General features: G+C 42.9%; 2 protein-coding genes, 1 long non-coding RNA gene and 2 pseudogenes across 3 annotated transcripts; 1 reads left to right on the top strand and 4 right to left on the bottom strand.

The window, feature by feature from the left end:
* Positions 1 to 5,433: 5,433 nt before the first annotated feature.
* LOC110148803 (cytochrome P450 2G1) lies at positions 5,434 to 16,763 on the bottom strand. Its single transcript, XM_070451582.1, has 9 exons — positions 16,584 to 16,763; positions 15,625 to 15,787; positions 13,811 to 14,023; positions 11,717 to 11,877; positions 11,290 to 11,466; positions 10,009 to 10,150; positions 7,792 to 7,979; positions 7,521 to 7,662; positions 5,434 to 5,955 (listed from the first exon to the last, which is right to left on the bottom strand). Exons 1-9 carry the CDS (start codon positions 16,761 to 16,763, stop codon positions 5,774 to 5,776), a joined length of 1,548 nt encoding a protein of 515 aa, XP_070307683.1. The 3' UTR covers positions 5,434 to 5,773.
* Positions 16,764 to 33,695: 16,932 nt separating this feature from the next.
* Positions 33,696 to 40,291, top strand: LOC139029862 (uncharacterized). Its single transcript, XR_011482110.1, has 3 exons — positions 33,696 to 34,361; positions 34,545 to 34,650; positions 35,731 to 40,291. It is a non-coding gene; the product is annotated as an uncharacterized lncRNA (long non-coding RNA).
* A 250-nt stretch (positions 40,292 to 40,541) lies between these two features.
* On the bottom strand, positions 40,542 to 55,920 carry LOC110148806 (cytochrome P450 2B4-like; annotated as a pseudogene).
* Positions 55,921 to 62,671: 6,751 nt separating this feature from the next.
* LOC139029863 (cytochrome P450 2B4-like) lies at positions 62,672 to 87,482 on the bottom strand. The gene is made up of 9 exons (XM_070450826.1): positions 87,318 to 87,482; positions 78,169 to 78,331; positions 77,930 to 78,079; positions 77,081 to 77,241; positions 76,476 to 76,652; positions 75,119 to 75,260; positions 73,760 to 73,947; positions 69,419 to 69,560; positions 62,672 to 64,344 (listed from the first exon to the last, which is right to left on the bottom strand). Exons 1-9 carry the CDS (start codon positions 87,480 to 87,482, stop codon positions 64,088 to 64,090), a joined length of 1,545 nt encoding a protein of 514 aa, XP_070306927.1. The 3' UTR covers positions 62,672 to 64,087.
* A 4,706-nt stretch (positions 87,483 to 92,188) lies between these two features.
* On the bottom strand, positions 92,189 to 122,554 carry LOC110148805 (cytochrome P450 2B4-like; annotated as a pseudogene).
* Positions 122,555 to 136,998: the final 14,444 nt, after the last annotated feature.

Raw genomic sequence — 136,998 nt, 5'->3', positions numbered from 1 at the left:
CAAGGAACAGAGTTTAGGGTAATTATAACATCTGATGGTAGTGATGGCAAAATATCGAAAAAGGAGAGCGACAGAGAGGGGCAGCCCCCAAATTTTGTATAAACACTGTCCAAATTTCAGACTGCTTTTTGAACTATTTATGTGCTGGAAAATTCCAAGTGGTGTCAGTAAGACTAAAAGAACTGAAATAAGATTTCAGAGCTGAACATTTGAACTCAGCCAAGTTAACTGTTCCCTGAAAATGAAACAAATCAGTGTTCTTCAACAGAACATTACAGAACCCAGAGTCTCTACAATGTATCACTTGCAACATACAGGATAAAATCCAAAATTACTAGGTATATGAAAATACAGGAAAATATAACCATACTCAAGAAAAAAGACAACTGATGGAGAACAACCCTAGCATGACCCTAATTTTGGAGTTTAGCAGGCAAAACTTAAAAAAGCACCTGTTATGTCTGTGCTCAAGGATGTCAAAATGGTGTTGAGATACAAGAGGTATTGACTCTAATTCTGATCCTGAGACTCTTTGGAAGTGGTTGAATGAGTAACTTGCATTGGAGAGAGTCTTAAAAAAAGAGCTGTGCTCTTGAGGGACTATTCGGTGTAGGACTGGGAAATGGAGAGAAAATTTGGACAAATGGTTCATTTATTAAGCACCTGTTCATAGAACACCTGCTGAAGTGGCCAGGATGGCAGAGCAGGAAGACCCTGAGCATACCTTCTTCTACAGACACACCAAAATTACAACTATTTAGAGAGCAACAATTGATAAGAAAGGTTGAAGACTAGCAGAAAAGATCTTCAGCTACATGTATAAAGAAGGAACCACAATGAGGTGGGTAGCAGAGGCAGAAATGTAGTGTAGTCAAGACCTATACCCCCAGGTGGGCAACCCACAAACAGGAGGATAATTACAATTGTAGAGATGCTTGCCAAGGACCAAGAGGTTCCAAACCTCACTCCCCAACCAGGAAGTCCAGCAGCAGGAAGATAAGCCCCCAGAATGTTTGACTTTGAAGGCCAGTGGAGGGTACTTCAAGTCATGAGCCATGGCCAAAGTTTCTGGGTTTCTTTTTTAAGCCACCCAGTTTGTGGTACTTTGACATGGTACCTAGGACGCTTTTCCATTGGTTCCTTGGGCTTTGCTGGTGGCTCAGACAGTAAAGAATCTGCCTGCAATGTGGGAGACCTGGGTTCGAGGCCTGAGTCGGGAAGATCCCCTGAAGAAGGAAATGGCCACCTGCTCCACTATTCTTGCCTGGAGAATTCCATGAACAGAGGAGCCAGCTGGGCTACAGTCCACGGGGTCACAAAGAGTTGGACACGGCTGAGTGACCAACTCTGCTTACACTAGGAAGCTACCAGGCTTAGCAAGTTAATACATCCATTAACAGAAAAATGGATAAGAAAAATATGGTGTATCTATACAATTGAATTTTATTCAGCCATGGAAAAGAATAAAGTACTGTTCCATACTATCACTAGCAGGAAACTTGAAAACATTATGCTAGGCAAAAGAAGCCAGTCACACAAACGATCACATGATTGTGTGATTCCATTTACATGAAAGTCAAGAATAGAGAACCTATAGAGATAGAAAGTAGATTAATTGTTGCTTAGGATGGGGAGTGGGGTGACAGAGTAGGGGAGTGACATCTAGAAGGTATAAAGTTTATTATTATTTTGCCACATCGTGAGGCAGGCATGTGGGATCTTATTTTCCGGACTAGGGATCGAACCTGTGCCCCCTGCAGTGGAAGCACAGAGTATTAACCACTGGACCAGTAGGGAGTTCCTTATTTTTGAGGTGATGAAAATGTTCTCAAATTGACTGTGGTGATGATTGCATCTATCTATGAATGTATCAAAGAACATTTAATTGTACACTTTAAGTGGGTGGATTTTTATGACCCGTGAATATCTCAGTAAAACTTTTCAGGACTTCCCTGAAAGGGAAGTGGTACAGTGGATAAGGATCTGCCTCCCAAAGCAGGGGATGAAGTTTCCACCCCTGGTCTGGAAAGATTTCACAGGGCACAGGGCAACTAAGTCTGTGAGCCACAACTCCTGGGCCCAAGCTCTAGCAACCTCAAACTGCAGCTACTGAAGCCTGTGTGCCTAGAGACTGTGCTCTGAAATGAAACAGGCCTCTGCAGTGAGAAGCCCACGCACCTCAATGAAGAATGGTTCCTGCTCACCGCAACTAGAGAAAGCCCCACAGAGCAGTGAAGACCCAGCACAACCAAAAATAAACTTTAAAAAAGAGAAGAAAAAAACTTCTCAAAAAGACCAAAAAAAAAAAAAAAAACAAAGAAAATGTTTGCTCTGACTCATATATCCTGATTGGTTCTTCCTACCAGTGACATATAAAGACAGTTGATTCACCTAGTTTCTGAGAGGAATTTACTCCAAGGAAATAGAAAGATACATCAACTCTCCAGTCTTTTGTTTTGTTTTTTTTTAAATTTTAGCCATACCACTTGGCCTTTTCATACTGTTCATGGGGTTCTCAAGGCAAGACAGGAATACTGAAGTGGTTTGCCATTCGTGACTGAACTGAACTGATACCGTTTGGCATATGGGATCTTAGTTCCCTGACCAGGGATGGAACCCTCGCCCCCTGCATTGGAAGCGTGATCTAACTACTGGATTGCCAGGGACATCCCCTCTCAAACCTTATTCATACTGCCTGGTGTCACCCCAAACCCTTGGGCTTCTCTTCTTACATCATAACCTTTGACAATATCCTGTCCTTTCATCAGAGTCTTGGCCACTCTGGCTGTTACTGTTCTGAAATAAGTCAGTCTGTCTCACTGGACTGTGAGTCCTGTGTGGTCACTGAATGAATGTAACCTCATCATCATTATGTAATCAGGTCCTTCTACAGGGCCCTATTTAGAATAGGAATGTGTGTTGAATGTTGAATGAATAGCCCTTGAAATTTCTGGAAAGTTTCTAATTTGACTCTCCTCATCAATAAATGAAGGCTCTCTTGAGGGTCTTGAGTTCTTCCCAGAGAAAGTCCAGCAATTCTCTGCCCTGTTTCATGTATTAAAGTTGTACATAAGATAAGTTGAGCAAGATTTTTCATAACTAAAACTGTTAGATGACCATTGGCCTGTACATGTATAAGGGTATTTGTAGCTCTGAAGTTCTATGTTCATCAAAGGTGTACCAAAGCTTTAATGATGTGTGTTTGTATGTCTGTGTCTGTGGCGGGCATGGAGATGAGCCATTAAGATCTCCCTTCAAGAAGGAACTTGCCATTTAGCTGCAAGGAGTGCAGTGAGATGACTGCCTCTAGCCACAGCACCTTCAGGATCCACCTTGTCTTGGGGCAGTTTCCACACCCTTCCGGTAACTGGTGGTTTTAGTCTCTTATTGCCCGACTCTTCTTCCTCCTGGCTTTCCTTTCATGGATGTCAAATCTATACCCTGGTCTGAAGACTCTTCCTGACCCATTCTACTTTCTTCCTCTTTTGTCTTTCATACACATTGCCCTCCAATAAAATGATGCACTCCCAGCTGTGTCTAAACCTCTGTTTTCCCAGAGGACTCAGTTTACCTATTGTCCATCATGGCATTTGTTCTCTATCATGTGTGTGGGCATGCGTGCTAAGTCGCTTCAGTCATGTCTGACTCTGTGCAACCCCATGGACTGTAGCCCTCCAGGCTCCTCTGTCCATGGGATTTCCCAGGCAAGAATACTGGCGTGGGTTGCCGTGCCCTCCTCCAGGGGATCTTCCCGGCCCCGGAATCGAACCCGTGTTTCTTATGTCTTCTGCACTGGCAGACAGGTTCTTTACCACTAGTACCACCTGGGAAGCCCATACCCTGTCTCAAAACTCTCTTCCAGTTTTGAGAAAATCCCCTATTGTATGCCTCTTTATCAGAAGAAAGTCTTTGCCTCCAGCCACAGCAGCTGAATGGGTACCATGAATTCTTCCTCACCACATCCTGACTGTGGCTTGACTAACTGGATCATCCTGCTGGGACCTTTGACTCTTGCTGGAGGAAGTGACACAAAAACACAGACAAACTAGGAAGTTGTCCACAGTGGTTTCAATGGGTCGAGAGTTCCAAGGCAGTCGTGTTCAGTGCCTGGGGGTTGGCTGGGTGGCGATGGCAGCAGCAGCCCCTCGACAGATGATCCTGGTCATTCCTTTGGGTAATGTTCTCCTGACCCAGCTGTTTTTTTGCTACTCATATTCTTAGCCTGGCTGTCCAGAATTCACATAGATTTTGTGAGCAAACCAATCATCTTCCAATAGCCAGCAGACTTTTCTACTTAAAATAGCCAATGACATTTGATGTTGATTAAAAACAGGAACCTTGGCTGTTAGGGGACTTGGGAGTCTCTGGTGGGGGGTGTCACGGTGAGAAGGAAGCTGTAAAGGATGAGCTGTTATCCCTAGAGTGATACTCGAACCCCCTCTTTCTCTCATGCCCTACCTTCAATACAGTAGCAAATGCACTCTCGTGTTTTTGTTTAGTCAGATGTGTCTGACTCTTTGCAACCCCATGGACTGTAGCCCACCAGGCTCCTCTGTCCATGGGATTCTCCAAGAAGGAACACTGGAGTGGGTTGCCATTTCCTTCTCCAGGGGATCTTCCTGACCCAGGGATTGAATCTGTGTCTCTTGTGTCTCCTGTGTTGGTAGGCGGATTCTTTATCACTGAGCCACCTGGGAAGGCCCTGCAGTCTGGTGCATCATCATAAATTGCAAACCTGTCATCTTCTCCCCACCTCCACTGGTTCTACTGTGTCTGGGTCAACACTGCTGCTTGTCGTAGCTTCCTGGTTGGTCCTTGCTCTGGTCCTTACGCCCTCCCTCAGTTCATTCATTGATAACAGCCGGCACAAGCCATTTAAAACATGTCAATACATGTCATCTTATGTTCTCCAACCCTCCCAAAGACCTCCACTGCACTCAAGTCCTCACGAAGGCCCCACATAATCTGGCCCTTTAACCCTTCGCCTTCATTTCATTCACTCCTATGCTCTCCCTTCCTCCTCTACTCCAGCCATACCTGTCTGCTTGTGGGTTCATGAGCACACAGCCAGTCTTTTGCCTTACAGCTCTCCCCTTTTTAATTGTTCTTCCAGGAACATTCCCTTCCCAGATGCCTGAACAGCTTGCTCCTTATAGCCTTGTGAAACCGCTCATGCCACCGATTTAAAATTCCAGTTCTGGAATTCTTTTTTCTTTTCTCTTTTTTTTTTTTTGAGAAATTATTTATTTGGCTGCAGCAGGTCTTAGTTGCGGCCTGCAAGCTCTTAGTTGTAGCTTGTGGGACTTAGTTTCCTGATCAGCTTCCCTGCACTGGGAGCTCAGAGTCTTAGCCATTGGACTATCAGGGAAATCCCTACTTTGCTTTTCTAATGCATCACACCATTTAAAAATTTTATTATGTTTATTTTTCATTATCTACCTTTGGTCATTACCGGGGAAAGGTCAACGGAACAGCATAACGACATGGAGGTCTACAATGAGAATTTGGTACAGATAGAAACCTAGGTGGAGGTGAACAAATGAACTTAAAATCTGCAAGCTTTTGCCAAAGTCTTGGCCAGGGCATTGCTTTTCTGATGGATGTAGAAGATATACAGCTCCATATTTTGGGATGACCCCTGCTGACCAGTGTAATAGTGCCTTCTCTTAGGATCGTTGTGAGAATTGAAGGGGGATGAAGAGGTTGGGTGCGCCTGGACACTGGGGCAGAGCTCTGTTCTCCGACGGTTCCTTCCATGTCCAATAGGGGGCGCTCAGCGGACCATGAAGCAGAGCTCGTAGGTCGGAGGGATGTTGCCAAAGCCTGAGACCTTGGGCGTGATGTCGATGTCAGCAGGTGGTACTAGAGAGCGTAGGGAGAAGTTTTGAAGGATGGAGGTGAAGTAGAGGAAGAGTTCCATGCGGGCCATGGCCTCGCCCAGGCAGATGCGCTTTCCTGTGGGCACAGAGAGGGGAGAAAGGGGGCGGGGGGAATAGTGGGGAGAGGCAGACCCGGAATCATGGAGAGGGTTCCAGTCTCACCACTGCTCAGCCCCAGCTGCCTCCTCTGTGTCTCTGGGGTCATGATAATACCCACTTTTTAGGGTTATCATAAAGATGCAGTGGGTTTCTACAGTTAATGCTCCGCTAGGATCTTCCACGTATATAGGGGGCTCAACACGTGGAAGCTACTTCACTGATGGCGCACATTCCAACAGACTGTAAGACAGAATGGTTGTAAAGGATCCATGCATTTAAAGTCTTTTCATTTCTGGTTCTTTTAAAGGTTTAGAAGTGCCTACAAGGTGCCAGACACTGGTGAGGGAAAACAAAAGCTCACACTTAGATAGTGCTTGATCTACCAAAAAAAAAAAAAAAAAGAAGTGAATGTATATACATGTGTAACTGATTCACTTTGTTCTACAGCAAATTCTAACACTACCTTGTAAATCAACTATACTCCAATAAAAATTTTAATAACAATAGTGCTTGCTGTTTGTCAACCACTCTTCCAATGCTTTGGAGAGATTAGTCTCCATTTTACAGACAGGAAGCTGAAGTAACTCATTCATGGCCCCACTGATGGTGTTTGTAAGTGGTGGAGTGTGCTGCACTGACATCAGGTTCAATATAGCTTACACTCAAATACGATTTTTCAAAGATATTGTGAGTTACCAAGCTGCTATTCATTGGGTATATCTTTCCTCTGCCTGTTTTATACTGTCGGCAAAATAAGAATACTTTAACATTTTTAAGTGGTTAAAAAATCAGGAGAAAAATAATATTTTGTGACATGTGAAAATTAAAATTCAAGTGTTACTGTGCATAGTTTTTTTATTCTGCATCCATCACAGACATGCTTTTTTCTTTTTATTGTTTTTTGGCCATGCCATGCAGCTTTCAGGATCTTATTTCCCCCAGGGATTGAACCTGGCCCCATGCTGTGGAAGCTTGGAGTCCTAACAACTGGATCACCAGAGAATTCCCCAGGATGGTTCAGCAGGTAAAGAACCTGCCTGTGACACAGGTGACATGGGTTCAATCCCTGGGATGGAAAGATCCCCTGGAGGAGGAAACAGCAACCCACTCCAGTATTTTGGCCTGGAAAATTTCACAGACAGATGAGCCTGGTGGGCAACAGCTCATGGGGTTGCAAAGAGTCAGACACGACTCAGTATCAGCATCATTATTTATGAATGTCTATGGGTGCTTTCACAGTACAATGGTGTAGACTGCATAGTTCAAAGACCAGCGAAACCTAAAATATTTTATATTTTGGCCCTTAGAAAAAATATGCTGGCCTCTATTTAGTGCAATTACTTTTCTAATTATCAGAGTCCATGGTCCTGATATTCCATCATTCTGGAATTCTGGGATTCTAGTATTGTATGAGTCTATGAAATAGCACCCAGCTTCCCATTCAAACCTGAATGTCAAATACAGACTAATGATTGGGGGACATATCTAGCGTGTTTCTGCAGAGCTGTTGGGGGTGGGGGGACTCAGACCATAGACACCTACCAGATGAAAAAGGCACAAAGGCTTCATTCTTCTTGAAGTGGCCCTGCTCGTCCAGGAAGTGTTGTGGATAGAAGGCATCTGGGTAGCGGAAGTATTTGGGGTCTTTGAGGACAGAGCCAAGAAGGGGAAAGACGTCGGTACCCTGGGGTGAAGATGGGCTCAGTTAGGAGAAATCAGTGTTGGAGTATGGAGAACGGTAGGGAACCAGGAGGAGTGGGGGTACAGTGGGGTACAAGAGGAGGCAGGGATGACAGCGGAGGTGCAGCTCCACCTTGGGCAGAAGGTAGCCTCGGAAATGAGTGTCCCGGATGACATTATGGGGGACGCCCATGGGCACGATATCTGTAAGTCTCTGGATCTCATGGATCACGGCATCTGTGTAGGGCATCTTAGCTCGGTCATCGACACTTGGGATCCGGTGTGGTCCAATCACCTGGTCAATCTCTTCGTGGATCTTGGCTGGAAAAAACCAGAACACACAGCAGACAAAGATGCAGGAGGTGTTTCTGGAGGCCAGGATTGGGTCATAGGTTTGTGTCTTCAGCTCTGTATGTATTCGGACTGTCTCTTTATTCTTAACTGTGGACACATTGGTGGGGCTAATAAACACTCTTTCCATTAGTCACGTACAGATGTGAGAGTTGGACCATAAAGAAGGCTTAGTGCCAAAGAATCAATGCTTCTGAATTGTGGTGCTGAAGACTCTTGAGAGTCCCTTGGACAGCAAGAAGATCAAACCAGTCATTCCTAAAGGAGACCAACCCTGCATATTCACTGGAAGAACTGATGCTGAAGCTGGAGTTCTGATACTTTGGCCATCTTATGCAAAGAGCCAATTCATTGGAAAAGACTCTGATGCTGGGAAAGATTGAAGGCAGGAGGAGAAGAGGGCAACAGAGGATGAGATGGTTGGATTGCACCACTGACTCAATGGTGAGTTTGAGCAAACTCTGGAAAGACGTATCTGGAGATACTGAAGGACAGAGAAATCTGGTGTGCTGCAGTCCATGGGGTGGCAAAGAGTCAGACACGACTCAGTGACTGAACAACAACAACAATGCATAAAGCCCATGGAGTTGTAAATTGCACATGTAATCCAGTATGCAAGTGATTGAGGTGTCCATTAGATATTAGATGATTTATATTAGTAAAAGACAACTCAGACAATGAAGGAGAAACTAGATGAGTCTGAATGGAAATGTTAGTCTCTCCCATTGTCTGTAACAAGAGAAATTTGTTAGTTTGTTTTGAATTACATTAGAAGGTATGCTCAGGTACTCAGTTGTGTCCAACTCTTTGTGACCCTATGGACTATATATAGTCTGCCAGGCTCCTCTGTCCATGGGATTCTCCAGGCATGAATACTAGGGTGGGTTGCCATTCTCTCCTCCAGGAGATCTTCCTGACTCAGGGATCGAACTCACATCTCCTGCATTGCAGGCAGATTCTTTACTGCTGATTCACCGGAGAAGCCACATTAGAAGGGAGAGGGGCCAAAACTGGGAATTTTCCTTTGGTGTGTAAATGAGTTTCTCATTACTGGAGTTACCCAACCACACCAGATTACAGTTTACTGGCAATGGATTCTATTTGATTTTGCCACTATAGTTGGCCAAATAATGGCCATCAAGGATAGTACCTTCTAATCCCTGGAACCTGGGGATGTTACCTTCCATGACCAAGGACAATTTGCAGATATAATTAACTTAAGGGTTTTGAGATGGGGAGATTAGCCTGAATAATCCATATTGGCTCTAAAAGTAACCACAAGTGTTTGTATAAGAAGGAGGCAGGAAAAAAAAAAGAAGGAGGCAGAAAGGTCAGTCAGAGAAGGAGATGTGACAATGGATACAAAGAGAGATTTGAAGATGCAATGCTGCTGGCTTTGGAAATGGAGCCCAGGAATGCAAGAAATACAGTTCTAGAGGTTGGAAAAGGCAAGGAGTCAGATCAACCCTGGTTTGACCCAGTAAAAGCCTATTTGAACTCCTGAAGTTCAGAACTGTTAAGATAATAGATTATTGTGGCTTTAAGCTACTAAGTTGCTCATAACTCACCACATAAGAAACTATCTTCTTGTAATTCAGTCACTAAGTTGTGACTCTTTGTGACCTCATGGACTATAACACGCCAGGCTTCCCTGTCCTTCACCGTCTCCCAGCGTCTGCTCAGATTCGTGTTCATTGTGTCAGTGATGCTATCTATAACCATCTCATCCTCTGCCACCCCCTTCTCATTTTGCCTTCAATCTTTCCCAGCATCACGGTCTTTGCATCAGGTGGCCAAAGTATTGGATAAGAAACCATGACAGGCACCAAGCAGAAGATGAAATTAAATGACTTTCCAAGCTAGAGATTCTGAGATTCCACATCCTGAGGTTCTAAAGTGTGAAGAGTTGAAAGCTGTGTGATTCTAAAGTTTCAGGATGATGTCTTCTTTCCAGTGGGGAATGAGGTCTGCCAGGTAAGCGGCTCAGGTGGACACTCACCTTCCACCTCAGGATGCTTCATCATGAGCAGCAATCCATAGCGGAGTGTAGAGCTCACTGTCTCAGTACCAGCGAAAAAGAGGTTGAGGGTGGTCAGGACCAAATTCTTGAGGTTGAATTCTGTGTGGGGGTTGTTTTTATCCTGAAAATGAGAGAGATGATAAATAGACTCACCATCTTCTGCCTTCGTCTTGTTTTCTCCCTGTGTATAAGGTAGGGCTTTGTGAAAACACAACAATGGGTGAACCAGGTGAGTATCTGGGAGAGGAAACAGTCAGAGCAAAGGTCCTGAGGCAGAGGTGTGTCTGGTGAGGAACAATGAAGAGGAGGCCAGTGTAGCTGCCACGATAGGTGGAGTGTAGTGAACAATGGGGAGAATGAGGGAGAGGGAAGTGGAGATTGTCTTGCCAGATTTGAAAGTTCTAAGACATTAGGGTACATGATTTCAAACTGTTGAAGGACTTCCCTGGTGGTCCAGTGCTAAAGAATCTGCCTTGCAATTCAGGGGTTGCAGGTTCGATCCCTGGTTGGGGAAGTAAGATCCCATGTGCCTTGGAGATACTGAGCTCTGGTGCACATGCTGCAACTAAGACCCAACGCAGCCAAACCAATAAATAAAAAATAAATAAAGCAAATTTCAATCAAATATCTGTTTGTCAAGAAACAAAACAAAACAAAATACCTGCCGAGTACAGAGGTTCTACAGTAGAAAAATAGAAATTTCTAAATTTATAAAATCCTAAGAATCCATGATGCATAGTTACTAAGTTTCTAAATTGCTATATCTCTAAGACTAAGCTTTTAAAAATTTTTGAAAAAAAAATTGATTTCTTAGCCACACCACGTGGCATATGGAATCGTAGTTCCCTAACCAGAGATAGAAACCACACCCCTTGCATTGGAAGCTGGGAAGACATTAAACTTTTAATTTTAAAGTTTAAACTCCAAAGCTTAGGCTTTAAATGTTTCAGCTTGGCAAATTCTAAGACTCTAAAAATGCATTCTACGCTTCTGTATTTGCAAGCCTCTGGTGTATCAGATTAGAAAGGTGTACGATTTTAAGTGTCCATGTTCTTAGAAGTTTTAGCTTCAAAGTTTAAGAGTGTAAGAGTTTATACCTTAACAGTTTCTATATCTCATCTATAAATAAAAGTCAACCTGGTGAAACAATGCTTGGCGCTTGACATACTGTCATCAATATGTTTACAGATGAGTCTAAAGTTGTAGGCGCTAGGGATTGGGGAGATAAGAGGAAAGGACTGGGGGCAGAGGAAGAGGGACCTGGTGCATCTTGATGAGGAAGCAATCAATGAAGTCCCGAGGGTTCTGGGGGTCAAGCGAGGCTTCGTTGATCTTGACCCTGGAGGCAATGAAGTCCTTGAGCTCCTCTATCAAGTAGTAGATGCGATTGTGTCTTCCTGGCAAATATTGCATGATTCCAGAATACATGTCATATAACTGTGGGGAATAAGCAAGGGATGTTTGTTAGCAATGGGCACCAGAGACCAGCCTGGGCTGAGTCTGGAGTCCAATAGCTGGGCTTAGCATCCAGCACAGGATCTGAAAATTGCATGAGGCTATTTGCTTCTTGGAGACCCAAGGCATCTTGATACTTGCCTCCCAAGATTGCGGGGAGGAGTTAGTGAGGAAGAGGCAGGGGCTTAGTTAACAGAGGTTGGGGGTGGACAGAGAGATGGCTGATGGGCACCTGGGCCCAGGAGGTGCTCATTTCTATGAAACTCTGGTTGATCATTTGCAGCAACTTCAGGAACTGCTCGTCCTCATAGTCAAAGCGGCTTCCAAAGACGACGGAACTGATGACGTTGGAGACAGTGCGGCTCAGGAAGAAAGTAGGTTCGATGCGAGCCCCTGAATAATGGAAGTTAGAGGCCATGAGTAGGAACATGGAATGTGACACCATTCAGTTGCAGATATGTGTCCTGGCTCAACTGCTTAATAGCATTTGATAGTGATTTCATGTTTGTGTTTTGAGTCTAACTTTCCCAATGTGCAGGTTGGTTTAATAAGCACCGGAGGGACTTCCCTAGTGGTCCAGTGGCTGAGACTCCATGCTCCCAGTGCAGGGGGCCTGAGTTCAATTCCTGGTTTGGGAACTGGATCCCACATGCTGCCACTAAAGATCCTGTGTGCCTCAACTAAGATCTGGTGCTGCCAAATAAATAGATAAAAATATGTGAAGATTAAAAAAATAGCCACCTCATTGGCTCATGAGCATTCAATGTTAATTATCAATGTAAAATACTTAGCACAGTGCCTGACATGTAATAAACATGTGAGAGATGCTGGTGGGGCTGAATCCTTATTTTTTGTTATTAGAAGTTAATTATACTGGGACTTCCTTTGTGGTACAGTGGATAAAAATCTGCCTGCCAATGCAGGGGGCACAGGTTCCATCCCTGGTCTGGGAAGATTCCATGTGCTGTGGAGCTGCTAAGCCAATGCCCCACAACTACTGAGCCTGAGTGCTCTAGAGCCTGAGAGCTACAACTACTGATTCTGTGCGCTGCAACTACTGAAGCCCTCTTGTCAAGAGCCTGTGCTTTGCAATGAGAAGCCCACACCACAACAAAGGGTAGCCCCTGCTCGCTGCAACTAGAGACAGCCTGCACAGAAACGAAGAACTGGCACAGCCAAAAATATTAAAAAAGAAGAAAAACAAGAAGTTCACTGCCCTGGAGAGTCACAGAGTTTTGGAAAGAAGTGGAGGTAAGGGATGCATTAAAAAATAGAAAAGAATGGCTAGATTCAGTCTATCTCTACCAATGATTCCATCTGCACTATTTAAAAAATAATTCTTCCCTTGGCCTCAGCTGCACCATCTATAAAACGAGATGCTGGTCAGGCCAGTGGGTATGGGGACAATTTCCCTAAAGCAATGCATATAATCACAATTAGTTTTGCAAATAATTTCTAGGGGTACCTGAGTATACAGAGTCTTTATGCAGACCATTTGGCACCCATGGAGCCCAAGGGAGGAGTCTAATGTAGAGAAATTTGTCTCTATTTCTGTATCTAATCTATTCATATCTGTATTTCTTGGCCTCTGTGTCTTTTTTCATTAGACCCCAGATATTCCAGATCTTATTTTTGGGTGCATCATGGATCCCTTTAAAAATCTAATGAAATGGTATAATGTTTCAGATTCACAAGTGAAAAGGTTCTAAAAATCTTTCACAACGATGTAAATATATGTAACACAACTGAACTGTACACTTAGAACAGTTTGTTGTTGAGTTGCCAGTAAATGTCCGACTTTTGGGGACCCCATGGACTGCAGCACATCAGACCTTCCTGTCCCTCGTCATCTCCTGGAGTTGGCCCACATTCATGTCCATTGATTTGGTGATGCCATGCAACCATTTCATCCTCTCATGCCCTCAGAAATAGAGGGGCAAATTTTTACATTATATGGTTTTTACCCAAATTTCGTGTTTTTGTATGTGTATGTGTGAATATATACCTAGTTAGATAGATAAACTTAATCCTATCACCACAAAAAGGCATAAACTCACATATTGCCAAAATCCGTACTTGATATGAAGAGCTCAAAAACTCCTGAAGATCCGCTGACTCAAGTCCCTGGACAAGGGATCTCTAAGGGCCTTTAAGTGTTAACTTTTAACATGGAATCTGGCTAGAAATCGCAGTAAATCCTTCATCTTCTTCATCCTTTCCCACTCCCAAACTTTCTCCCACTAAGGCCTATCTTCTCATGACTGAGCTCTCTACAACCCTGCCCCCCTAGTCCCCTTGGAGCCCTCCTGGCTGGTGTCCCACATACCCTTGGTCTTGCGTAACTCCACTAGTAGGAAGCCGGCCTCCTCCTGGATCCGCTCCTCAATGCTCCTCTTTCCCATCCCGAAGTCCCGAAGAATGGTCAGGGAGAAGCGTCGGAGAATCCTCCATCGTTCTCCATTAGCCAGAGCGACACCTGCCGGGATTTCAGGGTCAGACTCCCGTCTCCCCTCTTGTTTGTGCCCAGCTCTGTGCTGGACTGGGAGGGTGCCAGGATACGACAGCTGTAGGGAAACTAAAGTTCCCTCCCTACTCAGGACTGAGACGAAGGAGAAGGAATCAGGCTAGTAATGACTGTGGGAGATTAAGGAGAGTTTCTTACAGGCTAGAGATCTGGAACTGGATAACTACATATAATGGAAGGATGCCTAGGAATATGGGGGGAGATATAGATAGAATGGGCTTCCCTGGTGGCTCAGTGGTAAAGAATCTGCCTGCAATGCAGAAGCCACAGGAGATGCAAGTTCTGTCCCTGGGTCAGAAAGATCTCCTAGAGGAGGGCATGGCAACACATTCCAGTATTCTTGCCTGGAGAATCCCATGGACAGAGAAGCCTGGTGGGCTAGGGTCCATAGGGTCACAAAGAGTTGGACATGACTGAAGCAATTTAGTATACAAGCATAGGTAGAATGTCATATAGAGTACTTTGGAATGGGGAGACTTTATATATTCTATGTTCTACTCAGATTCTCTAGACATATGTGTAAGTGTTCACAGAAGATCATACCTGTACACTAATACACCCACACAAAAGGAGTTACCATGTAGTAAATAGTATTTAGAAGTTTCTGGATGTGCATGCATCAGTGAATTAATGTTTGGAAATTTGATGAAATGATTTTGATATATTAATGAATGGAAGAAAGTGTTTGTGACTGGAATGACTGATGTTAATGGATGGATGAAAGACTTCTGGATGGGTAAAGGGCTAATGGATGGATGGTTGGAGATGTATGGGTAAATGGCTGGAAAGGTGTATGGATGACTGAATGATTAATAGATGGATGAATGATGGAAGGAAAAATGAGTGGATGGATGAAACGATGACTAGATGGGTAAATGAGAAGATGATGTACAGATCAATTTATTGGAAAGATACTGATATTTGTATAGGAAGTCTAATGAATGAATGAATTTTTTGGTGGCTGTATGGATCAATGGAAAAATGGATGGATGGAAGGAAAGGTATAGGGATAAATGGGCGAATGAAAGTATCAAAAAATGGTGTGAGGCTGCTTGGAATTGAATGATGTGGGCAGTTAGAGATGTGCGTGCATGCTAAGTTGCTTCAGTCGTGTCTGACTCTGTGTAATCCTATGGACTGTAGCCCTCCAGGCTCCTCTGTCCATGGGATTCTCCAGGCAAGAATTCTGGAATTCTGCCTCTGGAGCCATTAGAGATTGATGTGTAGGGAACATTAGAAAGGTATCTGTGGAGGATGCAGAGACCTATGGGTTGGGTCTGTGTGTGTATATATAGGAAGATAAAAGGTAAGCTTGGGTATGAGAGCTTGGTGAATTACAGGAGTGCCATTCGTCCATCAAAAATAACACAAGTAACACAGACGACCCTCTAGAGTCAGACAGTTTGGGTTCAAAGTAAAATGATTCTACCACTTACTGTTACTACTGATGTTTCTTATTCTCAAATTCCTCATTTGCAAAATTAGGAAGACATTAATAGCTCTCAGAGAAGTCACAGCAGTAATTCATTTAGAGTACTTATCAAAGAAACGGGCACATAGCAGTACATTACACTTTGTGATTGCATTTTGTTTTTATTTTTGTTGTTGTTACCTACCATGACCTTGGAAGTTTCGCTCTATTGAAGCCAGTTCTCCACGGCCACTGAACTCATCTGCTCGATCTACCAGGGCCTCCTTCACTGCTTCATGTCCACATAAAACAACCACTGGCCGGGGACCCATGTACACGGTGAAGACTGGACCATATTTCTCCTTGAGCTGAGTGAAGGAAGACATGAGAGGAGGTGGCTGATTGCAGTACCAAGTGACAACCAGTCAAGGATTTTAGGAGATGGCGATTTCAAGGAACATGGGAACAACAGATAAAATTGAGTCCTGGGCTTGGAAAGGCTACTGATAAAGAGACACAGAAGTCTTGGCTTCTGTGATCCTGGGCAAGATCCCCCAATGCTGCTACAAGCCTTGGTTTTAGCATTGTAAAACAGTGGACCTAGATGAGATGGAATTCCAAGATCCATGTGTCTTGTCCTGAAGTGCTACCTTTTCTAGAATCCTAAGATTTCATGATACTGAGTCAAAGTTTGAAGACCAACAGAGTGCAAGAGTTCTTGTGTCTAAGGTACTGTTTATTCCAGGGACTTGCCTGGAGGACCCATGGTTAAGACTTTATGCAAGGGGTGTGGGTTTGATCCCTGTTCAGGGAACTAGGATCCCACATTCCTTGTGGCCAGAAAACCAAAACAGAAAAACAGAATCAATATTATAATAAATTCAACAATGACTTTAAAAATGGTCCACATTAAAAAAACTCTTTAACAAGTAGTGCAATGCAACATATTTTTCTTTTTAAAGAAGAAGTTACTGTTATTCCAAAGTCCTGAAGGTCTTAAGTTTCAATGTGCTAGGAGTCTGTGTTTCCAAGAGTTTAAGATTCTGGAATTCCAGAAATCTAAGTTTCTGTTTCCAAGAGCCTTTGTTATAGAATTCAGAAATTTCTACACTATCTGTCTATAGAATGAGTTGCTTCCAGCTGTGTGAAACTAGACAGACTCACCTTCATGAAAGACTGAAAAGTGGCATCAGTACGAACTTGCAACACATTCCCCAGGAAAGGGATTGGTGTGGGACCAGGCGGCAGCTTTCCCCCTTTGCTCATCCGTTTCCAGGCGATGAGGATGAGAAGATAAGACAAGCAGAGTGCTAGAAAGATGGTGAAGGCCCCTCCCAGCTCCATGGTGCCAGGTCGAAGGATTGTGCCCAGGGCACCAGATCCTACCTAAATACATTCTGGGAAATCGACTCTGCAGAAATCTGAACACCCTGGGATTCAAGTTTTCCGGGTATGGTTGTCATGAGGGAAGAGATTGCTTTATCTGGGGGGTAGTTATATAACCTATAATCTCCCACCTGTAAAAAGGTGGATTGAATTCACCCAGGGAAATCTACCGGGGACATGCCCCTTTCTTCGTATTTCCCGTCTCTCAGTTCTCCCTCAGCTCAGCTTCCAGTTAAGCTTGTCTTGGTAGGACCTGAGAAGCAGTTGGTGTCATTTTTAAGGCTATTTCATTTAGGGATCATACAATCTGAGTTCCATCTTTTCTTCATCAGGTGAGTCACATAACTCTCTTGGACTCAGTTTCCCTGTCTGTTGAGTAGGGTGAGCATACAGTTTTAGAAAGCCTTGATAGAAAACAGAGATGGCTCCTCTCTCTTTGTGCTTAGTCGCTCAGTCGTGTCCGACTCTTTGCCACCCCGCGGACTGTAACCCGCCGGGTTCCTCTGTCCATGGGGATTCTCCAGGCAAAAATATTGGAGTGGGTTGCCACTGCCTCCTCCAGGGGATCTTCCCAACCCAAGGATCAAACCCAGGTCTTCCACATCGCAGGCAGATTCTTTACCATCTGAGCCACCAGGGAAGCCCCCTCTCTCTTTGCCAGATCCTAATTAATTAGTTCTTTTTTAAAAAAAGAGAAAAATGCAAATTTAGAACAGTAAAAGAAACAACCCAATTGAAAGGGTTTAATTCAACAAGTCCTACTGTTTTTACTCAAGATAATATTAAATAATAATAACCAAAGTTTACCTGTGTTACTTTATCAGAACTTTACTGGTGGGTGTGTGCGTGCATGCATGCATGTGTGTGTGTGTGTGTGTGTGTGTGTGTGTGTGTGTGTGTTTTCATTTTCCAAGTTTGAGATGTAGGAACCACCTCTGAGACCCAGTCTCATCATCTCTAGAGACATGACCGAGTGATTGCTCTCTGTAATACTCTACATAATGGTTTTCCATCCTTTCGCACCAAATATTTATAAATTTTCTTTACTGATCTGAAACAAAATTCCTGGGAATTATATTCTACCTACACATGCTATTAAATACAACTCAAAACCCTTATCCTGTATGTTGATTCTCAGGCTTGGAAATTGAATCTCCTAGGAAGCCTGTAGATTTGGGTTAAGACTTGGCTGTCTAGGCTGAGGGGTCCTGTGATCACAGTGGTAGGAACTCTGGGAAAACTGAGTTATTCACACAGCACCACCTTATCCATCTTGGATCTGCTGCTAGAACGGCTTTCATGGAGTAAGAGTAAGCTCTAGGCTGCTTCTTTCAACTCCCACATCTTTTGCCTCTTTTTTACATTCTGACCACCTCCCAATGCACACACTTACACCCATTCAGGATTAGATACTTTAAAAAAATTTATTTGGCTGCCCTGGGTCTTATTTGTAGTAAGAGCTGCAGGATCTTTAGTTGCAGCATGTGGGATCTAGTTTCCTGGCCAGAGTCAAACCCAGAACCCCTGCACTGGGAACATGGAGTCTTAACCACTGGACCACCAGGGAAGTCCCTAGACTCTTAATCATCTGTGATGGTGACGGTTGTGAGTTTGGTCCTCCCATTCAGACAGGTTGGAGAGAGAAAGTATTCTTCTGGATTCAGCAGAAGGGAGGATAGTTAGAATTGTGTTGTTTTTTTTTTCCCTAGGGAGGCAAGATAAGTGAGTCTGGGAGATCTTTGTGCACAGTCTAAGAAGACTCATTATAAAAGGTGTTTTATGCAATGAAGGGTGAACTAAAGACTGAGTTCCAAGACTCAGTCTTGGCTAAATGGCTAAATGGCTTCTCCAAGCTGCCATTTTTCTAAGATTCTGTGGTTTTCCAAATCTGTTGTAATGTTTGAGGATTCCAGCATTCTATAATTTTAAATTTTCAATCTGAGCCACCTCAGATGGTAAAGAATCTGCCCACAATGCAGGAGATCCAGGTTCAATCCCTGGGTCGGAAAGATCCCGTGGAGGAAATGGCAACCCACCCGATACAAGACAGTATTCTTGTCTGGAGAATCCCATGGACTGAGGAGCCTGGCGGGCTACAGTCTGTGGGGTTGCAAAGAGTCAGATACAATGAGTGACTAACACACACAAGTTTTCAGTTCTCTATGGATTCTTCCAGTGGAGAGTGGGGATCAGCATTAAAAAAGTTGGAAGCTATGGGGAGAAGGGCAGAATTTCCTTTCAGTTCAGTTCAGTTGCTCAGTCATGTCTGACTCTTTTCGACCCCATGGACTGCAGCACGCCAGGCTTCCCTGTCCATCACCGTGTCCCAGAGCTTGCTCAAACTCAAGTCCATTGAGTCGGTGGTGCCATCCAACCATCTCAGCCTCTGTCATCCCCTTCTCCTCCTGCCTTCAATCTTTTACCTCCTCCTAGATGTTTTTAGTGAGAGTAGGAAGGTACAGCCAGTAGTGCATAGCTGTTTCTCCCAGTTCCAAAACAAAACCAACCAACCAACCACACAAAACCAAAACCCCTCCAAACTTAAGGGAACCAAAATCTAGGGACTGAGTTTGATATAGGGATCATTCTTCTATTGGAGAGTGAAAAGGACAGTGAATGGGGCCTCTGAAATGCTTCCCTTCTGCCAAGAAAAATTATCCAAAACATGGAAATTTTTAAAAAGTAATTATGGGCCTTTTTCATTTTCTTACAGGTCCATTTAAAGATAATCATATTTCTTTTTGTTTGTTTGTTTGTTTTTCCATTTATTTTTATTAGTTGGAGGCTAATTACTTTACATCATTGCAGTGGTTTTTGTCATACATTGAAATGAATTAGCCATGGATTTACATGTATTCCCCATCCCAGTCCCCCCTCCCACCTCCCTCTCCACCCGATCCCTCTGGGTCTTCCCAGTGCACCAGGCCCGAGCGCTTGTCTCATGCACCCAACCTGGGCTGGTGATCTGTTTCACCCTAGATAATATACATGTTTCAATGCTGTTCTCTTGAAACATCCCACCCTCGCCTTCTCCCAGAGTCCACAAGTCTGTTCTATACATCTGAGTCTCTTTTTCTGTTTTGCATATAGGGTTATCGTTACCATCTTTCTAAATTCCATATATATGTGTTAGTATACTGTAATGGTCTTTATCTTTCTGGCTTACTTCGCTCTGTATAATGGACTCCAGTTTCATCCATCTCATTAGAACTGATTCAAATGAATTCTTTTTAATGGCTGAGTAATATTCCATGGTGTATATGTACCACAGCTTCCTCATCCATTCGTCTGCGGATGGGCATCTAGGTTGCTTCCATGTCCTGGCTATTATAAACAGTGCTGTGATGAACATTGGGGTGCACGTGTCTCTTTTGGATCTGGTTTCCTCGGTGTGTATGCCCAGAAGTGGGATTGCTGGGTCATATGGCAGTTCTATTTCCAGCTTTTTAAGAAATCTCCACACTGTTCTCCATAGTGGCTGTACTAATTTGCATTCCTGATAATCACATTTCAAAATAGGATGTCATTTTGTTTACATAGTTGATCAAGGTCTAAGCATTTTACAATTCTATAAAACTGTTAACTCACGATGACTATCTTTTTCTGTTTGTTAGAGAAGGTGACATTCCCCCCAGATTTTAAAAAATGCAATAAAATTAGACATTAGCTGGTTTTGTAGCTAACTCAGTATTTCCTTCCCACATTTTTGGACTATAAAAATCCTAGTGTTTCATTTATCTTGGGGACAAGCTTTCTTTTCTTTTTTTTTACATATAAAATATTTTATTAAAATAATTAATCATAAAATAACTAATAAACAAATTTTATGATATCAGTAAATGCTAAAACAACATTGGGTATTATTCAGCATTATTTTAAAAATAGGTAGACTGTTCAAAACAAAACTCTTAAAAATGCAAAAAAGAAGAAAAACACAGAAAAGCCTCATTCTCACCTGTGTTTCCCCAGACAACTGTTTTTTTTAAATCCTCTGTTTATCCTTCCAGTGTGACATTATGCAAATATAAGCAAATATGGATATTCTCATTCTCCTTCTTACATAAAATTCATTGCATATTTTTACAAAATTTATATTTATATATACATACACATATTGCTCTTCACCTTGCATTTTTCATTTAATAATATATCTTGGGGATATTAATATTGCCATTTCAATAAGGAAATTTTCCTTACTTTTTATTATAGCTGAATACTATTTCTGCATGCTATACTGTGTCGATATATAGTCTATTAAGCCAGTTCTCTGTTGGTAGGCATTTTTGTTTTCTATTTTTTACTGTTGCAAACAATGCCAAACATTTGCAAAGCATATGTGTGTCTGTGGGATATGCATGCATGCTTGGTTGCTCAGTTGTGTCTGACTCTTTGTGACCCCATGAACAGTAGCCCTCCAGGCTCCTTTGTCCATGAAATTTTGCAGGCAAGAATACTGGAGTGGGTGGCCATTTCCTTCTCCAGATGGACCAGCTTTCTTTACACCTAGTTCCCTCATTAATGAATTAAATAATCTTGACACATGTGCAGCACATATTTTGAGAATTAGGTTTTTAATCATTTTGAGAATTATCTTTAAAAAATTTCCCTCCTCTTCTTTCTTCTTTCCTAACTCTCCCTTCACCTTTCCCCTCCTCCCAGTCCCCTTCTCTTTTCTCCTCGTCTGTTTCTCTCTATATTCCCTTTCTCTCTCTTTCCCTCTTTCAAAGACTCTCCCTTTCATGTCTTCCTTTTTTCTTCCTTCCTTCTCTCCCTCTCATCTCCCCTTACCACTACTTTTCCTTTTCCTCTCTCCTCCCTCCTTTTTTATCCTCTCCTTTCTTCCACAGGGATAGAAGAATCTTCTTAGTGGTTACACTAAGATAGAGTTATGCTACTATCAAATGGTGTGATGTGCATGACTGGAATATCAGAAGAAGAACGAGATGATGGGACAGTGGAAATATTAGAAGAAATAATGTCTGAAAAGTATTACTCAAAGTAGTGGGTTGTTTCCCCACCCAATTATTTGCGTCATGTGGGAAGTCCCAGTAATGGTGCCTAAAGTCTGATGGCAGGAGGCAGATCTGGGTCCTGAAGCTAATAAACTAGAGGGAGGGTTTCAAAATGGTACTTGCCAGCACCCTAGATCATACAGTACTGGTGACCACAGGGAGTATCTTGCTGGGATGCATAGGATGTCTCCCACAAAAGACCACTTTTCCAAGGTTGGGAAACATAACCTACCTACCAAGTACATTGAAAAAGAAAACAGCATGTTACGCAAAATGAGGTGACAGAGGAATATATTCCAAATGAAGGAACAAGATAAAATCCTAGAACAACTAAGGGAAGTGGAGATAAGTAATCTACCAATGAAGTGTTTATGTCAATGATGATAAAGGTCGTCAAAGAACTCAAGAGAAGACTGGATGAACAGAGTGAGAAGCTAGAAATTTTTAACAGAGTTAAGAAATATAAAAAAAGCCAAACATAGCTGAATAGTATAATAACTGAAGTTAAAAATTCACTAAAAGGAGTCAACAGTATATTAGATGATACAGAGGAACAGATCAGCAAATTGGAAGACAGAGTAGTGGAAATCACTGGAGCTGAACAGAAAAAAGAATTTTAAAAATTGAGGACAGTTTAAGAGACCTCTAGGACAACATCAAGTGTACTAATATTTGCATTATAAGGGTCCCAGAAGAAAGAAGTGAGAAAGGGGCAGAGAACATATTTGAGGACAGAAAATTTCCCTAACCTGGATAAGGAAACAGATATCCAGATCCAGGAAACACAGAGAGTCCTAAACAGGATTAACCCAAATAGGACCACAAGAAGACACATTCTAATTAAAATGGTAAAAGTTAAAAATAAAGATAGAATATTAAAAGCAGCAAAGGAAAAGCAACAAATTACAAGGAACTCTTGTAAAGCTACCAGCTGACTTTTGGCAGAAACCCTGCAGGACAGAAGGGAAAGGCATGATATATTTAAAGTGATGAAAAAGAAAAACTTACAACTGAGAATACTCTGCCCAGCAAGGCTTTCATTCAGACTTTATGGAGAGAGCAAAAGTTTTACAGATAAGCAAAAGTTCAGGAGTTCAGCTCCACAAAACAAATTTTACAAGAATTTTTTGTTTGTTTTTTTAGGTTCAGACATCTTTATTAAAAAAAAAAAACAACTTGGCTATAAAATGACATAGCTAAAATTTAAACTTAGATCTGTATTCTCTGAATTTCAAATTCTTAAGCATGCTTCTCTTGAAGGGAAAGTACTGAGTCTATGTATTACCTGGATATGCCCTCACACATCAATGATCAGAGACCCTCTTTCTCTAATTACAACTATTCTCCTTTCAGTATGTTCACATAGTTGGTCCCCACGCCCAGACTCTCCTGACACAGATACTCCCATTCACCTACCTCCCCTACTCAGTTCCACAGATCTGTAAGACCCATGTTTCAATATATACACAGGAACTTAATTATCATATTCCCACAACATTTCACCACATCTACTAGTCCCAGAGAACTCCAAATATCTTCCCTTTCCAAAGCTACATTTGTCACAGTACATGATTAAGATCTGAACAGGTCTAGTTACAGTGTCACAAATGTGTTTACAGCTCTCAAATTATCTGGCATTCTATTATGATCATTTCCAAGACAGATAAGCTTGATAATTTGATTATCAGCTCCCTGTCAAAAAAAAGTGTGAATATTCTTGCATTGCTAATCATCAGCGGGGCTTCCCGGGTAGCTCAGCTGGTAAAGAATCTACTTGCAATGCAGGAGACCTTGACTTGACTCCTGGGTCAGGAAGATCTCCTGGAGAAGGGATGGGTTACCCACCCCAGTATTCTTGGACTTCCCTGGTGGCTCAGATGGTAAAGAATCTGCCTGCTGATCAAACCTGGGTTTGATCCCTGCGTTGGGAAGATCCCCTGGAGAAGGGCATGGCAACCCATTCTAGTATTCTTGCCTGGAGAATTCCCAAGGACAGAGGAGCCTGGCAGGTTACAGTCCATGGGGTCACAAAGACTCAAACACGACTGGGCGACTAAGCACAGCGCAGCAATCATTAGTGACTCCTCGCTTTAAAATTTTTTTTAGCCATACCACATGACTTGTGGGATCTTAGTTACCAGACTGAGGGTCAACCCATGCCCCCTGCAGAGGAAACACAGAGTCTTAACCCCTGGATCGCCAGGGAGGTCCCAATTCCTTTCTAAATTGAAAGGTCTCCCCTATCTGTGGCTTAGTTCAATCATATCTCTTTCTAGTTTGCTTTTTCTTTCTCTCTTTTTAAATTAAAGTTTATTTGGTTTAAAATATCATATTAGTTTCAGAAGTACAATAGTGATTCAATATTTGTATAGATTATACTCCATTTACGGTTATTACATAAGAATAACTATATTTCCCTGTGCTGTATAATATATCCTGTTGTTTCCTTATTTTATACATAGCAGTTTGTATTTCTTAATCCCTTACCCCTACTTTGCCCCACCCTCTTCCTTCTCTAGTAACTAGTACTCTCTTTTCTGTATCTGTGAGTCTGTTTCTGTTTTGTTATACTTATTCATTTGTTTTATGTTTAGGCTTCACATAAAAGTGATATCAAAGAGTGTTTGTCCTTCTCTGACTTACTTTACTAAGTATAATACCTCCTAGGTCCATTCATTCTGTTGAAATGGCAGAATTTCATTCTTTTCAAGACTGAGCAATATTCCACTGTGTATATATGCCACACCTTCTTTATCCATTCATCTGTTGATGGCCACTTAGGTTGCTTACATATCTTGGCTGTTATAAAAAAATGCTGCTGTGAACACTGGGATGCATATGTCTTTGCAAATTAGTATTTTCATCTTCTTTCAATACATACCCATGGAGTGGGACTACTGGACCATATAGTTGTTCTATTTTTTATTTTTTTTAGGACCCTCCACACTGTTTTCCCACCAACAGTGTACAAGGGTTCCCTTTTCTTCACATCCCCTCTAACATTTGTTATTTGTAGGCTTTTTGATGATAGTCGTTCTGACAGATGTAACGTGATATCTCATTGTGATTCTGATATGCATCTCTCTGATGATTAGTGGTGCTGAGCATCTTTTCATGTGCCCATCGTCTACTTTGTGCAATAAGGCAAGAAAAAAATCATATAGATTAAAAAGGAAGAAATACTTATTACATAAGAAATCCTTATTTACAGATGATATGGATGTCCCTGTAGAAAACTCTCAATTACACAAAAAACTGGAGCTAATAAGTGTGTTTTGCAAGGTCGCAGACTATAATGTCAACATACAAAAGTCAAATGTATTTTTATATAACAACAATGAAAAAGTGGAACCTCAAAAAATTTTAAATAATATGTAAGTTAGCACCCAGAAAATGTAAGTACTCGGTTCTAAATATAACAAAATCTGGAACTGCATGGAAGTCCATTCCTGAGGCTTCCTGCTATTTTCTCTCCCCATAAGGGCCCAGTTCATTGTTCCTCTCCTCCTTTCCCCTTTTCTTCTTAAGTTGGACAAGGGGACCAGAACTCAACCTCTTGTTTCAAAAAAAAAAACTTAATAGACCAGAAATTATTGAGAACGTTAGACTAGGAAGAAGGGAAAAATGCATCAACCAGTGTGGAATTTCCTGATGAGGATGACATGGATAGAGGGGAAGTGGATGTTTAGAAGAGTCCAAGCTGGTAAATACAGATCAAAGTAAGGACTGAATGGAAGGATGCATGATAGAGTGATGGAAAGAAAAATTAATAGATGGGAGGATAGATAGATGAATAGCTGCATGGGTGGACAAACAGAAAGAGGAATCATTGGATGAGACTGGATCAATGGATAAATAAATGGGAAGAAGGCAAATGGGTGAAAGGTTGAATGTGCTAGTTAATGAAGGATGAATAAATAAATGTATTGATAAGTGGATGAGAGGACACAATGATGGAAGAGTGAATGGATGGTTAAATGGATGCATTGTAGGAAGGAGGGATGGATGAATGTATCAGAGGACAAAGGATTAAAGGATGGATGCTTTCGGAAGGGTACATAACTAGAATTTGAGATAATTGGATGGTTGGATGTGAATAGTTGAAAGGGTGCCTGAATGATAGACTGAAGAAGGAAGGGCTGATTTAACCACCCTGGAGAGAGACGGCTTTTTGAAACTGACACATGGGTAGTTGGTGATGAATGGATGAATTTGAGACTGGAAATCCTCTGTGAGGTTACTTCCTATAGACTTTCAGTTGGGAGGAGTGTTCAATTAGGAAGTCATAAGAGGACAGGATGTTGTATCTGATTGTATCAGAGACCTCAAAACAACAGTGACTTCAGAAGAATAATAGTCTATCTCCAAAGTGTCAATCTGAGTGCAAGCATTCAGAGGTTGATATGGCAGTTCTAGTACCAAGAACACAGATCTCTTCTGCTTTAGCGCCACGGTTTCCCAGTGCATTGCCCTGATCCTCATGGGTGAAGATGGCTTACCAGCTCATGTGCTGGGTCTGTGTTCCAACCAGTGGGGTGATGGGACACTGGACTGGAATGGAAGGCACAGCCTGGAAGTGGTAGCTATGGCTTGTCCTCAGATCTTATTCACTCCCAGTCTCATTGTCTGCCTAGTGGCAAGGGAGTCTGGGAAATATAGTCTTTATTTTGGATGATCTTTTTTCTTTTCATTTCTTTTCTTTGGCCAAGTGGCAAGTGGGGTCTTAGGGCATCGAGCCCAAGCCTTTGCATTAGGAGCTTGGAGTCTTAACCACTGGACCACCAGGGAAGTCCTAAAAGATAAGAATTTTTTTTTTTTTTTTGGTTGCACTGTACAGTGTGTGGGATCTTAGTCCCCAGACCAGGAATCAAACACACACCCTCTACATTGGCAGGGTGGAGTCTTAACCACTGGACACCAGAGAAATACCCATTTTGGATGATCTCGGGCTGAGCTCAGATTTAATGTTCTATCACCAAGGAAAGGAGGGAGGAACATGGAGGAACAACTCACAGTGTCTACCACAGGGATTGACTCGAGGCTGATAATGAAACAAAGGAAAACACTCTGCAAAGAGCAGAGTTGATATCTAGCTAATGCACTCCTCATTATGAAAGCCTGGGATGGGGAGTGGGGTCCCAGTGCCAGACATAGCAGAGACAGATACTTTTGGGTATCTTGACGCTTTTGTTCATGTGCCTCCAGAATGTGAAGATCACCAGGATGGACACGTGGCAAACAGGAAGAGGCTGCAGACCTCTCAGATCTCTGTGTAACCAGGAAGAAGGAATTAACCTTGGCCATGGGCCCTGGCTACAAAGGTCCTGGGACTCAGCTTCTTCGGTAACCTGAATACCTTCAGATTAAATTTCCTGGGGGTTGGATCTCACTTGGGAGCTTACCATGCTGTGGAGTTTATATAACTTCTAGTCCTTCCTCTGAATGACCATTGAGTGCCGAGCTCATGAGGTGGTTCTCTCCACTTTGTCCCTCCAGTCCCCTCCTCATTCATGTCCACACACTCCAATTTTATTCTTTGAGAGCATGGAGGGCTTCCCTGGTGTCTCAGACAGTAAAAAATCTGTCTGCGATGCAGGAGACCCAGGTTCGATCCCTGAGTTGGGAAGATCCACTGGAGGAAGGAATGGTAACCCACTCTAGTATTCTTGCCTGGAGAATCCCATGGACAGAGGAGCCTGGCGGGCTACAGTCCACGGGGTCACAAAAATTCAGACATGACTGAGAGACTGACACTTTCACTCTTCTGGGTTTTACAACAGTTTGAGTTTTGGAAGCTGAGTCCCAGGATCTTTGTAGAGTCAGGAAGAACCAGGTTCAAGTCCAGCCTCTACAGCATTCTTTCTTTCTTTTCTTTGCTGTGCCACAGGGCATATGGGATCTTAGTTCTCTGACCAGGGATTGAACCCATGCCCCCTACACTGGAAGGGTAGAGTCTTAAACACTGCACCACCAAGGAAGTCCCATCTCTGCAACTTTCCTGGTGCATGTGATCTTGAACAAGACACCTCATTTCTTTGTACCTCTGTTTTCATTTCTGAAAAATGAGAATACCAATAAAAGTACCTCCCTGAGACTTCTCTGGTGGTCTTGGAATTGGCTCTTTCACTGCTGGGGTCTGGTGCAGTCGTTAAAAAAAAAAAAGCACCTCCCTCGAAAAGTTGTTGTATGGATTAAATGTATTGAAATCTATGAGCATGGTGTCATCACTATCACTCAACAACCTATCCTCAGCACTTTCAAATCTGTCCTCAGGGACGAATTTGCCGTAAGTGGGGCTGATGGCTAGAGTCAGGCTGAGCATAGACTGGGGCTGATGGCAAGCAGTGAGTGGACAGACAACAGCATGGATTGTCAGTTGGGTGCTGGACCAGCGGGGGAGGCAGAAAAGAAGAGTGGGACATTGCATATTCCTGAGCCTCTCCTCTGCCCCAGCTTTGTGCTAAGTTGTTTGATTTATTGATTGATTTGGTTACATTGCATCTTAGTTGTGGCATGCGGGATCTTTGTTGTGCCATGCGGAAAATTTCCTTGCAGCACATGGACTCTAGTTGCAGTGAGGGCCTCAGTAGTTGCAGCTCATTGGCTTAGTCGCTCTGAGGCATGTGAGATCTTAATTCCCTGACACAGGGATTGAACCTGCATGCCCTGCATTGCAAGGCGGATTCTTAACCCCTGGACCACCAGGGAAGCCCCCCGGTGCCAAGTTTTTTACTTTCACAGTCCCGTAGATCTTCGCCTCTTTGCGGTCATCCCCATTACCTGCCCGAACACAGTGAGACTTGCCCAAGGCCAGGGGGCTCTCAGGGGGCAGTGTTAGGATTAGCACGCCAGTTTGGTCCTCGGGAACTCTCTTCCACCGGTGACTTGCTAGGTCTCCTTTCCCCGGGCTGCCCTGCGCGTGGGGGGAAATGGATGGGACCAGCTGGCGTGTATCAGAAGGGGCAAGAAGTAGTGAGATTGTGAGTGAGGTGCTTGCTTAAGCATAGTTGTTGGGAGGATAAGGTGCTGATATATTCCTCTGGTGGGTGGGGGCGGTGACCTCCAGAATGTTCAGCAGCACCATGCGGGCTAAGAACCTCCAGTGTGTTAGTTGCTCAGTTGTGTCCGACTCTTGCAACCTCATGGGCTGTAGCCCACCACGCTCCTCTGTCCATGGGATTCTCCAGGCAAGACTACTGGAGTGGGTTGCCATTTCCTTCTCCAGGGGATCTTTCCAACCCAGAGATCGAACCCAGGTCTCCTGCATTGCTGGCAGATGCTTTACTGGCTGGACCACCAGGGAAGCCCAGGAAGGAGGCAAATAGCAAAGCATTTTCTCCCTTGTTGAAGCCCCAAACCAATGGGGTGGGGAGGAGCCAGGACTCTCTGCTTCTGTCCTCAAAGGTCTCGGTTTCTGGTCTCAGAAACTGGATGTCCTAGATCTCAGCCAGCTGCACTGGATGGTTCCCCCAAATTTCCATCCGCACCTTGTTTCTCTGACTTTGTACCTTTCCTAGGGGCCAGAGGAGAGCCTGACTGCCTGCCTGTCTTTCATGGGAAGCTCTTTCGCCTGCAGCCTCAGCCTCCTCCTCTGAGCATCACCGCCTCCCCCACCCCCACTCCCTCCAGTCTGTGTCCGGTTAAGTCTCTGGTTGTCTCCAGGTGAGGGGGCCAGTAATCTGATCTCTATGGAGCTGGGAGAGGCGGGTCAGAGGCCTAGTTGATGGGTTGAGGACAAAGGACTGGGCTAAGAAAGGTGAGAAGGAAGAAAATGTTCATTCCAAGCCGCCGCCTCCTCCCTCAGCCCTTTGAATTCATAACGAATGGTTACATAATCAGCTCCATCTTATTTCCTCCTGTGGGCAGTGAGCCAGATGGGGATTTAGCTGGGCAAAAAAAATAAATAAATAAAAAATAAACCCACACATAATTAAGAAGGGAGTGAGAGTGATTTCAGAGCAAGAGAAAGAGGTGCAGTGGGCAGAGGGGCAGAGGGGCAGAGAGGGGGCAGTGAGGAAGCAAGAGGATGAGAGAGAGAGAGTAAAAGAGCCAAGAGGAGGGAAGGAAAGAGACAAAGTGTCAGAGACACGAAAAGAGAGAGGTGGGGGGGAGGACGTGAGGCAGGGAGGTGGGAGCAAATGACTAGCTAGGACACAGAGGAAGAGGATAGCACAGTGGTAAAATATCCACCTGCCGATACAGGAGCCACAGGAGATGTGAGTTCGATCCCTGGGTCAGGAAGATCCCCTGGAGGAGGACATGGCAATTCACTCCAGTATTCTTGCCTGGAGAATCCCATGGACAGAGAGCCTGGCGGGCTATAGTCCATGGGGTCACAAAGAGTCGGACACGACTGAGCACACACGCACACAGGGACACGGGAAGAGAAGATGTGTCAGGAGATGACACAAGACACAAGATGACGCACGAAGACAGAGGGAGAGACGGAGCCAGAGATGGAGAGAGACGTACAGAGAAAAGAAGAGACAGAGCTAGAGAGAGACACACACTCAGAGATGTTTAGAGATGAAGACAGTTGTAGACAGAGGTAAAGACAGAAAGGGCGGGAGGGATCTAGAGAGGCAAGAAACAGGGATTCAGAGAAGAAAGTCAGAGAAATACAGAAGGACTGGGATTCAAAGTCCGAGAGAGGGACAGAGAAACAGAAAGAAAAGGAAAAACAGTCCAGTGAAGGACACAGATCTGCCTGAGGCAGAAAGAGAGGCACAAGAGAATCTAATACAATCTAATTAAAAAGGTAGGCGACCTGACCGAGCCTCGTGAGCAGCCAGCTCATTCAATAATTTTCTAGCCTGTCTTGCATGTCAGGCTCTGACAGACCTAGTCTCTTAATCTCAGTAACAAGCCCTGATGATGATTGCAGCTAACACTTTGCATAGTGTCCCACGCATGTTCTTAATCCTTTGCACATTTCTCACCTGGTCTCATAACAACCATATGTGGTAAGTGCAGATATTATCTCCATTTTATGGAGGGGGAGATGAGGGCATGCAGAAGCATAAAGTCACTTCACAGGGTTACCAGCTAGTAGCCAGGAGGCCATGCCCAGGCAACCTGGCTCCACTCCCAAGAGAGAAATAGCTGGGGACTCTAAGGACTGGCTTGCGTGCATGCTAAGTTGGTTCAGTCGTGTCCAACTCTGTGCGACCCCACGGACTGTAGCCCACCAGGCTCTTCTGTTCATGGAATTCTCCAGGCAAGACTACTGAAGTGGGTTGTCATGCCCTCCTCCAGGGGATCTTCCCAACCCACGGATCGAACCTGCATCTCTTGTGTCTCCTAGCAGGCGGGTTCTTTACCACTAGTGCCACTTGGGAAGTCCCTAAGGATGTGGGCCCTCCAAATTTGGAGAAAAGAGGGGGTTCTTTACCTGGAATCCAAAGATTGATAGCAAGAGACCATGGATGCCCTGAAATGATTGTGCAACGTGGACATCATGCCCACCTGGAGAAATGATGCGCAAGTATTATGGATCCCTGGAAGATACAGCTTTTTTTTTTTTTTTTTAAGGCACATGGGATCTTAGATCCTGGACCAGGGATCAAACTGGTGCCGCCTGCAGTGAAGCAGGAAGTCTTAACCACTGGACTGCCAACTCTTATTTATTCCACATGTGGTTATTATGAGGGTTTCCCTCATAATAGCGCTGGTGGTAGAGAACCCATCTGCTAATGCAGGAGACATAAAAGATGCAGGTTCAATCCCTGGGTTGGGAAGAACCCTGGTGGAGAGCTTAGCAACCCAGTCCAGAATTCTTGCCTGGAGAATCCCATTGACAGAGGAACCTGGCGGGTTACAGTCCATATGGTCACAAAGAGTCAGACATGATGGAAGAGACTTAGCATGCATGCATGGTTATTATGAACCCTATTATGTGCCAGGCAGTTCTGGAGGATGAAGGATCCATGGAAAACAAAGCAAATAATCACAATAACAAAAAAAATCTGTGAGTCCCTCTCCTCTCAGAGCTGTCCCTTGGGTAGGAGGACTCATTGTCAGAGCAACGTCTGATAGCTACTGGAGTTTGTCAAGCTTGCTCTCACCTCAAGGCCATTGTTTCTGCCGCTCCCTCTGCTAGGAACACATCTCCCCATGGCTTCCCATGACCGACTCTCAGAAGTCACCTCCTCCAAGAAGCCCTCTCTGACCACCCAATGTGAAGCAGCCCCTGCCAGTCACTATTGATCCTATTTCCTTGTTTAATTTGCTTTGTGGCATTTATCACTAGTGGAGGTCCTCTTGTCTATTCTGTACGCTGTCTGCTTTAAGTCAGTCTCATCTTCTAGAAGTTAACAATTCCCTGAGGAAAGAGAGAGAGACTTGGATTTTCGTGTTATTTGCTAGAGCCCCTGCACCTACATTGACATGTCACATGTGCTCACTAAACTCCCCTGGTAAGGTAAAGACAGTAAAGAGTCTGCTTGCAAGGCAGGAGACCTGGGTTTGATCCCTGATTTGGGAAGATCCCCTGGAGAAGGGAATGGCAACCCACTCCAGTATTCTTGCCTGGAGAATTTCATGGACAGAGGAGCCTTGCAGGCTATCGTCCATGGGGATGCAAAGAGTTGGACATGACTGAGCAACTAATACATATGTGCTCACTAAACTCCTGTCGATCAGTAATGACACCTCACTCATGTATCATGCTCCCCACAGGCCACTAGACGCCCCATGCTCCATATATTAACTCACTTAAGGGCTTCTGGATGGAGAAGGTGGGGCAGAGAGCTTAAGAAACTCGCTCAAATTCACAGTGCTGGATGATGGCAGGGTCATGATCAAACTCACCTCTGTGGCTTAGCCCCTGCTGCTCACCGCTCTGCACCGCAGGTCACCTGAGCCTGTGCGTTCCTGTCCCCCCACCCCCAGGCCTGGAGTGATGGACCAGGCTCAGCTCTGTGACAAGATCAGATTCCCCAGCCTCTGGGGGTTGTCTCATTTGTACTCACAGGATTCTAACTGATGGAGGGAGAGGTCAATGTCATACTAGAAAAACTGGATGTTCGCCACATCTCCCCCAGGAACGTGAGGCCCAGCGCACAGGGCCACAGGAAAAGGCAGCAGCGCTGGTCGAGAGGCAGAAAGGAATGAGGGGAAGGTGCAGACCTGGGTCTTCACCGGGAGAGGCAGGACAGAGTCAGCAGTGTAGAACTGGGCTTTGGGTCACCAGGGCTGTCCTGGTTGTCTGGTGCCTGGCCCTTGGGTGGATTTAGGGCTGGGAAATGATTCTTGACTGTCACTGTTCCCAGGCAGGTGCCGCTCCCACTGAACCATCCCAGTCTTTGAAGTGTCCCCACCCCTTGAGAGGAGACTCAATAAATGCTTAAAGACAAAAAGACAACAGGCCAGGGAAGCGTTCCAGGGGAGAGGCTAGAACTGGGTCTGGAGAAGAGCTCAGGGCTGAAGATAGCGTCCTCTTCTTTCTCCCTCCTCCCTTTCCCGCCCTCCTCCCCACCACCTTCACCCATTCCCCACTTGGCCAGACCTCTGATTACAAAACCTCAGTTCTGGTTCCTGCTGTTGAAACTGTTTTGGAAAGAAAACAAACGCTAACCATGGCGATGCCGGCCGCTTCCTCACCCACCCACCCATCCAGCCACAGGTCTGGCATTGGCAGGAGAGAGCTGATTCTCAGCTGGTAGTGGGGTGACCGGGTCGGACAGCTCTCGCTAGTGGCCGAGTGCGTGAAGTGATAGCGCGCGGCTCTGCTCCCGGAGCTGGCCACCTTTGCGGCTGGTGCTCCCCCTGCGGGACAAGGGCTGCAACTGCAAGGCCGGCTGGCGGCGGATGAGGGACCGGGGGGCGCGCGCGGGGTGCGCGCGGGGCTCCAGACACAGCTGTCTGGCCTTTCTGCGGATTTGCCCTGAAGTTCAGTTCAGTTCAGTTCAGTCGCTCAGACGTGTCCGACTGTTTGAAACCCCATGAACCACAGCACGCCAGGCCTCCCTGTCCCGGAGTTCACCCAAACTCCTGTCCATTGAGTTGGTGATGCCATCCAACCATCTCATCCTCTGTCGTCCCCTTCTCCTCCTGCTTTCAATCTTTTCCAGCATCAGGGTCTTTTCCAATGAATCAGCTCTTCGCATCAGGTGGCCAAAGTATTGCCCTGAAGAGGGGCTACTATCTTAGCTGACCTGTTCTAGAATGTTCTAGAAGACCCATACTCGACCTCGGACTCAGGATCAGGCAGGCTCTCTCTCTCGTCTTTGAGCCTCTCACCTTCCCCAGCCCTCTCCCCCTTCCTTCCTCTCTCTCTCCTCTTTGCGGGTGGGAGGGAAGCTTCAGCGGAGGCTTCAGGTGTGTAAAAGGAAAGCAAAGGACTTATTTAGGATCAAAAACATTTAAGCCAATGAGGAGGAAATGTGCTGCATGGTATTAGATTTACTCCCTAGGTGTGATCCGTTCTTGGTGAACAACATGCATTGCCTTCACCCTCGTGGGATGGTCGTCAGCCTCTTTCAGAGTCCACCTCAGCTCAACAGAAAGAGTCTTTTAACAAAGAGGGCGTGCTCACCTGAGCTTGGTAAGCTGTTGACTTTATGGGGGGAAAAAAATCTTTGTTTTTGTTTTGAAAAGAGAAAAGGAAAACTGGGGGGAAAATGAAGCAGTATGTTTAATGAATGAACCTGTACAATTGTACTTGTTTGCGGTTACGTTTTAATTAATTATTGATTTGACTGTGCTTGGCCTTATTTGCCCCATGCAGGATCTTTTGTTATGGCATACAGGGATTGGACTGGAGGGGTGGCTTAGGTGGTCTGCCCGCCCCCTTGGTGGTGTGGAAGGTAGATGTGATCAGCACAACTCCAGAGGTAAGGCTAAAATCTGAATCTGCCTCACATGTCTTCCTAATCCAGGGAGTGGTGGAGGGAGAAGATGTTTAACTTCTCACAGTAGGGATGTCATGAAGGACTTAGCTTCGGGTAGAGAGAAGATTCTAGGAGAGTTACCCCAAGTCTCCTTCTAAAAGAAAGCCTGGGAGAAAACCCAGGTGTCCTTGAGCAAACTGAATGTTCAAATACCATACAGTTGCACACAGTTCACATCTTAGCAAGGTTATCCTCAAAATCCTTCAAGCTAGGCTATAGCAGTGTGTGAACTGAGAGCTATGGTGTTGGAGAAGTTTTTTTTTTTCCCAACTATGGTGTTGGAGGACTCTTGAAAGTCCCTTGGACAGCAAAGAGATCAAACCAGTCAATCCTAGGACATTCTGGAAGACTACTGTAAGTTAATGATAGCCTCAAGAAAGCTTCTCAAGTGGCACAGGGTAAAGAATCTGCCTGTTAGTACAGACACAAAAGTGCAGATCTGAAAGATGCAGTTTCAATCCTTGGGTTGGGAAGATCCCCTGGAGTAGGAAATGGCAACCTGCTCCAGTATTCTTGCCTGGAAAATTCCATGGACAGAGGAGCTTGGATGGATACAGTCCATGGGGTTGCAAAGAGTTGGACATGACTGAGCGACAAAGTGCACACACACACACTAGAAAGCTATCAGAATGTCATGGCACGAAGCAGGCTTGCTTAACTATAAAGCCATAAATAAAAGCACAATCCATGTCCCAGGTCATCAGGTGAAAGAAAAATATCACCAGCCTTCTACTGATTTGAATAAGTGCTATGATAATCCTAGTTTGACTTGGGAGGGTCAGACATTCTCCTGCCCAACATGAAGAAGGAGCTAGTGATGTAAGCCTGATGTCAATTCAAAGAAGGCAATCCTTTCCCCTTCCCACTTTCCTTTGACTTTATTTTTTTTTCCTTTTTTTCCCTTTGACTTTAAATTGTAGCCCACTTAATCTGTGGGGTAGAGCCCCCTCACCTGCCTGCTTGCATCTCTTACAGGTGTCCTATATTAATAATTCTACTTCTTGCTTATCATCTTGCCTCTAGCTGAATTCCTTCTGTGCTGAGACACAAAGAACCTGAGCTTCATTAAGTCCTGAAATCAAATGTGTGGAAGACCAGGTTTTGGCCAGGTTTGAGTCCCTGCTGTGGGGGTTCAGGTCCCAAACTGGATTTTGGCCGGGTTCAAGTCCCAGTCTGAGGTGACTGGTTTCACTTCTCTGGATGAGGTAAGTCTCAGAAAACCTCAGTGACAAGGAGCAGCCTTCCAAGAAGCCCTTAGAAAAGCTAGTGAGTTGGAACGTTTGTAGTAAAGAGTCATTTCTGGTTCTTCCCTGGTGGTCCACTTGTTAAGACTCCACACTTCCTCTTGATTCCTAGCTGGGGAACTAAGATCCTGCATGCTAGGTGGCACAGCAAAAAAAGAAAAAAAAGAGTTGCCTCATTTCTAGGTCACAGGCTAATTAAATGGACCAAAAGTCATGTCCCAAATACCCACTACTTAGTGAGCACATTAAGTGTCATGGAAATAGAAGTCCTATGTGGACACTCCTTGGATGTTTAATTCTAGCTCATTTTGGTAAGGAACCTGAATCCAATGCTCCAAATTGGTCTCCTTTAAGACATTAGATGTCCACCTTATGTCTTAGTTCTCAGTCTTCTAATGTCTGAAATAGACTAGATAACATCTCCCGGAGTCAAGACTAGTTTATGATACCTGCTCACCTCCCAAAGTTATTTTAAGAGCCAAGCATGATGACTGTGTCAGCAGGAAGGTTATACGTGGCCAGTTGCTTGGGAAAGGAGTTTTTCAGCTCTCAGTCACTGAAAAGCTTTGCTCCAAATGAACTTCCCCCACTTATTTACTTCCTATCCTAGCCATTTAGGCTTCTCGTCATAGCTCTCATCACTGGCTGCCAGCATCTTATTACTTTTCTCCTCAAGTTGGTGTCAGTTCCAATAGGGCAGGGACATCTCCCTGGTTGCTTGCCTAATCCCAGGCTCAGCAGCATGCCTAAGTGTCTCACACATTTTTGCTGTCATCAAGTTGTGTGTGTTAGTTGCTCAGTCATAGCCGTCTCTTTGCCACCCCACAGACTGTAGCTTGCCAGGTTTCTCTTATCTGTGTGATTCTCCAGGCAAGAATACTGGAGTGGATTGCCATTCCCTTCTCCAGAGGATCTTCCTGACCCAGGGATCAAACCCTGGTCTCCTACATTGCAGGCAAAGTCTTTACCATTTCAGCTAAAGGTAAGTCCTATTTACCATCAAGTTACTGTTCTGTTTTCATGTGTCTGTAGGTAGAAATGTAACTGAAAGTGGGGTCTGGCTGCTCACTGCTCAAAAGCCAATAGAGAAGTAAAGTTGGTTGGAAGGAAAGTTGGCTTTGTTTTGCATGCTGGCAACTGGGAGTAGGGGGAGGCTAAACTTTTGTCCCCCTCCCTCTCAACAATCCGTGGGCAAGAGCTTTTATAGATTGAGAGAGGGGGCTGCATGCAGAAACACAGTCAGCTCTGACAGTCTTTTATTGATTTGTTTTTTTAAGGTTTTTTAACACTACATTTATTTATTTATTTTTGGTTGTGTGGGTCTCCGTTGCTCTGCACCGGCTTTCTCTAGTTGCGGCGAGTGGGTGCTATTCTTCCTTGTGGTACACAGGCCCCTCACTGGTGGCGTCTCTTAATTTGGAACATAGGCTTTAGGCACACAGGCTAAGTAGTTGTGGCGCGCAAGCTTACTTGCTCCACAGCATGTGGAATCTTCAGCATTGGCAGGTGGATCCTTACCTACTGTACCACCAGAGAAGTCCTCTGATAGTCATCTTGAAATTGGTCATCAGTGATTGGACCAGCGTCATCTTGATTCTTCCAAGTGCAATTCAGTTCCAGGGTCAGTTTGTTCCCTTTTTCTTGAGGTCTGTTCTTGGAATCATGGCAGCTTAAGTCATGGCTACAGTCTTGTAGTTAATTTCTTCCACGCGGTGGGGGTTTTAGTATCTGGAACACAGTTCACAGAACATGGCTTAGAATGTTATCTATAGCTCTTGAGCAGGAACTAAAAGTCCTTGACTTCGCTTAATGACTAAACTATTATTGTTTTGTCCTGTTTGACTGCTTTTCTTTGCTTCTGCATTTTCTCACTTTCTGATTAAACTTGTTCTTTGGCGAAAGTTTTTTCCACAGACAAAAGGCAGTTAGGACATCATGGGGAATGACCGTAGTGTCCCGCTCCATTTCAGAAATAAAGCCCTTTGTGAATGGCCACTTCTTTGTGAGCAATACAAACGATTTATTGACACATGTACTTTGTAAAGTGAAAAATCACTTTGCAGCAATGTACTCTGCTAAGGTATTTTGTAGACAGAAATATTGCTATCTGTTATGAAATACTTTGTAAACCACCCAGTATTTATCTATGCTGTATCCTATGTACATAGTAGAATCTTTGTAAATGTTAAAGTGCTTTGTAAGTTTAGGAGTACTTTAAAAAGTACAAAATGTTCTGTAAACAGCAAGAAGTTTTGTGTACTGCAATATACTCTGTAAATATTACAGAGGTTTTCTAAAGGCAAATTTTTTTTTTTAATGTGAAGTGATCCATACAAGTTGAATTCTTTTGTAATCATCAGGTGCTCTTAAAACTGTAAAATGCTTTATAATTGGAAAGATGTAAATTGCTGTCTGCTTTTGAATAATCAAATTATTTACAAGAGACAAAGTCTCTTGCATATTGTAGAGTATGAGCTCACTAAATAACAAAGTAATGTGTAGACAGCAGTGTGTTTGTCAGTGATAACTGGTTTATTAATATAGGATTTGTTCTTTATAAAATAATTTGTGACCTCCCTGGCAGTCCAGTATATAAAACAATACACTTCCACTGCAAGGGGGCGTGGGTTCAATTCCCGGTCAGGGAAAAAATATCCCACTTGCCTCGCAGGGTGGCCAAAAATTTTAAAAATTAAATACTTAAAAAAATCAAATAATTCAAAATGGGATAGCTTTTGATGGGCATGACCACCACAGAAATGGTCTTAACTACTTTGAAGCATTTGACCCTAGGAGCCTAGAACATGCTTGGCACACACCAGAGGCTCAATAAGTGTTTCTGGGATGAATGAATATTTTGTAAACTTTAAAGTATTTTGCAAACACTAGAATGATTTTAAATATTATACCATAAATTACATAGATTATAAAGTATGATGTTTCGATAATCAGCAAATTGATTGTAGATTGTAAAGCATTTGGTCATTTTTTAACGCAGTTGGATATCTACAAGGCAGTGCTTGTTGTTCGTTGTTTGCTGTTCATTTTTCAGTTGATCAGTCGTCTCTGACTCTTTGTGACCCATGGGCTGCAGCACACCAAGCTTCCCTGTCCTTCACCATCTCCCAGAGCTTGCTCAAACTCATGTCCATCGAGTTGGTGATGCCATCCAACTATCTCATCCTCTGTCATCCCCTTCTCCTTCTGCCTTCAATCTTTCCCAGCACCAGGGTCTTTTCCAATGAGTTGGCTGCTCTTTGCATTAGGTGGCCAAAGTATTGGAGCTTCAGCTTCAGCATCAGTCCTTCCAATGAAAATTCAGGACTGATTTCCTTTAAGATTGATTGGTTGGATCTCCTTGCAGTCCAAGGTACTCTCAAGAGTCTTCTCCAACACCACAATTCAAAAGCATCAATTCTTAAGCGTTCAGCCTTCTTTATGGTCCAACTCTCACATCCATACATGACTACTGGAAAAACTATAGCTTTGACTAGAGGGACCTTTGCTGTAATTCTTGACATTTTAAGATCCATGATATGCTGACATGTATTTGGAAAAGATAAACTTATTTTAATAATGCCTTCAAAATAATCAAGTATTTTGTACACATAAAAATGTGATTTGAACTGCAAATTACTGCATCCCTTATAAAGTATTTTTTATAATTTAATTAATTAATTATTTGGGGTTTCGATGGGTCTTTGTTGCTGCACGTGAGCTTTCTCTAGTTGCAGAGAGCTGGAGCTACTCTCTGGTTGTAATTTCCAGGCTTCTCATTGCAGTGGCTTCTCTTGCTGTGGACAGGCTTTGGGCACTTGAACTTCAGTAGTTGTAGCACACAGGCTCAGTAGTTGTGATGGACGGGCTTAGTTGCACCGAGGTGTGTAGAAGTTTCCCAGACCAGGCATCAAACCCATGTCCCCTCTGTTGGCAGGAATATTCTCATCCACTGTGCCATCAGGGAAGTCCTCATAAAGTATTTTATAACTGAATGCTTTGTAATACACATGAAGTAGGATTCCATTTATATGAAACTTCCAGACTAGACAAAGAAACATACCGGTGGCTAGAGGGATGGAAGAGTGGTGAGTTACTTGATAAGGGGATGAAGTTTCCTTTTGGGGTGATTAAAATGTTTTGGAAGAAAAAGATGATGGTGCAGAACATAGTGATTGTACTCAATGCCAAGAAACTGTTTAAAGTGGTTAAATGTTAATTTTACAATACATGAATTTTACGGAAGACAGAGAGCAAGGGAGCACAGATAGCCATTGGCCAGAAAGAACAGAACTTTATTTTGGTCTCACTAGTTTTGGAGGATAAAATCAGAGAGGGGAGGAAGATATACAGCATAGAAGTTGAGGGCTGAACTAGCCATGTCAATTCAAGGTAGGAGGAGGAGGGCAGGGGTGTGCAGAGCAGATGGAGACAAGGGTGGGAGGCAGGAGACCTGGTGCTGATGCTGCTGTTCTGGGTAAGCTTGGGTCTAAATCTTGTTGTCCTCCTTTCGGGCCTCAGTTTTCCTAACTGTGCTGGGGGTTTGGTGGTGACACTAAGATATTGCAGGTATTTCTTGACCCTGAAATATCCTCAGTTAATAGTGCAGACCATCTGGGGATGAAGGTGACTACAGCAGGTTGGAGATAATGGGGAGACCACACAAGGGACTTTGCACAGGAGAGAGTAAGCAGGGAGGAGTTCGGAGCCTGCACACGTTAATTCTGGACAGAGGGAAGGGGCTGGAGGCAAAGACTCCGAGGGGATCTGGACCTCCGCTCGTCTTCCCCCTCCCCTGCAGGGCAGGAAGCTGATCTGCAACACAGGGGGTGGTCGCGTTGCCCCTTTCTCCCTCGGCGTGAGGTCGATGTCTTCCGGGCCTTGGGAGACCCCAAGGAAAAGTTGTGCAGCAGAGAGGTCAAGAAGAAGAAGAGCTCTGAGCGGGCCAGGCTCTCACCCAGACAGAGGCGTTTTCCTGCGGGTGTAAGGGAGAGGGTGTCAATGGAGGGGGATCCCTGGAAAACGTGTGGTTGCCCCATCTCCACAGTCCTGATATATGTGCATGCTCATTTACATAGATTTGCAGGCAAAGTACTTGCCATCCTATTCTTGTCCTCAGTACCAACACCAGTGTGGGGGTGGGGGTGGGGAGAGGGGGTGTATGTGCCAGGGCACGCAGGGGTGTGTGCCTGTAAGTTCTACTTCTGCTCCACCTCTTCCCAGCCTATCCCATACAGATGCCCTCCTGTGTCCCTCCTGGCACCTAGCCTTTTCCTATCTAGAAGTTGGGTGCCTCTGTGTGTTAATTATAATCTCAACTAAGCCAATTTATGAGAAAATGGGAAAACACTGGAGAAATCTCTGGCAGCGTGCCCTGGCTATGAGGTACAGGGGAGCTGAAGCCTCTGGCCTGTCCTGGAGTGGGTGGGCGCTTGGCTGTACAAATGGTGACCTACTTCTAATCAGTGGATAAACTGCCTTTGCTCTAAGCTTCTGAGTGTCCGCACTCTTCGGCCCTCCTGCCAGCTCCCTGGTCCTGCCCACCATCAGCAGGCAACAGAGTCAGCCTGCCAGACCAAATCCCCAAACCCCAAGCCCTGGAGCTTCTGACTGCTCATGCCTACATCATGCTTGATAAGTACCCTTGAATAGTGCCCTGCTTACCCTCGAGCCTCATTTTCTATCATAACACCCACTCATGTCTTCCTGGAAGATGAAGTCAGCCATCACAGAAGTGTCCATGTAGGTGGAGCCCTGAGTATCCACAACTGACTTCAGCATAGGCTGTGTCCACTGGAATAACCAAGAGAGGGACCAGTGTGTGCTTGGGTTGGGCCACAGTTTTGACTGCATCCTATTGACCCACAGTCTCAGTGGGAAGGAAAGAATCCCAGAGAACTGCCTTGTGTGCATGGCAAAGTTCATTACAGCTCATAAGTAGTTACAGCACATCTCTGGGCGCATAAACATCTCTGGCACATTGAACTTGGAAGGGACTTGCTTTGTCCAATGACCTGCGAGCTAACCAGGTGTATGTTATTCTGTTTTCCTTGTTTTTTTGTGTGTTTGGATAGCGTTCCTACTAGGTCCATTTCTACACGATTGTGATGACCTGTGGTGGGCATGTTGCCTGAGCAGAAAAATAAACTTTTTGACTTTTAGTTCTTGAGATATTAAGCATATTTATCATGGCTTAGCTGTGCCCTGACTTACATAGACCCTGAGTTCCTACTGGGTCTTGAGCAAGCTCTCTGCCCTCCTGGGCCTCTCTGTTCCAGTTCTACAAGACAGAATGATTCAACAGTCAGACATTGACTGTTTCTTTAAGAGGTCAAAGGAGAAAAACAATTTGATCACTTGACAGGAGCTGAAAAAATTATTGAGAATACTCAATGGGAGTATTAACTTAAAATTTTAAGAACTTGTAAAATAGGGAGGAGAAAGATATTTCCTTTGGTAGAGCAGTCATAAAATATCTGGAATAGGCAATAGCCAGCATTCAGCTTCATAGAGAAAATAAAAATACTCTCAAAGTTAGGACTTGGACAAGATTGCTCACTATCAGTGCTATTACATCACATGATTCCAGAAGTGCTAGCCCATGATATTAGGGAAAACATGACATGTCATATGGCTTTAGCATAAGAAATAATTAAGTCATAATATTATCATTTACAGATGCTAACACCAGTTATTAGGAACACCCAAGAGAATAAATGAAACGCTGTTCATTATGAAAGTAATACAAAGGGTTTGTTCAGTTATGACAGAAATATACACCCCAAAACCTCAGTGGATTTCTGATATACTTATTAAAACAATTAAAATGTTTTTAGAAGAGTGTTTCTGGACTGAAGTGTGTTCTTTCTGAAGGGACCTTGGAAGATAATTAAGTTTAAATGAGCTCATTAGGGTGGGGCCTCCTTGAGGGGAGAGGATTCTTACAAGACAAGGAAGTGATACCAGAGCGCTCACTCTGCCGTGAGAGGCCACAGCAAGATGGCGGCCGTGTCCAAGCCAGGAAGACCAGAACCTGACCACGCTGGCACCCTGGTCGCAGACTTGTGGCTTCCAGAACCCTGAAAAATAATTTTTTTTTGTTAAACCATCCAGTCTATGGCATTTTGTTACAGCAACCCACAGCCCAACCTGACAAAGAGGCTCTACGAACAATAGCCACAGTCTCCTCCCATGTTTCTTAGCAATAAATTTAGCAAGAAATATACAAAACCTAGCTAAAAAGTTCAAGATGCCTCCAATGATATGAGAAGGACTAAATGGAAACACTATCTTTTGTCTAGGATATATTCAACATATAGACTTGTCAAAGCTATGTGAATCAAATTACAAATTTAGGTTAATCCTAATAAAATCCCAGTGGAATTTTTCTTGAGTCTTTGACAAAATGATTCTAAAGTATGCTTGGAAGAAAAATAAAACATGTTACAGGAAAAAAGAAGAGCAATGGCACCTGTAAAATATTAAAACACATTGTACAGGTAAATTCAAATAATATTGTATAGCTAGAAAAAACAGATTAGACAGTCAATGTGAATGTGCATCATTATGAAAAAACAAACAGAAATATACCTAAGGAGATTAAACATTTTAAATATAAATTTCAAATAGTGGCTAAAAATTGAATCATTTGCTAGGTGATGGATTACGGGTAACTGCAAAATTCTGGGAGTAAATATTCCTTAATTCCTCCTGGATCTCATTCTAAACTGGCTTGTATTTTAAATATGAAACTAGCTAACAAGAAGTAAATCAATGAATGTTTCTTCTTTCTCTTCCTTTCTGTCCCTTTCTTTCTTTTTACTGTTCTTTCAGCTACTTACCCATTATCTATCTGTCTATATCACATATCTTGAAATTGAAAGTGAAAGTCACTCAGTGGTATCTGACTCTTTGCAACCTCCTGGACTATACAGCCCATGTAATTCTCCAGGCCAGAATCCTGGAGTGGGTAGCCGTTCCTTTCTCCAGGGAATCTTCCCAATCCAGGGATTGAACCCAGATCACCTGCCTTGCATATGTGTAAATGTTATAAATATTTTTAAAGGACATCCTCTGTAGTATTAATATGTCTGATTTAGCAGTGACTTAAAGGTTATTTTTAACGTCAACTTTTTACTTTACATCCTTATTTGTTTAAGTTAGAAGAAAAATGGCTATTTTAACTTAGAAAAATTGTAAACACTTTTCCTCATTGCTGGGACATAGCAGGTTCTTGATAATGGATCATTTATTTGTCTGTTCTCTGTGTTCAAGTGTGTGTCTGTGTCTCTCACTTTATCACTGAGTCTCCATCTTCCTCCCCCATCATACCTCATCCCTTCCTTCCCCCGTCCCCTCCCCGCACCCCCACTATCCTTGTCTCTGTAGATGTCTTGCTTTCTCTGTCCTTGAAAATATTATATTTTGCCAAAACGTGTTTGGGCCTGAATTGAGTCAGAAAGTCACACACAGAACAGGAGTGAGCAGGCATTCCCTTGGGGGAGAAAGAGCATGGCTTACCTATAGAGAATGGAATGAAGATTTCTGACTTCCTGAAGTTGCCCTGCGCATCTAGGAAGTGGCCAGGGTAGAAGGCATCTGGCTTCTCAAAGTGGCGTGGGTTGTGGAGGGCAGAACTCAGGATGGGATACATGGTAATGCCCTAAGAGGATGTTAAAGAAAAGTGGACCCAAATGACCATTAACAAAGAGTGGCTGAATCCATTATGGTCCCTCCACAGTTGATAATGAGCTTCACCCACTGTGTGGCTCTATAGTTGGTGGCAGGAATGTTGAAATGACTCTCCCCATTCGGTTACTAGTGTCCCATCCCTCCAGGTATCGTCACCAACCACCCTGATCCCTCATCCCCAAGACCCCTTGGTCTACTTTATGATCCATCAACTAAAAGGCTCACATCTGACTCAACAGAGCCCTTTAAGAAGTTGACTCCAGGACTAGGGCTGGAATATAATCTGATGGGTGCTGGTATCAATCAACCATTGGGTGATCAACACTGTAAATATCACCCCTAGGTGCACCTAGACTCAGCAACGTAAGCTACCATGAAAAAAATAAGTTAGAACCGTAGGCGTCGACCTGAATAATGTATCTATACGTTATGCTGCTATCTGTGCTCACTCATGTCTGACTCTTTGTGACTCCATAAACTGTAGCCTGGCAGGCTCCTCTGTCCATAGGGATTCTCCAGGCAAGAATACTGGAGTAGCTTGCCATTTCCTTCTCCAGGGGATCTTCCCAACCCAGGGATTGAACCTGCAACTGCTGTGCCTCCTACATTGGCAGGTGGATTCTTTACTACTGGGCCACCTGGGAAGTCACCAGGGAAGCCTCTATCTATACAGTGTACTGTTATATTAAAAAAGGAAAGCCATACTCATACACACAGACATGCACCAACAAATTTCAAATTGTATTGATATGGGCTTAAAGACCAGAGGGGAAGGTGACATGCACACTCGACACAAGTTGCAAAGTGACAGACACGGTATCAGTCAGTTGTTGTGTATGTGGAAAATCACTGCAGACAGTAACTGCAGCCATGAAATTAAAAGATGCTCCTTGGAAGGAAAGCTATGACAATCCTAGACAGGTAGGTTTTAAAAAGCAGAGACACCACTTTGCCAACAAAGGTCCATGTATTCAATGTGATTTTTTTTTTTTTCTAGTAATCACGTACGGATGCAAGTGTTGGACCAAGAACAAGGCTGAGTGCAAAAGAATTGATGCTGTTGAGTTGTAGGGCTGGAGAAGACTCTTGAGAGTCCCCTGGACTGCAAGGAAGTCAAACCAGTCAATCCTAAAGGAAATCAACCCTGAATATTCATTGGAAGGACTGATGCTGAAGCTCCAATACATTGGCTACCTGATGCGAAAAGCTGACTCATTGGAAAAGACCCTGATGCTGAGAAAGATTGAAGCAAAGGAGAAGTGTGCAGCAGAGGGTGAGATGGTTAGATAGCATCACTGACTCAATTGACATGAATTTGAGCAAACTCTGGGAGATAGTGGAGGACAAGAGGAGCCTGGCATGCTGCAGTCCATGGGGTCCTGAAGAGTCAGACTTAGCGACAGAACAATAACAGTAACAAATGGGTTCATATAAACATAAAGGTGAGATGATAGAATAGCTTTTAAAAAACTAACTCTATTGTCTAACAGATTTCAATACAGATATATTACTTTTCAGCAAATCTAACATCTTGTGAAGGTAGAAAAACAAGATAGAATAAACAGGAGAGGACTTTTCTCTTTTTCTAAACTCTCCCTTTCTCCCACAAAAATCTAGAAATAAAAATTCTTCTTATAGTCCAGCAATCAGACAACAACCATAGGACTAGGTGCAGACAGCACCTTCCAACTGGTTCTGTAGCCCTGCTGGTCTCACCTTAGGGAGGTAATATCCCCAGAAGTCAGTGTCCTTGATGACAGAGTGGGGAACACCAAAGGGAAGGAGATCACTGAATCTCTGAATCTCGTGGATGATGGCCTTTGTATAAGGCATTTTTGCCTGATCTTTCAGGGCTGGGAGATGGTGTGTACCAATTACTCTGTCAATTTCTGCATGGACTTTCTCTGAGAATGATAAGGATGGGAGGAGGGTACACAATAAATGCTCATAACAGTGGACTCAACCAAGTGACCTAAAAATGACCTGCAGACTGTTGAGAGGGTTTTATAAATTCTTAAGTAAGATGTTGGGTTATCATTCCTTCTCAATGAAAGCATCAAAAAATAAAGTCAGAAGCTTCTTTGTGGGGAAGTCTTGTGTGATGTTTCTACTCAAGTTATGACAGAGGGTAACTTGGGTAAGGTTGGGTGGGTAGAAATTCATTCAACATTTAAGGATGCCTCCCCCCCCCCACTCTTCTAAAAATGAGTTGTAGCTTAAAATGGTGTCATATCCTTTTGTGCCACTGACAGCTAAGTGATATTAGATAAGTCACTCCCTTCTCTAGTCTTAAATTCATTCCTGTGAAATAATGGAGTTTGATCAGTTTCTCCAAGAAACTTTGAGAGCTTCTCCAAGTCTGATCTGCAGATCATCAACAAGAGAACCACAGCAGGGGCTTTTTAATTAGTTGTAAATCAACAAAGTCAAGTTCTTAGTCAACCCCAAAAAGTAGTTGGTAAAAATGATGTACTTTGGTAGACGATGAAATGCATTGCAAATGGTAATGCTTTGTATTGAGCCTGGCTTATAAACTAGAAAGTATCTTAGTGTCACCCAAGAATTTTTCAAATTACAAAAAACTTCATAAATATAAACACCTTCTACACCAGAAGGTGCTTCACTGATGAAAAAATATTTTGTAAACCCTAAAGTGCTTTGTCAAATTCAAAGAGCTCTGCCTGCAACAAGTCTTTATTACAAGTTACAAATCCTGATAAGGGTGATTTTTTATTTTTCAGACTGCTCAGGACAGAACTTGTCTGTCTTATCCCGTCAGCCAACCACCTTCCTTAGAGATGGAAGGCATGCCCTTAGAGACCGTCAATTGTCCCCCGTCCCCACCTCCCATAAGCCCAGCTCACCTAAGACATCAGGATTCTTGAGAGGAAGTAGAAACCCATAGCAAACAATGGGACTAGAGGTCTCTGAGCCAGCGAAGAACAGTGAGAGCACCGTGTGAATAGGATTCTTCTGGTGAAACTCATTCTCAGGATCTGAGCGCTCCCAGAGATGGGGATGGTTGATTTTTAATGTCTCCTCTTGCGAAGATTACCAATGTCTGGGTATTCCTATCTCCCTACCAACACGTTACTCTATGCCAGTTATTCTTTTTCCTGATCCTTTTTTCTTTAATCAAGGCCAACAAGGCAATAAAGGGGTGAGGTCTGGAGCCAAAGTGCTTGGATTTCAAACTCAACCCTACCATTTACTAGCTCTGTGTCTTTGGGCAAGGAATATAAACTCTCTGTCCATTAGCTCATCATGTGGGGTTGTTTTGAAATAATATGTCCTGAGTGTTCATTGGAAGGACTGATGCTGAAGCTGAAACTCCAATACTTTGGTCACCTCATGAGCAGAGTTGACTCATTGAAAAAGACCCTGATGCTGCGAGGTACTGGGGGAAGGAGGAGAAGGGGATGACAGAGGATGAGATGGCTGGATGGCATCACCGACTCAATGGACATGAGTTTGAGTAAACTCCGGGGGTTGGTGATGGACAGGGAGGCCTGGCGTGCTGTGATTCATGGGGTTGCAAATAGTCAGACACGACTGAGCAACTGAACTGAGCTAATGACATGCACCACACCCTTGGGGTTAATTTGTTGTTAATATTGCTGATGTTGTTGCGTCCTTGGGTGTCATTGTGCTCTGGATTGGCCCTTGTGGCTGACATTCCAGGAATGATACCAAAAATATTTAACAACTAGTAGGCACTTGCCTACTAACAGTGAGCTAAAATGGACTGGAATGGGTGAATTTAACTCAGATGACCATTATATCTACTACAGTGGGCCAGAATCCCTTAGAAGAAATGGAGCAGCCATCATAGTCAACAAAAGAGTCTGAAATGCAGTACTTGGATGCAATCTCAAAAATGACAGAATGATCTCTGCTCGTTTCCAAGGGAAACCATTCAATATCACAGTAATCCAAGTCTATGCATCGACTAGTAATGCTGAAGAAGCTGAAGTTGGACGGTTCTATGAAGACCTACAAGACCCTCTAGAACTAACACCTAAAAAAGATGTCCTTTTCATTATAGGGGACCGGAATGCAAAAGTAGGAAGTCAAGAAACACCTGGCTTGACAGGCAAATTTGGCCTTGGAGTACAGAATGAAGAAGGGCAAAGGCTAATAGAGTTCTGCCAAGAGAATGCACTGGTCATAGCAAACACCATCTTCCAACAACACAAGAGAAGACTCTACACATGGATGTTGCCAGATGGTCAACACTGAAATCAGATTGATTATATTCTTTGCAGCCAAAGATGGAGGAGCTTTATACAGCCAGCCAAAACAAGACTGGGAGCTGACTGTGGCTCAGATCATGAACCCCTTATTGCCAAATTCAGACTTAAATTGAAGAAAGTAGGGAAAACCAGTAGACCATTCAGGTATGACCTAAATCAAATTCCTAACTATTATACAGTGGAAGTGAGAAATAGATTTAAGGGACTAGATCTGATAGAGTGCCTGATGAACTACAGATGGAGGTTCATGATATTGTACAGGAGACAGGGATCAAGACCAATCCTGAGAAAAAGAAATGCAAAAAGGCAAAATGGCTGTCTGAGGAGACCTTACAAATAGCTGTGTAAAGAAGAGAAGCCAAAAGCAAAGGAGAAAAGAAAAGATATACCCATTTGAATACAGAGTTTCAAGGAATAGCAAGGACAGATAAGAAAGCCTCCCTCAGTGATCAGTGCAAAGAAATAGAGGAAAATAATAGAATGGGAAAGACTAGAGATCTCTTCAAGAAAATTAAAAATATCAAGAGAACATTTCATGCAAAGATGGGTACAATAAAGGACAAAAACGGTATGGACCTAACAGAAGCAGAAGATATTAAGAAGAGGTGGCAAGAATATACAGAAAAACTGTACAAAAAAGATCTTCCCAGATAATCATGATGGTGTGATCACTCACCTAGAGCCAGCCATCCTGGAATGTGAAGTCAAGTGGGCCTTAGGAAGCTTCACTATGAACAAAGCTAGTGGAGGTGATGGAATTCCAGCTGAGCTATTTCAAATCCTAAAAGATGATGTTTTGAAGGTGCTATACTCAATGTGCCAGCAAACTTGGAAAACTCAGCAGTGGCCACAGGACTGGAAAAGGTCAGTTTTCATTCCAATCCTAAAGAAAGGCAATGCCAAAGAATGCTCAAACTACTGCAGAATTACACTCATTTCACATGCTAGTAACGTAATGCTCAACATTCTGCAACCAGGCTTCAACAATACATGAACCATGAACTTCCAGATGTTTAAGCTGGTTTTAGAAGAGGCAGAGGAACCAGAGATTAAACTGCCAACATCCATTGGATCATCAAAAAGGCAAGAGAGTTCCAGAAAAACATCTATTTCTGCTTTATTGACTATGCCAAAGCCTTTGACTGTGTGGATCACAACAAACTGGAAAATTCTGAAAGAGATGGAAATACCAGATCACCTGACCTGCCTCTTGAGAAACCTGTATGCAGGTCAAGAAGCAACAGTTAGAACTGGACATGGAACAACAGACTGGTTCCAAACAGGAAAAGGAGTACATCAAGGCTGTATACTGTCACCCTGCTTATTTAACTTTTATGCAGAGTACATCATGAGAAATGCTGGGCTGGAAGAAGCACAAGCTGCAATCAAGATTGCTGGGAGAAATAGCAATAACCTCAGATATGCAGATGACACAACCCTTATGGCAGAAAGTGAAGAACTAAAGATCCTCTTGATGAAAGTGAAAGAGGAGAGTGAAAAAGTTGGCTTAAAGCTCAATGTTCAGAAAACAAAGTTCATGGGGTCCAGTCCCATCACTTCATAGCAAGTACATGGAAACAGTGGAAACAGTGGCAGACTTTATTGTTTTGGACTTCAAAATCACTGCAGATGGTGACTGTAGCCAGGAAATAAAAAGACTTACTTCTTGGAAGTAAAGCTATGACCAACCTAGACAGCATATTAAAAAGCAGAGACATTACTTTGCCAACAAATGTCTGTCTAGTCAAGGCTATGGTTTTTCCAGTAGTTGTGTATGGATGTGAGAGTTGGACTATAAAGAAAGCTGAGCGCCGAAGAATTGATGCTTTTGAGCTGTGTTGGAGAAGACTCTTGAGAGTCTCTTGGACTGCAAGGTGATCCAACCTGTCCATCCTAAAGGAAGTCAGTCCTGAATATTCATTGGAAGGACTGATGCTAGAAGCTGAAACTCCAATATTTTGGGCACTTGATGCGAAGAGCTGGCTCATTAGAAAAGATCCTGATGCTGGAAAAGATTGAAGGCAGGAGGAGAAGGGGACGACAGAGGATGAGATGGTTGGATGGCATCACCGACTCAATGGACATGAGTTTGAGTAAACTCTGGGAGTTGGTGATGGATGGGGAAGCCTGGCGTGCTGCAGTCCATGGTGCTGCAAAGAGTCAACACAACTGAGCGCCTGAACTGAACTGAACTGAGGCACTTGCAGGCCAATCAGAAGAGATATCAGCTTCCACCAATCAGAATAAACATTGGCCTCTACCAGTCAGAACAGACATATGTTTATGACCAATCAAAGCAGGGTTCGATCTCTGTCTGTCAGAACTGAGAGAAGTAGTGAGCTGCAACTCAGAGCAAGCTTAATTGGGTCACAGATCAACTCCTTTTCTATCATCTCTTCAGAGGCATTCCAGGAAAAAGGCTTAGAGAAGGTTAGGAATGAATCAGGGGAGGGTTGGACCATGGATTGCTTGCTAATCCTTACATAAGTATTTCAACATTTAAATTTCAGGTACATCACACACAAATATACTAGTTCAATGACAGTAGTGTGTTCATCATTCTTTCTCATGTCCACCCCGCCCCTGCCCTGAATCTGGGGCAGCCCTTACCTTGTCCATGTGGAGCAGGAAGGAATCAATGAAGTTCTTTGGGTCACTGGGGTCTAGTGTCTTCCAGTGGCTCTCGATATTTTCAGTGAAAAAATCTTTCACTTCTTGAAGCATGCTGTACAAGCAGGTATGTGTGCCAGAGAAGTGTTTCAAGATGCCTGGGAAGATTTCAAACACGTACAAGGCAGCAAACGAGGTCCCAGAACCCATTGTACTCACTGGGCTGGTGCTGTGTGTTCTGAGCTGCACAGGCAGCAACATCCAAAGGGCATCATTCACCCAGTGAACTTGAAGAGTATACCTCCCACCTCAGCACACACCCACACAGTCACCCACCTCACCCACACTCACACATACACACACACACTGGTGAATAGACCTCTGCACTCCGAGCCAGTCACTCATATCTGCTGAGGTTTCTTCTCTCAAAGGCTGTCCTTGTCCGAGGCCTGATTCTGACACTCCAACTGACTGATGGCCTCACCTGGAAGGGTGCAGGGCTTGGAGTGCTCACATAAAACTGATCTCTTGATGCATTCTGCCTTTGGTGTTCAGGACAGAAAACATCTCACTCTTCTCATGATCCACCCACCTCGATTCCTGGCCCACAGTGCAATCTTTGACCTCACCTGGCTATAGAAGCAGCTGAGAATGGTGAAGACTTCATTCAGTGAATGTAGCAGCCGTATTAATCTAGGGTCCTGGTAATTAAAGCGCTCACCAGAGACAACAGAGCAGATGATGTTGGCGGTGATGGAGTTAAGGAGGATGTGGGGGTCCAGATAGGCCCCTAAGAAGGAGAGATCTGTTATGAGGGTCCCCTGCATTGTCCTGGGAGACTGACCTGACTAGAGCCATTTCAGCTTGTTTGGTGGTTTTCTTTCTTTTCTGTTGGCCAACCAGATTTCATTTTTCCTGTGAGTTTCAGCTCTTTTTGTAAGAGTCTCTACCTCTGTGTCTTTTGTTGTTTTTCTTACTATCTGTCTTGGGGTGACTTTCTCTGGTCTGGTCTTTGACTCTTCCTTTCAAAATCACCCCCTCTTCTCTATTCTCTCTCCTTAGCCCCATATGTCTTTGAGTCTCCTCTCCTTGACTTCACTGACATTCTGTGTTCCTCAGACCCTATATCTCTTTTTATTTTTTTCCTAAGTCTTTTCCTAATCTGCTGCCAGGTTCATCTTGTGAGTGTTCTCAGGATCTCTGTCTTCCTTCATCTCTATCTCTGCTGTTTCTGTCTGCTTTCTCTCCCTCTCCCTCTCTCTGTGTCTCCATCGTTTCCTTTCTTTTTTTCTTCTCTGTTATCTATATCCTTCTCTTCCTCTTCCTATCTCTGCATCTCTCTCTCCTCTGTCCCCATTTCATCCCCATGTCCACCCAGCCTGCACTCACCCTGGGATTTCCAAAGCTCCTCCACCAGACACTGAGCCTCCTCCTTGATTCGTTCCTCAATACTCCACTTCCCCATCCCAAAGGCCTTCTTGGTGGTCACAGAGAATCACCGTAGACTCTTCCAAGACTTTCCACTGGCAAAACCTAGACCTGATGGTGGGGCGTGGAGGGAAGGTTGAGAAGGCACATGGGATGTTCCCTCCTTCCCTCCCTAATCCTCGCCCTCGTCCCCCACTCACCTGTTCTCTGGAAGACAGGGTCAATGATGGTGACTTGCCCTTGGCCAGAGAACGCCTCCGCCTGATCCACCAGGGCCTCCCTCATTGCCTCATACCCCTACAGGATGACAGCAGAACGAGATGGCAGGTAGATGGTAGACATCCCTGTATTTCTCCCACAGCTGTGGGGCAGAGTCCAGGTCTCACTCTCTGACTCAACAGAAGGCTCTCCACCTCACCCCTGGATCACACCTCCCAGGTAGCCTCCCTGCAGGCTGCAGCCCCGTCAGGGAAGAGCAGAGACTGGAACTCTGTGGTCTCCTCCGAGCCTCACATATATCACCTGACCCCAAGCATCCTCCTCTCTTGGCTTTTCCAAGAGCCCTCCCAGCTTTGGATTTGAGAATTACAGAGACTCCTATATCCAAGCTATAGAATGACTCTATCACTCTGTCCCAACCCACACAGGATCTCAGTTCAAAGTCTCAAGTCTATCAGAATCTCTCTCTGAAAGGAACCCTCCTATACTGTTGGTTGTAATGTATATTGGTGCAATCACTGTGGAGAACAGTATGGAGGTTTCTTAAGAAACTAAAAATAAAGCTTCCATATGATCCTGCAATCTCATTCCTGGGCATATGTCCAGAGAAAACCATAGTTTGAAAATATATATGCACCCCAGTGTTCATTGCAGCACTATTTACAATATCCAGGACATGGAAGCAACCTAAATGTCCATTGATGTGTGATTAGGTAAGGAAGTAGTGCATATATATATAATATGGAATATTACTCTGCCGTGAAAAAGGATGAAGTAATGCTATTTGCAGCAGCATAGATGAACCTAGAGTTTGTTATGCTGAGTGAGGTAAGTCAGACAGAGAAAGACAGATATCATGTGGTATCATACATATATTTGAAATCTAAAAATATAATACAAATGATCCTATTTACAAACCAGAAATTCAGTCACAGATGTAGAAAACAAGCTTATGGTTACCAAGTGGGAAGAGAGGTGGTAATTGGGAGATTGGGGTTGACATATAAACACTACTATGTATAAAATAGATAACTAATAAGATATTCCCATATAGCATAGGGAAATCTACGCAATAGTCTCTAATGACCAATATAGGATTGGAGTCTAGAAGAGAGGGGATATGTTAATAACACAACACTATAAATCAACTGTACTCCAATAAAAATTAATTAAAAGAAAAACAGAAGTAGTATCACAGATGTAGAAGACAAACTTATGGTTACCTAGGAGGAAAGTGGGGGGCTGCAAAATTGAGAGAATGGGATTAACATATATACACTTATGTTTGTATAAGATAGATAACTAATAAGAACCTATTGTATAGCACAGGGAACTAATCAATATTCTGTAATGACCTTTTTGGGAAAAGAATCTAAAAAATAGTGGATATGTGTATAACTAATTCACTTTGCTATACAGCAGAAAGTAACATAACATTATAAATCAACTATATCCAATAAAAACTAATTTCAAAAACAGTACAGAAGCCATTAAGGACAGAGTCTTCTATTGCACCCTCCAAAGTACTGATGATCTTTACCATCTATCCTTATTATTTTGAAAACCCATTTGGCACATATTATGAAACTGTACTAGGGACTGTATTAAAAGCCTTAAGAAGGAAAAGATACATGCAACCTAATGATCACTCCAGCACTATTTACCATACCCAAGACATAGAAGCAACCTAAATGTCCATTGACAGAGGAATGGTTAAAGAACATGTGGTACATATATACAATGGAATATTAGTCATAAAAAAGAACTAAATAATGTCATTTTGCAGCAACATGAATTAGAGATGATCATACTAAGTGAAGTAAGACAGAGAACAACAAATGTAATATGTTATCACTCATACGTGGAATATAACTTTTTAAAAAAATGATACAAATGAATGTATTTACCAAACAGAGTCATGGATGTAGAAAAGAAATTTACAGTTACCAAAGGTGAAACATGCAGGGTGTGGAAAGATAAACTAGGAATTTGGGATTAACATACACACACTACCATATATAAAATTGATAATCAACAAGGACCTACTAGTATGGCACAGGGAACCCTACTCAATATTCTGTAATAACTTATATGGGTAAAGAATCTGGGAAAGAATGAATATATATAAATGCATAACTGACCTACTTTTCCATAAACTTGAAGCTAATGCAACATTGTAAGTCAACAGTACTCCAATACAATTTTTTAATGAAAAAATAATTTCTCTCTCCACTCCTCATAGGACGTGTCATAAGCTTCTCTAGTGGGTGTAGAGGGCCAGATCAAGACTGCAAGAAGACAGTCTCTTGCAGAGGGTAGCGCAAGGGGTAGGGCAAATCCCACCCAAAGTTGACCCCCAGCTCCCTCACTGCCTCTGAGCTGTTTACCACCCACCCATTTCTGGCTTTCCAACCCCCTGCCCTTTCCATCTCACTGCCTGGAATGGCTTGAGAAAGCCTTTATGATCCAATTGAAAGACGTCCCTTAGGAAGGGCAGAGGCCGGGGTCCGGGGGGAGGCGGCCCCAGGAGGCAGGGTGGCCCCAGAAGAGCAGGAAGCCAATGAAGAGGATGAGGAGCAGGATGGCAGAGAGAGCCGTGGTCCGTGCCTGCCTTCAATGCTGCTGTTCCTCTTGAAGGTTGTCTGCTCTGTTCTTTATTTTGCCCAATGTTTTGGGAACGATGTTCCAGTATCCTACCTTGGCAGAGTTCCTGCTTTTGAAGCCCCCAGAGACATGAAGGAGCCCAAAGGCACAGGTGCTGCAGGGGCCATGGAGTTTATCCTCTCAGTTGGATGCCAAGCCAGCTTTTGACAAGCTCCTAATGGGCTGGAGGTATCTTGGTGGGTGATGCCCTTGAACAGAGAGTATGTCCCCCAAGGAAGAGGGGTGGTATCAGCCAGAGGGACTTGTGGAGGCTGGGTGTAGGGTGGTGGCACTGCAAGGGCGGCTGTAGCCAGTTTTGTAGGTGAGTGACATTGCGTTATGAGGGACTAAGGTTAGCTGGCCAGCAGAAGTGGGCATCCTGTGCCCACTGGGTGTGGGGGTTTGCGCATCTGTGGAGAGTGAGGTGTGGAAGAGGAGGTGGGGTCTGATGGAAGACCTAACTCCGTGTGGTCTGAGTTTGGGGGTTCCTCAGCAAATTTTTATTTTATTTTATTATTTTGCTTTATTAATTTTATTTTATTTATATTCAACAAAGAGCATGTGTTTTTGTTCAGTCGCTCAGTTATGTCTGACTCTTTGTGACGCCATGGACTGCAGCATGTCAGGCTTCCCTGTTCTTCACCATCTCCTGGAGTTTGCTCAAACTCATGTCCATTGAATCGGTGATGCCATCCAACTATCTCGTCCTCTGTCATCCCCTTTTCCTCCTGCCTTCTATCTTTCCCAGCATCAGGGTCTTTCCCAGTGAGTCAGTTCTTCCCATCAGGTGGCCAAAGTATTGGAGTTTCAGCTGCAGCATCAGTCCTTCCAATGAATATCTAGGACTGATTTCCTTTAGAATGGACTGGTTGGATCTCCTTGCAGTCCAAGGGACTCTCAAGATTCTTCTCCAACACCACAGTTCAAAAGCATCAATTCATTGGCTCTCAGCCTTCTTTATGTACAACTCACACATCAATCCATACATGACTACTGGAAAAACCGTAGCTTTGAATAGATGGACCTTTGTTGGCAAAGTAATGTCTCTGCTTTTTAATATACTGTCTAGGTTAGTCATAGTTTTTCTTCTAAGGATAAAGCATCTTTTAATTTCATGGTTGCAGTCACCATCTGCAGTGATTTTGGAGCCCAAGAAAATAAAGTTTGTCACTGTTTCCATTGTTTCCCCATCTATTTGCCATGAAGTGATGGAACCAGATGCCATGATCTTAGTTTTTTGAATATTGAGTTTTAAGCCAGCTTTTTCATGCTTCTCTTTCACTTTCATCAAGAGGCTCTTTAGTTCCTCTTTGCTTTCTGCCATAAGGGTGGTGTCATCTGCATATCTGAGGTTATTGATATTTTTCCAAGCAATCTTGATTCTGGCTTGTGCTTCATCCAACACAGCATTTTGCATGATGTATTCTGCATATAAGTTAAATAAGCAGGGTGATAATGTACAACCTTGACATACTCCTTTCACAATTTGGAACCAGTCCATTGTTCCATGTCCAGCTCTAATGTTGCTTCTTGACCTGCCTACAGATTTCTCAGGAGGCAGGTCAGGTGGTCTGGTATTCCCATCTCTTTCAGAATTTTCCACAGTTTGTTGTGATCCACATAGTCAAAGGCTGTGGTGTAACCAATAAAGCAGAAATAGATGTTTTTCTGGAACTATCTTACTTTTTCAGTGATCCAATCCAATGGGCATTGGTAATTTGATCTCTGGTTCCTCTGCCTTTTCTAAATCCAGCCTGAACATCAGGAAGTTTACGGTTCATGTAGTGCTGAAGCCTGGCTTGGAGAATTTTGAGCACTACTTTGCTAGCATGTGAGATGAGTGCAATTGTGCGGTAGTTTGAACATTCTTTTGCATTGCCTTTCTTTGAGATTGGAATGAAAACTGACCTTTTCCAGTCCTGTGGCCACTGCTGGGTTTTCCAAATTTGCTGGCATTTTGAGTGCAGCATTTTAACAGCATCATCTTTTAGGATTTAAAATAGCTCAGCTGGAATTCCATCACCTCCACTAGCTTTGTTCATAGTGATGCTTTCTAAGGCCCACTTGACTTCACACTTCAGGATGTCTGCTCTTGGTGAGTGATCACACCATGGTCATTATCTGGGTCATGAAGATCTTTATTGTATAGTTCTTCTGTGTATTCTTGCTACCTCTTCTTAATATCTTCTGCTTCTGTTAGGTGCATATCTTTTCTGTCCTTTGAGCCCATCTTTGCATGAAATGTTCCCTTGGTATCTCTAATTTTCTTGAAGAGATCGCTAGTATTTCCCATTCTATTGTTTCCCTCTATTTCTTTGCTTTTTTCACATAAGAAGGCTTTCTCATCTTCCCTTTTTATTCTTTGGAACTCTGCATTCAAGTGGGTATATCTTTCCTTTTCTCCTTTACCCTTTGCCTATCTTCTTTTCTCAGCTATATGTAAGGCTTCCTCAGGCAACCATTTTGCCTTTTTGCATTTCTTTTTCTTGGGGATGGTTTCGATTACCAACTCCTGTACAATGTTACAAACCTCCATCCATATTTCTTCAGGCACTCTATCTATCAGATATAATCCCTTGAATCTATTTGTCACTTCCATTGTAATAATTGTAAGGAATTTGATTTAGGTCATACCTGAATGGTCTAGTGGTTTTCCTTACTTTCTTCAATTTAAGTCTAAATTTTGTAGTAAGGAGTTCATGATCTGAGCCAGTCAGCTCCCAGTCTTGTTTTTGCTGACTGTTGTAGACTTTAATGATAACCATTCTGACTTTTGTGAGGTGATACCTCATTAGCATTTTGATTTGCATTTTTCTAATACCTGTCAGTGCTGAGGATGTTTTTATGTGCCTGTTCACCATCTGTATGTCCTTTTGGAGAAGTGTTTACTCAAGTCTTCTGCCCAGTTTTTGATTGGGTTGTTTACTTTTGGTTATTGAGTTATATAAGCTGTTCGTATATTTTGGAAATGAAACCCTTGATGGTCGCATCATTTGTAAATATTTTCTCCCAGTCTGTAGGTTGTTTGTTTTTTCATTCTTTTTAAGGTATCCTTTGCTGTGCCAAAGCTTACAAATTTGACTAGGTCTCATTTGTTTACTTTTATTTTTATTTTTGTTGCCTTCGGAGACTGACCTAAGAAAACATTGGTACAATTTATATCAGAGAATATTTTGCCTATTTTCTATTCTAGGAACTTTATGGAGTCATGTGGTGTCTTTTAGGCCATCTTGAGGTATTTTTGTGCAGGGTGTGAGGGAGTGTTCTAACTTCATTGATTTATCAATAGCTGCAAATGTTCAGCTTTCCCACCACCACTTGCTGAAGAGACTATCTTCTCTCCAATGTGTATTCTTGTCTCCTTTGTCAAAGATTAATTGACTGTAGGTGTGTGGGTTGGGCAAAGTATTTTCTACCGTGCAAGTCACTGGGGACCTTGCTATCTTTAGAGCCAATGGGAATAACTTTCACCTTTTCATTCACCCTATGTCCTGGCATGGTGCCACAACTAGAGATAAAGCCCACGTGCAGCAATGAAGATCCAAGTGCAGCCAAAAATAAATAAATAAATAAATAAATAACATTTTTTAAAAAAGAAATACCTTCAATAACTTAGTGTTATAACCATCCCTAGAACAGTTAGGGTAACTGAGGCCCCAGAGGAGGACAAGATTTAGATCCTGTTTCTCAATGACCCTGCCCACTGTTACATGTGAATGAGTATATAGGGAGAGTAATATTGATGGTCTCTGTGCCCACAAAAGGAGTGAAAAAAGAATAGTGAGGAAGTTCTGATGCTGACACTTATTTCTTGAGATCAGTTTCTAGGAAAAGTTCAGAGTTTGTGCTACTCACGTAGATTATTAACCAATATTTTGTTCTCTTTTCCCAAGAAATAGACAGAAAATGCATTTCCCCAGTCACTTTGAAGTTAGACATAACCATGTGACTTGCTTTGAAAGTGGAATATGAGTTAATGTTATTATCCTTATTACTGAAACAACACACTGTTGAAAAAACTCTCTTCTCACTACTAAGAAAAACTCAGAATAGGATGGCCTCAAAGTTAGAGACAGAGCCACAAATATTAACATTCAAGAGAAATAAAAATACAGAGAGACAATAATCAAAAATTATCTCAAGAATAATGAGAGAGACAGAGAAAAAGAGCAAAGCAAGACAAGAATTGAATCTCATCCAGTGGGGTAAGGGCTCACACAGATCCTATTTTCTTCTTTCACTGAATCACCTACAGCATTATTGCTTCAGTCAGTGTATGCTTAATTATGCTGTAGTAAAAAACAAGCCCAGAATCTCAATCACTTACAAGAGCTAAGCATATTTCTTGGTCACATTTATTTTTATGGAACATCAACCAGAGATTCTACTGCACGTCTTCTTCATTTGGGGACTCAGCTGAAGAGACAGGCTCCTTTGGGGATTTGGCTTGTCTAGCAACAGAGTTAAAAGAGGGATGATGGCAGACCATGCAATAGCTCTTACAGGTTTCACTCTAATAACACTCAACACTTCTGCTTGTCTTCCACTGGCCAAAGTAAGTCCAAGCTGGACATCTGTAGCATGGGAAATATAGTCTATCTGTAAGGGCATCCCAGCCCTGGGGTCCAACACAAGGAAGACAAGTCCCCTTAGCTGGTTTGAAAACCAGCAGGGCTCACCAGAGGGCTATGACTTTGCTCTTAAACAGCATTCACGGTTGGGTTGCTTACTCCTAGTCACAGCAGTAGGTGATATGGAAAAATGCAGAAGCTATCTGGAAGATAGAATAATGGAAAGCATCCAATCAGGACAGCAATAAGAAAAACAAATTTTTTTAAAAAAGGATAGTTTAAGGTAGCTCTGGGACATCAAGCATACCAACATTCACATACCAGAGGTCCAATAAGGAGAAGAGAGAGAAAGGGGTAGAACGTCTTTGATAGCACTGTAGTGGAAAACTTCCAGAAGCTGAAGAAGGAAACAGATTTCCAAGTACAGAAAGCATGGAGAGTCTCAAAGAAGATGAACCCAAAGAGATCCACACCAAGATGAATCACGGTTAAAACGGCAGAATTAAAGAATTTTCAAGGCAGCAAGAGAACACGAAGTCACAAGAGACTTTAAGACTATCAGTTGATTTTTCCGCAGATTCTTTGCAGGCCAGAAGGAAGTGACATGATACAGTTAAAGTGCTGAAAAGGAAAACGCTGCAACCTAGGATACTCTGCCCAGTAAGGTTATCATTCAGAGTTGAAGGAGAGATAAAGAGTGTTGCAGACAAGCAAAAAAAGTAAGAGTTCATCAATACTAAACTGAACTTACAAGAAGTGTTAAAGGGTGTTAAGTGAAAAAGAAAATGTTACAACAGAGTAACTTTTTATTGGAAGTAAAAATTTGAAAGGAAGGAAAAAATCTGACTAGTAAAGGCTGTGGATCAACCACTTAAGTAAGCTAGTGTTATAAAAAGGTTAGAAGACAAGATCTGTAAAATTAACTCAAACTACAATAAACAGTTAAGAGATAAACATTAAGATGTAAAAATATGGCATGAAAAATGTAAAATGTGAAGGAAGGGAGTAAAAAAGGTAGAGTTTTTTTAGACTACAAAGGGACTTAAATAACTTAAATATAAATATTTAAGTCATTTTAAAAATGTAAATATAAATAAACTTAATTATCAGCTTAAAATAAGTATATATAGATATAAGTCAATATATAGGAACTCCATGATAACAATAAATTAAAAGCCTATAATAGATACAAAAAAAAAAAAACTAGAAAGAAAGGAATATAAGCACAACCCAAAAGAAAATCATCAAACGAAACGGGAAGAGACTAAAAAGTGAAGAACACCTTCCTTCCATTACCCTCATAGATAGTAAAACAAAAACAGGGCATCCCTGTTCTCGAATGTTCCTAGCAGCTCCATTCACAACACCCAAAAGGTGGAAGCAACCCACATGTCAATCAACTGGTGAGGGAACACACAAAATGCACATTGTGTGGTATTTCCACACAATGGAATACTCTTTGGCCATAAAATGAATGATGTACTGATACCTGCTACAGTATGATTCAATCCTGATAACATTAAGCTAAATGAAAGACCCAGAGACAATCATTTACTGTATGATGCTATTTATATGAAATTTCCAGAATAGGTAAATTCATGTGAAAAAAAAATCACACTAATGGTTGTTGGGGGTCAGTGGGAGGAGAGAACTGGAGACTGACATATTTTAGCAGGATGGAGTTTTGTTATGGGATGATGAAAATGTTTTGAAATAGATGGAATTGATCCTTACACAACACTATGATTGTACTAAGTGCCATTTAAATGTACACCTTAGAGGGAGGAGCTAAGATGGAGGAGGAATAGGACAGGGAGACCATTTTCTCCCATACAAATTCATCAAAAGAACATTTTAACGCTGAGCAAACTGCACAAAACAACTTCTTTTTTTTTTCCATTTATTTTTATTAGTTGGAGGCTAATTACTTTACATCATTACAGTAGTTTTTGTCATACATTGAAATGAATTAGCCATGGATTTACATGTATTCCCCATCCCGGTCCCCTCTCCCACCTCCCTCTCCACCCGATCCCTCTGGGTCTTCCCAGTGCACCAGGCCCGAGCACTTGTCTCATGCACCCAACCTGGGCTGGTGATCTGTTTCACCCTAGATAATATACATGTTTCAATGCTGTTCTCTTGAAACATCCCACCCTCGCCTTCTCCCAGAGTCCACAAGTCTGTTCTATACATCTGAGTCTCTTTTTCTGTTTTGCATATAGGGTTCTCGTTACCATCTTTCTAAAGTCCATATATATGTGTTAGTATACTGTAATGGTCTTTATCTTTCTGGCTTACTTCACTCTGTATAATGGGCTCCAGTTTCATCCATCTCATTAGAACTTATTCAAATGAATTCTTTTTAATGGCTGAGTAATATTCCATGGTGTATATGTACCACAGCTTCCTCATCCATTCGTCTGCTGATGGGCATCTGGGTTGCTTCCATGTCCTGGCTGTTATAAACAGTGCTGCGATGAACATTGGGGTGCACGTGTCTCTTTCAGATCTGGTTTCCTTGGTGTGTATGCCCAGAAGTGGGATTGCTGGGTCATATGGCAGTTCTATCTCCAGCTTTTTAAGAAATCTCCACACTGTTTTCCATAGTGGCTGTACTAATTTGCATTCCCACCAACAGTGTAAGAGGGTTCCCTTTTCTCCACACCCTCTCCAGCATTTATTGCTTGTAGACTTTTGGATAGCAGCCATCCTGACTGGCATGTAATGGTACCTCATTGTGGTTTTGATTTGCATTTCTCTGATAATGAGTGATGTTGAGCATCTTTTCATGCGTACAAAACAACTTCTGATCGCTAGCAGAGGACATCAGGCTCCCAGAAAAGCAGCCCATTGTCTTCGAAAGGAGGTAGGACAAAATATAAAAGAAATGTACACCTTAAAATAGCTGTGGTTAATGTTACAATATGCGAATTTGACCTAAAAAGAGAGACAGGCAGCACAGATAGCCGTTGTCCAGAAAGAACAGAATTTTATTTTGGTTTCACTGGTTTTGGAGGATAAGATCAGGGAGGTAAGAGGTATTTTGGAGTCATGCAGTGCAGAAGTTAAGGGTTGAATTAGCCATTTCAATTCAACGGAGGAGGAGGGCAGGGGTATGCAGAGTAGGTGGAGACAAGGGGAGGGAGGCAGGAGACCTGTGCTGATGCTGCTGTTCTGGGTAAGCCTGGGTCTAAATCTTGCCCTCCTCTGGGGCCTTAGTTACCCTAACTGTTCTAGGGATGGTGGTAACACTAAGTTATTGAAGCTAATTCTTTTTTTAAAATTTTATTTATTTGTTTGTTTTCAGCTGCACTTGGATCTTTGTTGCAGCATGTGGGCTTTCTCTCTAGTTGCGGTGATCGGAGACTACTCTCTAACTGCGCTACTCGAGTTTCTCATTGCGGTGGCCTCTCTTGTTGTGGAGCCCAGGCTCTAGAGCAAGGGCTTCAGTAGCTGAGACACACAGGCCCAGTTGCCTCATGGCATGTGGAATCTTTCCAAATCAGGAACTGAATCTATGTCCTCTGCACTGGTAGCTGGATTCTTTACCACTGGACCACCAGGGAAGTCCAGCCTGTATTTCTTGACCCTGAAATATCCTCAGTCAACAGTGTAGGCCATCTAGGGATGAGTGGCGACTACAGCAGGCTGGATGATGGAGAGACCACAATAGGGACTTTCCACAGGAGAAAGTGGTGGAGCAGGGTGGAGCTTGCACATGTTAATTCCAGTCAGAGTCAGGGGCCAGATGCAAGGACTCAGAGGACATCTGTTCCTCTTCTTGCCCTCCTCCTCCTCTGCGGGGCAGGAAGCGGACCTGGAACACAGGGGGCGCTCTCCCCAGCCCATTCTCCCTGGGCGTGAGGTCGATGTCTTCAGGGGCCTTGGGAGACCCCAAGGAGAAGTTCTGCAGCAGAGAGGCCAAGAAGAGGAAGAGCTCTGAGCGGGCCAGGCTCTCACCCAGACAGAGGCGTTTTCCTGCGGGTGTAAGGGAGGGAGTATCATTGGAGGATAAGATCAGAGAGGTTAGGGGAGCTATTTTGGAGTCACACAGCACAGATATTGAGGGCTGAATTAGCTACTTCAACTTGAAAAAGGAGGAGGGCAGGGGTGTGCAGAGTAGATGGTGACAAGCAAAAAGTAAAAGTTCATCAACATGAAGCTGAACTTGAGAACACTTGGTTGCCCCACTCCCTGAAACCCCAGGATATTGGCATGTTCATTTACATAGATTTACATGTGAGGTGTTCTGATCCTATTCTTGTCCTCAGTACCAACAACACCAACAACATCAGTAGGGGCTGAGAGTGGGGGCGGGTGTAGGGTGAGCAGTGTTTGCATATTTCTATCTCGTATTTCAGTTCTGCTTCCTCTAGGATTATCCAGTACAGTGCCCTTCTCTGTCCCTCCTGGTACCAAGTCCTTTTGTGTCTCAAGTTCTTTCATTTTCTGTGTGTCTCTTGTTAAGTATACTGTCAACTAAGCCAATTTATGAGAAAAAAAATGTGAAAATGCTAGAGAAATCTGTGGCAGTATGTTCTAGGTATGAGGACCATGAGAGAGGGGTTCAGGGGAGCTGAAACTTCTGGCTTATCCTGGAGTAGGTGGGCACCTGGCTGATCAAATATTGACCTACATCTGATCATTTGCTCTAAGCTTCTCAGTGTCCTCACTTTTCTGGCCATCTTGACCCTCCTCCCAGCTCCTTGGTCCTGCCCACAATCAGCAGCCAACAAAGTCAGCCTCCCGGACCCAATCCCCACACCCCAACCTGTGGAGGTTCTGACTGGTCATGCCCACTTCATGCTTATAAAGATTTGAATAGCATTCTGTCCACCTTTGCCCCCATTTTTCTGAATCTCATAACACCTACTCGTATCTTCCTGCACGATGAGGTTGACCATCACAAATTGTCCCATCGAGGTGGAGCCCTAAGTATCCACGGACTTCAGCACAGGCTGTGTCCACTGAAATAACCAAGGGTGAGGCCAGCATGCTCCTGGGCTGGGCTAGAGTTTCCACTATATCCTGTTGACCCGCAGTCTCATGAGAAGGAAAGAGCACAGAGAGCTGCCTTGTGTGTATGGCTAAGTTCACTATGCTTCATAAGCTATTCATAGATCACCTCTGGGTGTATAACATCTCAGCTACATTGAACTTGGATTGGATTTTCTTAGTCCCATGAAGTGAGGGCTAAACTTATACATGTCACGCTGTTTTCCCCCTGTCTTCCTGTTTCAGGATAGAGTCCTCGTTAACTCCTTTTTCTACACGACTGTGATGGTCTGGGATGGGCATGTTGCATGACCAGGAAAACAATCTTTTGGCTTTAAGTTGCTGAGATGTTCAGAAAGTTTATCACAGCTTAGCCCTGCCCTGACCTCCGTAGATCATGACTTTCTACAGGGGCTTGGGCAAGTCCCCTGGACCCTAAGCCTCTCTTTTTCCAATTCTATAAGAGAGAGAATGAGTCAACACTCAGACATCAAAGGAGAAAAGCAACTTGATCATATTGACAGGGCCTGAAAAGATTATTAATACTCAATATAACATCCTGATCAAATTTTTCAAAAAATAAAAGCTTGTTGTAAAATAGAGATTAAAAAGATCTTTCCTTAATTTCATTTAGAATTGAGAAAAATTGGGACCTTCTCTGGCAGTCCAGTGGTTAGTACTCCGCATTTTCACAGGTTCAATTCCCAGGCAGAGATCTAAGATCCCACAATATGTGCATTGTGGCCAAAAAAGAGAATAGAATTGAGAAAAATATATGGTAGGATCACTGACTCAATGGACATGAATTTGAGCAAACTCTGGGAGATAATGAAGGACAGGGAAGCCTGGCATGCTGCAGGGGTCATAAAAAGTCAGACATGACTTATTGACTGAACAATGAAATATGTTAGAACAGCCATAAAATATCTGGAATAGATCATAACCATCATTAAGCTTAAGAGAGAAAATAAAAATATTCTCCTTAAAGTTAGAAGTCAAGGAGAAGGAAATGGCAACCCACTCCAGTATTCTTGCCTGGAAAAGTCCTTGGACAGAGGAGCCTGGCGGGCTGCAGTCCATGGGGTTACATGACTGAGCATGTGTGCACGAGGGTGGAGGGAGATGGGTTGGTAGCAATAAAGTGGTAGAACTAAAAAAAAAAAAAAGTCACTACTTTTTCTGTCACTACTATTACTTCACATGATTCCAGAGGTGCTAGTTCATGATATTAGGGAAAACATGTGACTTTAACATAAGAAACAGAAAAGTCAAAATATCATCACTTGCAGATGCTAACACCAATTATTTGGAAAACCCAAGAGAATGAAAAATGGTTACTTATAAAAGTAATATAAGGAAACTGTCCGGTTCTGACAGAAATATACATTTCAAAATACCAATGGATTTCTGATATACCTATTCTAAAAATTTAAAATACTACACCAAAAAAATTGCTGTCAACTTAATTGTGTCCTTTCAGAATTTATATGTTGCAGCCCTAACTTCCAACGCAATGGTATTTGAAGAAAGGATCTTAGAAAGTAATTGGGTTGATCTTCTCTTTTTGGCTGCCCCTCACGGTGTGTGACATCTTAGCTCCCTGACCAGGGATGGAACCCATGCCCGCTGCAGTGGGAGTCTGAGGTCTTAACCACTCAACCATCAGCAAAGTCTGGTTATTAGGTTTGCATGCATGCTTGCTAAGTCACTTCCATTTTGATGGACTGTTTGCGACCTATGGGCTGTAGTCTACCAGGCTCCTCTGTCCATGGGATTCTCCAGGCAAGAATACTGGAGTGGGTTGCCACGCCCTCCTCCTAGGGATCTTCCCAACCCAAGGATTGAATCTATCTGTGTCTTACCCCTCCTGCATTGGCAGGCAAGTTCTTTACCACTAGCACCATCTGAGAAGCCCATAAAGTTTAGATAAGCTCATTAGAAATGTTCCTTAGGCCTTCATGAGGGAATAGTGTTCTTCTTTGTTTGTTTGTTCTTCTTTGTTTGTTTAAAAATTATACCGTTTTGTATTCTCTAAACTTTCAACCATACGTTAGCTCTATAATCAGAAGAAAAAGCTACTAAAGAGGAAGAAAGGGAGGAAGGAATGGAGGGAGGCAAGGAGGAAGAATGCTCTCATGTGGTAAAAACAATTCCAAGGGATTGAGTTCTTATAGAAGAGGAAGTAATACCAAAGCCCTCATTCTACCACGTGAGGTCACAGCAAGATGGCTGCCGTGTGTGAGCCAGAAGACAGACCCCACGAGAACTTGACCATGCTGGCTCTCTGAGAAAAGACCTCCAGCCTCCAGAAATATGAGGAGATGAATTTCTGTTGTGTAAGCCACCCAGTCTGTAGCCTTTTATTATGGCAGCCTGAGCTGACAAAGAGGTTATATCAACAATAGCAACAATCTCTTCTCATGTTTCTTAGGAATAAATCTAGCTAGAAGTATTAAAAACATAGTTTTAAAAAAAATTCAACTGATATAGAGTTGATTCAAAGGAAATGTTATCTTCTTGACTGTGTGTGTGCTCAGTCGTGTCCAGCTCTTTGTGAGCCCACAGACTGTAGCCTGCCAGGCTCTTCTGTCCATGGAGTTTCCCAGGCAAGAATACTGGAGTGGGTTACCATCTCTTCCTTCAGGGGATCTTCCCAACCAAGGAGTTGAACCTGTGTCTCCTGCATTGGCAGGCATAGTCTTTACCATTGAGCCACCTGGGAAGCCCTTCTTCTTGACTGGGCTATCAAAGTTATTCAAATTTGTAAAGCTGTCAAAGTTATTCAATGCAAACTACAAATTCACGTTAATCTTAATAAAATTCCAGGGGGAGTTTTTGAGACTTTGACAAAATAATTCCAAAGGACACTTGGAAGAAAAACAAAATATGTTTAAAATAACCATAAAACTATCTATAGAAGAGGAGTAATACAGAGAGACTAGCAACTGTAAAATATTAAAATGTATTTCTTGGGTAGAAATAGTCAAGCAGTATTATATAGATAGAAAGACAGATCAGTAAATGAACCAGAATTAGATCTACTCAGATTGAAATTTTTTGATATGATAAAGTTCAAGTCAGTGACTAAAAGTTGAATTATCTTATAGATGATTGAATTAAGTTTTGTTGTATAGTTGCCCAGTTGTGTCTGACTCTTTTGCGACCCCATGGCCTGTAGCCCACCAGGCTCCTCTGTCCTTGGGATTTCCCACGCAAGAATCCTGGAGTGAGTTGCCCTTTCCTTCTCCAGGGGATCTTCCTGACCCAGGGAGCGAAACTGTGTCTCCTGCATTGGCAGGTGGATTTCTTACCACTGAACCACATGGGAAACCTGATTGAATCAGGGCACACATGCAAATCCAAGAATGAATATTCTTTAAATCTCTGTTCTTTAAGTGCCTTCTGAACCTCACACTAGTCCATGGCTTGGATTAACCATTGACAAATGAGAAACAAATCATTGAATCTTCCTTTCTTTTTACTATTCTTTCATTTTCTTACCTATTGTCTACATATCTATCTGTGTATACAAGTATGTACCTATTTATCTACCTACTACCTATCCATATAAACCTTTGTGTTTGTATACATACTAATAAAAGGACATCTTCTGTTATTAATAAGTCTGATTGAGTAGTAAGTTACAGGTGATTTTCAAATTGAATTTTATTCTTTCTTGCTTTGTATAAATTAGAAAAATAATGGTTATTTTAATTTTCAGAGAAAATGTGGGAAATGCCTTTCCCTGATCTTAGCACATAACAGGTGCTTGGTAATGGATCATTTATTTGTCTATTATTTTGAGTGTGCAAGTGTGTGTCTGTGCTGCCACTTTATCTCTGTCGCTGAGTCTTTATCTTCCTCCTCCATCATACCTCATCCCTTCTTTTCCCCTTCACACTATCTTTGACTCTGTAGATGTCTTTCTCTATCCTTCAAAATTGTCATTTTTTCCCCAAAACGTTCACCTGGTGTTTGGAGTTGGATCAAGAAAGAAAGTCACACACAGAGCGTGAGTGAGCAGGCACTTTCATGGGGAAGAAAGAGCATGACTTACCCATGGAGAATGGGATGAAGACTTCTGGCCTCCTGAAGTTGCCCTGCGCATCCAGGAAGTGGCCAGGATAGAAGGCATTTGGCTTCTCAAAGTGGCGTGGGTCTTGGAGGGCAGAGCTCAGGATGGGGTACACAGTAATGCCCTAAGAGGATGTTAAAAACAAGTGGAACCATCAGTTCATCAGTTCAGTTGCTCAGTGGTGTCTGACTCTTTGCAACCCCATGGATGTTAGGGCCTCCCTGTCCATCACCAACTCCCAGCATTTACTCAAACTCATCTCCATTGAGTTGGTGATGCTTTCCAACCATCTCATCTTCTGTCATCCCCTTCTCCTCCCACCCGCAATCTTTCCCAGCATCAAGGTCTTTTCCAATAAGTCAGCTCTTCACATCAGGTGGCCAAAATAATGGAGTTTCAGCTTCTAACATCAGTCCTTCCAATGAACATTCAGGACTGATTTCCCTTAGGATGGACTGGTTGGATCACCTTGCAGTCCAAGGGTCTCTCAAGAGTCTTCTACAACACCACAGTTCAAAAGCATCAATTCTTTGGTGCTCAGCTTTCTTTATAGTCCAACTCACATCCATACATGACTACTGGAAAAACTGTACCTTTGACTAGACAGACCTTTGTGGGCAAAGTAATGTCTCTGATTTTTAATATGCTGTCTAGGTTGGTCATAGCTTTTCTTCCAAGGAGCAAGTGTCTTTTAATTTCATGACTGCAGTCACCATCTGCAGTGATTTTGGAGCCCAGAAAAATAAAGTCTGCCACTGTCTCCCAATCTATTTGCCATGAAGTGATGGGACCAGACGTCATGATCTTAGTTTTCTGAATGTTGAGCTTTAAGTCAACCTTTTCACTCTCCTCTTTCACTTTCACCAAGAGGCTCTTTAATTCTTCACTTTCTGCCCTAAGGGTGGTGTCATCTGTATAACTGAGGTTATTGATATTTCTCCCAGCAATCTTGATTGCAGCTTGTGCTTCATCCAGCCCAGCATTTCTCATGATATATTCTGCATATAAGTTAAATAAGCGGGGTGACAATACACAGCCTTGACATACTCCTTTTCCTATTTGGAACCAGTCTGTTGTTCCATGTCTAGTTCTAACTGTTTCTTCCTAACCTGTATACAGGTTTCTCAAGAGGCAGGTCAGGTGGTCTGGTATTCCCATCTCTTTCAGAATTTTCCACAGTTTGTTGTGATCCACACAGTCAAAAGCTTTGGCGTAGTCAATAAAGCAGAAATAGATGTTTTTCTGGAACTCTCTTGCTTTTTTGATGATCCAATGGATGCTGGCAATTTAATCTCTGGTTCCTCTGCCTTTACTAAAACCAGCTTGAATATCTGGAAGTTCATGGTTCACATATTGCTGAAGCCTGGCTTGGAGAATTTTGAGCATTACTTTACTAGTGTGTGAGATGAATGCAATTGTGTGGCGGTTTGAGCATTCTTTGGCATTGCCTTTCTATGGGATTTGAATGAAAACTGACCTTTTCCAGTCCTGTGGCCACTGCTGGGTTTTCCAAATTTGCTGGCATATTGAGTGCAGCACTTTCACAGCATCTTCTTTTAGGATTTGAAAGAGTTCAACTGGAATTCCATCACCTCCACTAGCTTTGTTCATAGTGAAGCTTCCTAAGGGCCACTTGACTTCACATTCCAGGATGTCTGGCTCTAGGTGAGTGATCACACCATCATGATTATCTGTGTCATGAAGATCTTTTTTTGTACAGCTCTTCTGTGTATTCTTGCCAACTCTTCTTAATATCTTCTGTTTCTGTTAGGTGCATACCATTTCTGTCCTTTATTGAGCCCATCTTTGCTTGAAATGTTCCCTTGGTATCTCTACTTTTCTTGAAGAGATCTCTAGTCTTTCCCATTCTATTATGTTCCTCTATTTCTTTGCACTGATCACTGAGGGAGGCTTTCTTATCTCTCCTTGCTATTCTTTGGAACTCTGCATTCAAATGGGTATGTCTTTCCTTTTCTCCTTTGCTTTTGACTTCTCTTCTTTTTGAAACTATTTGTAAGGCCTCCTCAGACAGCCATTTTGCCTTTTTGCATTTCTTTTTCTTAGGATTGGTCTTGATCCCTGTCTCCCATACAGTGTCACAAACCTCCATTCTTACTTCATCAGGCACTCTGTCTACCAGATCCAATCACTTAAATCTATTTCTCACTTCCACTGTATATTCTTTAGGGATTTTATTTAGGTCATACCTGAATGGTCTAGTGGTTTTCCCTACTTTCTTCAACTTAAGTCTGAATTTGGCAATAAGGGGTTCATGATCTGAGCCACAGTCAGTTCCTGGTCTTGTTTTTGCTGACTATATAGAGCTTCTCCATCTTTGACTGCAAAGAATATAATCAATCTGATTTCGATGTTGACCATCTGGTGATGTCCATGTGTAGAGTCTTCTCTTGTGTTGTTGGAAGAGGGTGTTTGCTGTGACCAGTGCGTTCTCTTGGCAAAACTCTATTAGCTTTTGCCCTTCTTTATTCTGTACTCCAAGGCCAAATTTGCCTGTTACTCCAGGTGTTTCCTGACTTCCTACTTTTGTGTTCCAGTCCCCTATAATGAAAAGGACATCTCTTTGGGGTGTTAGTTCTAGAAGGTCTTGTAGGTCTTTACAGAACCATTCAACTTCAGCTTCTTCAGCATTGCTGGTTGGGGCCTAGGCTTGCATTACCGTGATATTGAATGGTTTGCCTTGGAAATGAACAGAGATCATTCTGTGGTTTTGAGATTGCATCCAAGTACTGCATTTTGGACCCTTTTGTTGACCATGATGGCTGCTCCATTTCTTCTAAGGGATTCTTGCCCACAGTAGTAGATATAATGGTCATCTGAGTCAAATTCACCCATTCCAGTCCATTTTAGTTCGCTGATTCCTAAAATGTCTACATTCACTCTTGCCATCTCCTGTTTGACCACTTCCAATTTGCCTTGATTCATGGACCTAACATTTCAGGTGCCTATGCAATATTGCTCTTTATAACATCAGACCTTGCTTCCATCACCAGCCACATCCACAACTGGGTGTTGTTTTTGCTTTGGCTCTATCTCTTCATTCTTTTCGGGGTTATTTCTCTACTGATCTTCAGTAGCATATTGGGCACCTACTGACCTGGGGAGTTCATCTAACAGTGTTCTATCTTTTTGCCTTTTCATAGTGTTTATTGGGCTCTCAAGGCAAGATTACTGAAGTGATTTGCCATTCCTCTCCAGTAGACTTCATTTTGTCAGAACTCTCCACCACGACCCATCTATCTTTGGTGGCCCTAGATGGCATGGCTCATAGTTTCATTGAGTTAGACAAGGCTGTGGTCCATGTGATTAGATTGGTTACTTTTCTGTGATTGTGGTTTCAGGCTGTCTGCCCTCTAATGCCCTCTCCCAGTGCACACCATCTTACTGGGGTTTCTGTGACCCGGGACCCAAATGACCATTAACAAAGAGTGGCTGAATCTATTATGGTGCCTCCACAGCTGATAATGAGCTTCATCCACTGTGCGGCTCTAGAGGTGGTGGCAGGAATGTTGAAATGACTCTCCCCCATTTGGTTGCTAGTGTCCCATCCCTCCAGGTATCCTCACCAACCACCCTGATCCCTCAGCCTCAAGACCCCTTGGTCTACTTTATGATCCATCAACTAAAAGGTTCACATCTGACTCAGCAGAGCCCTATAAAGAGCTGACTCCAAGACAGGGGCCAGAATATAACCTGATGGGTGCTGTTCATTGGGTGATTCAAAACTCTGGATATCACCTCTAGGTACACCTATACTCAGCAATGTAAGCTACCACAAAAAAAAAAAAAAAGTTATAACCATAGGCATTGACCTGAACAGTACATCCACAGCAAACTGTTATATTAGAAAAAGAAAGGCACACTCACACACACACACACACACACACACACACACACACACACACAAATTGAAAACTGTGCTAGATGCATAGAAAGACAAGGTCACTCAGTTGCAAAGTGACTGTCACAGTATGAACCAATTGTTGTGTGTATGGATATATATAAACACATGGGTTCATATAAACATCAAGAAGAAATGATTTTATAAGGTTCAAAAAAACCAACTCTACTGTATAACAAGCTTCAAAAGTATATTCTATTTCCTCCAGTAAACCTAATATCTTGTAAAGGTAATAAATATGACTGAGAAGAAGAAAGAAGACTTCAGTATCTTTCTAAAATCTCTTCTCTTCCATAGAAATCTGGAAATGAAAATTCTTATCATAGTCCAACAACCAGATATGAACCATAGGATTGGAGGCAGACAGCACCTACAATCAAGATTTGTGTCCCTGCTGGTCTCACCTTAGGGAGGTAATATCCCCGGAAGTGAGTGTCCTTGATGACAGAGTGGGGGACACCAACAGGGACTAGGTCACTGAATCTCTGAATCTCATGGATGACAGCATCTGTATAAGGCATTTTTGGCCGATCTTCCAGAGCTGGGAGACGGTGTGCACCAATCACTCTGTCGATTTCTGCCTGGACTTTCTCTGAGAACAGTTCAGGTGAGAGGAGGTTATGTCAATAAACGCCCATAACAGTGGACTCAACCAAGTGACCTGAAAATGACCTGCAGACTGATGAGAGGGTCTTGTAAATTCTTTTCTAAGATGTTGGGTTATCATTCCTCTCAACGAAAGCATCAAAAAAGATATCAGAAGCTGGTTTGTGGAGAAGTCTTGTCTGATGTTTCTACTCTAGTTATGACAGAGGGTAACTTGGGTAAGGATGGGTGGGTGGAAATTCATTCATTAATGGTGCTTTTTGCTTTTCCAACTAAAAATGAGTTCTAGCTGAAACTGGTGTCATCTCCTTTTGTCTCACTCATGTGCTATGTGATTTTAGATAAGTCATTCCCTCAGGCTGGCCTTAAATTTATTCCTATGAAAGAATGGAGTCTGATGAGGTGAGAGTATCTCCAAGTCTGATCTGCAGACCATCAAATGAGAACCAATGGAGGGGCTTTTTAATTAGTTGTAAATTGGCCATTTCCTTCTCCATGTAAATTGGCAATATATGTGAAAAAGTCAAATTCTTAGTCCACTGAAAAGAGTAGTTGGTGAGAATCCTGTACTTTAGTAGACAGCAAAATGCACTGCAAAAGGTAATGCTTTACGTAAGGAGCATTCTTTGAAAACCACAAGGCACCTTACCATCTCTCAGGGCAGATTGCAAAACACTTCATAAGTACAAACACTTCTAACCAGGTGGTGCTTGCCTGCATGAAAAATTCTTTGTAAAGTAAATCCTAAAGTGTTTTGTCAACTTTAAAGAGCTTTGTCCCTAGCAAAGTTTTATTACAAGTTACAAGTGCCTGTGTGCTGTGCTTAGTTGCTCAGTCGCATACAACTCCTTGCAATCCCATGGACTATAGCCCACCAGACTCCTCTGTCCATGGGGATTCTCCAGGCAAGAATATTGGAGTGGGTTGCCATGCCCTCTTCCAGGGGATCTTCCCAACACGGGGTTCCAACCCTGGTCTCCCCCATTGCAGGAGGATTCTTTCCCAGCTGAGCTACTAGGGGAGCCCTCTAGGGGTGATTTTTTTTTCTCCCAGATTGCTCAGGACAGAAGTTACCTGTCTTAGCCTGTCAGCCTTCCAGAATGGCCTTAAAGACCCTCATTCCTCCCCGGCCCCTACTTCCCATAAGCCCAGCTCACCTAAGACATCGGGGTTCTTAAGAAGGAGTAGAAACCCAAAGCAGAGTGTGGAGCTGGACGTCTCTGTACCAGCAAAGAACAGTGAGAGCGCCGTGTGAACGAGGTTCTCCTGGTGAAACTCACTCTCAGGATCTGAGCGCTCCTAGAGATGGGAATGGGTGATTCATAACATTTCCCTCTGCAGAAATTCCCAGTTTCTGAGTCTTTTTATCTCCCTATCAACACCATGTTCCTTTGTGTCAGTTATTCTTTTTCTTGAACCTTTTTTTCTCTAATCAAGGCCAAAAAGGTACCAAAAGGGTGAGCTCTGGAGTGAAAGTGCTGGACTTCAAATTCAGACCTTAACTTTTACCATCAGTGTGTATTTGGGCAAGGAATATAACCTCTTGGTGCCTTAGCACATCCTCATGGAGTTATTTTGATAATGTATGATAAGCTCAATGAAAGTTAAAGTTTAATTTGGTGATGTCATTGCTGTTGTTGATTCTCTCTGTCCTTGGGTGTCATTGCACTCCTGATTGGCCTTTGCAGCTGACATTCCAGGGATATTGCTGAAGATATTTAACAACTAGTAGGCACTCGGCCAGAACAGACATTGGTCTCAATCAGTTAAAACAGATGTGGGCTTCTGACTAATCAGAACAAACTCAGTTCTGTGCCTGCCAGAATTGGGGGAAGGAGTGAGATCCATCTCAGAGTAAGCTTACTGGGCTATATATTAACTCTTTGGTCTTAATCTCTTTAAAAGCATTCCAGAAGGAAGGCTTGGAGAGGATTAGGAAGGAATAGAGGGGAGGGATTGGACCATGGACTGCTTGCTAATCCTTAGGGAAGTATTTAAACATTTAAAGAACACATACATCCCACACAAATATACTAACTCAATGTCAGGAGTGTGTCCATCACTCTCTTTCTGGCTCCCCCGGGGCAGCCATTGCCTTGTCCATATTTAACAACTGGTATGGCTCTTGCCAGACCAATCAGAACAGACATTGGCCTGCACCAATCAAAACAGACATTGGTCTCTATCAATCTGAATATACATGGAGCTTGACCAATCAGAACAGGCTTGACTCTGTCACAACTCGGGGAAGGAATGAGCTGTGTCTCAGAGAAAGCTTACTGGACATATGTTAATTGCTTATTTACCATCTCTTCAAAGGCTGTTGGGAGGAAGGCTTGGGGAAGCATAGGAAAAAATGGAGGATTGTGGACCTTGGCTTTCTTGCTAATCCTTAGAGAACTACTTCAACATTTAAAGAACAGGTACATCGCACCCAAAGATATTAGTTCAATGTCAATATGGTTTCCATTACTCTGTTTCCCACCCCCAACACCCATCCGGGGCAGGTCTTGCCTTGTCCATGCGAAGCAGGAAGGAATCAATGAAGTCCTTAGGGCCACTGGGATCAAGCATCTTCTGGTGCCTCTCCATGTTCTCAATGATAAAATCTTTCACTTCTTGAATCATGCTGTACAAGCGGGTGTGTGTGCCAGGAAAGTGTTTCAAGATGCCCGGGAAAATTTCAAACACCTACAGGGCAGCAGACAAGGTGCAGAACCCATTGTATTCACTGGGCTGGTTCTGTGAGTGTTGATGTTCTGATCTGCACACATAGCAACATCTAAAGGGCATCGTTCACCCTGTGGACTTGGAGAGTGTGCCTCCCAACAGAGTGCACACCTGCACACTCATACACATGCACACACGCACACACACACACACACACAGTGGTGCATAGACCTCTGCACCAAGCTCCAGTCACTCTCACATCTACTGAGCTTCCTTCTCTGGAAGCCCGTCCTTGTCCAAGGCCTGATCCTGACCCCCGAACTGATGGATGGCCTCACCTGGGAGGGCCACTAAACCTTCCATGTTTAGTGTTCAGGACAGAAAGTATCTGATCTTTTCCTGGGGTCCACCACCCTGATTGCTGGCCCACTATGCAGTTGATGACTCACCTGGGTATAGAAGGAGCAGAGAATAATGAAGATTTCATTAAGTAAATGTAGCAGCCGTAATAGTCTAGGGTCTTGGTAATTAAAGCGCTCACCAAAGACAATGGAGCAGATTATGTTGGCGCTGATAGAGTTAAAGAGGAAATGAGGATCCAGGTAGGCCCCTGAGGAGAGAGGTCTGTCAGGGGGAAGGGTCCCCTGCACAGTCCTTCTGGTTGGCTCTGACCTGACTGGTGCCATCTCATCCTGGCTGGTGCCATCTCATGCTAGCTCCTTTGATTAGTTTCTTTGTCTTTCTTTTGGCTGACTGGGCTTTCATTGGGTATCTAAGATTTTCTTTCTGAAAGTCTTCACCTCTGAGTCTCTTGTTGCTTTTCTTGGTCTGTGTCTTGGGCTGACTTTCTTTCAGACTCACTCCTTCTTCTCTGTTCTCTTGCCATATCTTTGTAGCCCCTCTCCTTAACCTCACTGACATTCTGTGTCCCCTGACTTTAATAACTCCCTACTCCCTTTACTTTTTTCTTTCACTTTTCCTTGAAGTTTCTGTTCCTAGATTTATTGTGTCACCTTCTCCATATCTGTCTTGCTTTTGCTCTGTTTCTCTCTGTCTATGCTCTCTGTGCTTCTGTCCACTTTCTCTGCCTCTCCCTCTCTCTTTGCTAGTCTCTGTCTCTCTCTGTTTTTCCTCATTCTCTTTCTCTTTTTCTGTCTCTATCTCCTTCTCCTCTCTTTTTCTGAACCTGTTTCTGCCTCTCTCTGTCTTTGTCCCTGGATCTCTCTTTATCAGTCATATGCCCTCTCCCTCTCTCTCTCACCCCGTCTCATCCCCACCTCCACCCAGCCTGCACTCACCCTGGGATTTCCGAAGCTCCTCCACCAGACACTGAGCCTCCTTCTTTATTCGTTCCTCAATAGTCCGCTTACCCATCCCAAAGTCTTTCATGGTGGTCACAGAGAATCGCCGTAGAACCTTCCATGACTTTCCATTGGCAAAGACCACACCTGATGGTGGGGCATGGAAGGAAGGTTGAGAAGACACACGGAATAGTCCTTCCTCCTCTACCTAATCCTCACCCTCGTCCCCCACTCACCTGTTCCCTGGAAGACAGGGTCAAGGATGGCGATGTGCCCTCGGCCAGAGAATGCCTCGGCCTGATCCACCAGGGCCTCCCTCATCGCCTCGTACCCCCACAGGATGACGGCAGGCCGAGACCCCAGGTAGACAGTAAAGACATCCCCGTATTTCTCCCGTAGCTGTAGGGGCAAAGTCCAGGTCTCACTCTCTGACTCAAGAGAAGGATCTCCACCTCACCCCTGGATCACACCTCCCAGTTAGCCTACCCTGCAGGCTACAGCCCCATCAGGGAAGAGCAAAGACTGGAACTCTATCATCTCCTCTGTACCTCATATATATCACCTGACTCCAAGCATCTGCCTCTGTTGACTTTACCCTGAGCCCTCCCAGCTTTGCTTTCAAGAATTACAGAGGGCATGGTCCTAAGTTGGCAGAGGAATAGGACAAGGAGACCACTTTCTCCCTGACAAATTCATCAAAAGAACATTTGAACGCTGAGCAAATTCCACAAAACAACTTCTGAATGCTGGCAGAGGACATCAGGCACCCAGAAATCCAGCCCATTGTCTTTGAAAGAAGGTAGGACAAAATATAAAAGATAAAAAGAGAGACAAAAAAGTTAGGAACAGAGACCCATCCTGGGAAGGGAGTCTTAAAAGAGGAGAAGCTTCCAAATACCAGGAAACCCTCTCACCGGCGGATCTGTGGGGGAGTTTTGGAGTCTCAGAGGGCAACATAACCAGGAGGAAAAATAAATAAATAAAACCCACAGATTATGTGCCTAACAGCAACTCCCAGCAGAGAAGGAGCCCAGACGCTAGCATCCACCACCTGCAAACAGGGGCTGAACAGGGAGGCGTGGGCTGCTTTGCTTAGGGTAAGGACTGGGCCTGAAAGCCCCAAGGGCAATCTGAGAGAGCTAATGTGAGATAGCAACCCAAACTGTGGGATAGCCAGAGGGGGGGGGGTGGGGGGAAGAAGAGAGAGAGAACTATCCCACAGAAAGCCCAGCAGCCAGAGCCAGAAAGGGGCAATCTCGGCCCCAGAGATGGCATCCTCCTCTACCAAACTGCAAGCAGGCTCCCAGTTGCTGACCAAGACTTCCTGGGATTCTGGACGGTTGACATCCACCAGGAGGGTTGCAGCCAGAGATCAGCCCCCCAGAAGAGACACATAGTACACCTGAGATGGCGTGCCTGCTGTGTATCCAGGAAACTGAGTGGCTGGGACAGGGGAGGCAATAAGAGACACCCATTACTTGGGGAGAGTGTGCTCACCAAGCACCTGGTCCCTGAGCTGCTCGGACCCGGGAAGGGCACAAAACACAGGCCCAACTGAATCTGTGCCTTTGTGGAGTACCTGAGAACCTGAACCTGAGTGGCTTAGACCTGGGAAATCCACACAACCCAGGGCCCACTTTAGACAGTTCCCCTGCAGAGCAACCTGGAGCCTGAGCAGTGTAGACTGGGAAAGCACACACGCTGTGAGCAGGGGCAAACCCAGTGTGGCTGAGACACTGCGAGCACTCCCCACACATGCCAGTGATATTTGTTTGCAGTGTTCCTCCCTCCCCACAGCACAACTGAACAAGTGAGCCTAAATAAGTGACCACCTTTGCCCCCTTGTGTCAGGGCAGAAATTAGACACTGAAGAGACCTGCAAACAGAAGAAGCCAAAATAAACAGAGGGAACTGCTTTGGAAGTGACAGGTGCAACAGATTAAAACCCTGTAATTAGCAACGACTACACTGGAAGGGGCCTATAGATCTTGATAAGTACAAGCTGAAGCAAAGAACTGTCTGAAACTGAACTAACCCCATACCGTTGCTTCACAACAGGTCCAGATAAATTCCTAGATATATTTTTACTATTATAATCTTTAAAATTTTTTTAAATTTAAAAAAATGTTAAGTCCTCTATTACTCCCGTATTTTTCATTTTTATAACCTATTATTACCTTGCAAAAAAAAAAAAAGGGGACCCTATTTTTAAAGCAAACTTCATTTATATTTTTTATAATTTTTGTGATTTTTAAAAAATATTGTATTTTTTTAGAGTCTAACCTCTACTCTGGATTTTTAATCTTTGCTTTTTGGTATTTGTTATCAATTTTGTACCTTTAAGAATCCAATCTTCAGTACCCATTTTTACTTGGGAGTGTGATTAATGGCTTGATTACTCTCTTCCCCTTTTGACTCTCCTTTTTCTCCCCCAGGTCACCTCTATCTCCTCCCTTCCTCTTCTCTGTGAATCTCTTTGTGTGTTCCAGGCTGTGGAGAACATTTAGGGAACTTATTACTGCCTAGATCTGTCTCTTTCCATTTGATTCCCCCTCTTTTCTTCTGGTCACCTCTATCTCCTTCCTCCCTCTTCTCTTCTCTATGTAACTTCATGAACCTCTCTGAGGGTTCCAGACTGTGGAGAGCACATAAGGAATTGATTACTGGATAGATTGCTCTCTCCCCTTTTGATTCTCCTCTTCTCCTCCTGGTCACATCTATCTCCCTTCTCCCTATACCCTTCTCCATGTAAGTCTGTGAACCTCTCTGGGTGAGAGAGGTGTGGAGAATCTTTTCACCATTAACCTAGATGTTTTATCATTGGTGCTGTATGGATGGAGAAGTCTTGAGGCTACTATAAGAATAAGACTGAAAACCAGAGGCAGGAGGCTTAAGCTCAAAACCTGAGAACACCAGAGAACTCCTGACTCAGGGAACATTAATTGATAAGAGTTCATCCAAAAGTCTCCATACCTACACTGAACCAAGCACCATCCAAGAGCCAACAAGTTCCAGAGCAAGACATACCATGCAAATTCTCCAGCAACGCAGGAATATAGCTCTGAGCTTCAATATACAGGCTGCCCAAAGTCACACCAAACCCACAGACATCTCAAAACTCACTACTGGACACTTTATTGCACTCCAGAGAGAAGAAACCCGGCTCCACCCACCAGAATACCAATGCAAGCTTCCCTAACCAGGAAACCTTGACAAGCCACTCATCCAACCCCACCCACGGGGAGGAAGTTCCACAATAAACAGGAACCATAAACTGCCAGAATACAGAAAGGCCACCCCAAAAACAGCAATCTAAACAAGATGAAAAGGCAGAGAAATACTCAGCAGGTAAAGGAACATGATAAGTGCCCACCAAACCAAACAAAAGAGGAGGAGATAGGGAGTCAACCTGAAAAAGAATTCAGAATAATGATAGTAAAAATGATTCAAAATCTTGAAAACAAAATGGGGTTACAGATAAATAGCCTGGAGACAAGGATTGAGAAGATGCAAGAAATGTTTAACAAGGACCTAGGAGAAATAAAAAAGAGTCTATCAATAATGAATAATGCAATAAATGAGATAAAAAACACTCTGGAGGGAACCAACAGTAAAATAATGGAGGCAGAAGATAGGATAGGTGAGGTAGACGATAGAATGGTAGGAATAAATGAAGCAGAGAGGAAAAAAGAAAAAAGAATTAAAAGAAATGAGGACAACCTCGGACTTCTGGGACAATGTTAAATGCCCCAATATTAGAAGCATAGGAGTCCCAGAAGAAGAAGACAAATAGAAAGGCCATGAGAAAATACTTGAGGAGATAATAGTTGAAAACTTCCCTAAAATGGGGAAGGAAATAGTCACCCGAGTCCAAGAAACCCAGAGAGTCCCAAATGGGATAAACCCAAGGAGAAACACCCCAAGACACATATTATTCAAATTAACAAAGATCAAACACAAAGAACAAATATTAAAAGCAGCGAGGGAAAAACAACAAATAACACACAAGGGGATTCCCATAAGGATAACAGCTGATCTTTCAATAGCAACTCTTCAGGCCAGAAGGGAATGGCAGGACATACTTAAAGTGATGAAAGAGAAAAACCTACAGCCCAGATTACTGTACCCAGCAAGGATCTCATTCAAATATGAAGGAGAAATCAAAAGCTTTACAGACAAACAAAAGTTCAGAGAATTCAGCACCACCAAACCAGCTCTTCAACAAATTCTAAAGGATCTTCTCTAGACAGGAAACACAGAAAGGGTGTATAAGCTTGAACCCAAAGCAACAAAGTAAATGGCAATGGGATCATACTTATCAATAATTACCTTAAATGTAAATGGGTTGAATGCCCCAACCAAAAGACAAAGACTGGCTGAATGGATACAAAAACAAGACCCCTATATATGCTGTCTACAAGAGACCCACCTCAAAACAAGGGACACATACAGACCGAAAGTGAAGGGCTGGAGAAAGATATTTCAAGCAAATGGAGACCAAAAGAAAGCAGGAGTAGCAATACTCATATCTGATAAAATAGACTTCAAAATAAAGGCTGTGAAAAGAGACAAAGAAGAACACTACATAATGATCAAAGGCTCAATCCAAGAAGAAGATATAACAATTATAAATATATATGCACCCAACATAGGAGCACTGCACTATGTAAGGGAAATGCTAACAAGAAAGGGGAAATTAACAAACACAATAATAGTGGGAGATTTTAATACCCCACTCACACCTATGGATAGATCAACTAAACAGAAAGTTAACAAGAAAACACAAACTTTAAATGATACAATGGACCAGTTAGACCTAATTGATATCTATAGGACATTTCACCCCCAAACAATGAATTTTACCTTTTTCTCAAGTGTACACAGAACCTTCTCCAGGATAGATCACATCCTGGGCCATAAATCTAGCCTTGGTAAATTAAAAAAAAAAAAATTGAAATCATTCCAAGAATCTTTTCTGACCACAATGCAGTAAGATTAGATGTCAATTACAGGGAAAAAAAACCTATTAAAAATTACAACATATGGAGGCTAAACAACACGCTTCTGAATAACTAGCAAATCACAGAAGAAATCGAAAAAGAAATCAAAACATGCATAGAAATGAATGAAAATGAAAACACAATAACCCAAAACCTATGGGACACTGTAAAAGAAGTGCTAAGGGGAAGGTTCATAGCATTACAGGCTTACCTCATGAAACAAGGACAAAGTCAAATAAATAACCTAATTCTACACCTAAAGCAACTAGAAAATGGAGAAATGAAGAACCCTAGGGTTAATAAAAGGAAAGAAATCTTACAAATTAGGGCAGAAATAAATGCAAAAGAAACAAAAGGGACCATAGCAAAAATCAACAAAGCTAAAAGCTGGTTCTTTGAGAAGATAAATAAAATTGACAAACCGTTAGCCAGACTCATCAAGAAACAAAGGGAGGAGAATCAAATCAACAAAATTAGAAATGAAAATGGAGAAATCACAACAGACAACACAGAAATACAAAGAATCATAAGAGATTGCTATCAGCAACTATATGTCCATAAAATGGACAACTTGGAAGAAATGGACAAATTCTTAGAAAAGTATAACTTTCCAAAACTGAACCAGGAAGAAAGAGAAGATCTTAACAGACGCATCACAAGCAAGGAAATCGAAACTGTAACCAGAAATCTTCCAGCAAACAAAAGTCTAGGGCCAGACGGCTTCACAGCTGAATTCTACCAAAAATTTAGAGAGGAGCTAACATCTATCTTACTTAAACTCTTCCAGAAAATTGCAGAGGAAGGTAAACTTCCAAACCATTCTATGAGGCCACCATCACCCTAATACCAAAACCAGACAAAGATGCCACAAAAAAAGAAAACTACAGGCAATATCACTGACGAACATAGATGCAAAAATCCTTAACAAAATTCTAGCAAACAGAATCTGACAACATATTTAAAAGATCATACATCATGACCAAGTGGGCTTTATCCCAGGGATGCAAGGATTCATTAATGCCTGCAAATCAATCAATGTAATACACCACATTAACAAATTGAATGATAAGACCCATATGATTATCTCAATAGATGCAGAAAAAGCCTTTGACAAAATTCAACATCAATTTATGATAAAAAAAAAAACTCAAGAAAGCAGGAATAGAAGGAACATACCTCAACATAATAAAAGCTATATATGACAAACCCACAGAAAGCATTATCCTCAATGCTGAAAAATGGAAACCATTACCCCTAAAGTCAGGAACAAGAAAAGGGTGCCCACTCTCACCACTACTATTCAACCTAGTTTTGGAAGTTTTGGCCACAGCAATCAGAGAAGAAAAAGTAATAAAAGGAATCCAGATTGGAAAAGAAGAAGTGAAACTCTCACTGTTTGCAGACAACATGATCCTCTACACTGGAAACCCTAAAGACTCCACCAAAAAATTACTAAAGCATACAGTAAAATTACAAGATATAAAATTAACACAAAAATCCCTTGCATTCCTATACACTAACAATGAGAAAACAAAAAGAGAAATTAAGGAAACAATTCCATTCACCATTGCAATGAAAAGAATAAAATACTTAGGAATATATCTACCTGAAGAAACAAAAGACCCATATATAGAAAATATATCTATATAGACATATATATATATATATATATACACACACACACACACCTATATATAAAAAACTATAAAACACTGATGAAAAAAATCAAAGAGAACACAAATGGATGGAGAAATATACCATGTTCATGCATTGGAAGAATCAATATAGTGAAAATGAGTATATTACCCAAAGCAATCTATAGATTCAATCCGATCCCTATCAAGCTACCAACGGTATTTTTCAGAGAACTAGAACAAATAATTTCACAATTTGTATGGAAATATAAAAAAAACAAACAAAAAAAACTCAGAAAACCTCAAATAGCCAAAGCAATCTTGAAAAAGAAGAATGGAACTGGAGGAATCAACCTGCCTGACTTCAGGCTACACTACAAAGCTACAGTCACCAAGACAGTATGGTACTGGCACAAAGACAGAAATATAGATCAAAGGAACAAAATAGAAAGCCCAGAGATAAATCCACACACCTATGGACACCTTGTTTTTGACAAAGGAGGTAAGAATATACAATAGAGAAAAGATAATCTCTTTAACAAATGGTGCTGGGAAAACTGGTCAACCACTTGTAAAAGAATGAAACTAGAACACTTTCTAACACCATACACAAAAATAAACTAAAAATGGATTAAAGATCTAAATGTAAGACCAGAAACTATAAAACTCCTAGAGGAAAACAGACAAAACACTCTCCTACATAAATCACAGCAGGATCCTCTATGACCTACCTCCCAGAGTAATGGAAATAAAAGCAAAAATAAACAAATGGGACCTAATTAAACTTAAAAGCTTTCACACAACAAAGGAAACTATAAGCAAGGTGAAAAGACAGCTTTTAGAATGGGAGAAAATAATAGCAAACAAAGCAACTTACAAAGAATTAATCTCAAAAATATACAAGCAGCACATGCAACTCAATTCCACAAAAATAAGCGACCCAATAAAAAAATGGGCCAAAGAGCTAAACAGACATTTCTCCAAGGAAGACATGCACATTTTTAATAAACACATGAAAAGATGCTCAACATCACTCATTATCAGAGAAATGCAAATCAAAACCACAATGAGGTACCATTTCACACGGGTCAGAATGGCTGCTATCCAGAAATATACAAACAGTAAATGCTGGAGAGGATGTGGAGAAAAGGGAACCCTCTTTCATTGTTGGTGGGAATGCAAACTAGTACAGCCACTATGGAGAACAGTGTGGAGATTCCTTAAAAAACTGGAAATAGAACTGCCATATGACCCAGCAATCCCACTGCTGGGCATACACACTGAGGAAACCAGAATTGAAAGAGACACATGTACCACAATGTTCATTGCAGCACTGTTTATAATAGCCAGGACATGGAAGCAACCTAGATGTCCATCAGCAGACGAATGGATAAGGAAGCTGTGGTACGTATACACAATGGAATATTACTCAGCTATTAAAAAGAATATATTTGAATCAGTTCTAATGAGGTGGATGAAACTGGAGCCTATTATACAGAGTGAAGTAAGTCAGAAAGAAAAACACCAATACAGTATACTAATGCATATATATGGAATTTAGAAATATGGTAATGATAACCCTATATGCGAGACAGCAAAAGAGACACAGATGTATAGAACAGTCTTTTGGACTCTGTGGGAGAAGGCGAGGGTGGGATGATCCGAGAGAATGGCATTGAAACGTGTGTATTATCATATGTGAAACAGATCGCCAGTCCAGGTTTGATGCATGAGACTGGGTGCTCAGGGCTGGTGCACTGGAATGACCCAGAGGGATGGGATTGGGAGGGAGGTGGGAGGCGGTTCATTATGGAGAACGTATGTACACCCATGACTGATTCGTGTCAATGTATGGCAAAAACAACTACAATATTGTAAAGTAATTAGCCTCCAATTAAAATAAATAAATTTTTTAAAATAAAATAAAAAAAAAGAATTACAGAGACTCCCCACATCCAAGCTATAAAATCTCTCCCTCCCAACCCACACAGTGTCACAGCTCAAAGTCTCACATCTATTCGAATGTCTCTCTCCAAAGGAACCCTCCTACACTGTTGGTAAGAATGTAAATTGGTCTAGCCAGTATGGGGAACAGTATGGGTGTTCTTCTGAAAACTAAAAAGATAGTTGCCTTATGACCCAGGAATCCCACTCTTGAGCTTATATCCAAAGAAAATCATAAGTTGAAAAGATACATGCCACCCAGTGTTTACTGCAGCACTGTCTACAATAGCCAGGACATGGAGGCAACCTAAATACCCATAGATAGAGGAGTGGGTAAAAAAGAAGTGGTACATATATATATGCAATGGTATATTACTCGTCCATAAAAATCAATGAAGTAATGCCATTTTCAGCAACATAGATGGACCTTGAAAATGTCATCCTGAGAAAGTAAGTCAGACACAGAAAGACAAATATATGGTATCACATATACATTGAATCTTTAAAATAATGGTACAAACAGACTTGTTTACAAAAGAGAAGTTGAATCACAGATCTAGAAAACAAACTTACAGTTACCTAGTAGGGAAAGGGAGTGTGATAATTTGGGGAATTTGGAGTAACATATATACACTACTATATATAAAATGAAAGTGTTAGTCACTCTGTTGTGTCCAACTCTTTGTGATCTCATGGAGTATAGCCAGCCAGGCTCCTCTGTCCATGGAAATCTCCAGACAAGAATACTGGAGTGGGTAGCCAATCCCTTCTTTAATGATTCCACCCCCCTTGTTCTTTCCATCTCACCGCCTGGAAAGACTTGAGGAGGCCCTTCTGGTCCATTTGCAAGACATTCCCCAGGAAGGGAAGAGGCCAGGGTCCAGGAGGGAGGCGGCCCCAGGAGACAGGGTGGCCCCAGAAGAGCAGGAGCCCAGTGAAGATAATGAGGAGCAGGATGGCGGAGAGAGCCATGGTCTGGGCCTGCCTTCGATCCCGCTGGCCCTCTTAAAGGTAGCTTACTCTGTTGTTTGTTATTTTGCCCTATGGGTGGGGAAGGTGTGTCAGGATCCTCCCTTGGCAGAGCTCCTGCTAACTCTCCAGGGACAAGAGGGAGCCCGAAGGACCAGGTGCTGCAGAGGCCATGATGTTTATCATGTGGATCCCAAGCAGCTTCTGATAAGCCCTTGTGGGTTGGAGCTGTCTTGGTGGGTGATTTCCTTGAACAGAGAGCATGTCCCCCAAGGAAGGGGAGTGATGTCAGCTCCAGGAACTTGTGGAGGCTGTGTTTAGAGTGTTGGCACCACAAGGGCAGCTCTCAGACAGTTTTATCAGGGAGTGGCATTGCATCATGAGAGATTGAGGTTAGCTGGCCAGCAGAAATGGGCGTCCTGTGCCCACTGGGGCTTTGGGTTTGTCTGTACATCTGTGGAGAGGGTGGTGTGGAGGAGGAGGCGGGGTCTGATGGGAGACCTAATTCCATGTGGTCTGAGATGATTCATTCATTCATTTCACATCAGGTGTTTTATTTTATTTTATCTTATCATTTTATTTTGCCCCATCATGTAACATATGGAATCTTCCTCAACTAGGGTAGGAACCCGTGCCCCCTGCAGTGGAAGTTGGGAGTTAATCACTGGACCAACAAGGAAGTCCCTTTGGCAAATATTTTAGACACCTGTCACCTGCCACATACTGCTCCAGGTATTGAGAGTAGAGTGTAGAACAATACAGTATGTTTTCCCTCAAGCAACAGGCATTGAAGGGAAGGAGAATTCAGTTCAGTAGCTCAGTCATGTCCGGCTCTTTGCCCCCATGGACTGCAGCATGCCAGGCCTCCCTGTCCATCACCAACTCCCAGAGCTTATTCAAACTCACATCCATTGAGTCAGTGATGCCATCCAACCATCTTATCCTCTGTCATTCCCTTCTCCTCCTGCCTTCAGTCTTTCCCAGCATCAGGGTCTTTCCCAATGAGCGGGTTCTTCACATCAGGTGGCCAAAGTATTGGAGCTTCAGATTCAGCATTAGTCCTTCCAATGAATATTTAGGACTGATTTCCTTTAGGATGTACTGGCTGGATCTTCTTGCTGCCTAAGGGACTCTCAAGAGTCTTCTTCAACACCACAGTTCAAAAGCATCAATTCTTCAGCACTCAGCTTTCCTTATAGTCCAACTCTCACATCCATCCATGACTACTGGAAAAACCATAGCTTTGAGTAGATGGACATTTGTTGGCAAAGTAATGTCTTTGCTTTTTAATATGCTGTCTAGGTTGGTCATAACTTTCCTTCCAAGGAGTGAGCGTCTTTTAATTTCATGGCTGCAGTCACCATCTGCAGTGATTTTGGAGGCCCCCCCCCCAAATAAAGTCTCTCACTGTTTTCATTGTTTCCCCATCTATTCGCCGTGAAGTGATGGAACCAGATGGCATGATGCTAGTTTTCTGAATGTTGATTTTTAAGCCAGTTTTTTTCACTCTTCTCATTCACTTTCATCAAGAGGCTCTTTAGTTCCTAATTGCTTTCTGCCATAAGGGTGGTGTTATCTGCATATCTGAGGTTATTGATATTTCTCTTGGCAATCTTGATTTCAGCTTGTGCTTCATCCAGCCCAGCATTTTGCATGATGGTCAGGAAGCAACATTTAGAACTGGACATGGAACAACAGACTGGTTCCAAATAGGAAAAGGAGTATGTCAAGGCTGTATATTGTCACCCTGCTTGTTTAACTTATATGCAGAGTACATCATGAGAAACGCTGGGCTGGAAGAAGCACAAGCTGGAATCAAGATTGCTGGGAGAAATATCAATAACCTCAGATATGCAGATGACACCACCCTTGTGGCAGAAAGTGAAGAGGAACTAAAAAGCATCTTGATGAAAGTGAAAGAGGAGAGTGAAAAAGTTGGCTTAAAGCTCAACATCCAGAAAACTAAGGTCATGGCATCTGGTCCCATCACTTTATGGCAAATAGATGGGGAAACAGTGGAAACAGTGCCGGACTATTTTTGGGGGGCTCCAAAACCACTGCAGATGGTGATTGCAGCCATGAAATTAAAAGACGCTTACTCCTTGGAAGGAAAGTTATGACCAAACTAGACAGCATATTAAAAAGCAAAGACATTACATTGCCAACAAAGGTCCATCTAGTCAAGGCTATGGTTTTTCCAGTGGTCATGTATGGATGTGACAGTTGGACTGTGAAGAAAGTTGAGCACCGAAAAATTGATGCTTTTGAACTGTGGTGTTGGAGAAGACTCTTGAGAGCCCTTTGGGCTGCAAGGAGATCCAACCAGTCCATTCTGAAGGAGATCAGTCCTGGGTGTTCATCGGAAGGACTGATGCTGAAGCTGAAACTCCAATACTTTGGCCACCTCATGTGAAGAGCTGACTTGTTGGAAAAGACCCTGATGCTAGGAGGGATTGGGGGCAGGAGGAGAAGGGGACGACAGAGGATGAGATGGCTGGATGGCATCACCGACTCGATGGACATGAATTTGAGTAAACTCCGGTAGTCGGTGAGGGACAGGGAGGCCTGGCGTGCTGCGATTCATGGGGTCGCAACGAGTCGGACACGACCGAGCAACTGAATTGAACTAAACTGACTCTGCATTATATAAGTTAAATAAGCAGAGTGATAATATACAGCCTTGACATACTCCTTTCCCAGTTTGGAACAAGTCTGTTGTTCCATGTCCAGTTCTAATGTTGCTTCTTGACCTTCATACTGATTTCTCAGTAGGCAGGTAAGGTGGTCTGATATTTCCATCTCTTGAAGAGTTTTCCACAGTTTGTTGTGATCTGAACAGTCAAAGGCTTGGCATAATCAGTAAAGTAGAAGTAGATGTTTTTCTGGTATTCTCTTGCTTTTTTGATGATCCAACAGATGTTGGCAATTTGATCTCTGGTTCCTCTGCCTTTTCTAAATCCAGCTTGAGCATCTGGAAGTTCACAGTTCACGTACTGTTGAAGCCTGACTTGGAACATAACTTTGTAGGGTGTGAGATGAGTGCAAGGGCAAAGCAGAAAGCTTTGAAAGAAAGGCAAAAGAGAAGCTAAAGGCAAAGGAGAAAAGGAAAAGTATACCCATTTGAACGCAGAGTTCCAAAGTATAGCAAGTAGACATAAGAAAGCCTTCCTACACCTGGGAAGACCCAGAGGGATCGGGTGGAGAGGGAGGTGGGAGGGGGGACCGGGATGGGGAATACATGTAAATCCATGGCTAATTCATTTCAATGTATGACAAAAACTACTGTAATGATGTAAAGTAATTAGCCTCCAACTAATAAAAATAAATGGAAAAAAAAAAGAAAAAAAAAAAAAGAAAGCCTTCCTAAGTGAACGACGTAAAGCAATATAGAAAAACAATAGAATGGGAAAGACTAGAGATCTTTTCAATAAAATTACAGATATCAAGGGAACATTTCATGAAAAAATGGAAGGAGAATTCTCACCTCTCAAAAGATCCCTAGTGATTAGACAATAAATGAGTCATATGTAACCTGCTAGGGATCACAATAAATGAGTCATATGTAAACTGCTAGGATCACCTGCCCCAGGGATGCCAGATTTAGGATGTTTATTTGTGGCTCAGGGTACTGGAAGGGGAATACCAGGGAATCCCAGACCCCATTATAGAACCACACAGCTCAGGGGCCATGGGCTAATGGGTCCCTTCATGAAGGGAAGGAGGAGGGAGAGGCAAGAAGATAAAGATGAGGGAGGACCATTCTGTACAACTATGACCTCCAACATGGATGTGATGGACAACACCGCACTAAGTAAAAAAAAGCCAGACACTAAAAACCAAGGTTGTATAATTCATTTATATGAAATGTGCTGAACTGGTAAATCCATGGAAACAGCAAGCATTTGGTGTTACCAGGGGCTGAGGAGAAGAGCAAATGGGGAATGACTACTAATGGGTACCAGGTTTTCTTCTGGGTGATGAAAATGTTTGGAACTAGAGAGTAGTGGTGATGGTCAGGTTTGTGAATGAAATAAATGCTACCAAATCATACACTTTAAACTAATTAGTTACATGATGTGAACTTCAGCCTCATTTTAATCTATCTCGGGGCAGAAAGGAGCTGAATGAAAAGTCTGAGCTCAAGAGCCAGGGACCCACAGTGTGAATCTCGCTTCTCCACTCACTAGCCAGGTGATCTCGGAGCACTCTGGCCATTGCCTAGCTTCTGTTTACTCATCTGTAAGGTGTGCAAAATCAATTGAACCCACTTCAAGGGGCTACTGGAAGGAGGACTCAAGTGAGCTCATGGATGCACAGATTAAGGAGCACAAGGTGATGAGAAAAGGAAGCTGTGGTTGTGTTGAAGAGGGGAGAAGTCAGTTGGGGTGAGCTGTGGTCTCAGAGGCAGAAGTAGAGAGAGATACTGAGCCATGTTTTCCCATTCAGCCCTATTTTCTACACATAGAACCCTGCTGACATTCTATAAATGGGGGAAGAAAAACACCTCCTTGAGTTTAGAAGAGCTGCAGAAGGACGGAAGGAGGTGAGATGAAGAAGGGACTTTCCCAAGGAGGTGGCATCCACGGAGGGGAGGGATGCTGGCTCACAGCACACCCTGATCAGAGGCAGGAAGACAGGGAGAGAGTTCAGGGGCAGTTCTCTGCAGAGGTGGGGACACGCGTGACCCTGGCATCCTCGATCACCTTCCCTCAGCCTCTTTGATGGGGCAGGAAGTGGATCTGGAACATCAAGGAAACTTTGCCCACCCCACTGTCCTGGGGAATGAGGTCAATGTCTTCAGAGGTCTAGGGGCTGGCCATGGAGAAATTCTGGAGGATGGCAGTGAAGAAGAGGAATAATTTTGTGTGAGAGATGCCTTCACTGAGACAAATAGGCTTTCCTGTGAGCTCAGAGGTTCACGATGTGGACAACAGGTGCTTGCACATTTTTGCACTGTCATCTTCCAAAGTCCAGACACCTGTGTCCATTGCAAGATATTTGTGTGAGATTGACTTTTAACCTGTCTTTCAAGGTTGACTCCTAGAGAAGTCCCAGATCCTCTGAAAGTAGGTGTGTTTTGTTGGGTGGATGTAACTTTCTCATCTTTCCATGTCACTGTTTGTAGCATTTGTTTGATTTCCAAAGAATTCAGTGGATCCACAGAATGTAAGCAGATACTTCTGCTCAGATATGTGTATGAGTGTGTGTGTGCTTCCACATGGAGGTAATGGGCATATTTCTGACTTGACATTTTTCCTGTATTTCATGTCTAATATGGGAAGAACAGTACCTATCTTGTAGGGCTATTATGAAGTAAAAGAAGTTAATGTTTGTTAAAATTCTTAAAATAACAACTGATCCACATCTAGGCCTATTTAGAAGTTAGGACACATGAACTTAGCAATACTCAGGGAAGAGCTCCCATGTGATTATTCTATAACCGGTTCTGCAACCAGGCTCTTCCAAAAGAGCCTGACTTCTGCTCCCTCCCACTCGGTTCTCCCCATCCCTTGGGCTCTGCAACCAGACACCCTTGGGCTCTCTCTGCCCGTGGTCATCTGCCTCAATCCTTTTTCCTGTCTATACTGTTTCTTTCTATACTCTTTCCCTCTTCCTTGTTCTGCCTTCTTCAATCTTGTTTAATTCACCTTCTCTGTCTATGCCAGTCTGATTCTGTCTGCAGTGCTTTCCCATTTTACAGTCTCCCTACTGAGTGCCCTTTTCTCTGCTTCAGAGTTTCTTCTTTGCAATTTATGTCACTCTTTTCCTTTCTGTCTTACCCTGTTTCTCTCCTTCTTCTCCTTCCTCTTCCTCTTCATCCTTCTCCTCCATCTACTTGTGTTACCTCACATCTCTCTCAATCTTTCTGCCAGTATTTCTCCTGTCTTTCTCTGTCTCTGTCTTGTCTCTCTGACTTCCTCTCACTCTATCCTTATCTCTCTCTCTCTTTACTTGCCACATCTTTGCCTCTCTCTAAGCTTAGAAGAGGACTGTTGAATGGATAAACTGACTCCCATACATCAACCCACATGTCCCCCCAGCTGAAGATCAGTTGAAGGAGGAGGCCATTGCACTGGGCAGAGCTAGGGTTCCTGGGTCAGTGAAGTCATTGGTACAATTCAAGATTAAGGACTTGATGATAATGAAAACCCCAATCACAGAAAACTAAACAAAATTAAAAGGCAGAGGATTATGCCTCAGATGAATGAACAAGATAAAACCCAGAAATACATGGTATATGTATACAATAGAATATTACTTAGCCTTTAAAAAGAATGAAATAATGCCATTTGCAGCAACATGGGTGGATCTAGAGACTGTCATACTGATTGGAGTAAGTCAGAGAAGGGGAAATATCAGATGACACCCCTTATATGTGGAATCTAAAAAGAAATGATACAAATGAACTTACAAAACAAAAAGAGACTCACAGACTTAAAGAATGAATTTATGGTTGAGGAGGAGGATGCAGGGAAGGGATGCTTAGGGAGTTTGGGACCAACATGTACACACTGCTATACTTAAAATGGATGACCAACAAGGATATAGCACAAGGAACCCTGCTCAATGCTATGTGGCAGCCTGGATGGCACAGAAATTTGGAGGAGAATGGATACATGTACATGTATGGCTGAGTCACCTCACTGTTCACCTGAAACAATCACAGTCTTGTTTGTTTGTTAATTGGCTATGTGAGATTGAGAGTGTTAGTCACTCAGTCATGTTCGACTCTTTGCGACTCTGTGGACTGTAGCCTTCCAGGCTCCTCTGCCTGTGGAATTCTCCAGGCAAGCATACTGGAGTGGGTGGCCATTTCCTTCTCCAGGGGATCTTCCCAACTCACAGATTGAACCTGGGTATCCCACATTGCAGGCAGATTCTTCATCTTGTGAGTCACCAGGGATACCCCAATACAAAGTAAAAAGTTTAAAGAAAGAGTAAGCGTGGAAAGTGTTTCAGTAAGGAAATGAAACAGATGTGGAACCTGGGACCCTTCACTGCAGTGCTACAATGCTTGCACATGGACATACCTCTCCACAGTAGACAAGAGGTGGAACAATCAACATGTCAATCAACTGATGAAAGAATACACAAAATGTATTTCCACACAATGGAATACTAGTCAGCCATTAAACAAATGACATCTGCTGCAATGTGGATGAACCTTGAAAACATGGTAAATGAAAGAGCCAGAGATAGTCACTTATTGTATAATGCCATTTATATGAAGTTTCCAGAATAAGTAAATTCATACAAAAAAAAAAGCATTCTCATGGTTTTCAGGGGCTTATGAGAAAAAAGAATCAGGACCTGACATCTTAATGGGATGGAGTTTTTTTTTTTAAATATTTATTTGTTTTAATTGGAGGATAATTATTTTACAGTATTGTGATGGCCAATTTATAGTGATTGTGGGATGGAGTTTTTTATGGGGTTATGAAAATGTTTTGGAATAGATAGAATTGATGGTTACACAATATTATGATTGTATAAAATGCCATGGAAATGGACACCTTAAAATGCTTATGGTTAATTTTACAATATGTGTATTTTACCTAAATAAGAGACAGGGAAACAAGGCAGCAGACATAACCATTGTCCAGAAAGACAATGATTCACTGGTTGTCATGGGTAAAGTCAGAGAAATAATGGAAGTATTAAGTCAGGTAGCACAGCAGTTGAGGACTGAACAAGACAATTCAATTCAAGGAGGTAGGAGAAGGGCAAGGATGTGCAGAGTAGATGGAGAAGCACAGGACCTGGTGCTGATGCTGATGTTCTGGGTAAAGTGAAGTAGCTCAGTTGTGTCTGACTCTTTGCGGCCCCATGGACTATAGCCTACCAAGCTCCTCTGTCCATGGGATTCTCCAGGCAAGAATACTGGAGTGGGTCCCCATTTCCTTCTCCAGTAAGCTTGGATCTAAATCTTGCCCTCCTTTGGTGCCTCAGTTACCCTAACTGTGCTAGGGGCAGTAGTGCTTGCATGCTGAGTTACTTCAGAATGTCTAACTCTTTGCAACCCTAAGTTCTATAGCCCACCAGGCTCCTCTGTCCATGGGATTCTCCAGGCAGTATTCTGCAATAGATTGCCATGCCTTCCTTCAGGGGATCTTCTTGACCCAGGGATCAAACTCAGTCTCTTATGTCTCCTGCATTGGCAGGTGGGTTCTTTACCACTTGTGCCACCTGGGAAGCCCAGGGGTAGTGGTAACACTAATTTTTTCAAGGTATTTCTTGACCCTGAAATATTGTCAGTCAACAGAGCGGGCCATCTGGGGATGAGTGGTGACTATAGCAGGCTGGATGAAGGAGAGACCAGAGAAGAGACTTCCACTAAGAGAGTGAGCAGAGGAGTCAGAAACCTACACATGTTAATTTTGGACAGAGGCAGGGGCTGGATGGAAGGACTCCGAGGGGAAATGATCCATTTCTCACCGTCCCCCTCCCCTGCGGGGTAGGAAGCAGACCTGGAATACAGTGGGTGGCCTCCCTGCCACATTTGCCTACAGCATAAGATCATTGTCTTCTGGGGTCTTGGGAGAACCCAAGCAGAAGTTCTGCAGAAGGGAGGTCAAGCAAAGGAAGAGCTCTGAGCGGGCCAAGCTCTCACCCAGACGGAAGCGTTTTCCTGAGGGTTTAAGAGAGGGAGTGTCAGTGGGCGGAGTCCTGCAGAGCACTTGGTTGCTCCACCCCCACAATTCTGAAGTATTTGCTTACTCTTACAAGTGAGGTGCTTCTGATCCTATTCTCGTCCTCAATACTAACGCACCTCTGTATGTGTGTGTATGTGTTTGCCTCAGTGCTGGAGGGGTATCTATATGTTCTAAGTCCTTCCTCTTCTCCACCTATCTCATATGGTGCCCTCCTCTGCTCCTCCTGGAACCTAGTTTTTTCCCGTCTGGAGTTCCCTGTCTCTTTGTGTGTGCTTTTATGTGTTAACTATAATCTCAACTAAGCCAATTTATGAGAAAATGGGAAAACAATGGAGAAATCTGTGGCAGTGTGCCCTGGGTATGAGGACCATGGGAGAGAGGTAGAGGGGAGATGAAACCTCTGGTCTGTCCTGGAGTCGATGGGCACTTAGCTGTTCAGATGGTGACCTACTTCTGATCGGTGGATGCACAGCCTTGCTCTAAGTTTCTGAGTGTCCGCATTCTTCTGGTCACCTTGACCCTCCTCCCAGCCCCCTGGTCCTGCCCACAATCAGCAATCAACCAAATAGGCCTCCTAGACCCATGCCCACACTCCAACCTGTGGAGGTGCTGACTGCTCATGCCCACATCATGCTTTAAAAACTTTGAATAGGGCCACATCCACTCTTGCCCCCATTTCTCTCTCTCTCTCTCTTTTTAAAATAAATTGATTTATTTTAATTGGAGGCTAATTACTTTACAATATTGTAGTGGTTTTGCCATACCTTGACATGAATCTGCTATGGTTCTGACTGTCAAAACCACCCCTTATATCTCCCTATAAGATGAGTTCAACTTCCACAAAAGCATCCATGCAGGCGGAGCCCTTAGTATCTCAATTGACTTCAGCAAAGGCTATGTCCACCAGAATAACCAAGGGTGAGAGCATTGTGTCCTTGGGCTGGGCTAAAGATTTGACTGCTTCCTGTTGACCCACAGTCTCATGGGAAGGAAAGGAGCCCAAAATAGTTGCCTTGTGTGTGTGTGGCAAAGTTAATTACTGTTCATTAGTATTCATAGCTCATCTCTGAGTACATAAACATCTCTGCCACACTGAACTTGGATGGTATTTGCTTTGTCCAGTGAAGTGATGGCTGAGTTTTGCATGTCATGCTGTTTTCTCTGTGTCTAATATGTTAGGATAGAGCCTTCATTAGCTCCCATTCTACAAGACTCTCATGGCCTGGGATGAGCATGTTGCATGCACAGGAAAATTACCTTTTGATTTTAAGTCACTGAGATGTTCAGAGTATTTATCATACCTTAGCCCTGCCCTGACCCCCATAGGCCATGGCTTCCTACAGGGCCTTGAGCCAGTCTCTTGTCCCCTGAGGCCTCTCTTGTTCCAATTCTACAAGAAGGAGAATGATTTAACACGAAGACATCAACTATTTCTTTAAGTGGTCAAAGGAAAAAATAGTTTCATCATTTGATAGGAGCTGAGAAAATTGTTGGTAATACTCAATATAATATCCTGGTAAAAATTTTTAAAAAGAAGAATTTGTTGTAAAATAGAAACAAGGTATTTCCTTAATTTGATTTACAATTGATAAGAATATATGGTAGAATAGCCATAAAATATTTAGAATATATCATAGCCAGCATTAATCTTAATAGAGAAAATAAAAAACATTCTCCTTAAAGTTAGGAATTAGAGGAGATTGCTCACTATCAGTACTATTTCGCCACATGATCCAGAACTGTTAGGAAAACATGACATGTGACTTTAACCTAAGAAACATTTAAGTCAAAATATCATCATTTACTGATGTTAACACCATTTATTAGGAAAAGACAAGAGAATAAATGAAAAACTGTTAATTATAAAAATAATATAAGGAATTTGTTCAGTTAAGACAGAAATATGCACCCCAAAACTTCAGTGGATTTCCGATATACATATTAAAACAATTTAAAATACATTAGAAGAGTGCTCTGTACTGAAATGTGTCCTCCCCAAATTTATATGTTGCAGCCCTAACCCCCAAAGTAATATTTTGAGAAAGGAATCTTGAAAGGTAGTTAGGTTTAAATGACTTCATTAGGGTGGAGCCTCCAAGAGGGGGAGGATTCTTATAAGAAGAAGAACGAATACCAGAATCCTCATTCTGCCATGTGAGGCCACAGCAAGATGGCAGCCTTGTGCAAGTCAGGAAGAGAGACCTCACCAGAACCTGACCATGCTGGCTCCCTGATCACAGACTTGTGGTGATTCATGGCAATAATTATTTCTATAACTGTGAGAAAATAATTTCTTTTGCCTAAGCCATCCAGTCTATGGCATTTGAAAAATAGCAGCCCACAGCCAGAGCTGAAAAAGAGGCTCTACAAATAGCCACAATCTCCTCTCATGTTCCTTAGGAATAAATTTGGAAAGAAATAGGCAAAGCCTAGTTTAAAGAAAGTTCAAGTTGCCACCAATAATAGAAGAACTAAATGGACACACTATCTTTTGTGTAGGATATACTAAACATAGATTTTTCAAAGATAACTGAGTCAAACTACCAATTTGGTGAATTCTAATAAAACCCAGCCTAGAGACAGACATCCTGGAATGTGAAGTCAAGTGGGCCTTAGAAAGCATCACTATGAACAAAGCTAGTGGATGTAATGGAATTCCAGTTGAGCTATTTCAAATCCTGAAAGATGATGCTTTGAAAGTGCTGCATTCAATATGCCAGCAAACTGGGAAAACTCAGCAGTGGCCACAGGACTGGAAAAGGTCAGTTTTCATTCCAATCTCTAAGAAAGGCAATCCCAAAGAATGCTCAAACTACCGCACAATTGCACTCATCTCAATCGCTAGTAAAGTAATGCTCAAAATTCTCCAAGCCAGGCTTCAGCAATACGTAAACTGTGAAATTCCAGATGTTCAAGCTGGTTTTAGAAAAGGCAGAGGAACCAGAGATTAAATTGCCAACATCTACTGGATCATCAAAAAAGCAAGAGAGTTCCAGAAAAACATCTATTTCTGCTTTACTGACTATGCCAAAGCCTTTGACTGTGTGGATCACAATAAACTGTGGAAAATTCTGAAAGAGATGGGAATACCAGACCACCTGACCTGCCTCTTGAGAAACCTGTATGCAGGTCAGGAAGCAACAGTCAGAACTGGACATGGAACAACAGACTGGTTCCAAATAGGAAAAGGAGTATGTCAAGGCTGTATATTGTCACCCTGCTTGTTTAACTTATATGCAGAGTACATCATGAGAAACGCTGGGCTGGAAGAAGCACAAGCTGGAATCAAGATTGCTGGGAGAAATATCAATAACCTCAGATATGCAGATGACACCACCCTTGTGGCAGAAAGTGAAGAGGAACTAAAAAACCTCTTGATGAAAGTGAAAGAGGAGAGTGAAAAAGTTGGCTTAAAGCTCAACATCCAGAAAACTAAGATCATGACATCCGGTCCCATCACTTCATGGGAAATAGATGGGGAAACAGTGGAAACAGTGGCTGAATTTATTTTTGGGGGTTCCAAAATCACTGCAGATGGTGATTGCAGACATGAAATTAAAAGACGCTTCCTCCTTGGAAGGAAAGTTATGACCAACCTGGACAGTATATTAAAAAGCATAGACATTACTTTGCCAACAAAGGTCCGTCTGGTCAAGGCTATGGTTTTTCCAGTGGTCATGTATGGATGTGACAGTTGGACTCTGAAGAAAGCTGAGCACTGAAAAATTGATACTTTTGAACTATGGTGTTGGAGAAGACTCTTGAGAGTCCTTTGGACTGCAAGGAGATCCAACCAGTCCATCCTGAAGATCAGTCCTGGGTGTTCATTGGAAGGACTGATGTTGAAGCTGAAACTCCAGTACTTTGGACACTTCATGTGAAGAGTTGACTCATTGGAGAAGACCCTGATACTGGGAGTGATTGGGGGCGGGAGGAGAAGGGGACAACAGAGGATGAGATGGCTGGATGGCATCACCGACTCAATGGACATGAGTTTGAGTAAACTCCGGTAGTTGGTGATGGACAGGGAGGCCTGGCATGCTGCTATTCATGGGGTCACAAAGAGTTGGACATGACTGAGCAACTGAACTGAACTGAACTGAATAAAATCCAAATCAAACTTTTTTGAGACTTTGATAAAATAATTCTAAAGTATACTCTGAAGAAAAATAAAATGTGTTACAATAACAAATAATAGTATGGTGCCCATAAAATATTAAAACATATGTACAGGTATAATAAGTCAAATAATACTATATAGCTAGAAAAGACAGATTAGACAATTAGTGTGGAGGTGGGTCACTATAAAAAAACAGACAGAGTAGACCTAAGGAGATTAAACATTTTCAGCTAAAAGTTGAATTACTTGATAGGTGATTGAATCAGGGTAATGGCCAACCCTGGGAGTGAATATTCCTTAAATTTTTGTGCCCTGAGTACCAACGGATCTCACTCTAACCTGGCTCATATTTTAAATATGAAACTCTTTTTTGTCTTCACTTATATTATAAAAATTCCTTGTTTCCAATATAAAAATTAGAATAGTTATTTGAATTTTCAAAGAAAACCTGTAAACATCTTTTAACATTCTTGGCACATAGAAGGTGCTCAATAATGGATCATTTCTTTGTCTGTTGTGTGTGTGCAAGAAGTGTGTGTCTGACCTCAACATAATAAAAGCTATATATGACAAACCCACAGCAAGCATTACCCTCAATGGTGAAAAATTGAAAGCATTTCCCCTAAAATCAGGAACAAGACAAGGGTGCCCGCTCTCACAACTACTATTCAACATAGTTTTGAAAGTTTTGGCCACAGCAATCATAGCAGAAAAAGAAATAAAAGGAATCCAGATAGGAAAAGAAGAAGTGAAACTCTCGCTGTTTGCAGATGACATGATCCTCTACATAGAAAACCCTAAAGACTCTACCAGAAAATTACTAGAGCTAGTCAATGAATATAGTAATGTTGCAGGATATAAAATTAACACACAGAAATCCCTTGCATTTCTATACACTAACAATGAGAAAACCGAAAGAGAAATTAAGGAAACAATTCCATTCACCATTGCAACAGAAAGAATAAAACACTTAGGAGTATATCTACCTAAAGAAACAAAAGACCTATACATAGAAAACTATAAAACACTGATGAAAGAAATCAAAGAGGACACAAACAGATGGAGAAATATACCGTGTTCATGGATTGGAAGAATCAATATTGTCAAAATGGCTATACTACCCAAAGCAATCTATAGATTCAATGCAACCCCTATCAAGCTACCAATGGTATTTTTCACAGAACTAGAACAAATAATTTCACAATTTGTATGGAAATACAAAAACCCTCAAATAGCCAAAGTAATCTTGAGAAAGAAGAATGAACAGGAGGAATCAACCTGCCTGACTTCAGACTATACTACAAAGCCACAGTCATCAAGACAGTATGGTACTGGCACAAAGACAGAAATATAGATCAATGGAACAGAATAGAAAGCCCAGAGATAAATCCACAAACCTATGGACACCTTATCTTCAACAAAGGAGGCAAGAATATACAATGGAAAAAAGACAACCTCTTGAACAAGTGGTGCTGGGAAAACTGGTCAACCACTTGTAAAAGAATGAAACTAGAACACTTTCTAACACCATACACAAAAATAAACTCAAAATGTATTAAAGATCTAAATGTAAGACCAGAAACTATCAAACTCCTAGAGGAGAACATAGGCAAAACACTCTCTAACATAAATCACAGCAGGATCCTCTATGACCCACATCCCAGAATACTGGAAATAAAAGTAAAAATAAACAAATGGGACCTAATGAAACTTAAAAGCTTTTGTACAACAAAGGAAACTATAAGCAAGCTGAAGAGACAGCCCTCAGATTGAGAGAAAATAGTAGCAAACGAAGCAACAGACAAAGGATTAATCTTAAAACTATGCAAGCAACTCCTGCAGCTCAATTCCAGAAAAATAAATGACCCAATCAAAAAATGGGCCAAAGAACTAAACAGACATTTCTCCAAAGAAGACATACAGATGGTTAACAAACACATGAAAAGATGCTCAACATCACTCATTATCAGAGAAATGCAAATCAAAACCACAATGAGGTACCATTATACGCCAGTCAGGATGGCTGCTATCCAAAAGTCTACAAGCAATAAATGCTGGAGAGGGTGTGGAGAAAAGGGAACCCTCTTACACTGTTGGTAGGAATGCAAACCAGTACAGCCGCTATGGAGAACAGTGTGGAGATTTCTTTAAAAACTGGAAAGAGAACTGCCATATGACCCAGCAATCCCACTTCTGGGCATACACACTGAGGAAACCAGATCTGAGAGACATGTGCACCCCAATGTTCATCGCAGCACTGTTTATAATAGCCAGGACGTGGAAGCAACCTAGATGCCCATCAGCAGACGAATGGATAAGGAAGCTGTGGTACATATACACCACGGAATATTACTCAACCATTAAAAGAATCATTTGAATCAGTTCTAATGAGATGGATGAAACTGGAGCCCATTATACAGAGTGAAGTAAGCCAGAAAGACAAAGAACATTACAGTATACTAACACACATATATGGAATTTAGAAAGATGGTAATGATAACCCTATATGCAAAACAGAAAAAGAGACACAGATGTACAGAACAGACTTTTGGACTCTGTGGGAGAAGGTGAGGGTGGGATGTTTCGAGAGAACAGCATTGAAACATGTGTATTATCTAGGGTGAAACAGATCACCAGCCCAGGTTGGATGCATGAGACAAATGCTCAGGCCTGGTGCACTGGGAAGACCCAGAGGGATCGGGTAGAGAGGGAAGTGGGAAGGGGGATGGTAACATGTAACTCCTTGGCTGGTTCATGTCAATGTATGACAAAAACCACTACAATATTGTAAAGTAATTAGCCTCCAACTAAAAAAAAAAAGAAGAAGAAGAAGCGTGTGTCTGCATCTGTCTCTTTACCTATATCACTGATTTTGTCTCTATTATCTCCTCTATCCTACCATATCCCTTCCCTTCCCCTTACACTATCTCTATCTCTGTAGATGTTTTGCTTTCTTTTTCCTTCAGAATTCTCATGTCTTCCCAAAATATTCACCCAGTGTTTGGGGCTGAACTGAATCAGAAAGTCACACACAGAGCGTGAGTGAGCAGGCATTCCCTCGAGGGAGAAAGAACATGGCTTACCCATGGAAAATGGAATGAAGAATTCTGACTTCCTGAAGTTGCCCTGTGCATCCAGGAAGTGGCCAGGGTAGAAGGCATCTGGCTCTGAAAGTGACGTGGGTCTTGGAGGGCAGAACTCAAGACGGGATACTCGGTAATGCCCTAAGAGGACATCAAAGACAAGTGGATTCAAATGGCCATCAGCAAAGAGTGGCTAAATCCATTATGGTCCCTCCACAGCTGATAATGAGCTTCACCCACTGTGGCTCTATAGTTGGTGGCAGGAATGTTGAAATGACTCTCCTCATTCGGTTACTAGTGTCCCATCCCTCCAGGTATCCTCACCAACCACCCTGATCCCTCATCCTCAAGACCCCTTGGTCTTCTTTATGATCCATCAACTAAAAGGCTCACATCTGACTCAACAGAGCCCTATAAAGAACTGACTCCAGTACTGGGGCTAGAATATAACCTGATGGGTGCTGTTCATTCAGCTCAGTTCAGTTCAGTCACTCGGTCATGTCTGACTCTTTGCGACCCCATGAACCGCAGCATGCCAGGCTCCCTGTCCATCACCAACTCCTGGAGTCCACCCAAATCTATGTCCATTGAGTCAGTGATGCCATCGAACCATCTCATCCTTTGTTGTCCCCTTTTCCTCCTGCCCTCAATCTTTCCCAGCATCAGTGTCTTCTCCAATGAGTCAACTCTTCACATGAGGTGTCCAAAGTACTGGAGTTTCAGCTTCAACATCAGTCCTTCCAATGAACACCCAGGACTGATCTTCAGGATGGACTGGTTGGATCTCCTTGCAGTCCAAAGGACTCTCAAGAGTCTTCTCCAACACCATAGTTCAAAAGTATCAATTTTTCAGTGCTCAGCTTTCTTCAGAGTCCAACTGTCACATCCATACATGACCACTGGAAAAACCATAGCCTTGACCAGACGGACCTTTGTTGGCAAAGTAATGTCTATGCTTTTTAATATACTGTCCAGGTTGGTCATAACTTTCCTTCCAAGGAGGAAGCGTCTTTTAATTTCATGTCTGCAATCACCATCTGCAGTGATTTTGGAACCCCCAAAAATAAATTCAGCCACTGTTTCCACTGTTTCCCCATCTATTTCCCATGAAGTGATGGGACCGGATGTCATGATCTTAGTTTTCTGGATGTTGAGCTTTAAGCCAACTTTTTCACTCTCCTCTTTCACTTTCATCAAGAGGTTTTTTAGTTCCTCTTCACTTTCTGCCACAAGGGTGGTGTCATCTGCATATCTGAGGTTATTGATATTTCTCCCAGCAATCTTGATTCCAGCTTGTGCTTCTTCCAGCCCAGCGTTTCTCATGATGTACTCTGCATATAAGTTAAACAAGCAGGGTGACAATATACAGCCTTGACATACTCCTTTTCCTATTTGGAACCAGTCTGTTGTTCCATGTCCAGTTCTGACTGTTGCTTCCTGACCTGCATACAGGTTTCTCAAGAGGCAGGTCAGGTGGTCTGGTATTCCCATCTCTTTCAGAATTTTCCACAGTTTATTGTGATCCACACAGTCAAAGGCTTTGGCATAGTCAGTAAAGCAGAAATAGATGTTTTTTCTGGAACTCTCTTGCTTTTTTGATGATCCAGTAGATGTTGGCAATTTAATCTCTGGTTCCTCTGCCTTTTCTAAAACCAGCTTGAACATCCGGAAGTTCACGTTTCATGTATTGAAATGAAAACTGACCTTTTCCAGTCCTGTGACCACTGTCGAGTTTTCCCAATTTGCTGGCATATTGAATGCAGCACTTTCAAAGCATCATCTTTCAGGATTTGAAATAGCTCAACTGGAACTCCATCACATCCACTAGCTTTGTTTGTAGTGATGCTTTCTAAGGCCCACTTGACTTCACATTCCAGGATGTCTGGCTCCAGGTGAGTGATCACACCATCGTGATTATCTGGGTCATGAAGACATTTTTTGTACAGTTCTTCTGTGTATTCTTGCCACCTCTTCTTAATATCTTCTGCTTTTGTTAGGTCCCTACCAATTGTGTCCTTTATTGAGCCCATCTTTGCATGAAATGTTCCCTTGGTATCTCTAATTTTCTTGAAGAGATCGCTAGTCTTTTCCATTCTATTGTTTTCCTCTATTTCTTTGCATTGATCACTGAGGAAGTCCCTTAAATCTATTTCTCACTTTCACTATTGTTCATTGGGTGATTCAATACTGTGAATATCACCTCTAGGTACACCTATACTCAGCAATGTAAGCTACCACACACACACACACAAAAATGAGTTGTAAACATAGGCATTGATCTGAACAATATATCTACAACAAACTGTTACATTAAAAAAAAGAAAGGCACTAACACACACAAATTGCAAATTGTGCTGCTGCTGCTGCTGCTGCTGCTAAGTCGATTCAGTCGTGTCCTACTCTGTGCGACCCCATGGGCTGCAGCCTATCAGGCTCCCTCCATCCATGGGAATTTCCAGGCAAGAACACTGGAGTGGGTTGCCATTGCCTTCTACCAAATTGTGCTAGATGCATAGAAAGACAAGGTAACTCAGTTGCAAAGTGACTGTCACAGTATGAGCCAAATGCTGTGTGTATGGGTATACATAAACACATGGAATCATATAAACATTAAGAAGAAATGATTTTAAAAGGGTTTAAAAAACCAACTCTACTGTATAACAAGCTTCAAAAGTATATTCTACTTTCTCCAGCAGACCTAATATCTTGTAAAGGTAATAAATATGACTGAGAAAAAGAAAGAAGACTTCAGTATCTTTCTAAAATCTCTTCTCTTCCATAGAAATCTGGAAATGAAAATTCTTATCATAGTCCAACAACCAGATATGAACCATAGGATTGGAGGCAGACAGCACCTACAATCAAGATTTGGGACCCTGCTGGTCTCACCTTAGGGAGGTAATATCCCTGGAAGTGAGTGTCCTTGATGACAGAGTGGGGGACACCAACAGGGACTAGGTCACTGAATCTCTGAATCTCGTGGATGACGGCATCTGTATGGCATTTTTGGCCAATCTTCCAGAGCTGGGAGACGGTGTGCACCAATCACTCTGTCGATTTCTGCCTGGACTTTCTCTGAGAACAGTTCAGGTGAGAGGAGGTTATGTCAATAAATGCCCATAACAGTGGACTCAACCAAGTGACCTGAAAATGACCTGCAGACTGATGAGAGGGTCTTGTAAATTCTTTTCTGTGATGTTGGGTTATCATTCCTCTCAATGAAAGCATCAAAAAAGATATCAGAAGCTTGTTTGTGGAGAAGTCTTGTCTGATGTTTCTACTCTAGTTATGACAGTGGGTAACTTGGGTAAGGACAGGTGGGTGGAAATTCATTCATTAATGGTGCTTTTTGCTTTTCCAACTAAAAATGAGTTCTAGCTGAAACTGGTGTCATCTCCTTTTGTCTCACTCATGTGCTATGTGATTTTAGATAAGTCATTCCCTCAGGCTGGCCTTAAATTTATTCCTATGAAAGAATGGAATCTGATGAGGTGAGAGTATCTCCAAGTCTGATCTGCAGACCATCAAATGAGAACCAATGGAGGGGCTTTTTAATTAGTTGTAAATTGGCCATTTCCTTCTCCATGTAAATTGGCAATATATGTGAAAAAGTAAAATTCTTAGTCCACTGAAAAGAGTAGTTGGTGAGAATCCTGTACTTTAGTAGACAGCAAAATGCACTGCAAAAGGTAATGCTTTACGTAAGGAGCATTCTTTGAAAACCACAAGGCACCTTACCATCTCTCAGGGCAGATTGCAAAACACTTGATAAGTACAAACACTTCTACCCCCAGACGGTGCTTGCCTGCATGAAAAATTCTTTGTAAAGTAAATCCTAAAGTGCTTTGTCAACTTTAAAGAGCTTTGTCCCTAGCAAAGTTTTATTACAAGTTACAAGTGCCTGTGTGCTGTGGTTAGTTGCTCAGTTGTGTATGACTCCTTGCAATCCCATGGACTATAGCCCACCAGACTCCTCTGTCCATGGGGATTCTCCAGGCAAGAATATTGGAGTGGGTTGCCATGCCCTCTTCCAGGGTATCTTCCCAACACGGGGTTCCAACCCTGGTCTCCCCCATTGCAGGAGGATTCTTTCCCAGCTGAGCTACTAGGGAAGCCCTCTAGGGGTGATTTTTTTTCCCCCCCCAGATCGCTCAGGACAGAAGTTGTCTTAGCCTGTCAGCCTTCCAGCATGGCCTTAGAGATCCTCATTCCTCCTGGGCCCCCACCTCCCCTATGCCCAGCTCACCTAAGACATCAGGGTTCTTAAGTATGAGTAGAAACCCAAAGCAGAGTGTGGAGCTGGAGGTCTCTGTACAAGCAAAGAATGGTGAGAGCGCCGTGTGAACGAGGTTCTCCTGGTGAAACTCACTCTCAGGATCTGAGTGCTCCTAGAGATGGGGATGGGTGATTCTTAACATTTTCCTCTGCAGAAATTCCCAGCTTCTGAGTCTTCTTATCTCCCTACCAACATCATGTTCCTCTGTGCCAGTTATTGTTTTTCTTGAACCTTTTTTTCCTCTAATCATGGCCAACAAGATACCAAATGGGTGAACTCCAGAGTGAAAGTGCCTGGACTTCAAATTCAGGCCCTAACATTTACCAGTGGTGTATATTTGGGCAAGGAATATAACCTCTCAGTGCCTTAGCACATCCTCATGGAGTTGTTTCAATAATATATGATAAGCTCAATGGAAGTTAGAGGTTAATTTGTTGATGTCATTGATTTTCTGTTGTTGATTCTCTCTGTCCTTGGGTGTCATTGCATTCCTGATTGGCCCTTACAGCTGACATTCCAGGGATAATGCTGAAGATATATAAAAACTAGTAGGCACTTGCCAGAACGGATGTTTGTCTCCATCAGTTAGAACAGATGTGGGCCTCTCACTAATCAGAACAGACTCAGATCTGTGCCTGTCAGAATTGGGGGAAGGAGTGAGATTCATCTCAGAGTAAGCTTACCTGACCACATGTTAACTCCTTTGTCATAATCTCTTTAAAGGCATTCCAAAAGAAAGGCTTTGAGAGGATTAGGGAGGAATAGAGGGGAGGGATTGGACCATGGACTACTTGGTAATCCTTGGGGAAGTGTTTCAATATTTAAAGAACACATACATCCCACACAGAGATACTAGCTCTATGTCAGTAGTGTGTCCATCACTCTCTTTCTGGCTCCCACTCCACCCAAGTCCGGGGCAGCCCTTGCCTTGTCCATATTTAACAACTGGTATGGCACTTGTCAGACCAATGAGAACAGACATTAAGTGAAACAAAGTGAAGTCACTTAGTCGTGTCCGACTCTGCGACCCCATCGACTGTAGCCTACCAGGCTCATTTGTCCATGGGTTTTTCCAGGCAAGAGTACTGGAGGGGGTTGCCATTTCCCTCTCCAAGAACAGATATTGGCCTCTATCAATCTGAATATACATGGAGCTTGACCAATCAGGACAGACTTGACTCTATCACAACTGGGGGCAGGAGAGAGCTGTGTCTCTCGGGGAAAGCTTACTGGACACACGTTAACTGCTTAGTTACCATCTTTTTAAAGGCTGCTGGAAGGAAGTGTTGAGGAGGTATAGGAAGGAATGGGGGGGGCGCTTTGCTGAGAGGTTGGATCTTTGGCTTTCTTGCTAATCCGTAGGGAAGTATTTCAACATTTAAAGAACATGTACATCTCACCCAAAGATATTAGTTCAATGTCAGTATGGTTTCCATTGCTGTCTTTCCCATCCCCAGCACCCATCGGGGACAGGCCTTGCCTTGTCCATGTGGAGCAGGAAGAAATCAATGAAGTCCTTAGGGCCACTGGGGTCCAGCATCTTCTGGTGCCTCTCCCTGTTTTCAGTGATAAAATCTTTCACTTCTTGAATCATGCTGTACAAGCAGGTGTGTGTGCCAGGAAAGTGTTTCAAGATGCCTGGGAAGATTTCAAACACCTACAGGGCAGCAGACAAGGTACAGAACCCATTGTACTCACTGGGCTGGTGCTGTGGGTGTTGATGTTCTGAGCTGTACACACAACATCTAAAGGGCATCATTCACCCTCTGGACTTGGAGGGTGTACCTCCCACCTGAGCATGCACACACACACACATTCACACTCACACACACTCCAATACACACACACAGAAGCAAACAGCGGGCCATAGACCCCTGTACCCAGGTTCAGTCACTATCACATCTGCTGAGCTTTCTTCTCTTGAAGCCCGTCATTGTCCAAGGCCTGATTCTGACCCCAAAACTGATGGATGGCCTCACCTGGGCGGGGGCAGGGGTTACACCTTCCGTGTTTAGTGTTCAGGACAGAAAGTATTTGATCTCTTCCTGGGGTCCACCCACCCGGATTGTTGGCCCACCATGCATTTGATACTTCACCTGGGCATAGGAGGAGTAGAGAATGATGAAGATTTCATTCATTAAATGTAGCAGCCATAATAATCTAGGGTCCTGGTAATTAAAGCACTCACCAAGGACAACAGAGCAGATGATGTTGGCACTGATGGAGTTAAAGAGGAAATGATGATCCAGGTAGGCCCCTGAGGATAGAGGTCTGTCATAGGGGGAGGGGTCCCCTGCACAGTCCTCTGGTTGGCTCTGACCTGGCTGGTGCCATCTCATCCTAGCTTATTTGATTAGTTTGTCTTTCTCTTGGCTGACTGGGCTTTCATTGGTTTCTAAGATTTTCTTTCTGAAAGTCTCCATCTCTGGGTCTCTTGTTGATTTTCTTGGTCTGCGTCTTGGGCTGACTTTCTCTGGTCTTTTCATTCACTCTTTCTTTCAGACTCACTTCTTCTTCTCTGTTTTCTTGCCACATCTTTCCTCTCCTTAACCTCACTGACATTCTGTGTTCCCTGACTTTAATAACTCCCTACTCCCTTTACTTTTTTCTTTCACTTTTCCTTGCAGTTTCTGTTCCTAGATTTATTGTGTCACCTTCTCCATATCTGTCTTGCTTTTGCTCTGTTTCTGTCTATGCTCTCTGTGCTTCTGTCCACTTTCTCTGCCTCTCCCTCTCTCTTTGCTAGTCTCTGTCTCTCTCTGTTTTTCCTCATTCTCTTTCTCTTTTTCTGTCTCTATCTCCTTCTCCTCTCTTTTTCTGAACCTGTTTCTGCCTCTCTGTCTTTGTCCCTGGATCTCTCTTTATCAGTCATATACCCTCTCTCTCTCTCTCTCACCCCATATCATCCCCACTTCCACCCAGTCTGCACTCATCCTGGGATTTCCGAAGCTCCTCCACCAGACACTGAGCCTCCTTCTTTATTCGTTCCTCAATAGTCCGCTTCCCCATCCCAAAGTCCTTCGTAGTGGTCACAGAGAATCGCCGTAGAACCTTCCATGACTTCCCACTGGCAAGACCGGACCTGATGGTGGGGCATGGAAGGAAGGTTTTGAAGGCACATGGGATGGTCCCTCCTCCTCTCCCTAATCCTCACCTTCATCTTCCCATTCACCTGTTCCCTGGGGGACAGGGTCAAGGATGGCGATGTGCCCTCGGCCAGAGAATGCCTCGGCCTGATCCATCAGGACCTCCCTCATCGCCTTGTACCCCCACAGGATGACAGTGGGCTGAGACCTAAGGTAAATGGTAGAGATATCCCATATTTCTCCTGAAGCTGTGGGGGCAGAGTCCAGGTCTCACTCTCTGACTCAAGAGAAGGATCTCCACTTCCCCCCTGCATCATACCTCCCAGTTAACCTAACCTTCAGACTGCAGCCCCAACAGGGAAGAGCTGAGACTGGAACTCTGTGGTCTCCTCCTAGCCTCACATAAATCACCTGACCCCAAGCATCCTCCTCTCTTGGCTTTACCCTGAGACCTCCCAGTTTTGCTTTTAAAAATTACAGAGACTCCCCACATCCAAGCTGTAGAATCTTTCCCTCCTAACCTACACAGCATCACAGCTCAAAGTCTCAAGTCTATTCGAATGTCTCTCTCCAAAGGGAACCCTCCTACACTGTTGGCGAGAATGTAAATTGGTGTAACCAGTATGCAGAACAGCATGGATGTTCTTCAGAAAACAAAAAAATATAGTTGCCATATGACCCAACAATCCCATTCTTGGAGATATGTCCAGAAAAAACATAAGTCAGAAAGACTGAGAACTTCCAGATGTACAAGCTGTGTTCAGAAAAGGCAGAGGAACAAGACATCAAATTGCCAACATTCACTGGATCATAGAAAAAGCAAGGGAATTTTAGAAAAGCATCTACTTCTGCTTCATTGACTGTGCAAAGCCTTTGATTGTGTGGATCATAACAAACTATGGGAAATTCTTAAAGAAATGGGAATATCAGACCATCTTGCCTGTCTCCTGAGAAACCCATATGCAGGTCAAGAAACAACAGTTAGAACCTTACATGAAACAACAGACTTTTTCACAATTGGGAAGGAGCATGAAAAAGTTGTATATTGTCAGCATGTTTATTTAACTTTTATGCAGAGTACATCATGCTAAATGCCAAACTGGATGAATCACAAGCAGAAATCAAGAGCTGGGAGAAATATCTGAGAGGGTAACAGGCAGAAGGCTGGAGGTCTCCAAATGGAGGAAACAGGCTGCAAGTGTCAGATGTTTTTTTATCTCTCTCTTAAGTGGCTGCTGCTGTTGCTGCTGCTGCTAAGTCACTTCAGCCGTGTCTGACTCTGTGCGACCCCATAGACGGCAGCCCACCAGGCTCCCCCATCCCTGCGATTCTCCAGGCAAGAACACTAGAGTGGGTTGCCATTTCCTTCTCCAATGCATGAAAGTGAAAAGTGAAAGTGAAGTCGCTCAGTTGTGTCCGACTCTTAGCAACCCCATGGACCGCAGCCTACCAGGCTCCTCCATTCATGGGATTTTCCAGGCAAGAGTACTGGAGTGGGGTGCCATTGCCTTCTCCACTCTTAAGTGGCAGGGGGAAACAAACTACAAGTGTCAGATTTTTTTTTCCTTCTCTGTACAAAATTAAAAGGTTTCTTTTAAAATTCTGTGTTGCCATAATGACACCTGGTTCCACCTGAACTTAACTTTTCAAACCTTGAGCTAACCAATGCATTTTTCTTATGGAAATGTTTTTCTTAAGCTATGCTAATTAACTATGTATTTACCTTAGATTCTGTGATTCTTCAAGTCAGTTCCACCTAAGACTCAAAACTGACTTGACATACCAGCGTATTTTACTCAACAAACCAGTATACTTTCCTTAAGAGAACATAATTATGTTATCTTAAGCTATGTTAATGAGACTTTCTATTTGCTTGGAAATCTTCTTTACTTCAAGATTCATGTCAATCATTTTATGGTGATTTTATGACTCACCCTGCACCAATGTTATCTCAAAATGCATGTTGTGGGTGAGGGGCCTTGGTGCCACTCTCTGAGTTATTTCCTTTCTCTAATTAGCAGCCTGCTAGTAGGTATATAAGTGAAGTGAAGTGAAGTGAAAGTTGCTCAGTTATGTCCGACTCTTTCCAACCCCATAAACTACAGTCCATGGAATTCTCTAGGCCAGAATACTGGAGTGGGTAGCCTTTCCCTTCTCCAGGTGATCGTCCCCACCGAGGAATCAAACCCAGGTCTCCCACATTGCAGGTGGATTCTTTACCAGCTGAGCCATATGGGAAGCCCAGTAGGTATATAACTTCCTGTTAAAGGCTAGCATAGAGGGACTCTTTCTGCCCCCTTCTGGTGTCTCTGTCAGAAGCCTTCTCTATCTCTTTTATACTTTAATAAAACTTTATCATACAAAAGCTCTGAGTGATCAAGCCTTGTCCCTGGCCCCAGATTGAATTCCTCTCTTCCAGAGGCCAAGAATCCCAGCATCTTTCATGGTTCAGCAACAACCTTTCAATATCAATAACCCCAGATATGTTGATGAAACCACCCTAATGGCAGAAAGCAAAGAGAAACTAAAGAGCCTCTTGATGAAAGTGAAATAGGAGAGTAAAAAGTAGGCTTAAAACTCAATATTCAAAAATCTAAGATCATGGTATCTGGTCCCATCATTTCATCACAAATAGAAGGGGGGAAATTGGAAGCAGTGACAGATTTTCTCTTCTTGGTCTCCAAAATTACTGTGGATGGCCTCTGCACCCATGAAATTTGAAGACACTTTCTTCTTGGAAGAAAAGCCATGACAGGCCTAGACAGCATATTAAAAAGCAAAAACATCACTTTGCCAAAAAAGGTCTGTATGGTCAAAGCTATGATTTTTCCAGTAGTCATATATGGATGTGAGAGTTGGGACCATAAAAAAATCTGAGCACCAAAGAATTGATGTTTTTGAATTGTGGTGCTGGAGAAGACTCTTGAGTTCCTTGGACTGCAAGGAGAGGAAACCAGTCAATCCTAAGGGAAATCAACCCTGAACATTCATTGGAAGGACTGACGCTGGAGCTAAAGCTCCAATACTTTGGCCACCTGATGCGAAGAGCCAATTCATTGGAAGAGACCCTGATGATGGGAAAGATCAATGGCAAAAGGAGAAGAGGGTGGCAAAGGATGAGATGGTTGGATGCAATCAGTGATTGCATCGCTGATTCAATGGACATGAGCTTGGGCAAACTCCAGGAGATAATGAGGGAGAGGGAGGCCTGGTGTGCTGCAGTCCATGGGGTCACAGAGTGAGACACTGCTTGGCAACTGAACAACAACATCAGGTATAAAATAGAAAACTTATAAGAACTCACTGTATAGCACAGGGAACTCTACTGAATACTTGTTATTGACCTATATCGCATTGTAGTATAAAAGAGAGTGGATAGAATCAGGAAGAAATAGAAGATCTTAACAAACCCATCACAAGCAAGGAAATCGAAACTGTAATCAGAAATCTTCCAGCAAACAAAAGCCCAGGACCAGATGGCTTCACAGCTGAATTCTACCAAAAATTTAGGGAAGAGCTAACACCTATCTTACTCAAACTCTTCCAGAAAATTGCAGAAGAAGGTAAACTTCCAAACTCATTCTATGAGGCCACCATCACCCTAATTCCAAAACCAGACAAAGATGCCACAAAAAAAGAGAACTACAGGCCAATATCACTGATGAACATAGATGCAAAAATCCTTAACAAAATTCTAGCAAACAGAATCCAACAACATATTAAAAAAATCATACACCATGACCAAGTGGGCTTTATCCCAGGAATGCAAGGATTCTTTAATATCTGCAAATCAATCAATGTAATACACCACATTAACAAATTGAAAGATAAAAACCATATGATTATCTCAATAGATGCAGAAAAAGCCTTTGACAAAATTCAATATCCATTTATGATTAAAACTCTCCAGAAAGCAGGAATAGAAGGAACATACCTCAACATAATAAAAGCTATATATGACAAACCCACAGCAAGCATCACCCTCAATGGTGAAAAATTGAAAGCATTTCCCCTGAAATCAGGAACAAGACAAGGGTGCCCACTCTCACCACTACTATTCAACATAGTTTTGGAAGTGTTGGCCACAGCAATCAGGGCAGAAAAAGAAGTAAAAGGAATCCAGATAGGAAAAGAAGAAGTGAAACTCTCTCTGTTTGCAGATGATATGATCCTCTACATAGAAAACCCTAAAGACTCTACCAGAAAATTACTAGAGCTAATCAACGAATACAGTAAAGTTGCAGGATATAAAATTAACACACAGAAATCTCTTGCATTCCTATACACTAACAATGAGAAAACAGAAAGAGAAATTAAGGAAACAATACCATTCACCATTGCAAAAAAAGAATAAAATACTTAGGAGTATATCTACCTAAAGAAACAAAAGACCTATACATAGAAAACTATAAAACACTGATGAAAGAAATCAAAGAGGACACAAACAGATGGAGAAATATACCGTGTTCATGGATTGGAAGAATCAATATTGTCAAAATGGCTATACTACCCAAAGCAATCTATAGATTCAATGCAATCCCCATCAAACTACCAACGGTATTTTTCAGAGAACTAGAACAAATAATTTCACAGTTTGTATGGAAATAGAAAAAACCTTGAATAGCCAAAGTAACCTTGAGAAAGAAGAATGGAACTGGAGGAATCAACCTGCCTGACTTCAGACTATACTACAAAGCCACAGTCATCAAGACAGTATGGTACTGGCACAAAGACAGAAATATAGATCAATGGAACAGAATAGAAAGCCCAGAGATAAATCCACGAACCTATGGTCACTTTATCTTTGACAAAGGAGGCAAGGATATACAATGGAAAAAAGACAACCTCTTTAACAAGTGGTGCTGGGAAAACTGGTCAACCACCTGTAAAAGAATGAAACTAGAACACTTTCTAACACCATACACAAAAATAAACTCAAAATGGATTAAAGATCTAAATGTAAGACCAGAAACTATAAAACTCCTAGAGGAGAACTTAGGCAAAACACTCTCCAACATAAATCACAGCAGGATCCTCTATGACCCACATCCCAGAATTTTAGAAACAAAAGCAAAAATAAACAAATGGGACCTAATGAAACTTAAAAGCTTTTGCACAACAAAGGAAACTATAAGCAAGGTGAAAAGACAGCCCTCAGATTGGGAGAAAATAATAGCAAATGAAGCAACAGACAAAGGGTTAATCTCAAAAATATACAAGCAACTCCTGCAGCTCAATTTCAGAAAAACAAATGACCCAATCAAAAAATGGGCCAAAGAACTAAACAGACATTTCTCTAAGGAAGACATACGGATGGCAAAAAAAAAACACATGAAAAGATGCTCAACATCACTCATTATCAGAGAAATGCAAATCAAAACCACAATGAGGTACCATTACACTCCAGTCAGGATGGCTGCTATCCAAAAGTCTATAAGCAATAAATGCTGGAGAGGGTGTGGAGAAAAGGGAACCCTCTTACACTGTTGGTGGGAATGCAAATTAGTACAGCCACTATGGAAAACAGTGTGGAGATTTCTTAAAAAGCTGGAAATAGAACTGCCATATGACCCAGCAATACCACTTCTGGGCATACACACTGAGGAAACCAGGTCCGAAAGAGACACGTGCACCCCAATGTTCATCGCAGCACTGTTTATAATAGCCAGGACATGGAAGCAACCTAGATGCCCATCCGCAGATGAATGGATGAGGAAGCTGTGGTACATATACACCATGGAATATTACTCAGCCATTAAAAAGAATTCATTTGAATCAGTTCTAATGAGATGGGTGAAACTGGAGCCCATTATACAGAGCGAAGTAAGCCAGAAAGATAAAGACCATTACAGTATACTAACACATATATATGGAATTTAGAAAGATGGTAACTATAACCCTATATGCAAAAAAAGAAAAAGAGACTCAGATGTATAGAACAGACTTGTGGACTCTGTGGGAGAAGGCGAGGGTGGGATGTTTCAAGAGAACAGCATCGAAGCATGTATATCTAGGGTGAAACAGATCACCAGCCCAGGTTGGATGCATGAGACAAGTGCTCAGGCCTGGTGCACTGGGAAGATCCAGAGGGATGGGGTGGAGAGGGAGGTGGGAGGGGGGAACGGGATGGGGAATACATGTAAATCCATGGCTAATTCATTTCAATGTATGACAAAAACCAATGCAATGTTGTAAAGTAATTAGCCTCCAACTAATAAAAATAAATGGAAAAAAAAAAGAGAGTGGATATATGTGTATATATGGCTGATTCAATTTGCTATAAAGAAGAAACTAATACAACATTGCAAATCATCTATACTTCAATAAAAATTAATTAAAATTGAAAAACAAAACTAGAGTCTCAGATATAGAAAACAAACATATGTTTACCAAACAACAACAGGTGGGAGGGATAAATTGAGACTAGGATTAACATATACACACTACTCTAGATATGCTTCTAATGAGCAGCCATGTTTAAAAAAAACTGGACTATATGATGATCTTCAACTTTTATCTAATTTGTTTCACTTTTTCTATTTCATATCTAGTGCTCCCACTTCATTTCATTTATGTTCTTCAATTTCTCCCTCTTTTTTTATCTTTTTTCTCAAAGCTTATCAAGTGTAGTAGAAAAGTTTTTTATGTGTAAATATATATATATAATATGTATAATATATATATTTTTGAAAACTTGTGACTTTTTGCCTAAGCTAAAAAATTATGGCATTTCGATTCTACTTGTCTGACTTAGTATGAATAGAATTCTAGATTTCTAATTAAAAAATAGATTGCAAGAAGCAACAAAGGTTTACTGTGTAGCATAGGGAACTATAGTCAATATTTTGTAGTAACCAATGATGACAAATAATTTTGAAAGTAATATATGTGTATCTGTATAACTGAATCACTTTGCTGTGCATCTGAAACATTGTAAGTCAACTATACCTCAATAAAATATATATATTTAACACATACACACTAATATAAAAATAGATAACTAATAAGAAACTACTGTAGAGCACAGGGAACTCTACTCAATACTCCATAATAACCTAACCTATTTGGAAAAAAATTTTTAAAAGAGTGGATATATGTGTATGCATAAGTGATTCATTTTGCTGAACAGCAGAAGCTAACCCAACATTGTAAATTAATTATACTTCAATAAAAATCAATTACAAAATACTGCACAAGAGGCATTAAGGATGAGTTCTTCCACCAGACCATTCAAAGTATTGATAATTATTATCATCTATCTTTATTATGACTACTTTTGAACTTTCATTTGGCACATATTATTAAACTGTACTGGGGACTATATTGAAAGTCTTTTTTTTTAAAAAAGAACAAGATACATGCACCCCATTGTGATTGTAGCTATATTTACAATAGCCAAGAAGGGAAGTAACCTAAATGTGCATTGACGGAGGATTGGTAAAGAAGATTTGTTACTTATATACGGTGGAATATTACCCAGCCATTTAAAAAAAGAAATAATGCTATTTGCAACAACATGGTTGAACCTAGAGATTATCATAGTAAGTGAAGTTAGACACATTAAGACAAATGTATAATAGCACTCATATAGAATCTAGTTTTTTTTTAACAAACCATACAAATGAACTTATTTACAAATAACAGAGTCACAGATGTAGAAAACAAATTTGTGGTTACTGAAGAGGAAACATGGGTGGTGAGGTGGGATAAATTAGGAGTTTGGGATTAATATACACACCCTAAAAAAATACATTCATACATACTACTATATACAAAGTAGATCACCAACAAAGATCTACTTGTATAATACAGGGAACTGGACTCAGTATTCTGTAATAACCTATATGGATTACGAATCTGAAAAAGAATAAATATATGTGTGTGTGTGTGTATATATATATATATATATATATATATATATATATAACTGGATCACTTTTCTGTACGCCTGACTAATGCAACACTGTAAATCAACTATACTCCAATAAATTTTTAAAATAAAACCAGTACAATATTGTAAACCAGTTATCCTCCAAACAAAAATAAATAATTAAAAAAAAATTTTTTTAATTTCTCTCTCCTTCCAACCTTGTCTCCACTCCTTCTCATAAGAATTCTGGTAGCTTCTCTATCATGTATCTAGGGCCAGATCATGGCTGGAAGAAGATAGTCTCCAAGGGAGCCTGGGAAGTCACACCCAAACTTGACCCCCAGCTCCCTTGCAGCCTCTGAGCTGTTTCCCATCTACTCATCTCCTTTTCCCCCCACCCCCCACCTGCCCTTTCCATCTCACCTCCTGCAATGACTTGAGGAAGCGCTTGTGGTCCATTTGCAAGATGTTTTCCAGGAAGGGCAGAGGGTAGGGTCCAGGGGGGAGGCAGCCCCGGGGAGGCAGGGCGGCCCCAGAGAAGCAGGAGGCCAATGAAGACAATGAGGAGCAGGATGGTGGAGAGAGCCGTCGTCGTGCCTGCTTTCGACACTGCTGTCTCTCTTAAAGGTAGTCTGCTTCACTGTTTGTTATTTTGCCCTATAGGTGGGGAAGGTGTGCCAGGATCCTGCCCTGGCAGAGCTCCTGATAACTCTCCATAGACAAGAGGGAGCCCGAAGTTTGCAGGGGTTGCAGAGGCCATGAAGTTTATCATCTCAGTGGATCCCAAGCCAGCTCCCCACGGGCCCCTGATGGGCTGGAGGTGTCTTGGTGGGCAATGCCCTTGAGCGGAGAGTACATCCCCCAAGGTGGTGGGAGGAGGTGTCAGCTCCAGGAACTTGTGGAGGCTGGTTGCAGGGTGGTGGCACCTCAAGGGCAGCTCTCAGACAGTTTTATGGGTTTGTGGCATTGCATCATGAGGAACGGAGGTTAGCTGGCCAGCAGAAGTGGGGCATCCTGTGCCCACTGAGGATGGGCATCTGTAAAAAGTGAGATGTGTAGGAGGAGGTGGGGTCTGATGGGAGACCTAACTCCGTGTGGTCTGGGTTTGGAGGGTCGTATTTTTTTTTTAATAGTTTTATTTATTTATTTATTTTTGGCTGTGCTGGATCCATTTCTGCACTTCTTTTCTCTAGTTGCAGCTAGCAGGGGCAAGGGTCGAGGGGTGGAGGTGGCAGTGCAGGGGTCTTCTCACTGTGGTGCCCTCTTTTGTTGGGGAGTTCAGGTTTGAGGCGTGCAGGCTTCAGTAGCAGCGGTACGTGGGCTCAGTAGTCACAGCTCCTGGGCTCTAAAACACAGGCTCGGTAAGTGTGGTCCCACCGCACGTGGGATCTCCTTGGACCAGGGATTGAACCTACATCTCCTGCATTGGGAGGCAGATTCTTTTACCACTGAGGGACCAGGGAAGCCCCAATGGGTTTCTCGACTCATTCATTTTTTTCCCCGTGGAAAATTTTATTTTATTTTACCTTATGTTATTTTGCTGCACATCATGGCATGCGGGATTTTCCCCAACCAGGGGTGTAACCAGTCCCCTATAGTGGAAGCACAGAATCTTAACCACTGGATCACCAGGGAAGCCCACTCAGCAAATATTTTAGATGCCTGTCACCCATCACACACTTCTCCAGGTGCTGAGTGTAGACTGATGACCAAGACAATAGGTTTTCCCTCAAGGAACAGGCATGGAGGTGTGAAAGAGAATTCTCACTTTTTCAAAGCTCTTTAGTGACCCAACAATAAACGGTTCGCAACTAAGCTGGCAGGGATCATCACCTGCCCCAGGGATGTCAGGCTTCAGATTATTTGGGTGGCAGGGCATTAGAAGGGAAATATAGGCAAGGAGGTCAAACCAGTCAATCCTAAAGGAAATCAGTCCTAAATATTCATTGGAAGGACTGATACTGAAGCTGAAGCTCCAATAATTTGGCCACCTCATGTGAAGAACTGACTCATTCGTAAAGTCCCTGATGATAAGAAAGATTGAAGGCAGGAGGAGAAGGGGACAATACAGGATGAGATCATTGGATGGCATCACCGACTCAATGGATGTGAGTTTGAGTAAACTACGGGAGTTGGTGATGGACAGGGAAGCTTGGCATGCTGCAGTCCATGGGGTTGCAAAGAGTCAGACACGACTGAGTGACTGAACTGAAGTGACAGGGGCTCAAGGTCCCCATATAGAGCTACACAGCTCAGGGGGCATGGGCTGATGGGGCCTTCATGGATGGAAGGAGGTGGGAGAAGCAGGAAGATGAATAAGTCGGGGGTCCACTCTGTGTACACCTATGGTCTACAGTGTCAATGTACCTCGAAAACACCACACTAAGTGAAAGAAGCCAGACATGAAAGACCACGCATTTTATGATCTATTTATATGAAATGTACAGAATAGCAAGTCCATGGAGACAGAAAGCATTTGGTGTTGCCAGGGGCTGAGTGCAAGGGCAAATGGGGATTGAGTGCTAATGGGTACTGGGTCTTCTTCTGGGTGATGAAAATGTTTGGAACTAGATAGTGCTGGTGATGGCCAGGATTGTGAATGAACTAAATGCCACCTCATTATACACTTTAAGCTGGTTTGTTACCAGATGTGAACTTCATCTTCATTTTAAACTCTATCTCTGGGACAGAAAGGAGCTGTGTGAAGAGTTTGAGTTCAAGAGGCAGGGAACCAGAGTGTGAATCTCGCTTCTCCACTCACTAGCCAGGTGACCTTAGACCAAGCTGGTCATTGCATGGCCTCTGTTTACTCATCTGTATGATGGGCATGAACAGTGTGGAGATTTCTTTAAAAACTGGAAACAGAACTGCCATATGACCCAGCAATCCCACTGCTGGGCATACACACTGAGGAAACCAGAATTGAAAGAGACACGTGTACCCCAATGTTCATTGCAGCACTGTTTATAATAGCCAGGACATGGAAGCAACCTAGATGTCCATCAGCAGACAAATGGATAAGAAAGCTGTTGTACATATACACAATGGAATATTACTCAGCTATTAAAAAGAATGCATTTGAATCAGCTTTAATGAGGTGGATAAAACTGGAGCCTATAATACAGAGTGAAGTAAGTCAGAAAGAAGAACACCAATATAGTGTATTAATGCATATATATGGAATTTAGAAAGATAATAACAATGACCCTATATGTGAGACAACAAAAGAGACACAAATGTAAAGAACAGACTTTTGGACTCTGTGGGAGAAGGCGAGGGTGGGATGATTTGAGAGAATAGCATTGAAACATGTATATTACCATATGTGAAATAGATTGCCAGTCCAGGTTTGATGCATGAGACAGCGTGCTCAGGGCTGGTGCACTGGGATGACTCCGAGGGATGGGATGGGGAGAGAGGTAGGAGGGGGTTCAGGATGGGGAACATATGAACACCCATGACTGATTCATGTCAATGTATGGCAAAAAACCACTACAGTATTGTCAAGTAATTCGCCTCCAATGAAAATAAATTAATTAATTTTTTTAAATTAATTTTTAAAAAAAGGAAATGGCAGGTTGCATTTTCTACTCCAGGGGATCTTCCCAACCCAGGGATCAAACCCACATCCTTTGTATCTCCTGCATTTGCAGGCTGATTCTTTACCACTGTGCCAGCTGGGAAGCCTCCACATATAGGCAGGTGCATATTTCTGACTTGACATTTTTGATGCCTGTCATGTCTAATGTGGGAAGAACAGCACCTATCTTGTAGGGCTATTATGAAGGTAAAGAAGTTAGTGTTTGTTAACATTTTTTGAGTAACACTTAACCCACATCTTCTATGCACATTTACAAGTTAGGATACATAAGCTTACGAATATTCAGAATGGAGCTCCCAGCTGATTCATCTCCAGTAACTGGTTCTGCAACCGGGCTCTTCCAAAACCGCCCGACTTCTGCTTCCTCCCCATTGGTCCTCCCCATCCCTGGGGCTTTGCAACTGGACACCCTTTGGCTCTTTATCTCTGCCCTTGGCCATCTCAGTATTTTCATATGGTTCTAATTCCTCCCAGGCGCTGTTGCTCTGTCTGTCTTCTCTTTTTCTCTTCCTTGTTACCCACTCCAGTATTCTGGCCTGGAAAATTCCACGGACTATACAGTCCATGGGGTCGCAAAGACTTAGACACGACTGAGCGACTTTCACTTCACTTCACTTCACCCTCTACCTTCTTCTGTTATCTCACATTCACTCTCTTTCTGCCATCATCTCTCCTGTCTTTCTCTGTGTTCCTCACTCCTCTGTCCTTATCTGTCTGTTTATTTGCCACATCTCTGCCCCTCTCTAAATTCAGAAAGGACTCATGGATGGAGAAACTGACCCTCAGCTCCCCCACCCCACGTGTCGCCTGACTCTCATGAAGAGGAAATGAGGGAAGAAGCCATTGTACTGCAAGGAGCTAGGAGTCCTGGGTCACTGAAGTCACCTGTGCGACTCAAGACTAGGGACGTGATGCTGGGGTCTACCTTTCTCCCCAGGGAGGAGGACTCTGGGCATTGGGATTTTCTCTGGATGGGGTCAAAGAGTGGAGAATGGGGAGAGAGAGAAGCCAGAGCATGTCAAGAGCCTATCAACTTCCCCCCACAATCCCCACCACTACCCCCATCCAGCCCCACCCTGGCAGGCAGGACAAATCCAGACTCCTTCCCATGTCAAGGCCCTGCCCAGCTGAGCTCTTCACTGCTATCTTCTGGAGAAGGAAATGACAACCCACTCCAGTAATCTTGCCTGGAAATTCCATGAATGGATGGAGGAGCCTGGTAGCCTATAGTCCACAGGGTCGCAAAGAGTCAGACAAGACTTCTGTAAGCGGGTCTTCCAGAGTTCTACTTTCTGAGATGAGCCACGCCATCTCCACCTTCAGGCTCTGACCTTGCTTCTCCCTCTGAAGGAACACCCCTTCCAGTGGCTGGCTGATACTCCTCCATGATGTCATAGCTTAGAAGCCCCTGCTTCAGGTAAGCTTTTCCTCACCGACCCACCAGGGGAAGTCAGTACTTTCTATTTTATGTTCCCAAAGCTGGCTTTAGAGCACTTATCATAATTATGATTAATTATCTGAATAAGAGTTGCCCTTTGGCTTTCCTAGTGGTTCACTGGTAAAGGATCTACCTGCCAGCACAGGAGACATGGGTTTGATCCTTGATCTGGGACAATCCCGCATGCCTCGGAGCAGTGAAGCGCATGCACCACAACTGCTGAGCTGGTGCTCTAGGGCCCAGGACCCACAGTGCTGCAACCACTGAAGCCCGTGCGCTTTAGAGCCCGTGGTCTGCAACGAGAGAGGCCAGCGCGATGAGAGACTCGGGTACCATAGCTATCCCTGCTTGCCGCAACTGGAGAAAAGCCTGTGCATCAACAAAGACCCAGTATGGCCAAAAAGAAAGAAAGAGAGAGAGGGAGAGAGAGAGCAAGAGAGAGAGAGAGGGAGAGAAAGAAAGAAAGAAAGAAAGAAAGAAAATTATTATTAAAAAAATAAAAAGTTAAAAAAAAAAAAGAGTTGCCCTCTGAGCATGTACTTTAGCCAAGCAGTTTTTTTTTTTATTAGTTGGAGGCTAATTACTTTACAATATTGTAGTAGGTTTTGTCATACATTGACATGAATCAGCCATGGATTTACATAGCCAAGCAGTTTTAAGCATATTGCAAGCAGTCATTTAATTATAGGTTGTTTTGTGACCATAACTTATGCTCATCTTCCTACTGGACTGTAAATTTCCTGGGACAAAAACTGTGTTTTGATGTGACTTACCTGCTGCACTACCTTCAAACCCCAATAAAACATTCGGGATCAGCATAGTGCTCAACAGATATTTGACACCAATGTGTGTGGAGCTTCCCAGGTGGCTCAGTGATAAAGAATTTGCCTGCCCAATGCAGAAGAGACGCAGGTTAGATCCTTGTATCTGGAAGACACCCTGGAGGAGAAAATGGCAACCCACCAGTCAAGAGATTAAAAATAATTGCCCAAGGTCTAGCTTCCCAAGATGTGTCTTTGAATGTGATCTCACTTTTCTAGCCCCTTCTAGGCTTGGAGTGAAGATGAGATGGGTGAATACAGGTAAAGCAAGTGGTGTAGGCTAACTGCCCCATGAACTAAGACCTCTGTTTGTCTCAAGGAGGCCATGGCACCTGTACTCTGGAATGCAGGTCCAGCCTACTTTTATTGGCATCCAGAATGTGGTCAGGGGGACCATGTTGGCAGTCCAGTGGTTAAGACTCTATACTTCCAATGCAGGGGGCGCCAGTTCAATCCCTAGTCAGGGAACCAATATCCCACATGCCCCACAGAGTGGCCCAAATATTTAAGAAACAAACACAAACAAACAGAAAGTGGTCAGGGTTGAAGGCATCTGGTTTTTCAAAGTAACCCAGATCGTGGAGAGCAGAGCTCAGGATGGGATAGACTGCTGTGCCCTGAGGGGAGGGTCACAAGATTAAAAGATACTTCTATTCCCTCTCCAACCCACCACTAGACATAATGAAACAAGAGTGAGTGATCCAACCAAAAGAGTTGTTGTAGGAGGCTCACACAAAGGAGATAATGGGAACCCAGTGAGGTGCTGTACCTTCGGGAGGATGTACCCTCAGAAATAAGCGTCTTTAGTGACCATGTGGGACATGCCAATGGGGATGAGGTCTGCAAATCTCTGAATCTCATGGATGACTGTGTCCATGTACGGCCTTTGGGCTCTGTCATCCAGGGCTGGAGGGTGATATGAGCCAATCACCTGGTCAATCTCCTTGTGGATTCTCTCTGTACAGAAGCATGGGACCAGTGAAACTTGTTTACAGAGACATTTCTCCAGGAACGCTGCTTTCTATGTTGGAACACAGTTCAGTGTTCTGTGAACCTTGGCCCATTCATTGCTGGGCCAATGAAACCAGAAAAACCTATAGGAAATGGTTTGATCATTGACACCCCTCTGAGTAACCAGCTTGTGGCAGGAGGCGAAGTGGGAAAACTGTAGGATTTCTCACCTGCTGGTATCTAATGAATGTTATGAATACTCTCCCAACATGCAGAGGCAAGTATGCACACACATGTGCACCCCAGTTTTGCTCAGAATTTCAGACTGAAAACTCAAGGTATGAACCTGTTGAAACTTCTCCTCTAAGATGAACTAATATTTACTGTATGTGTATTATAGATGTGGCAATGTGCTAGGTCCTCAGGAATATAATAATAAAACAGATCAGTGGGAAAAAAAAAGATCAGTGAATTAACCCACAAACAACTGGAAAAATAAATAAATACATCAATCAATCAAGCAGTGGGTCAATTCATGAATGGAAAGACTGATGAATAGAAGAATGTTAATGAATGGATATATTATTTCCTTATCAAAGATCAATTAATTAATAATTTATTACTAAATGATCCATAGACAAATAAATAAATGAACATGATTAACCAGTAAACCACATGAATGGTGGATGGTTAAATTTATGGAAGAATAAAGTTAATGAATTGTTTTAAAGGAATAAATAGAGGAATAAGTGGGTGGTTAGGTGGATTGAATAATAGATATATAAACAAAGGGTGAAAAAAGGAGTCAACTACTAAGTACATAAATCAAAAAATAGATTGGATGAAGGATGAATTGAAAAACTGGATGATGGAAGGATTAAGGTATGTTACCTAGTTTTAGAAAAGTATGTGGATGAATGAATGAATAAAGGGACCAATGTATCAATCACAGTTCATTCAGTGAATAATTATTTTAAAAGATCAACAGAGGAATCAATTTATCCAAATAAAGAATGGAAGTGTATGTCCTTAGATGAATTGTAGATGAAAGAATCTGATGATGAATTAGTTTAACTGATGAATGAAAGAATAGACAGGTGGATAAATGGATGGGTCAATCCTTAAGTGATGGAGGAAAAGACCTTGACAGCTTCTCTCTCTTTCTCTCTTTTTAGCCATGCTGTTCTGCTTCCAGGCTCTTAGTTCCTCTGCCAGGGATTGAACCTGGGGCCAAGACAATGAAAGCACTGAGTCCTAACCACTGGACCACCAAGGAACTCCCCACATCGACAGATTCTTCAGTCATCCATCCACCAACCAGGCTGACTTAGTTTTGGAGTCATTCAGAACCTACAGTGCTCCAGGACTTCCCTGGTGGTCCAGTAGTTAAGACTTTGAGCTTCCAATGCAGGGGGCATGGGTTCAATCCCCGATGAGGGAAATATGATCCTCTTGCTATAGGGCATGGCCAAAAGGGGAAAGGAACCCTAGAGTGCTCCTGGTATAAGAGAGGAACACTGCCTTTCTGGTTCACAGAAGACCACTAGACCCTTTCTGCAGCCCCCAGAGGGGTCAGAATGCCCCTCCCCCAAGTGGCTGTCCCCAGTCCGCCCACCTGCAACTACAGGTATAGGAGTGTGAACAGGAATCCATAGCGGGGTGTGGTGCTGGTGGTCTCAGGGCCAGGGAAGAAGAGCGACAGAGCAGAGACGATGAGGTTGCACTTGTGGCACTTGCTGATGGGGTTGGACTTCTCCTGTGTCCAGAGGGGCAGGGTTCTCATCAGGAGAGGCTGGGGCCCTGCTGCACATACGTATCTCTGGGTTCCTCCACCTCTTTCCGGGTCTCAAACCGTCTGGCCCTTTTTCCTTTCCTCTGTGCTCAACCATCTCTCTCCTGCCTCAGCCTTGCTTGGTTTCAATCCGTCTCTCCACCTCTTAGGTGTATTTGTCCCCCTTCCTCTCCCGGCTTCTTTCTGCCTCTGTGGCTCTTTTCACCAGTTGCTAATGTTTTTCCCCTTCAGAATCTCCCCTCACCCGATTCTTCTACTCCTTTCTCCTCCCTTCTCACCCCGCGTCTTTTTCTCCTCCCCTCCCGCACACCATTGCCTCTCTGGAATCCCACTGTACCCAAGCAGAGCAGGTAGGAGTCGGTGAAGTCTGGGAGGAGCAGGGTGAAGTAGTGGGGGCGAGTTGGGGTCCAGGGTTTCACGGGTCTTCCCCACACTGTGGCTGATGAAGGCGTTGACTTCCTGCAGGTTTTTGTAGACTTGCCTGTGAGCGCCAGGAAGGTGCTTCAAGAAGCCGGACTAGAGCTTGAGCCGCTGTGAGAGAGAAAGGGCCGTGAGGTCCTCCCGGGGCTGAGCTAGCAGGTCACAGGGAGGGCAGCCCTCCTGGCCCCCAGAACCTTCACAAGAGATCTCTGTCTCCCTCTGTCTCTCTCTCCATCTCTCTGCCTCTGTCTCCGTCTCCCTGAGTCTGTGTTTCCCTCTGTGTCTCTGTGTATCTGAGCCCTCACTCACTGCTTCTGTGTCTCCTTCGATCTCTTATTCTCACATTTTTCTCTTTCTGCATCTTTCCCCCTCTCCTCTGTCTTTTCGTTGGTCTCTGCCCCACCTCTCTGCCTCTCCTTCCCACCTCTCCTCATCTCCCTGTGTCTCCTTCTCATCCACCCTCTGCCCTGCGCCTCTCTCTGTCTCTCGCATCTTCTTTGCTGTGTCAGATGTTGATAGCATAATGGTTACACAGGATAAATTTGCTGACTACTTAAGATGATTTATGTATTTAAGAGCATATCTCTGTGCTTGGCTTACAGAGAAATGTAATACCTAACTTGTCAACAATTGCAATTGCAAAAAAATATGCAAAATTGTATAAAGTCTGATGTAAAATTCCTCCTTCACTTGTCCTTCTAGAGATAACCATGGTTAACTGTTTGGCAGATCTCCTCCCAGACTTTTCCCCTCTCTGTGATTCCCTGTGAGAGGAGAAAAATGAAACCATGTGTTGGCCTTGTGCAAATACTCACCTGAACCTCCTTCCAGCTTTTCCAGATCTGACTCTCTGCTAGGAGGTCATGGGAATTTGTATTAGCGACATTCATTCATGTGACTCTGACCCGCACTCCCAGTTGAGAACAACATCCAGGCAGACTTTTCTCAAGTTTACCTTTTAGCTTAATGTACTATAGAGGTATTTCCAGGTTAGTTGAAAAAGAGAAGCTTTATTACTTTGTTTTATTTTTATTATTTATTTATTTATTTTTGGTGGTGCTGGGTCTTCCATGCTGTGCGCCAACTTTTCTCTAGTTGCGGGAAGTTGGGGCTACTCTCTGGTTGCGGTGCTCAGGCTTCTCGTTGCAGTGGCCTCTCTTGTTGTGCAGCACTGGTTCCAGGAACTTGACCTCAGTAGTTGCAGCTCATGGGCTCCATAGTTGTGGCACACTGCCTTCGTTGCCCCAAGGCATATGAATCTTCCCAGAACATGGATCGAACCCATGTCTCCTGCATTGGCAGGTGGATTCTAAATCACTGGACCACCAGGGAAGTCCTTATTATTTTGCCTTAAAAGAAGAGCATCTTAATTTATAATCTAGGAGAAAATTTTGTATGGGATGTTAGTTCCCTGACCATGGATTGAACCTGCACCCTGCAGTGGAAGCACAGAGTCTTAACCATTGGACCACTAGGGAAGTCCCCAGGAGAATTTTTTTTTTAAATACACAGCACTCCCCAATTTAAAAAACCATTTATCTTGTGTGAAGCTGAAAAACAGGGCACTGCTCTGGGGGTCCTTGTACGAAAGTTAGAAGTTCCTAAGCCTATTGGCTGTTTTTACCAAACAACTGGATTCCACAGCCTGGCTGCATCTGGGTGATAGCTGTCACTGCTTTATTAGTGGGAGAAGCAAACAAGCCCAACTTTGGACAGCCACTGGAAGTCTAGATCCCTCATCAAGTACAAGGGATTCTGGAAAAAATTTTTTTCCATTTATTTTTATTTGTTGGAGGCTAATTACTTTACAATATTGTAGTGGGTTTTTCCATACATTAACATGAACCAGCCATGGATTTACATGTGTTCCCCATCCCGATCCCCCCTCCCGCCTCCCTCTCCATCCAATCCCTCTGGGTCTTCCCAGTGCACCAGCCCTGAGCACTTGTCTCATGCATCCAACCTGGGCTGGTGATCTGTTTCACCCTTGATAGTATACTTGTTTCAATGCTGTTCTCTCTGAACATCCCACCCTCGCCTTCTCCCACAGAGTCCAAAAGTCTGTTCTGTACATCTGTGTCTCTTTTTCTGTTTTGCATATAGGGTTATCATTACCATGTTTTTAAATTCCATATATATGAGTTAGTATACTGTATTGGTCTTTATCTTTCTGGCTTACTTCACTCTGTATAACGGGCTCCAGTTTCATCCATCTCATTAGAACTGATTCAAATGAATTCTTTTTAATGGCTGAGTAATATTCCATGGTGTATATGTACCACAGCTTCCTTATCCATTCGTCTGCTGATGGGCGTCTAGGTTGCTTCCATGTCCTGGCTATTATAAACAGTGCTGCGATGAACATTAGGGTACATGTGTCTCTTTCAGATCTGGTTTCCTTGGTGTGTATGCCCAGGAGTGGGATTGCAGGTCATATGGCAGTTCTATTTCTGGATTCTGGAAATTAAAGGCCACCACTCGTTAGCTGGAGGCCACCTTACTAAACACTAAACCAGGCTTTACTCCTTGACTTCCCAGATGTAACCTTCAAAACTTGCCACACCCTCAACCCAGCAACACTAACACCTGCTCAGGCCCCAGAACTAACACATTCCTGCCTTGAAACCCTTGTCTAGATTTACACCTGTGGGTCTGATCTTACTGACCAAGCCATAGAAAAACCTGAGGAGGAATGATTTACTTATGTCAGTAGTTGCTTTAAAGATGGAGTTGGGATGGTAGGCCATGCTATTATGAACCCTTATACTTCATAAAAGCAAAGGCTTTATCAGTAATACTTCATCCCAAAGGGCTGAGCTAATAGCCCCAACTTGAACCTTAACCTTAGGGGAAGGAAAGATTATAAATATATACAGAGACTCAAAATATGCCTTCCTTGTCTTACATGCCCATGCTACTACTGAAAAGAAAGAGGACTTTTTATATGCAAAAAAATTCCCCTGTAAACTATGGACCTGTGATTTTACAGCTCATAGAAAGGGTTCAAAAGCCAAAACTAGTAGTAGTTATTCCCTGCTGTGGGCACCAAAAGGAAAATTCACAAATTACCCAGGGGGACAAAAAACAGGGCAGGTCAGGAAACAAAGAAAACAGCCACAGACCTGATGACCATTAAAGGTGTGTGTGTGTGTGTGTGTGTGTGTGTGTTTAGTTGCTGAGTCATGTCCAATTCTTTGAGACCCCATGGACTGTAGCCTTCCAGGCTTCTCTATCCATGGGATTTCCCAGGCAAGCATACTGGAGTGGTTGCCGTATTCTTCTCCAGGGGATCTTCCCAACCCAGGTATCAATGGAAACAAACATGGAGAAAATTTGACAACAAGCTGCTAGGCTTCAGCAGACAAATAACCGCCAATCCTTTTATTCAATATAGGAGAGAAAATTAAAAACCGATTCTCTACTTTGTTCTCTAGGATTCTATGAGGTTTAACAAACTTGCTGGCAGGAGGTTTTCATTTTCTTATAACCCTTTTTTTCCCAGTCATACAGACTTATACTATGTATGTCTCGCGGTCTGTGGTATACCCTACTGTGGTCAACCTATGACTAAGAATTTTTGGTCCAAGAAGGACATCTGGGACCAATAGGTCCAGCACTTCCATTATAAAAACAGAGAAACTATTAAACTTGAACATCGAGATTAACAAAAATATATACCAAAGCAGAGTGGCTTCTTGAAAGGGGTGACATCTCCTCCCCATCTGGTCAACAGTTAAGGAAGCCCTTCTAACGTTAATGTGTTTCCTTTCCTTTCTAGACCCTTCAAAGCTATTGCTGTTCTTCTCCTTTTCAGCCCCTGTTTGTTTAAAGGTTTGGTTAAGTTTGTGTCTTCTAGGCTCCAATGGTTGGAACTAAACCTCATGATGACTCAAGAAAATCAACCCATTCCAGCAGAGTGGTCCAGGTCCCTACAGGTCCTAGAACACTCAGTGAGGGATTCTACACAGCTAGGGAAGGCTAGGGTCCATCCAGCAGGAAGAAATTTCAGAAGGGGAGACAGTCAGCCCCTGACCCCTTAAGAACAACTGTTTAGAGTGTGTCAGGGGACCTGAGGACAACCTGGGATCTGGGATGCTTCGCCTCAGTGCTTGTACCTGAGCATACCTCTCCTCCAGCAACAAAATACAGAGTAACTATTTGTTGTTCAGTCACCAAGTCATGTCTGACTCTTTGCAACCCCATGAACTGCCCCACACCAGGTTTCCCTGTCATTCACTATCTCTGGGAGTTTGCTCAAACTCATGTCCATTGAGTTAATGACACTATCGAACCACCTCATCCTCTGACAACCCCTTCTCCTCTTGCCCTCCATCTTTCCCAGCATCAGGGTCTTTTCCAATGAGTTGGCTCTTCGCATCAAGTGGCCAAAGTATTGGAGCTTCAGCATCAGTCCTTCCAATGAATATTCAGGGTTGATTTCCCTTAGGATTGGGCTTCCATGATAGCTCATTGGTAAAGAATTTTTTACCATGATAGTTGGTAAAGAATCCACCTGCAATGCAGGAGACCCCAGTTTGATTCCTGAGTCGGGAAGATCCGCTGGAGAACGGATAGGCTACCCATTCCAGTATTCTTGGGCTTCCCTTGTGGCTCAGCGAGTAAAGAGTCCCCTGCAATACAGGAGACCTGGGTTTGATCCCTGAGTTGGGAAGATACCCTGGAGAAGGGAAAGGCTACCCGCTCCAGTATTCTGGGCTGGAGAATTCCATGGACTGTATAGTCCATGGGGTCGCAAAGAGTCAGACACAACTGAGTGACTTTCACTTCATTCCCTTAGGATTGACTGGTTTGATCTCCTTGCTGTCCAAGGGACTCTCAAGCGTCTTCTCTAATGCCAGAATTCAAAAGAATCAATTCTTCAGCCCTCAGCCTTGTTTATGATCCAACTCTCACCCTAGGGGTTGGCAAACCACCTAAACCAACCCTACAACCTAACCCCTGGACACACCCCTACCCTCACCCCATATAAGGAACAAACTTGCCCCCCTTAGTCAGCAGTTCAGCCAGGGAACCTGTTACTTGTTCCCAGTCCCCCATACTGCAGGAGGAGCCCCAGTAAAGCCTTGCTGAAAAAAAAATGGAAGAACACCTCCCTTCTATTACCCCAATACAGAGTGAAACAAAAATGGGGCAGCGCGTACACAAATGTTTCTAGCAACTCTATTCACAATAGCCAAAATGTGGAAACAAACATTAATCCACTGACGAAGGATAAAGCTAGTATTTCCACATAACACAATACTATTCAGCCATGAAGGAAATGAAGTACTGATACCTGCTAAAATGTGAATGAACCTTGAAAACATTAAGCTAAATGAAAAAGCCAAAACAATCACTTCACGTATGATGCCATTTATATGAAATTTCCAGAATTGATCAATTCATCTGAAAAATAACAGCCAAAAACATAGTCATGGTTGTCAGGGGTCAATTGGAGGAGAGAACTGGGGACTGACATCTTAACGGCATGGAGTTTTTTATGGGGTGATGAAAATGTTTCAGAATAGATAGAATTGATGGTTACACAACATGATTGTACTAAATACCATTGAAGTGTACACCTTAAAATTGTTATGGTTAAATTTAAGAAATGTGAATTTACCTAAGAGAGAGAGAGAGAGCAAAGGTAGCACAAACGGCCACTAGCCAGAGAGAACAGAGCTTTATTTTGGTCTCACTGGTTTTAAAGGATAAAATCAGAGAGGGGAGGGAGATATTTTGAAGTCACATAGGAAAACAGCATTGAGGGATGAACTAGCCATTTCAATTCAAGGGGGGAGGAGAAGGGCAGGGGTGAGCAGAGCAAATGAGACAAAGAGGGGAGGCAGATAAACTGGTGCTGCTGTTGCTTCTCTGGGTAAGCTTGGGTCTAAATCTTGTCCTCCTTTGGGGCTTCAGTTATCCAGACTGTGCTAGGGGGGTGGTAACACTAATATATTGCAGGTATTTCTTGACCCTGAAATATCCTCAGTCAACAATACAGGCCATCTGGGGATGAGTGGTGACTACAGCAGGCTGGATGATGGAGAGACCACAGAAGGGACTTTCCACAGGAGAGAGTGAGCAGGGAGGAGTCAGGAGCCTGCACACGTGAATTCTGGACAGAGAGGGGGCAGTGCATGCAAGGACTCAGAGGGGATCTGAGCCTCTTCTCGCCTTCCCCCTCCCCTGTGGATCAGGAAGCTGACCTGGAACACAAGGGGCAGTCTCCCCAGCCTATTCACCCTTGGCATGAGGTCAATGTCCTCAGCGGCCTTGGGAGACCCCAAAGAGAAGTTCTGCAGCAAGGTTAAGATGAGGAAGAGCTGGGAGCAGGCCAAACTCTCACCCAGACAGAGGCATTTTCCTGCGGGTGTAAGGGAAAGGGTGTTAGTGAGGGGAGCCCTGCAGAGCACTTGCAGGCCCCACCCCAAAAATCTAAGGATATTTGCGTGCTTATTTACATAGATTCACATGTCAAGTACTTCTGATTCTACGTTGGTGGTGGTTAGTTGCTAAGTTGGGTCCAACTCTTCACAACCCCACAGTCCTCTCTCCATGGGATTTTCCAGGAAGAATACTGGAGTGGGTTGCCATTTCCTCCTCCAGAGGGTCTTCCCAGAGATGGATAGAGGGGAGCTGAAACCTCTGGCCCATCCTGGTATAGGTGGGGACTTAGCTGATCAAATACAGACCTACTTCTAATCAGTGGATAAATGGTCTTTGCTCTAAGTTTCTGAGTGTCTGCACTCTTCTGGTCACTTTGAACCTCCTCCCAGCCCCCTGGTCCTGCCCACCATCAGCAGGCAACAGAGTCAGCCTCCCAGACCCAATCCCCACACCCCAACCCATGGAGGTACTGTCTAGTCATGCCCACATCATGCTTGATAGAGATTTTAAATAACACCCTGCCCACCTCTGCACCCATTTTTTTGACTCTCATGACCACTCCTCACATCATCCTGCCACGTGGGGTCAACTATCACCAATGGATCCATCTAGGTGGAACCCTGAATATCCTTGACCGACTTCAGCACAGGCTGTGTCCACTGGAGTAACCAGCAGAGAGACCAGCCTGTTCCTGGGTTGAGCAAGAGTTTCAACTGCATCTTGTTGACCTGCAGTCTCATGGGAAGGAAAGGAGCCCAGAGAGCAGCCTTATGTGTGTGGCAAAGTTCATTACTGTTTGTTCATTAAGTACTCACAGTACATCTCTTGGTGCATAAACTTCTCTGCCACATTGAACTTGGCTGGGATTTTCTTTATCCGGTGAAATGAGGTCTAAACTTAGGCATGTCATGCATTTTTCCCTGTTTCTTCATATGTCAGGAGAGAGTCCCTATTAGCCCTCATTTCTACATGACTGTTAAGGTCAGGGGTGGGCATATTGCATGAACAGGAAAATAATAACCTTTTAATTTTAAGTTATTGAGATGTTCAGACTGTTTATCACAGCTTAGCCCTGCCCTGACCTCCACAGAACATGACTTCCTACCACGCCTTGAGCAAGTAACCTGCCCACTCCCACAGCCTCTCTTGTTCTGCTTCTACAACAGAGAATGATTCAACACTGAGACATCGACTATTTTTTAAGCAATCAAAGGAGGAAGACAATTTGATCCTCTTGACAAGAGCTGAAAAGATTATTGAGACTACTCAGTGTAATATCTTGGTTAAAAATTTAAAAAGAATTTACTGTAAAATATGGAGAAAAAAATTTCCTTAGTTTGATTTACAGTTGAGAAAAATATATGGTAGAGTAGCCATAAAATATCTGGAATAGGCAATAGTCAGCATTCAGCTTCATAGAGAAAATAAAAATATTCTCCTTAAAGTTAGGACTTGGACAAGATTGCTCACTCTCAGTGTTATTGCTTCACATGATTCCAGAAGTGCTAGTCCTTGATATTAGGGAAAACATGACATGTGACTTTAACATAAGAAACAATTAAGTCAAAACATCATCATTTACAGCTGCTAACATCAGTTATTAGGAAAATCCAAGAAAATAAATGAAACATTGTTAGGTATAAAAGTAATATATGGAATTTGTTCAATTATGACAGAAATATATGCCCCAAAAGATGAGTGGACTTCTGATATACTTAGTAAAACAATTTGAAAAGCCTTTAGGCGAGTGCTCTGGACTGAAATCTGTCCTCCCAAAATTTATACGTTGCAGTCCTAATGCCCACGGTGGTATTTTAAGAAGGGATCTGGGAGGTAATTAGGTTTAAATTAGCTCATTAGGGTGGGGTCTCCCTGAGAGGAGAATGTTCTTAGAAGAAGAAGTGAGACCATGGTCCATAAGCTGCATGCGAGTCCACAGCAAGATAGCGGCCGTGTGCAAACCAGGCAGAGAGACCTCACAAGAACCTGACCATGCTGGCTCCCTGATTGCAGACTTGTGGCTTCCAGAACTGTGAGAAAATAAATTTCTTTTGTTTAAGCCACCCAGTCTACAGCATTTTGTTATGGCAGTCCACAGCTGAGCTGACAAAGAGGTCCTACAAACAATAACCACAATCTTCTCCCATGTTTCTTAGGAATAAATTTAGCGAAAAATATGCAAAACCTACTTTTAAAAAAGCTCAAGATGCCACCAGTGGTACAAGGACTAAATGAACACACTATCTTTGATCTAGGACATATAAAAAATGGGCTTCAGGTGGTGCTCGTAGTAAAGAATCCATCTGCCAATGCAGGAAACATAAGAGACACCTGTTAGATCCCTGGGTCCTGGGTCGGGAAGATCTGGAGAATGGCATGGCAATCCACTCCAGTCTTCTTGCCTGGAGAATCCCATGGACAGAGGAGCCTTGCAGGCTACAGTCCATACCTTGCAGGCTACAGTCCATAGGGTTGCAAGAGTCAGACATGATTTAGCGACTAAACCATTACTATCAAAAATGGAGATTTGGCAAAGCATCAGAATCGAAATACAAATTTAGGTTAATCCAAGTAGAATCCCAATGGGATATTTTGGGACTTTGGCAAAATAATTCTAAGATACAATCAAGAAAAATAAAATGTGTTACAAAAAATAAAGGAAGAGTAATGTCCCCTGGAAAATATTAAAATATAAGTATAGGTATAATATTAATAATTCAAAGAATATTATATAGCTGCAAAAGACAGATTAGAGAATCAGTGTGGATATGGATTATTACAAAAAAAAAAAAAGAGCCCCAAAACAGGAATAGACCTGAGGAGAATAGCCCCTTCAAATATGATGAATTTCAAGTCAGTGGCTAAAACTGAATTATTTCGTAAGTGACGATAACAGAATAACCCTAGGAATGCATATTGAATTAGGGTTAACCTAGGACTGAATATTCATTACATTTCTGTGCTGTAAGTGTCTCATATGTCTCACTCTAGTCTTACTTGTATTTTTAAATATGAAA

This window comes from Odocoileus virginianus, chromosome 20 (assembly GCF_023699985.2).
Source record: "Odocoileus virginianus isolate 20LAN1187 ecotype Illinois chromosome 20, Ovbor_1.2, whole genome shotgun sequence".
NCBI classification, from domain to species: domain Eukaryota; kingdom Metazoa; phylum Chordata; class Mammalia; order Artiodactyla; family Cervidae; genus Odocoileus; species Odocoileus virginianus.
The sequence above is the reverse complement of the archived record's forward strand: the minus strand, read 5'-3'. Positions and strand labels throughout refer to the sequence as shown.

Bases quoted from the DNA above. Each gene is read 5' to 3' on its own strand.
- LOC110148803 (XM_070451582.1), bottom strand. From the start codon at position 16,763: ATGGAGCTGGGAGGGGCCTTCACCATCTTTCTAGCACTCTGCTTGTCT. The intron at 14,024-15,624 runs GTAGGTAACAAC...GCACCCTCCCAG, and splicing joins GCGAAACTTCCAAGGTCATG to TCCAGCACAGAGCTGGGCAC. The intron at 10,151-11,289 runs GTCCCTCTTCCT...TCTCATTTTCAG, and splicing joins TCCTCATCAAGATGCACCAG to GATAAAAACAACCCCCACAC.
- LOC139029863 (XM_070450826.1), bottom strand. From the start codon at position 87,482: ATGGCTCTCTCCGCCATCCTGCTCCTCATTATCTTCACTGGGCTCCTG. The intron at 78,332-87,317 runs GTGAGATGGAAA...TTGCCCCTACAG, and splicing joins TCCTCAAGTCTTTCCAGGCG to CTACGGGAGAAATACGGGGA. The intron at 69,561-73,759 runs GTGAGACCAGCA...ACATCCTCTTAG, and splicing joins GGGGATATTACCTCCCTAAG to GGCATTACTGTGTACCCCAT.